We start from the raw sequence: 144,179 nt of genomic DNA on the forward strand, positions 1-144,179 counted from the left end.
CCTTTTCAGGTCGCAGAGGCCGAATGCAACACTCGGACACACTTCTTGAACCATGAAAAAGCAAACAAGTTTATACATTACTTACCAATATTTTAGCCAACAGTTTTGTGTCCGTGTTAAGGAGTGATATTGGGCCCAGGTTCTGACTTTTGTTTGGTGGTTTCCCTGGCTTGGGGAGCGTTGCTACATGCTACATGCGCATCTCCTTTGGCATGGTGCCTGTGTTTATAATGTGATTGTATACGGGTACCAGTCGTGGGGCTAAGATGTTAGAAAATGTTTTGTAATAGTAATTGGTGAGGCAGTCTGGTCCCGGGGATTTCCCGGATGGTAGGGATGCTATGGTTTGCAATATTTCTTGGCATGTCACAGGTAGTTGTATTAGTTATTTTTGTTGCGGGGTCAGTGACGGTAGCTGTGTGAGGCTTAGGAAATCGCTGATCTCTGTCTCAGTGGGGTGGTGTGTCGTGTCATCCTGCTTTAGGTTGTACAAGTTGTGGTAGAACTTGGCCATTTCATCATTGATATCTTATAGATTTTTTGGCCTGTGTTGGAAATTAAATAAGGGATTTTGGATTGGGCTTGCTTTTTTCTCAATAGTGCTGCCAGTGTCTTCCCTGCTTTGTTGCCCTAGGAGTATTGTTTAATTTTTAGACGTTGCATTGTTTGGGACGTCTTTGCTAGGTGGATGTCGTTTAAGCGTTTTGTGGCGGTTGCTATTGTTTCGAGATAAGTATTTTCTGGGCTTTTCGTGTGGGCATTCATTGCGTCCTGTATTGTGTGCAGCAGGGTGATATATTCTTTGTTGGATGTGCGTTTTATATATGAGGCTCGGCTTATCAATAGCCCTCTTATAGTTGGTTTGTGGGCCTGCCACAAGGTGGTAGGGGATATGTCTGAGGTGTTATTGATTTGGAAGTATTGTTCTAAATGTTGTGTCATCTGGGTGAGAAAGGCAGGGTCATGCAGCAGTGATTCGTTTAGGTGGCACGGCACCTGGCCTCTATGAGGGAATGGGCCTCTCAAGGTTATGGTTAAGATTGGCGCGTGGTCTGACCACACAATGTCCCCAATTGTGCACTGGTTGGTTTTCGGGAGTAGAGGCCCCGATACCATGATATGGTCTATTCGTGAGAATGACTTGTGTACCTGTGAGTAGCATGTAACCTCCTTGTCTGTAGGATGTAGTGTCCGCCAGGCATCGTATAGATTGTGTTCTGTTATTAGCTTGAGAATAGCTTTGCTTTGTGTTCTGGTTGCGGAGTGTCGTGGGGACAGACCAGGCAGTGTTGTGTCCATGCGCGAATCTTGCACATGGTTTGGGTCACCACATATTATAGTGGCTCCTAATGCTGTTTGGGGAGCTTGCGCAAGATTTTTTGTAGAAACTGTCTTTGGTTCGTATTTTGGCTATATATGCCTGCGAGGATGTATTCTGTGTCATTGATCATGCAATGCATTATAATGTACCTCCCTTGTGTGTCTTTTTGGATGCTTAATAATTCGAATGTCAGTGAGCTGTGTATTAGGAATGATACTCCAATTGATTTGGAGGAATGGGTAGCATGGTATTGGGTTGGATAGTCATGGAGGCCAAATTTGGGGATTCTGTTGTGGACAAAATGGATTTCCTGGATGCAGAGAATGACAATCTTTTCTCATTTTGCCGCTTCTAAAAGGATGCAGCGTTTGTGAGGGTGGTTCAGCCCTCGAGTGTTATGAGATTGTATTTTTATAGACATGGTTGTGGTGTGAGATGCTGGGTTTGGTGACCTTTTGTTTTATGAGTGTGTATGCTCTCTCGTATGTAGCTACATTTCATGGTGGGGTAGGCATGCATGTTTGTGGATATAGTTCTCTCCATAGGGTCAGGGTATGGAGTAGAGTGTAACGAGGGTGAATGAACTTGGATGGGGTAAACACATTTTCCTCCTTGGAGGACATGGTGTGGAGGGTCCACACTTCGGGGATGGGAGTGTTCTGGGTCTCCCATAAGGTGACTACTGACAGGGCCAGATTAAGAGCCCAGTGGGCCTGGTGCTGACAATTGTGATAGGGCCTAATTATAGAATCTTATCGACCAAAAACACTAAAACAGTTATACCTCTCAAGCGTCATGCATCTGATGGAGTTGGTGTTGGAGGGAAACTCAAAGGATGCAGCTATAAGAAAACACATACTCTATGCTAATCTATTTATCTAATTTATGCTTTCATCTTTCAAGTAAATCCATACCCCCTAACAGCAGTGTCCAGTGAAGCAGGAATTCAATGGGCGGGGTAACGAGAAGTGCCAAAATGGGCGAACATGCCCAAAAAGGGGGTATGTGTGTCCAAAGAATTGGAAGGCCAATCCCCTAGTCTCCCAGTGTCTGTGTCCCCATATCTCCCAGTTTCCCCATGTCTCAGTGTGTCCCGTGTTACTAGGATACTAGGGGACACTGAGCGACATGGGGACACTGAGCGAAATGGGGACACTTGGGGACACTGGGAGACATGGGGACACAGAGATTTGGGGACACTGGGAGACATGGGATCACAGACACTAGGGACACAGACACTGGGAGACATGGGGACACAGACATGTGGGGAAACTAAGACACTAGGGACACTGAGAGATATGGGAACACAGACACTGGGAGACTAGGGGACACTGGGAGACATAGGGACACTGAGACACTAGGGACACTGGCTAGGAGGCATGGGGACACTGGGAGACATTTGGGGACACTGGGAGACATGGGGACACTAGGGACACAGACACTGGGAGACATGGAGACACAAGACACTAGGGACACTGGCTGGGAGACATGGGGACACAGACATTTGGGGACACTGGGAGACTAGGGGAAACTAGGAGACTATGGGACACGGGCTTAGAGACATGGGGACAGTGGGAGACATGGAGACACTGTGTCCCTAGTGTTTCCGTGTCCCAGTGTGTCTACCTATGTCTCACAGCATCCCCATGTGTCTCAGTGTCCCCATGTATCAGTGTCCCCTAGTGTCTCAGTGTCCCCATGTTTCCCAGTGTCCCCAAGTGTCTCAGTGTCCCCACGTCTCCCAGTGTCTCAGTGTCCCTGTGTGTCCCCTAGTGTCTCAGTGTCCCCATGTCTCCCTGCTGCCTTTCCCCTCATCCCTCACTTCCCTGAGCTGTAGTCTGTCTCTGCAGGCTGGGAGCTGCTGTCTGAACTCTCCGTGCTGTGTAGCTGCTCCCCTGTGTATGAGTAGAGAGAGGCAGGGAGGGATATGCTGTAACTTCCTATCCCTGCCTCTCTCCACACACAGTGACCCCTACTGGCCGGTGCTGGTATTGCAGAGTAATCTCTGTTTAAACTGAAAAAATATTTGCATTTGTATTGCCGGTATTACTGCAATCTGCAATACCATCACGGCCAGGCAGCCTCAAATACCAGCTGTGCCTTAAAATACCAGTCAGGTGGCAAACCTAAGAGTAGTGTGTAAAAAAAAAAAAAAAAAGTTACAATTTTTTTTATTTTTTTTGGTTTTTTAAATGGGCCTATTCCATGGGCCTGGGCCTGGAGCTGCAGCTCCATCAGCCCCTATGTTAATCCGGCCCTGACTACTGAGCTCTAGGTGCTTTGTGCAGTGTTGTGTAAAGGCTTGGTATGTTGTTATGTCTGAAAAGGAGCCGGCTCTCGGCTCGCGGCCGGCACCCTGCTTAGTAGGCCGTCCAGCTCGCCACCCAGCTTGGCTGGTACCCATCATGGGAAATCTTCCTGCTGATTTTTTTTTCCAAAAAAAGTAAGTATCCCCAATGACAATCAGTAGCTCCTGAACATTGATTAAACCATGAATTTTCAGGAACTCACTAGGGAATTGCAAATTTTAAAGTAGAACAGTTACTTCCACAATTTCAGTACAGCTACAGATAAAAGTTAGTTATTGCGTGCACTATTGACTTCCTTCTAGCGTCTCGTGGCAGTTATCGCTGAGATGCCCAAGTGCATGCGTATGTTTGAAGAATCATGGAACTCCGCTGCCTAATTGAGCTCAGTAAATATTGTACTAGTGTTTATTAGGGTGATGAGACAAATAGCAATCATTTCTCTGAAGGTGACAATTCTTTAAGCCAATTTATTAAAGAAGGGGAGAGCAAAAAACAAGGTTTCAAGAGAGTACTGGGAATGGACAACAGCTCATGTAGCTTGCCCTTTGGTGGGTCCATGCTCAGATTTCAAGCAGTTTTAAGCTTATGCCATTACAAAAAGAACCAGGGCCATTTACATATCAGACTAATCCCACCCAAAAGGGGGGTCCAACCTGATATGCTGGCCAACGTTTTTTTTTTTTTACCATTAAGCTACACTTGTTTCGGTGACTATAGTGTCCCTTTAAGGTCCCTTTAATTTATAATAATTTATGGTTTAGTTAAAGGAAACTGGTCTTTACTAACACACAGTATAAAATATTAACATATATATTTATTTTTCTTACAGTGGCTGGATTGCACACACACACACACAACCATGTCGAAAGACACATCCTGTGGTCGTGGAAAAGATGTTAGTCTGTTTGAGAAGGGTTAAATCATTGGCATGCATCAAGCAGAGAAAGCATCTAAGGAGATTGCAGAAACTACTAAAATTGTGTTAAGAACTGTCCAACGCAATATTAAAAACTGGAACGATAGTGGGGAACCATTGTCTGATTAATCATAATCAGCGATCACTTAAACGTTTGGTGAAATCAAATCATAGAAAAACAACAGTAGAACTCAGAGCTATGTTTAATAGTGAAAGTAAGAGTATTTCCACACGCACAATGCAAAGGGAACTCAAGGGATTGGGACTGAACAGCTGTGTAGCCTTAAAGGGACACTATAGTCACCAGAACAACTACAGATTATTGAATTTGTTCTGGTGAGTAGAATCATTACCTTCAGGCTTTTTGCTGTAAACACTGTCTTTTCAGAGAAAATGCAGTATTTACATTACAGCCTAGTGATAACTTCACTGGCCACTCCTCAGATGGCTGCTAGAGATCCTTCCTGGGTCATGGCTGCCTAAAATGCATCCAAACATTCAGTATCTCCTCCCTCTGCATGCAGACACTGAAGTTTCCTCATAGAGATTCATTGATTCAATTCATCTCTATGAGGAGATGCTGATTGGCCAGGGCTGTGTTTGAATCATGCTGGCTCTGCCCCTGATCTGCCTCTTTGACAGTCTCAGTCAATCCTATGGGGAAGCATTGTGATTGGATCAGGCTACCACTTCTGCAGATGTCAGCAGGTAGTGGGCAAGTCTAAAGGAAACCGGGACAAAATATGCAGCTGCAGACTTGAATACAAGAAGTTTTACTATTTTTTTAGGGAGGCATAAGGGATCCAGGGGGGCTAGATGGTGGTTTTAACCCTATAGGGTCAGGAATACATGTTTTGTGTTCCTGATCCTATAGTGCTCCTTTAAGAAAACCACTAATCAGTGAGGCTAATCAGGAAAAAAAAAAGGCTTCAATTTCTTAGGGAGCATAAAGATTGGATCAATGGAAGAAGGTCATGTGGTCTGATGAGTCCAGATTTACCTTTTTCCAGAGTGATGAGCTCATCAGCGTAAGAAGAGAGGCAGATGAAGGGATGCACCCATCATGCCTAGTACCTACTGTACAAGCCTGTGGGGCAGTACTATGATCTGGGGTTGCTGCAGTTGGTCAGGTCTAGGTCCAGCAACATTATGTGCCAAAAGAATGAGGTCAGTTGACTACCTGAATATACTGAATGACCAGGTTATTCCATCAATGGATTTTTTCTTTCCTGATGGCACGGGCATATTCCAAGATGACAATGCCAGGATTCATCGTGCTCAAATTGTGAAAGAGTGGTTCAGGGAGCATGAGACACAATTTTTACACATAGATTGGCCACCACAGAGTCCAGACCTTAACCACATTGAGAATATTTGGGATGTGCTGGAGAAGGCTTTGCGCAGTGGTCTCTCCCATCATCAATACAAGATCTTGGTGAAAAATTAATGCAACACTGGATGGAAATAAATCTTGTGACATTGCAAAAGCTTATGGAAACAATGCAACAGCGAATTGCATGCTGTAATCAAAGCTAAAGGCGATGCAACAAAATATTAGAGTACGTGACCTTTATTTTTTTTTTTTTTTTGGTGGCGACTTTTCTTTTTGGCCATGCAGTGTGTGTTGCTGGTTGTCTGACATTTGTCTTTCTGTGCAGAATATTCTGGGTTACAATATTTTTACAAAATACATATTAACATATTTGTCTAATTCATGTAGTTGATCCACTGTTAACTACACTTATAATTACTGTTTAGCGTTCATTTGTGCGTTTGCAGGTTAGAAGCAGATTGGATGAGAAAATGTGTCTGAATAGATGCATCAAAGCATCACAACTTGCACCACTGCCAAGTGTCTTTCTGACATGATGAAAATCAAATCTATGCATGTGTAAAGCTGAAGCTCTCTAGTATGGGCAGAGAAGTCCATAAAAAGTCATAAAAAACATTCTATGCACTCATTATTAAAGTTGCTCTGCTCCTCTCCTGCAAAATAATTTTTTTAATAAAGATAAAATCTTTATGAAATATTCACATTGACTGTGGTGGAACTTCATTGAAATTCCAACCCAGTCAAAATATATACCATACTAGGAACTATTTTGTCTCAGTCTCACAAGCTTGGCAAAAATGCAGAGTCAAACTTCGTCAAAGCATGTCCAATTCCGAGCTGTGAGTAGTGACGGCTAAGTGGAAAAGTCTCTCTTTGTAGAGAATCATGCATGCGTCAGAGTGCAGCACTGACATTGGCTCCTGGCAACTGAAGAGGATCGGACGGCAGAGCATGATGGTGCCCGTGAGGGACAGGTTCAGGTAAGTCTAACTCACCTTCCTCTGCACACCGAGCCCACCGGACATCCAGTGGTGATGTCACAAGGCAACTTTTAACTTATTATTATTTATAAAGCGGGCAACAAATTCCGCAGCGCTGTACAATGGGTGGACTAATAGACACGTAATTGTAACCAGATGATTTGGATGCACAGGAACAGAGGGGCTGAGGGCCCTGCTCAATGAGCTTACATTCTAGAAGGTGTGGGGTATAGTGACATAAAAAGGTATGGGTAAGGTAGGAAAGTAGGTTGTTAGGAAAGTACTATAATTGTATTGTATATGTCTGTTACATGTGCAACAATGTATTTATATATGTTCTCCAGGACATACAAGTGAGGAAAAGCTCATTGTAAATAACTATAAATACATTTAAAAAAAGAATCTGCTTATACTTTTTGAAGGACTTGAGTGGAAAAAAAAAACTGGAATGGCAGGACTAGGGCCCAAAATGAAGACTGTCCTGCTAAACGTGGGACAGTTGACAAGTATGATAACACCAGCATTTTGTCATAGTCTTCAAAATTAAGGCCAGAGTTGGCAAAAAAAACTTCAGATGAGTTAGGATTTTATTCTACAATGGCAAAACTTTTAGCAAATCACCATAACTTCCTGTTTAATGAATGGGCCCTTGTATTTTTCATGATGGTTACCATTTTATGACATCATAACAAATATGGATTACCTAAGCAAAAGACTCTCTCAATCAGTATTAAGAACAGTTTCAACATGAGCTCTGAACTGCGCACCCAAAGAAGTTATTGGACTACTTCTATATGGCATGCAAAGAAGTTTGGGATTTGTAGTGCCACACAATCTGGGAGGATGGGTTGTAGTTTCCCATCCCTGAGTTGGATATGTTCCAATATATGATATAACTTATCTATTATTATAAAACATATACAGTTCCTTTCATACAAAATTTGCAGATAATTATTCCAAGGAAATTAAAATAAAATGAGTCTTTAGATTGAGTCAGTACTACAAGCCACGCCAAATACACTGCTGTACAAATATTGCACAATTTAATTAGTGATTACAGATAGTGTTCTTTTCATTATAAATTCATCGCCTCTGTGAGTTTTCTTTCTTCAGGGATACCATTTACCTGTGAATATAAAAACAACTTTAATATATGTTTCACTATTATGGTTTAATTAATAAGTAAAACTTAAATTATTATTATTATTATTATTATTATTTATTGGTAGCAAACATTCCGCAGCGCTGTACGATAGGTAATAAACAAATAGTTGCAATAAGACAGGTTCCAGGAACATATGTTGGCGAAGTAGGAGAAAGTGATGTATAGAGTCCCACAAAGGGAAACTAACATCAGGAGAGCTCCACTAGTATAGGAAATGAGGAAGGAGGGGGAGGGGAGGGGCTACCTTTAATCAATCTAAGGATAAAAAGGATATGAAAACAAAAAGTATAACTTGAAAAAAGGGAGATCTGCTAAACTGTGCCCAGGGGATCCGTTATCTGGAGTACTAAATAGCATCTAAGTTCCAGTTCCCCTAGTGTCCGACTGACGGGAAGGTAGTGTAAACGAGGTTAGGGAGACAGAAAAGGCACAGGGTACACATAGAACAAGGGACCAGATAACCTGGTCTAAATGCAGATGAAAAGCCTCAAAGAAAAAAAAAAATCTCTCAATTCACCCTAAGAGTTACCTCGACACCGTGGTCTGACCACTAGTGTCTACCTGAACCAACTCTCCCTACTAAAGTTATAAATAAATAAATAAACACCTAAAATCAATAACCATAGTGGTAACAAAAATAAAAAAGTGCTACCAAGTGCAGTGATTAAAGAAAAAGAAAACACTTGACGCGCATTTAGGTGTGTTTAAAATGCTGAATACGCCGAAACGCGCGTCAAGTGTTTTCTTTTTTCTTTTTATTCAGCACTTTTTTATTTTTGTTACCACTATGGTTATGGATTTTTAGGTGTTTATTTATTAATAACTTTAGTAGGGAGAGTTGGTTCAGGTGGTTCGAGGTAACTCTTTTTTTTTCGTTGAGGCTTTTCATCTGGGTTTAGACCAGATTACCTAGTCCCTTGTTCTATGTGGACCCTGTGCCTTTTCTCTCTCCCTAACCTTGTTTACACTACCTTCCCGTCAGACGGACACTAGGGGAACTGGAATTTAGATGCCATTTAGTACTCCAGATAATGGATCCCCTGGGCACAGTTTAGTAGATCTCCCTTTTTTCCAAGTTATACTTTTTGTTTCCATATCCTTTTTATCCTTAAATTGATTAAAGGTATGGGCCTACCTTCCTCATTTCTTATACCAGTGGAGCTCTTCTGATGTTAGTTTCCCCTTGTGGAACTCTATACATCACTTTCTCCTATTTCCTGCATATTTTGGAGGGTTACCCCCTGATCGGAGCTCCCTATTAGGTGCATACAGTGGTGCAGCTCACAAGCCCTTGACTTGTATCCGGACTCCTGACCTGCACTCTGTTTACTTTATTTCTCCATTTTGTGTTATATGTTGGTGAAGGTCCTGCTTCTACAAGCTTACATTCTCAGGGATGATGACTTAATAGCATTTTTATTATTTTTCTTTTTATATACAGAAGCGCAATTATTATTATAGTTCTCTATCTTTTCGTTTTTGTTTTTAATAATTCACATAGCAGTAAAATGGAATTTTAAAATGTGATTGCCTCACAAGTCACTTGTACTTGCCTCAAATCGTTGAAAGCTTGTCATGCGAAACTCTCCTTTGGATCCGGAAAGCAGTAACATAGAGGAAGAAAGCAATGAGAACCCTCTCTCTTCAATATGCGTTCACCTGTATTCTGATTTATTTCTATACTGTCAGAGTTATTCACTGAAGTATGTGCGGTCAGAAAATAAAAGCGACTTAAGGTAAATTTAAAATTTGAGGTCAAAATATGTTTTCATTTTGACTATTCTGACCTCAAAATTGAACTTTTCTTTGAATTCGAGATTATTCATGTTTTAGTGATTGACCTTGTGTATGTATCATTCATTTAGAGCAGGCCTGGCCAACCTGCGGCCCTCCACCCCCCCCCCCCCCCAGATGTTGCTGAACTACAACTCTCATGATTCTTTCAATTAAACAGATAGCCAGGGAATCATGGGAGTTGTAGTTCAGCAACATCTGGGGGGGCCACAGGTTGGACAGCCCTGATTTATAGTATATTTAAATATATATTGTAGTTGAAAGGTTCCTGATGTCACCAATTATAATTCCCATGTAAGGTATTAAAATGAAAAAAAAAAAAAAAAAGTGAATCATTGCACATCATTTGTCATTCTTTGGGGGGATGGTTGCAGATATTTGCTATTTTACACTCACTGCAACCTGAACGTTGATCAAGCTATGGATGAATGGTGACACCTAGTACACATCACAACCAACAAGCAGAGGCGGTGCGGTGGAGTGAGGTTATCTAGCTTTGTTTTGCTATGGAATCAATACATAGTTATGGTCTCCACTGTCAGTTACATTAAAAAAAAATGTTAGCTGCAGGTTGCAGAGAGTGACTGGAGACATCTGAGCCCTTTTGCATACTTCACAAGGCAACAACAAGCTATTCCTCTGGGTATAACTTCTCATGGCTACCCAAGTGAATGCCCCCAGAAGCACAAGACATGGTCAATAGTAAGTGTGCTTTAACCATGCAAGAAGACAGCATGTACTCTGGACATAAACAAGTATCTGGACGGAAAGCTAGGCGTGTTCGTTCAGCACGAATGTCACATCTTTATGTGTGTGATGCCTATTTGCACATTGCAACAATGTTGAGTGCGTCACTGACATGCCCCATCCTGGGACGATGACTTTCCTGTTCCGATTTTGCAAGGACAAATATTGAGGAGACTGTATCAGTACAAAGTATATTCCATTTTATTTAATACTAACCTGCGTTTTGCTGCTGCGGGATTTGTGTCTGATGTGGCATAGTCCTGTAAAAATATGACCAACTCATTAATATTTGGAAAAATAAACATTTTGTTAGAGTTTCTGTACTTTGTATAATTCAGTCTGCAATATCCTTTTCTGAAATTGTTTTATTTGCTCTTGTGGAGCGTGAAAAAGCTTCACACTAAAGTGAACCTGTCATCGATTGTTTCCTTTAAAACATATATATAAATATAGATTTATTTTTTCCTCTAATGTTACTTTTTCTCAATTGATCTGTGAATTAAACGGTGGGAAAATGCACATATTGGTGTACAACAAAATATACAGATAATATTTCTATTACATATCTGGTCATCCCAAAATATATTTTATTTTCGAACAAAGTAGTTCAGTCGAAACAATGTGTTCCAGTGTGCACAAGTCTACAACTTACTACCCTACACAGGGAGCATATTGAAAAGCAGCTCCCACCTATCGCTAATTGGAATTCAATACGATTTTCTGGTTTAATGATCAAATCACTGAAGAATAAACCAAATAATGTTAAAAAAAATTAGTGGGAAAAACCTAATTGTGCGCACCCGTAATTTTCTAGCACCAAAACCACTACACTAAGCTGCCACGATAAATAAAGGTTAAAGAAGGTTTGTTTTTCTTTATTGTTTACTTGCAAAAATATTCATATTATATTTACATTGGACAATTTACTGCATAGAGTAATTTTGTTGCAAATCAAGCTTGATTAATCATTATTATTATTAGCATTATTATTAGCATTTATATAGCGCCAACTTATTCCGCAGTGCTTTACAATACCATGAAGGGGAAAATTTAAGATTAAGTGAGACAATTACATATTACCGTATATACTCGTGTATAAGTCGATCTCATGTATAAGTCGAGGGCAGTTTTGTGACCAACAATTGTGAAATATGCTATGCCTCGTGGATAAGTCGAGGGTAAAACTTGGGGCTATGAAATTCTGTGATTTTTAGAATTATATACACACTCATACAAACACACTCTGCATTATACACACACACACACTCATACAAACAATCTGCATTCTACACACACACTTATACAAACACACACACTCTGCATTATATACGCACACACTGTGTGTATATAATGCAGTGTGTGTGTGTGTTTGTATGAGTGTGTGTAGAATGCAGATTGTTTGTATGAGTGTGTGTGTGTATAATGCAGAGTGTGTGTTTGTATGAGTGTGTGTGTATATAATGCAGAGTGTGTGTTTGTATGAGTGTGTGTAGAATGCAGATTGTTTGTATGAGTGTGTGTGTATATAATGCAGAGTGTGTGTGTTTGTACGAGTGTGTGTGTATATAATGCAGTGTGTGTTTGTTTGTATGAGTGTGTGTAGAATGCAGATTGTTTGTATGAGTGTGTGTGTATATAATGCAGAGTGTGTGTGTTTGTATGAGTGTGTGTAGAATGCAGATTGTTTGTACGAGTGTGTGTGTATATAATACAGTGTGTGTGTGTTTGTATGAGTGTGTGTAGAATGCAGATTGTTTGTACGAGTGTGTGTGTATATAATGCAGAGTGTGTGTGTTTGTATAAGTGTGTGTGTAGAATGCAGATTGTTTGTATGAGTGTGTGTGTTTATAATGCAGAGTGTGTGTTTGTATGAGTGTGTGTAGAATGCAGATTGTTTGTACGAGTGTGTGTGTATATAATGCAGAGTGTGTGTGTTTGTATAAGTGTGTGTGTAGAATGCAGATTGTTTGTATGAGTGTGTGTGTTTATAATGCAGAGTGTGTGTTTGTATGAGTGTGTGTAGAATGCAGATTGTTTGTATGAGTGTGTGTGTATATAATGCAGAGTGTGTGTTTGTATGAGTGTGTGTAGAATGCAGATTGTGTGTGTGTGTGTGTGTGTGTGTGTGTGTGTGTGTGTGTGTGTGTGTGTGTGAGAGAGAACTGGGTGGGAGGAGGGCATTTTTATTATACATTTTTTATTTTAATATTTTAAGTTTTTTATTTTATTTTAATATATATATATTTTTTTTGTATTTTTTTTTTTTTTTTTTATGTTTGATTTAATTTTCGTCCCCCCTCCCTGCTTGTTAGCTTGCCAGGGAGGGGGGCTCTCACTCCCTGGTGGTCCAGTGTATGGGCTGTGTAGGAGGGGGGGCTGGCAGAGAGCATTAACTTACCTTCCTGCAGCTCCTGTCAGCTCCCTTCTCCTCCGTGCAGCTCCTCTGTCAGCTCCCACTGTAAGTCTCGCGAGAGCCGCGGACCCCGCGGCTCTCGCGAGACTTACAGTGGGAGCTGACAGAGGAGCTGCACGGAGGAGAAGGGAGCTGACAGGAGCTGCAGGAAGGTAAGTTAATGCTCTCTGCCAGCCCCCCAACAGGACCGCCGGGCTTGTAATGAGCCCGGCGGTCCTTGTCTGTATTATGGCAATGTAAGTTGCCATAATACAGACATTAACTCGAGTATAAGTCGAGTGAGGGTTTTTCAGCACAAAAAATGTGCTGAAAAACTCGACTTATACTCGAGTATATACGGTACCTATTTTTTGTCATCCCTTTTTTCTGCCCGCACCTAGGTCCCGGGCGCGGCCATCTTTGTGTGGGTAGATGTCCATGTGGGACATGTCATCTACCCACACTAGATAGCGCTGTGAAATTTCTGCGCATGCCCACTTAAACACTTGGGCATGCAAACTGGAATTTCCTCTATTCCTTCATTCGTCAGAAAGACGAATAAATTAATAGAAATTTCAAATGAATGAACGAAGACCTCTTCCTTCGTTCATTTGGTTTATTACAAGGAGGGAGCTACTGGCGCTCAGCTCAGTCCTTGTAATATGTAAAATTAGAAGCGGCAGGGAGCACTGCTCACCACCACTTCCTAAGCCTCCTATGTCCTCCCTTACTCTATGGGGGTCACTGTAGTGGCTGCTCACTGTAGTAAAAGAGAAAAAAGTCCCCTCCCAAACATATGCCCCCATGGTGGGTGGGGACCCTAAATTACAATACGGGAGGGGACCTATTGTCCACCCATGAGCAACACTCTGATTGGTTGCTTTCAATCACTCAATCACAGTGTTATGAGTCAAATTACACAACATGGGAAAATTCCAAAGAACTTTCCCACGCTGTCAAAAATAACACAGAGCACTGGATTTCAAGCCAACCAATCAGAGTGCTGTGACAGGTGTTATTTAGGGCCCCCACCCGCCACTCAGGGGAGGGGGCCAGGAGGGAGGACATTAGGTGTCCCACCCCATATTGTTATTTAGGGCCCCCACACGCCTCTCAGGGGTGGGGGCCACTGGGGAGGACTATAGGTCCCCTTTATTGTAATTTAGGGCCCCCACCTGCCACTCAGGGGTGGGGGCCAGGGGGAGGACAATAGGTCCCCCCCTTATTATAATTTAGGGTGCCCACCTGCCACAGGCTGCTCACTGTTTAGTAGACATGCCCCTACTCGCGGTATAGCGCGTAGTGGCAGGATTTACTAGTACTAAGTAATCTTTACTTAGTATTAGTACATTTGGCAAAAATACCAATTTAGGCCTTTCAGCCTTTTGGTAGATAGCTCACTAATTCTAATGAAATTCTGATCCGAACAAAGTCCACATTGCTTCCTAACATGAATGGAGAAACTGTTCTCATTCTGTTAGGACGCAATTCTGTGGTCTCGCCAGCGTTCTGTCTAAGTGACAGGACGTTCGGGAATACTGACAGGAAGCATCGCGAGATCACGGAGGATAGGTAAGAATTGTGGGAAGATTGCTTTGACCTCAGGAAACAGAGCACATTTTGCTCCTCCACTGGTCAAAGCTGGTCAAGTGTAGGAAACCTCCATAAGACAAAGTAGTCCCTACTTTGTCTTATGTTTTAAAGAAAACTAGAGCAGACAGTAAGAAATGAAGAACAGATGCTGACAAAGGGAGAGAAGAGGAATCCATTGGGGAAAGGTAAGTTTGGCATGACAGTGCCGCTTTAAGGGACTTCTTAAATAATTGAAAAGTAGGGGAGATTCTGATGGGGGTAGGCAAGCACATGTTAGCAGGAAAGTGCAAGCTGTGGACACTAGAAGGTCACCAGCAGAGTTGAGAGACTGAGAAGGGGTGTACCTACGCATTAGTGAAGAAATGTAAAAAGGGCTAGAATTGTTTAGAGCTTTATAGTTAAGGTTTAGTATTTTTAATTGACTCTTATAGGTTACAGGAAACTAATGAAATGATTAACAGAGGTGCAAGGTGTGAGAGAAGCGACGGGAGAGAAAAATCAGCCTGGTCGCAAGATTTAGTACAAACTGAAGAAAGGCAGTACAATTTCTGGGGAGACCAATTAGGAAAGAATTACAGTAATCAATGCGAGAAATTACTATATTTCTTTGATACTTACTGTTGGGTTTGCATCAGAGGCATGTTAGTATTGTCATAGTTGTCTGTGTGCAGAGGAGGTACCATCTCACCGGTCACTGGGTGGAACACGGGTAGCGTTGATAGTGGCCATGCAATTTCCCTGTTATTAGACATGTCACGAAGTTCCTTAGTCGATTTCTGAATTGCACTATGGTGAACTAGCTGAATACTGTATTAAAAAGAGAATAATGATTGTTATGACTGTTCCTTTTCTAAACTGTTGTCATTTTACAGTTTCATATCAACTTTAAATTAATTAAGGGCATGTCAAAACCTTTAAAAATATGTTTTGTAGTGAGGGTACATTGGTCTAGGTCTAAATGTAGTTCTTTGGCATTTGGTAGGAGAGGCTTGTGCAGCAGAGAAGTTAAATTCAAGAGTTGTATTATAAAATATATTTTAGATTTGTTTTCTATAATATCACTAGAAATTAAAATAAATATTTTATAAAAAAAATAATAATAATACATACTAGTTAATAATTATGGTTCAATTGAAACATAGAAACATAGAATGTGACTGCAGATAAGAACTGTTGGGCCCATCTAGTCTGCCCAATTTTCTAAATACTTTCATTAGTCCCTGGCCTATCCCACACATGCTTAAACTCCTTTACTGTGTTAACCTCTACCACTTCAGCTGGAAGGCTATTCCATGCATCCACTACCCTCTCAGTAAAGTAATACTTCCTGATATTATTTTTTAACCTTTGCCCCTCTAATATCAGATTATGTCCTCTTATTGTGGTAGTTTTTCTTCTTTTAAATATAGTCTCCTCCTTTATTGTGTTGATTCCCTTTATGTAGTGATGTCCCGAACGGTTTGCTGGCGAATAGTTCCTGGCGAACATGTTTGTTCGCGTTCGCCACGGACGACGAACATATGCGATGTTCGGTCCGCCCCCTATTCGTCATCATTGAGGAAACTTTGACCCTGTATATCACAGTCAGCAGACACATTCCAGCCAATCAGCAGCAGTCCCTCCCTCCCAGACCCTCCCACCTCCTGGACAGCATCCATTTTAGATTCATTCTGAAGCTGCATTCTTAGTGAGAGGAGGGACAGTGTGCTGCTGCTGATTTAATAGGGAAATTGATAGCTAGGCTAGTGTATTCAGTGTCCACTACAGTCCTGAAGGACTCATCTGATCTCTGCTGTAAGGACAGCACCCCAAAAAGCCCTTTTTAGGGTTAGAACATCAGTCTGCTTTTTTTTTTCCTGTGTAATGTAATTGCAGTTACCTGCCTGCCAGCCTGTGTGTCAGGCTCACAGTGTATACTGTGCCCACTTGCCCAGTGCCACCACTCATATCTGGTGTCAAAATAGCTTGCATTTAAAAAAAAAAAACTTTTTTGACTGTAATATAATAGCAGTCAGTTTCCTTCACACGTGTGCGTTTCATGGCCTGCCAGGGCACAGTGTCACACCAGTGCAACTCATATCTGGTGTAACAGTAGTGTACATTTAAAAAAAAAATTTTTTGACTGTGATAGATTGAATAGCAGTTAGTTGTCTGCCAGCGTGTGTGTCATGCTCACAGCGTATACTGTGCCCACTTGCCCAGTGCCACCACTCATATCTGGTGTCACAATAGCTTGCATTTAACAAAAAAAAAATTTTTGACTGTAATATAATAGCAGTCAGTTTACTTCACACGTGTGCGTTCCAGGGCCTGCCAGGGCACAGTGTCACACCAGTGCAACTCATATCTGGTGTAACAGTAGTGTACATTTAAATTTTTTTTGACTGTAATAGATTGAATAGCAGTTAGTTGTCTGCAAGCGTGTGTGTCAGGCCTACAGCGTCTACTCTGCCAACTTCTTACAGTGCACAGTGCCACTCATATCTGTTGTCACAGTAGCTTGCATGCATAGTACCACTAATCGAAAAAAAAATGACAGGCAGAGGCAGGCCACCCCGCAGCGGCCGTCGTGGTCGTGGTGCTGTGATTCCCTTTGGCCCTAGAATAATGCCCAGTGTTCAGAGGCCACGTACCCTGAACTCGAAAAGTTCTGAGGACATAGTTGACTGGCTAACACAGGACACCCAATCTTCTACAGCTTCCGCTCGGAACCTTGACGCACCATCCTCCTCCAGCTTAGCTTCGGACACCTCTCAAGTTACCACTCGCCCGTCTGCCGCAGCCACCAACACTAGCACCACAGCCGCTTCACTTGGTATGTCACGTGGGTGTCCGCTAGAAGAGAAGAAGAACAGAGGGAAAGTTCAGATGGGGAGACAGAGAGGAGGAGGAGGAGACGAGTTGGAAGCAGGGGGAGGTCGTCGCAAGGAGCTAGTGGCACAGTCAGACAGCATGCATCGGCACCCGGGGTCAGCCAGACAGCACGCCAATCAACGCATGCTGTTGCCACCACCAGAATGCCGTCATTGCAGAGCTCAGCAGTGTGGCATTTTTTTGTGTGTCTGCCTCTGACAACAGCGATGCTATTTGTAACCTGTGCCAAAAGAAACTGAGTCGTGGGAAGTCCAACACCAACCTAGGTACAACTGCTTTGCGAAGGCACATGATCGCACATCACAAATGCCTATGGGATCAACACATGAGTACAAGCAGCACACAAACTCAAAGCCGCCATCCTCCTCCTGGTCCAGCATCTTCAGCCACGTCAACCACTGCTGTCCTCCTTGCCCCCTCTCAACCATCCGCCACTCCGTCTCTCACCTTGAGCAGTTCCTGCTCATCTGCCCACAGTCAGGTGTCTGTCAAGGACATGTTTGAGCATAAGAAGCCAATGTCACAAAGTCACCCCCTTGCCCGGCGTCTGACAGCTGGCTTGACTGAACTCTTAGCCCACCCGCTTTTACCATACAAGCTGGTGGAGTCTGAGGCGTTCAAAAAATTTGTAGCTATTGGGACACCGCAGTGGAAGGTACCCGACCGAAATTTCTTTGCACAAAAGGCAATCCCCAACCTGTACTCGATTGTGCAAAAGGAAGTAATGGCATGTCGGGCACACAGTGTTGGGGCAAGGGTCCATCTGACCACTGATACCTGGTCTGCAAAGCATGGTCAGGGCAGGTATATCACCTACACTGCGCATTGGGTAAACCTGCGGATGGCTGCCAAGCATGGAATGCGTGGCTCTGCAGAGGAGTTGGTGACACCGCCACGACTTGTAGGCAGGCCTGCTGCCACCTCCTCTACTCCTCCTATTCCATCCTCTTCCATAACCTCCTCGGCTGAGTCCTCTTCTGCTGCTGCATCTTGCTACACATCAACGGCACCCCCCCAGGTACTATTCCACATCCTGGATACGTCAGTGTCACGCCGTCTTGGGGTTGACTTGCCTGAAAGCAGAGAGTCACACTGGACCAGCACTCCTGTCCGCCCTGAACGCACAGGTGGATCAGTGGCTGACTCCGCACCAACTGGAGATCGGCAAAGTGGTTTGTGACAACGGAAGAAATTTGTTGGCGGCATTGAATTTGGGCAAGTTGACACATGTGCCGTGCATGGCACATGTGTGTAATCTGATCGTACAATGCTTTGTGCTTAAGTACCCATGCTTACAGGACGTCCTGAAGCAGGCCAGGAAGGTGTGTGGCCATTTCAGGCATTCCTACACGGCCATGGCGCACTTTTCAGATATCCAGCGGTGAAACAACATGCCAGTGATTTGCGACAGCCCGACACTTTGGAATTCAACACTCCTAATGTTCAACCGCCTGCTCCAACAAAAAAAGCCGTTAACGAGTATTTGTATGACCGGGGTGCTAGGACAGCCTCTGCGGAGCTGGGGATTTTTTTGCCACGTTACTGGACACTCATGCGCAATGCCTGTAGGCTCATGCGTCCTTTTGAGGAGGTGACAAACCTAGTCAGTCGCACCGAAGGCACCATCAGCAACATCATACCATTTGTTTTCTTCCTGGAGCGTGCCCTGCGAAGAGTGCTGGATCAGGCCGTAGATGAGCATGAAGAGGAAGAGGAAGAGTTTTGGTCACCATCACCACCAGAAACAGCCTTATCATCGCTTGCTGGACCTGCGGCAACGCTGGAAGAGGATTGTGAGGAAGAGGAGTCAGAGGAGGAATGTGGCTTTGAGGAGGAGGAGGAAGACCAACCACAACAGGCATCCCAGGGTGCTCGTTGTCACCTATCTGGTACCCGTGGTGTTGTACGTGGCTGTGGGGAAGAACATACCTTCAGTGAGATCACTGAGGATGAGGAACGGGAAATGAGTAGCTCGGCATCTAACCTTGTGCAAATGGGGTCTTTCAGGCTGTCGTGCCTGTTGAGGGACCCTCGTATAAAAAAGCAGAAGGAGAACGACCTGTACTGGGTGTCGACGCTACTAGACCCCCGGTATAAGCAGAAAGTGCCTGAAATGTTACCAAATTACCGCAAGTCGGAAAGGATGCAGCAGTTCCAAAATCAATTAAAAAGTATGCTTTACACAGCGTATAAGGGTGATGTCACAATGGGAATCTAACAGGGGAAGAGGTGAAAGTAATCCTCCTCCTCCCATGACCACGCCGGCAAGGACAGGACGCTTTACAGACGTGTTGTTGATGGAGGACATGCGGAGCTTTTCAAGTCCTATGCATCGCCACAGCCCTTCGAGGTCCACCCTCAGAGAACGACTCGACCGACAGGTAGCAGACTATCTCGCCTTAACTGCAGATATCGACACTCTGAGGAGCGATGAGCCTCTTGACTACTGGGTGTGCAGGCTTGACCTGTGGCCTGAGCTATCCCAATTTGCGATAGAACTTCTGGCCTTCCCCTCTTCAAGTGTCCTGTCAGATAGGACCTTCAGTGCAGCAGGAGGTATTGTCACTGAGAAGAGAAGTCGCCTAGGTCAAAAAAGTCTAGATTACCTCACCTTTATTAAGATGAATGAGGGATGGATCCCGAAGGGACTGACAGTCGGCAATACATTCGACTAAAAAAGGCCTGATGAGGGGGACTACATAACCCACCACTCCTATCTGGTGGCACATTAGATTACACGTGCAGTGCCCCAAATTTGAAGTTGGAGGACCAACTGATAGGAATAGTACTACTTAACACACCTTATAATAACGCAGAGAGAGGCAACGCAGAGAGAGGAGTCTGAAGAAGAGGAGTCAGAGGAGGAAGGTGGCTTTGAGGAGGTGGAAGACCAAACACAGCAGGCGTCCCAACGGGCTTGTTGTCACCTTTCGGGGACCCTTGGTGTTGTACGTGGCTGGGTGGAGGAAGAGACCTTCAATTACATCAGTGAGGACAAGGAACGGGACATGGCTAGCTTGGTATCCAACCTTGTGCAAATGGGGAGTTTGCGGTTGTGCAAATGGACTGTTTGCGGTTGTTTGCGGTGCGTTAAATGGGGAGTTTGGTCTGTCACTGTGAAGCGGGCGTAACCCTTACACTACCTGATCGATACAACATCATACCTGATGTTTTAAAGCACGTTATTCCAAACAATTTAGGAAGGTTAGGTGATTCATGCCTTTTATGGATTAAAACCAGACTCTGCATCAACTATGTAATTTTCCATGGGAGTTTTGCCATGGATCCCCCTCCAGCATGCCACAGTCTAGGTGTTAGTCCCCTTGAAACAACTTTTCCATCACTATTGTGACCAGAAAGAGTCCCTGTGGGTTTTAAAATTTGCCTGCCCATTGAAGTCTATGGCAGTTCGCCCGGTTCGCCCGTTCACGAACATTTGCGGAAATTCGCATTCGCCAACGGAAAATTTTATGTTCGCGACATCACTACCTTTATGTATTTAAATGTTTCTATCATATCCCCCCTGTCTCGTCTTTCCTCCAAGCTATACATGTTAAGATCCTTTAACCTTTCCTGGTAAGTTTTATCCTATAATCCATGAACCAGTTTTGTAGTCCTTCTCTGAACTCTCTAAAAAGTATCAATATTCTTCTAGAGATACGGTCTCCAGTACTGCGTACAATACTACAAGGTCTCACCAGGGTTCCGTACAATGGTATGATCACTTCTCTCTTTCTACTACTATTTCCTGCTGCTCTATTACATTGTCTGCCTCCCTTTAAGTCATCTGAAACAATTACCCATAAATCCCTTTCCTCAGATGGAAAGTAGGGTATCAAATATTCTATACTATGCCCTTGGTTTTTTTTGTCCAAGATGCATTATCTTGCACTTATCCACATTAAATGTCAGCTGCCACAGCTCTGACCATTTTTTCTAGTTTACCTAAATCATTTGCCATTTGGCTTATCCCTCCTGCAACATCAACCCTGTTGCAAATCTTTGTATCATCTGCAAAAATACCTACCTTACCATCAAGACCTTCTGCAACATCACTAATAAAAATATTAAAGAGAATGGATCCAAGTACAGATCCCTGAGGTACCACACTGGTAACTAGACCTTGCTTCGAATATACTCAATTGACTACAAGCCTGTCATTCAGCCATTGCCTAACCTAGGCATAGGCAACCTTCGAAACTCCAGATATTTTGGACACCTCCCATGATTCTTTGCCAGCATTATGGGTGTAAGAGCATTATGGGAAATGTAGTCCACAACATCTGGAGTGCTGAAGGTTGCCTACCCTGCCAACCCATTCAACAATATTGGAATCCAAACATAAAGATTGCAGTTTATTGATAAGCCTTCTATGTGCAACAGTGTCAAAAGCCTTACTGAAATCTAGGTAAGCAATGTCTACTGCACCACCCTGATCTATTATTTTAGTTACCCAATCAAAAAAATCAGCAAGATTAGTTTGGCATGATCTCCCTGAATTGACACATTACTTTCTTTATCATGCAGTAATTATAGACTATCTACACACAAACTGATTATTCCATGATTTTGTAAACTATAGGTCCTTTTTTGTTTTTACATTTATTCTATTTTTTTTTATTTTTTATTTGAAGATATACACATTAATGCCATAACATGTTAATGGTTATAATAGATAACTAAATATTAACTAGTATCCATCAATAGTAATTTCTAAATGTTTAACAGAATCTTGTAATAGCTAACTAAACATTATCTATTATGTGGACTTTAAAAAGCAAACCTATATTTTTTATTTCCTGTTTTTTAATTGCTTCAGATAAAACCAGAAACACTGTCATACAGTGGTTCCAATGAAACATACACAGAATCCGAAGGAAAAAAGGCAGGGGGACCAGATCGATAAATCCTTAAACAGCAACTGTAAATTATTCTGTTCAGTTCAAAGTTACAAGTAGAAACAAAAAAAATATATTTTACTATAAATTTCTGCAAAAACAAAATTCAAAGAAATGTAGTATAAACCTTACTTTTTTATTTAGACTTTTTTTTCAACACAAAACTCATCAAATTACATTTTGAATTAGGATAAAAATGATGTCATTCCTTTGAACCACAGATGTGTTTTTCCAATTTCTGCTTAGTCTTCCTGTTTGTTAAAATATACTCGTTATTTTTTGTTATTAGTGAAAATAAAGTTCTGAATATATAGCTTCATTGGTATTATTTTTAATGCATACATAGATGTAAATAAATAACCCCTTTCGGTATATTTCCTGACTTAGACTTGCTCAATCTGGGTAGCCATCTTTTTAAAAAAAAATTATCAGAAGCATCTTATCTTCCACGAACATATACAATATCAACAATCGTAACTAGGTCAGAGTGCATTCTTGCACATAGAACCATCATTTATCAATATGCACTAGCTCTCAAAGGCCAGCATGGTCTCAGGCTGGATGAGCAATGATCATGACCAAAGAAGACTTAAAGATAGAATATCTGTAAGCCAGGATATGCACTGAACAGAGGCATTAACTTATATATATATATATAATATACATACTTGAAAACGAGAGAAATCTCAATGTATCTTTCCTGGTCAAATATTTTATAAATAAATAAATATAGATATGCAATACAAAATTATACACATAGAGACTATAATGCATATCATTTTTTAATTTAAAATAATAGTGAAAAATTATAATACTTTCCCTTTAACTTTAAAAACACACTTTGTCCCAAAATATTGTGTTAGGTCAGGACATTATATATATTTAAAGCCAGTGATCTAAGAAAAGCATCCTATGCTTGCTTTTTAAAAATCATATCTAAATGCATAGTTCTCTATTCTAACAATTTCTTTGCATACAAAGTATCGCATAGCATAAGAAGCTTTTAAAATTAAGCATATCCCATACAATGCCCTAAAATGTTTTCATTTGGGTATTTTCATAGAAAATAATGACATTTTTTTCATATTATTCATCATTCATAGATTATCATATAATTTTAATACTGATATTTTACTTAAAATGCATCTCTGAATTTTCTTTAAGAATAAACTTATGAAGGGCCACTTCAAAAAAGTAGACATGCAACTTTTTACCTGATGCCATGGCATATCTCCCAAAATATCCCAAATCTAGAGGGACAGGCCTGATTTGTCTCTTAGTCATCCAGACATCAAGTCGAAGAACCTTTGAGGATGACCTTTGAGAATGACCCTTGGTCCACCTTTCAGAAAAAAATGGCTGTGGCCAACTCTTCCTTATCTTTGTTATTATGATCACCATCATTATCATTTTCTACTTTCTATCACCAAAGGTAGACCGAATACTAAATTATTCGTTAATATCAAATGCATACAAACATTGTCTGCCCTCAGAACAAAGGTGCTTTTCAATTTCCTTTCAGAGAAAATATGGAGCTATAATAACCTTTAGAAATTCTCACTAAACTTCACATATTTCTGTCTTGTAACAGACATCCAGTTACAGAAGGCATTATAATCTTGACCATGCAAGCTCAACTATGTGACTGCAACACACACGGACCACGATGAGTGGGTGCTACACAAATCTTCAGGAAACAGATAACTTCAGAGGAGCTATTTAAGGATTTCTAATAATTTGTATAGTTTATCAGCAAGGATCTATGAAAAATCATAGTAGCAAGGACGTTATATATGACATGTCATCTGACATATGTACCAGTAGATATCTTCAGCTATGTCTCAAAAGCCCATAAAATTACTTCTTGTAGCAATTCTTTTATTATCATAATTCTACATAATTCTATTTTCCATGTTTTTAACACAACCCCAAGACCATAATACATGTCTATAGAAATACATATATTGCTTTCCCATCCAACCATGGATAGGAGACTGAGACCTCCAGGGTGAGTGTCATTGGTAAGGCACAATTGCTAAGAGAGGGGATCATAATGGGGTACATATGTGCTGGGCTTATAGGCAGCTCTTTGGTGAGTCTACCATAGAGATGGTGACATTTTCTCTACTGGTCAGGAATACCCTGAATTTGGTGTATGAGTAAGTGCCTTAAGGCCACAAATGGCTCTTTGAGACTCTATATGATTTTCTTTCTTTCGGTTCTTGTGTCTCACCTCCACTGTCCTGTTTTCGTTTTAAATGGGCTAAATAAATCAAGGTTTTTTGCTCATACACTGTGTCTTTCGGAAATCTTGGAATATCAGCTAGTTCTATTTTTCATGCCTTTAGTTAACCTTGCATAGTATGAGGGAATTGGTTGATGTGTTCGCCATATGCTTTTTAGGGACTTTTTTGAGACCCCACCTCTGGTGACACCAATTGAGACTGTCGTGTTAGATTCTAGACATTTTGGAGGAATGCCAGGGAATAAATGAATTTGGATGCTAGTTGTAATGTAATATATGTGTAGGTCGGGAAAAACCTTCAAATAAGAGCAGATAAGGTCCCCATTGCCCATTTGCTTGTATTACCATAATCAGCAATCAATCAGTAGTGTAATATTAATGTCACCTTAGAGAATATAAATTAAGTACACGTTACAGTAAGAAACCCAACACACTATAATTAAGCACACCTCGGCTATAATCCTTTAATGTAGCTGGATGTTCTGTCTGTTAACACCCAATGAGTAAAGTCATTGTATGCCTTTAATTATCTGTTCACATACATTTTAAATGGAGAGGTATCTGCAAGTACTTTTGTTCTTTTAACACCTCAAATAAACCTTCTGTAGGTACACTAGAAGCAGCTTTCACCAAAATAATTCATGAGTTAATGTCAGAGTGAAACATAAGACATATGGATGAGTCATGAAAAGCTACGGTGGAGCGTGAAGGATTACATGGCAACAAAAAGAAGACACTTACTCTGGTGTCTGCATATTTCTCTTTTCCCTAGAAACAAAACAAAATGTATGAATTAAATAATAGCATTGATATTGGAAGCACTCCTTAACCTATATGTGAATGATGGATTCTATATGAGCCATAAATGCTGTCACAGCTACTGTAAGAGATAAGTAGTGTGTGCCTGCATTTACCATCATGGGTGGGATTCAGAAAGGTTACTTCCAGTTAGTCTAATTGTACGGTATAAACACAATGCTCGAATATAGTCTATAAACCTAGTTAGGAGCCCAAGCTTTATTGTAGCCTATCCCTACATAGGAGTACAAGGTTTGACTATAACCTATCCTTAGTTAGCAGAGCAAGATTGATAATAGCCTATCATTAGGTAGGAGATTTCAAAATTGATTATAGCCTATCCTTAGGTAGGAGCACACTGTTTGACTATAGCCTTTTTCTCAGTAGGAGCACAAGGCTTGGCCATAGTCTATCCTTAGGTAGGAGCACTAGACATGGCTATAATCTATCTCACTGGTTTCCAAACCAGTCCTCATGGCCCACCAACAATCCAGGATTTATGTATTTCCCTGTTTTATTCCAATGGAGATACTGACAAAACCTGGGCTGTTGGTGGGTCTTGAGGACTGGTTTGGGAAACACTGGTCTATCCCTAGGTAGGTGCAGAAGGCTTGGCTATATTCTATCCCTAGGAAGATGCACTAGGATCGGCTATAGTTTATTGCCTAGGCAGAATTGCAAAGTTTTGTTGTAGTCTATACATGGGAAGAAGCAGAAAGATTGACTATTCCAAGGTAGGAGCACAATACTTGTCTCCATTCTTTTCCTAGGTAGGAGCTCAAGAATTGACTGTATATATATATGTAGATGCAAATGATTTGTTGCATAGTCCACATAAGGGCACACAAGACCTTGGTTACAGCAAGATCCAGCATCATGGCCATAACTAGGTCATAATGTTTACTCACATGTTCTACAGCTCAATAATTCATGTAATTGCTACTCAAGAATTCAAAAATGCTATTAGAGTGACAGATTTTTAAATATATATTATTATCTTTATTATTGCTCGTTCTATCTATTATGTGCAACAGGTACTTATCAGTTCACAGCACAATATTACACCCTGCCGTGACATTTAATAAATAGTGCTGGAATTTAAAACAATTATCATTTTTTTATTGCATAAATTTAACATTGAGTCATATAATTTAATGGTTTGAACATGATACTGAAAATGACACTAAATAAGAATAAACTCAAAAGATTATACAAAAGCCAGCTAAATAAGATTTAACAAAGCTTATGCTTATTTTGGTTACCCAGGGTGCCCCTAGGCAGCACGCCATGTGTTGTAGAAATTCCCATGATTCTTTGCCAGACTGTCTACAACATCTGCACTGCTCCAGTTTGCCACCGCAATAAAGATGTATAACTTGTCAGAAGCTGACATTTATTATAATGTTTAGTTTTCTGGTTTAGTTGAAACTTTTAGCTCACACTGGGAGTAAGTTTTCCTGAATCCCAATATACACACATGGAAGACTTTGGAAGATGAAAATGCAGTGAAGAGGTACAGATGTAGAGGAGAGACACAATGGTGGATATTAATAAATGCACATTTGTGAAATAAAACTTAATGAAGAATGGAACCAAAGTGAATGGAAGAATATGGTTTGTTTTCTGTTACTTGCTGCTTTTTTATTTTTATAAATCTTACATTCCTGGAACAAAATATAGTTCCAGGTTTACCTGGAAATTGAAAGTTGAATTTTAAGTATCTCATAGTAACTTATAAGGGTGCAGTGTGAACATGACATTTGTGAAACACTATACATTATCACATCATACACATATTCTGGATCATGGTATTTGTAGCAATGTGGATTTTTTCATGTCTAAAACAAAGTTGGATGTAACATTGATTTGCTAGGGAGCTCCAAAAACACATAAAAAATATGATATATATTTAATTGTGGTACTTTATAAGCAGATCCCCATATTATGAAATTCAAAATATTGTTTGCAACACACTGTAGCACAATCTAAACATTAAATTATTACTCTAAAAGGTTTAGATTAAATTCACATTATGAGATAGTCCATGGTATTTAGACTCTCAAACTATATTTACTAAAAGATCACTCTAGCCACCATAACCACTAAATAGCATTGTACTCATAATGCCGAAAAATACTTTGAAGTACCATTTTCTATGCTATTGTCTGTAGCGAGCCCCGGGCAACCAGACTGGCTACCGCTGCTTAGCCGTTTCCTTCATCTGGAATGGAGGTGTTTAAGATATACAATGATGACCCATTTCCCTCCCAGTAACCGGACGACACACAGTCCTCGGGGTACAAACTCTGGCAATCTTTATTCAGAACACTATAAATAGAAGTACTCCCTAAAAAGGAAACCCAATAGGAAGTATGAAAAGAGGGGTTATAGGGGTGGCAAAAAGGGCATAACCCTGCATACAGCACAGATAAAGAGAAGAAAGTGAGGCAAGACCACCCCCTCAAAGCACCACCCCAAAAGAAGCATCTAAAAACTAAACAAAAAATAATGAATAAACTTTATTTGAAAATACTAGATTAAAATAAAAAAGCAAGAAACTCATAAATAAATAGGTTCCTGATAACTGCAAGGATATGACTGTAGTAGCATGTATCAATTGCGAAAAAAATTAAAAATCCAACTCATAACAGAGTTGTTAATAATGAAGACACTTGTTGCAATATAAACTAAACCTTGCAGATAATCACTGAAAACCAAGGAGGCAGTATATTGTGCTACAAAAAAAAGAGAAAGCAATATAATATTACATTTACAAATAAATTCATTAAGAGAAAATAAAATAATACATGCGTTACAAAAGACAGAAAAGAGTGGTAAAAAGGGAAACATTAAACTTCCGCAAATGTTTGCGAACGGGCCAACCTGGCGAACCGCCATAGACTTCCAAAGCAGGCGAATTTTAAAACCCACAGGGACTCTTTCTGGCCACAATAGTGATGGGCCCCCACCCACCTGAGCGGTGGGTGGGGGCCCTAAACAAGAATAAGGGGGGGACATAATGTCCTTCCCCCTGGCCTCACCCCTGAGCGGTGGGTGGGGGGCCCTAAACACAAATTGGGGGGGGACCTAATGTCCTCCCCCCTGGCCCCCACCCCTGAGCGGCGGGTGGGGGCCCTAAATACCAATAGGGGGGGACCTATTGTCCTCCCACCCGGCCACCACCCCTGAGCGGCGGGTGGGGGCCCTAAATACCAATGGGGGGGACCTATTGTCCTCCCCCCGGCCCCCATCCCTGAGCGGCGGGTGGGGGCCCTAAATACCAATAGGGGGGACACCTATTGTCCTCCCCCCCGGCCCCCACCCCTGAGCGGCGGGTGGGGGCCCTAAATACCAATAGGGGGGACACCTATTGTCCTCCCCCCGGCCCCCACCCCTGAGTGGCAGGTGGGGGCCCTAAATACCAATAGGGGGGGACCTAATGTCCTCCCCGAGGCCCCCACCCCTGAGCGGTGGGTGGGGGCCCTAAATACCAATAGGGGGGGACCTATTGTCCTCCCCCCGGCCCCCACCCCTGAGCGGCGGGTGGGGGCCCTAAATACCAATGGGGGGGACCCACGCTGTGTAATTTGACTCACAACTCTCTGATTGGTTACTTAATCCACCAATCAGAGCGTTATGAGTCAAATTACACAGCGTGGGAAAATTCCACAGAACTTTCCCACGCTGTGTAAAATGACACAGAGCACTCTGATTGGTGGATTTCAAACCAACCAATCAGAGTACTGTGACAGGTAAATGTAGAGACTTACCTGTCAGTCTCTTCATTTACCTGTCAGAGCATTCTGATTGGATGGCTTAAACCCACCAATCAGAGTGCTCTGAGCCTAATTGCAGGGCGGGGCAAGGCTTTATAAGCCTTGCCCCGCCCTGCAGAGCCCCTCGCCGGGTGAAGATGGATTTTTTATTTTGCGCTCTTTTTTTTTTTTTTTTTTTTTATTGCGTCGGTTATTATGGATATTTATTTGCCCTTTTTTGGGGCTGAAAAAAGAAGATTTTAGAAGAAAGAAAACATAAGTTATTTATTTTTATTTTTTTACAGGTTCTTAGTTAAATGTCATTATTTTTAGGGGGGTAGGTAGGGGGATCATTTTTTTTGGGGGGAGGGGGTGACTAGGGGTTTGGGGACCGCTAGTCACCTGGGGGGGCGGGGGGAGGACAATAGGTCCCCCCTATTGGTATTTAGGGCCCCCACCCGCCGCTCAGGGGTGGGGGCTGGGGGGAAGGACAATAGGTGTCCCCCCTATTGGTATTTAGGGCCCCCACCCACCGCTCAGGGGTGGGGGTCGGGGGTAGGACATTAGGTCCCCCCCATTGGTATTTAGGGCCCCCACCCGCCGCCCAGGGGTGGGGGCCGGGGGGGAGGACAATAGGTCCCTCCCTATTGGTATTTAGGGCCCCCACCCTCCGCTCAGGGGTGGGGGCCAGGGGGAGGACAATAGGTCCCCCATCGGTATTTAGGGCCCCCACCTGCCACTCAGGGGTTGGGGCCAGGGGGGAGGACATTAGGTCCCCCCCCAATTTGTGTTTAGGGCCCCCACCCACCGCTCAGGGAGGGGTGACACTTTTTTTTTTTTTAACAGTGAGCAGCCAGAGGCTGCTCACTGTTTAATAGACATGCCCCTACTCGCGGTATTGCGAGTAGGGGCACAATTTACTAATACTAAGACCGCAAAAAAATAAAAATAAAAAATAATACAAAAAAAAAAAATAGAAAAATGAATGCAGCCCAATGGAGGGACTTGCTCCACCAGCAGCTCTAGGCTGCACAGTTGCAGAGTTGCAAAGTTTTAACGATATGATCTTATTCACTTGTTTTCACCGAATGTCTTTATATATTGTTCTTTCTTTTCATTCTTTCCTTTTCCTTTTTTTTTTTTTTTTTTGTTTATCACTGCAGAATCTCCCACACGAAGACACGATCTTCGACCTGGACCACCCAGGAGTAGGGAGACATGACATACTATAACATACCCAGGCACCCATAAAGTGATGCCTCCCATGGACCCAGTCCGGTTCTCTTCAGCCACACATGCTCAGTCACTGACTCGTTAATACCCCCCCCCCCCGCTACCCCCTTGGTCAGGGGCAACACCTCCACCGAGAGGTCGGCCACGCTCGAAAGCAGGCAGCACCCCCTCCCTGAAAAGACGAGGGCGCCACTCACACTACCGACACCCTAACGCGGAAACCACTAGATGTAACTTATGACCTGTACCTGGTCCCAAGCTAGCTTTTATGTAAAAACAGGTCTCATAACGGTGGTACCACCTCTACACATCTGCTATAGCGTGGTTTACCGCTCTACCCGATAGGCTCATTTACAGCTCCCAGCCTATGTACTGGCCTTACTTAACGCGCATCTGCAGCCTGCATCCATGCTTATTTATAGGCCTAGATCTTCTACCCACCAGCAAGCTGTAATCGTCTCATCACCTCAATATTAAATCCTTATACCCCATAACCACAGTTGGTGCGAAGCCTATGATAACACACTCTTCACTCTTCCCCACCCAAAGCGCAGAACACCACTACTCATTAATATTTTCTTTCCTTTTTTTTAAAAAAGAAAAAAAGTGCAGCAATCTCAACGTGTATAATAATACTTCCTGTGACACTCTATATTGCTCTTTATTGACATGTTTATGTTTCCTGTGTACTTAACAATGCACTACCAAAATAAATAATTAAAATACGAAAAAAGTAAAAAAAAAAAAAAAAAAATGAATGCAGCTTCAGAATTAATTTAAATTGTATGCTGTCTAGGAGGTGGGAGGGTCTGGGAGGGATGGTCTGCTGCTGATTGGCTGGAATGTGTCTGCTGACTGTGAGGTACAGGGTCAAAGTTTACTGAATGATAACGAATAGGGGGCGGACCGAACATCGCATATGTTCGCCGTTCGTGGCGAACACGAACACGCGATGTTCGCCAGGAACTATTTGCCAACGAACCATTCGGGACATCACTAATCAATGGTTATAAGAAGGCGGCAAAAGAGAAGCCCTCATTCATACCTAGGGGTTGAAGTGTCTTCAGTTCATATATCCACCTAGACTCCCTCTGTCTTAGGATTTTATCAAAGTCTCCACGTCTAGGGTTCCTCTTTACCAATTCGAGTCCACAGAACCTAAGGTTATTGGAATCCCAATGATGGTATTCTTTAAGGTATCTCGAGATAGGTGTCTCAAGACGATTCCTGGGGGATCTTACATGTTCCATGATCCTATCTTTAAAGGCCCTAAATGTTTATGCTCTCCTCTGTCCTTTCGATTTCCATTATATATTTTGTAGCACAATATACTGCCTCCTTGGTTTTCAGTGATTATCTGCAAGGTTTAGTTTATATTGCAACAAGTGTCTTCATTATTAACAACTCTGTTATGAGTTGGATTGTTACATTTTTTCGGAATTGATACATGCTACTACAGTCAAATCCTTGCAGTTATCAGGAACCTATTTATTTATGAGTTCCTAGCTTTTTTATTTTAATCTAGTATTTTCAAATAAAGATTATTCATTATTTTTTGTTTAGTTTTTAGATGCTTCTTTTGGGGTGGTGCTTTGGATACGGGGTGGTCTTGCCTCACTTTCTTCTCTTTATCTGTGCTATATGCAGGGTTATGCCCTTTTTGCCACCTCTTTTCATACTATGAACTGAAGACACTTCAACCCCTAGGTTTGAATGAGGGCTTCTCTTTTGCCCCCTTCTTCTTTCTCTTTATTCAGAACACACAGCTTTTATGCCCAGACCCCCGCATGGGGTCTCCATTCAGTACAACACAATCCCAGGCAGGAGGGGCTTGGTTATAGATAGCCATCTCCTGCTCTGGGAGATACCAACAGTACACAGGGATACACATTAACTGTATTACATAAAAAGGGGGTGTAAACTTTGGGACTCTGCGCCCTAGGAAGGGAGGGGGCCATACAGATAAAATCCCTAGACAGCCGTGGGTCGCATCTGGGATCCCTGTAAATAGCGGGGCTGTCGGATGTACAGAGCCTGAGAAATCATCGTCTAAAGTCTGGGGCTCGTGGCACTGTACATTTCCGAAATCAATTCCAGGAAGTTGCTTGGTTTAGTCCGGCGAATTCAAACTTCAAGCCTAAACCACACAACAACCAATCAGCTGAAAGGCGCAAAACCGAATTGTGCCAATCAGCTTGCAGGGAGGAGAGGAGTTTCGCCACCCAATCAGGAGAAAGGGTGCAAAACCCAGTTTGAACGGGCGCTCGTATTGCTTGCGTTCCGCAGCGACCAATCTGCGCTTCACTCGTGCCGGCCAACCAGAAGAATGGCGCAAACCCAGTTTTAAGGGGTGCTCCTTCTCCCATAGGTTGGCACGGACTTCCAGGCAGCCAGCGGGATCCCTGGGAAGTTGCCTCACAGCTCCAGGGATCCCGCTAGGGCTCACGCCTCTCTCCAACTGTTACCTCCACTTGGGCAGCCCCAGGGAGAGCGCTCTTGGGCAGCCACGAGCCTGGCCTCGTAGCTCCCGGGTAGGGGAGGTGTGAACGTTCTATACAAGTATTCTAAATGGAGGGTCAGGGTGGACCCTGTTCGGGAGACAAACTGATTCCTTCATACGAGCGCGCCCAAACGGGTGCAGGTGAAACACAAGAAATGCAGTCAAAGACATGTGGACCCACAGAATACAAAGAGGAAGCATTCAAACATAAGCAGGGGACATGGTTTGTAGTGGCGGTGACCCGCCACAATCTGGGTCCCCGGTACCCCATACGATATCCCCGCAAGGGAAGTTAGGGAAAGCATCCCTCTTCAGGATACGAATGTTCCCCCTGGTGGGCACCCTGTGGAAGGTTTCCCCTGGCGGCCACCCTGAGGAGCGCTCATTAATTACTTCCCTTGGTGTTTCACACCTATGTTGCCAGTGTGAACGTTCTGATTAACTGGTGTGAACGTTCTATGGGGCACTGGGGTGGTCCAGTGCACTGGTTCCGTGTGCTGGCGCGCCTCTGCGTGGTTGAAAGGTAGATTAAATAGTTATTCCTAACAAATACATGGGGAAACACACAATTTAGGAGGGTACATTCACAAACACGGAATGGGGAAATTCACGGATACGCCGCTGCCCCGCCACAGTGTCAAACCAATATTACGTTTAACAAACACAGGGCTCAGAGGGTTCTCCCCATGCCTAAAGCCTAGCTTCTCTGCTGAGGCTCAAGTAATGTACAAAATTAATTTAGTCTTCAACTTTGGACAACTTTTGGATAGGCTGAAAAAAGTGATCAATAAAATGGCATTCTTCATTATTCAAATAAAATGTAATAAGTGCAGTGTATAGTGTCTGTAAAAAAACTTGCAGTACAATAATAGTAGGTGTGATTACAATTCAGAATGTCCATGTAAAAGTTACTTTTTCTTTTACTAAGCAACAACATTTCAATATTAGCCTAAATCGTGAGCATTTGTGCTTTGCATTCATAAAATATAAAATTAAATTAGAAAATAAAAAAATAAAAAAATGGAGACACATCAAATAAGCATTGTAAAATCTCATTTTCTTTGTGGCTCGTAAATAGATGCCAAATTATGCCACCAAATTATAACAATTATAATATCAATAAACACAATAACAGTTAACAAAAAACAAAGACGATTTGCACCTCACTAAAATTTCTCTAGAATATTTAAAGTCATTGTCATGAACAGCTTTTTCAAAAGTAAGAAAGTGGGCGTGTTTAAATATTAGCTCCACTTTATTCTGACCACACCAAATTCTAGTATTGTAATGTCACACCACTGACCTATATATTCCTAGCCCACTCTCTAAAATGCATTTTTTTTTTGTTTTCAAGTGCACCAGCTGTCACTGTATAACATATATACCTGGCCTTGAAAATATCAGCTTTTTAGAAATATTTTATATGTATTAAATATGCACTAACCTTGGGACCATGGAGATGCGTAAAAGGAATTTCAAATGTTAGGCTAAAACATGATTGTAAAAACTATTGAGTTATTTACTAAAGTAAGAATTCCAAGTGAATTCAAATATAATTTCAAATTTAGAGGAGCACTATAGTCATCAAGACAACTTAAAGGAACACTATAGTCACCTAAATTACTTTAGCTAAATAAAGCAGTTTTAGTGTATAGATCATTCCTGTGCAATTTCACTGCTCAATTCACGGTCATTTAGGAGTTAAATCACTTTGTTTCTGTTTATGCAGCCCTAGCCACACCTCCCCTGGCTATGATTGACAGAGCCTGCATGAAAAAAACAACTGGTTTCACTTTCAAACAGATGTAATTTACCTTAAATACTTGTATCTCAATCTATAAATTGAACTTTAATCACATACAGGAGGCTCTTGCAGGGTCTAGCAAGCTATTAACATAGCAGGGGATAAGAAAATCTTAATTAAGCAGAACTTGCAATAAAGAAAGCCTAAATAGGTCTCTCTTTACAGGAAGTGTTATGGAAGGCTGTGCAAGTCACATGCAGGGAGGTGTGACTAGGGCTCATAAACAAATGGATTTAACTCCTAAATGGCAGAGGATTGAGCAGTGAGGCTGCAGTGGCATGTTCTATACATCAAAACTGCTTCATTAAGCTAAAGTTGTTCAGGTGACTATAGTGTCCCTTTAATGAAGCAGTTTTTGTGTATAGGTCATGCCTCCAAAGTCTAACTGTCCAATTCTATGTCACTTGGGAATTAAATCACTTTTGTTTCTGTCTATGCAGCCCTAGCCACACCTCCCCTGGCTGTGATTCACACAGCCTGCGTGAAAAAAAAATGGTTTCAATTTCAATCAGACGTTAACTTGCTTTAGAAGTTTTTTTGTTTGTTTTTTAATCTCCTGCTCTGTAAGTTGAACTTTAATCACACATTGGAGGCTCGTGTAAGTTCTATCAAGCTATCAACAGCAGGAGATAAGAAACTGTAAACTAAACAAAATTTGCAATAAAGGAAATATAAACATTATACCAAACTTTACAGGAAGTGTTTAGGAAGGCTGTGCACATTACATGCAGGGAGGCGTCACTAAGGTTGCATAAACACCTAAATGGTAGAGAATTGATTAGTGAAACTGCAGGGACATGATCTATACACTAAAACTGCTTCATTAAGATAAAGTTGTTTTGGTGACTCTAAAGCCAAACTGGAACAGCCAAACTGGAATAGCCAAACTGGAATAGCCAAACTTTGAATTCTCATTTTAGTTAGTCACCACATATTTTTCAACCTATTTATTCACATAGTTACAGCTATTTTGACCTGTAGTTTGGACTCCCCAGGTCGACTCACAACAATTTCCATTTTAATAAAAACCTTGAGAAGCGCAAAAAAGCAAAATTGTTTACACAGTAACTATCAGACACTGAACAGAGGTTAGAAAAGAAAATCCAATAAGAGGTAATAAAGGAGCTACTCACATTCCTTCTCTTCGACAGCACATGATATAACCCAGAATAGCAAACAGCACAATGGCTACTGCAGAAGGAACAGCCAGTGTGATGAAAAAGTCTGCATAATAATCTCTGCTTTTCAGAGCCTCCGAAGGTGGTCTGTATTCACCGGCATCTGGAAGGATTCCCTCGCCATGCACAACTTCCTGAGCGAACAGCACTTGCTTTGTTTTATCAACCTGAGGCAGAAACAGATACAAATGTAAGATTATGAACGTGAAAGAAAGTCAAATGAACGGCATCCATAATCAGGTGATGTGATTATATATTGACAGGTTAGAGCAGTGCTAGTGTCCCTACCATAGAGCAGGGAAATCCAGGTTCAAATTCCAGTCAGACCACAAAAGTGTCCTTTGTTATTCTGCCATATAAATGCTATTAATAATAACGTGATTGATCCATCAAGAATCCAAATATTGTTTACTTGTAACACATAAGGCTATGTTTGTTGAGCTGTGACAGAATGAATCCCCATTCTGATCCCCATTTACTAAACTGTCTAGGAAAGAAACATACAATCACTGATTGGCTGAGAGCATCAGCTGCCTGCTCTCAGCCAATCAGCAATGCCCCTGCCCGTCAGTACTCCACACTTCCTGAATCTCAAAATTCAGAAGCCAGATCGGGCAGAGCGGGCATCACCACTGAAGGCAACTTTTGGGTTAAAACCATTCAAAAACAATTTAGCCTATTGAGGTAAAAGTGCCTCTGTGGGTCTTCTGGCACCATAACAACTTTATTTAGATATAAGTCCAGCTTCCCATTGAACCCTATATTGAGGAGAGTGCTGAACTACACACAGCCTAAACATGTGTTGGGCATGGTGTTTAATGGATATGCTAGAAAATACCACATTCCTATCAGGAATAGGAAGGAGTTCTGATACTTCTTACTACTTCACAGTAAGAGGTGAGATTACGACATATGCATGAAACACAGGAACTTAAAATAACTTTTTTTATTAATTTTTTTTATTTATTCTTAACATTCGGAGATACTAGACAGACAGACAGACAGATAGATAGATAGATAGATAGATAGACACGGAATGGGGGTGTCTTGGAAAATCTCTAATACCATTGCTTACCAGTGAGATCTTGCACCAGTCTATATTAAACTGAGCTCGAAATTTTTTGTCACAGCTTATTGCTGGTTCCATCTCTTGGCTACATCTCAGCTGGTTCTGTGGGTTTTCTACTTCCTTTAAACATGAGGAAAAGGGGACATCTGCCCCAACCATAACGTAAACCCTACAGAAGAAGAAAATACATTCAGTCATCTACAATGCAACTTTGCTTTTTCTTAACTACTTATGTTTGTTTACTAAGGGAAAATTATAACTTTGAGACTCATATACATGAACTTGTATAATAGAGAATTATACACATACTTAGGTTGAGAGAATTTGTGAACATGTCTAGATCACTGGCTATTAAATCCATCCAGGTTTTGTTCTGTTTTCCTAACTCTATAGTTTAATTTCCTTCATGTATGTCTCTCTTTGTGCTTCTTTACAGATAGACTGGAGAGATTAAATGCATGACTTGTTGTCTCATGTTTTCAAACCATGTTCTCGGTTTCGAACCACTTCCCTTTCGACCTCTGGGAAGATATATCCTCTGGTGCAGCAATTAACCTATTTTTGCTTCATGATTCACCCTCATGCACCCATGCCAAATGACTTAACCAAATGGCCAACCTGTAGGGCTGCAAGTTCTTAGAGAACTGGATCCAGGTAGAAGATACAGGTAGAAGACACAGTTAAAGTGGCAATTTCGTGTCTCTAGATCCTGCACCTACCTAGAACACTTTTCAGACAACTCCTGTCTCATGTTTCTGCTCAAGTTTTATCATCTTGTTCTGCATTCCTTTTGTTCCAATTCCCAAGTCATTTGCCTATTACAGGTGAGACTCAAAAAATTAGAATATCGTGCAAAAGTTCATTTATTTCAGTAATGCAACGTAAAAGGGGAAACTAATATATGAGATAGACGCATTACATGCAAAGCAAAATAGTTCAAGCCGTGATTTGTCATAAGTGCGATGATTATGGCTTACAGCTCATGAAAACCCCAAATCCACAATCTCAGTAAATTAGAATATTACATGCAATCAATAAAACAAGAACGAGTTTGCTGGCCAATCAAGCACAGTAATCCCACGGTCCTTGAACCAGGTTAGGGTGCTTTTGACAGTGTGGGCAGGTGCCAAGTCCTGCTGGAAAATGAAGTCAGCATCCCCATAAAGCTCGTCTGCGGAAGGAAGCATGAAGTGCTCCAAAATCTTCTGGTAGATGGCTGCGTTGACCCTGGACTTAATGAAGCACAGTGGACCAACACCAGCAGATGACATGGCTCCCCAAAGCAACACAGACTGTGGAAACTTTGCACTGGACTTCATGCATCTTGCAGTGTGTGCCTCTCCATTCTTCCTCCAGACTCTGGGTCCTTGGTTTCCAAATTAGATGCAAAAGTTGCTCTCATCAGAAAAGATGACTTTGGACCACTGAGCAAAAGACCAGGTCTGTTTTTCTTTAGTAAGATGCTTCTGACGTTGTTTGTTGTTCAGGAACGGCTTGACACGAGGAATACGACATCTGAAGCCCATGTCCAGGATCCGTCTGTGTGTGGTGGCTCTTGATGCACTGACTCCAGCCTCAGTCCACTCCTTGTGAAAGTCCCCAACACATTTGAATGGCCTTTTCCTGACAATCCTCTCCAGGCTGCGGTCATCCCTGCTGCTTGTGCACCTTTTTATTCCACACTTTTCCCTTCCACATAACTTTCTATTAATGTGCTTTGATACATCCAACTTCGCAATTACCTTTTGAGGCTTTCCCTCCTTATGAAGGGTGTCAATGATGGTGTTCTGCACAACTGTCAGGTCAGCAGTCTTCCCCATGATTGTGATTCCTACTGAACCAGACTGAGAGACCATTTAAAGGCTCAGAAACCCTTTGCAGGTGTTACGGCTTTTTTCGAGTATCACCTGTATTTTCTCTTCTACAACATATTCTTGCATGAGTTAAATTATGTCATACTGTATTTTTTTTTAATATTCTATCATCCAGGATTAATTATATAAATAGTTAATTTTTTTATAATTTACAAAAAAATTATTTTTGTTTTAGACTAAAATAACTAAACTAAAAACAATATGTACAAAACAATTCCCACTTCAGTAAATAAGACTGAATGCATCAAACAGATCCCCTATTATAATTATTTTTGTGACCAACATAATCATTGACAACCATCCCCATTGTGGTAAATTGAACCTATAATAAATGTTATAAGTGTATTACAAAATCTTTTCTTTATTCAACTCTTTCCCTTCTGGATTGATTCCAAACGTGTCCTTGAATGGTGGGGTACATCTAATAGGTTAGCTGAGAATCATAAGAAATGTAAATAATAGCCATCTTGGGTAAGATATATTGTGCTAACATATTTATTTTTGCCGTTAAAGCATTTCTACTTCTATTTTAACACAGCTGTATTGAACTACTTCATGCTACCATAGAATTATGGGAGTTGAATAACAGATGAGCTTTAGAGCCACAGTCCACTCAAATGGCCACTACAGGTGCTTCCTAGCAGGGGCGGACTGACCGGTCGGGCACTTCGGACATGGTCCGAGGGCCCGGCCGGGAGGGGGGCCGGCCATCAGGGGGCCCGGCCGCCCCTTTAAATGCTGCAGCCGCCTGAGCGCTCTCTTAAGAGCCTCTGGCGGCTGCAGCTTCTCACCTCCCCTGCCCGTAGCGTGGCCGAGCTGCTGTGTGGTCCGCGGTGCCCGGCCGGAGTGATAGGAAGGTGCACACTCAGTGTGCACCTTCCTGTCAGTCCGGCCGGGTACAGGAAACAGAAACTCCTGTTCCGCGCGGAACAGGAGTTTCTGTTTCCTGTACCCGGCCGGACTGACAGGAAGGTGCACACTGAGCACCTTCCTATCACTCCGGCCGGGACCGCGGACCACACAGCAGCTCGGCCACGCTACGGGCAGGGGAGGTGAGAAGAAGGAGGGAGGGGGTGAGAAGAAGGAGGGAGGGGGTGAGAAGAAAGAGGGAGGGGGGGGGGATGAGAAGAAAGAGGGGGGGGGGATGAGAAGAAAGAGGGAGGGGGGATGAGAAGAAAGAGGGAGGGGGGATTGGAAGAAAGATGGGGGGGATTGGAAGAAAGAGGGAGGGGAGAGAAGAAAGAGGGAGGGGGGATGAGAAGAAAGAGGGAGGGGGGGATGAGAAGAAAGAGGGAGGGGGGGATGAGAAGAAAGAGGGAGGGGGGATGAGAAGAAAGAGGGAGGGGGGGATGAGAAGAAAGAGGGAGGGAGGGGATGAGAAGAAAGAGGGAGGGAGGGGATGAGAAGAAAGAGGGAAGGGGGGATGAGAAGAAAGAGGGAGGGGGGATGAGAAGAAAGAGGGAGGGGGGATGAGAAGAAAGAGGGAGGGGGGATGAGAAGAAAGAGGGAGGGGGGATGAGAAGAAAGAGGGAGGGGGATGAGAAGAAAGAGGGAGGGGGTGAGAAGAAAGAGGGAGGGGGTGAGAAGAAAGAGGGAGGGGGGATGAGAAGAAAGAGGGAGGGGGGGTGAGAAGAAAGAGGGAGGGGGGATGAGAAGAAAGAGGGAGGGGGGATGAGAAGAAGAGGGAGGGGGATGAGAAGAAAGAGGGAGGGGGTGAGAAGAAAGAGGGAGGGAGGAGGGGGTGAGAAGAAAGAGGGAGGGAGGAGGGGGTGAGAAGAAAGAGGGAGGGGGGATGAGAAGAAAGAGGGAGGGGGGATGAGAAGAAAGAGGGAAGGGGGATGAGAAGAAAGAGGGAGGGGATGAGAAGAGGGAGGGAGGGGATGAGAAGAAAGAGGGAGGGGGGTGAGAAGAAAGAGGGAAGGGGGGATGAGAAGAAAGAGGGAAGGGGGGATGAGAAGAAAGAGGGAGGGGGGATGAGAAGAAAGAGGGAGGGGGGATGAAAAGAAAGAGGGAGGGGGATGAGAAGAAAGATGGAGGGGGATGAGAAGAAAGAGGGAGGGGGGATGAGAAGAAAGAGGGAGGGGGGATGAGAAGAAAGATGGAGGGGGATGAGAAGAAAGAGGGAGGGGGGATGAGAAGAAAGAGGGAGGGGGGATGAGAAGAAAGAGGGAGGGGATGAGAAGAAAGAGGGAGGGGGAGGGAGGGAAGAGTAAGAAGAGGGGGGAGGGGGTAAGAAGAGGGGGGAGGGGAGTAATAAGAGGGGGGAGTAATAAGAGGGAGGAGTAAGAAGAGGGAGGAGTAAGAAGAAGGGGAGGGGGGAGTAAGAAGAGGGGGAGAGTAAGAAGGGGGGTAAGAAGAGAGTGAGGGGGGAGTAAGAGGAGGGCAATTGCCCCCTCCCCTGTCCGCAGGCACCGTGCGGGCAGCCTGCAGGGGAGGGAGGAAGAGAGGACCCGGGAGCTCAGTCTTCAGCTCCTCTGGGTCCTTCTTGCGCGAGCACAGATCGTTGCCGCGGTTACCACGGCAACGTTACGGCTCTTACGAGAGTAAACTCTAGCCCTGGAGCTACGGGCTAGAGTTCACTCTCAACACTGTGACCACCAGGGATTCCTGGTGGTCGCAGTGGTGAGAGTGAACTCTAGCCCCATAAACACACTGCCCCCACACACCATACACATTCACACACTGCCCCCCATACACACACCATACACATTTACACACATTGCCTCACACACACACACACACACATACACTGCCCACCCATACACACACAGCCCCCCATACTAACATTGCCACACACATACACAGCCCCCTCATACACACATTGCCCCACACACCCTACACATTCACCCACTACACCCCCTCACACACACTGAACCTTTCACACACACTGCACCCCTTACACATTGCACCACTGCTCCTATACCCTACTACAGCCTCATATCCCAGCAGACCCCAGGTAAGTTGTCAAACTGTTCTTAAACGGTTTGACTACTTACTCTGAAAGGGGGGCCCGGCCCTCCTGGCACCATAACGACTACACAGAGCAGTAGTGGTTATTGTGCATGGATTATTTCTTTAAATAATCTACAAGTGCCCCAGTAGCCAGCAAGCCAGCCAGCCCACAGGCCAGCCAGCCCATAGGTCGGCCAGCCAGCCCACAGGCCACCAGTTAGGCTTACAGTCAGCAAGCCACAGCCTGCCAACCAGCAAGCCACAGCCTGCCAGCCGCAGCCAGCAAGCCAACAGCCTGCCAGCCGCAGCCAGCAAGCCCACAGCCTGCCGGCAGTAGCCAACAGCCTGCCAGCCGCAGCCAGCAAGCCCACAGCCTGCCAGCAAGCCCACAGCCTGCCAGACGCAGCCAGTAAGCCCACAGCCTTCCAGCAAGCCCACAGACTGCCAGCCAGCAACAGTAATTAAGGTAAGAGGAGCCAACTTGGCCTAGGTATCAGCGAGCTATGTTGTGTTGCTATATTGTGAATAGGAACCAGAGTGTTGGAGAGACCCCCCTCCAGGCCCCATTAGACTCCATTGTAGTCTCTAATGGGACCTGGAGGAAATTCTTTCTAACACACCCTCTAAAGGACACTGAGATAGCCTCTGCTAGAATGCTCCCCCCCTCCATGGCCCATTAGCCCTCAATTGTAATCTCTACTGGAGCCTGGAGGCGACTGTTTCCAGCAGGGACACTGAGATGGCCTCTGTTAGAAAGACCCCCTTCCAAGCCTATTAGACTCCATTGTAGTCTCTAATAGGGCCTGGAGGGGATTCTTTCTAACACACTCTCTAAAGGACACTGAGATAGCCTCTGCTAGAAAGACCCCCTTCCATGGCACATTAGCCCTCAATTGTAGTCTCTACTGGGGCCTCGAAGGGATTATTGCACTTTTGTTCCTTGTGTCTAAAGATTGTGTAGGGTGTGGCTGGAGGCGGTGCATGGAGGCGGGACATGGGTGGCGTTTGCTGCGGAGTATGGGTGGGGCCTGTAAGGGGGCCCTTGATTTATTTTGCCCGGGGGCCCTGAGGGTTCTCAGTCCGCCCCTGCTTCCTAGTCTGCAGCACTGGCGCCTATAAGCTCTGCATGGAGGCGTTGAACGTTCCCCATAGGGATGCAGCGTGGTGATTTGCTGCGCATGCAAAATAGCCTCCCATTGTTTTCCTATGGGAAAACATTGCATTGGCTGGGATCGTCAAGATTTTGTGGGAGAAAAGGTGAGTAAAATGACCTTTTTACTATACAGCCACTTCAGGACTATAGTGTCAGGTATACATGTTTGCATTTCTGACACCATAGTGTTCCTCTAAGACAGAATTAGGTAACGTTCCCAAACAAGAGACTAATAAATAAGCAAACTACTGTCATAAGAAAGAAATTCACAATATAATATATAAAAAAATAATAATCACAAATAAAATCACAAAAAAAAAAAAAAACAGCCCTCTACAAATGGATCTAGCAACTTTCCATACACTTGGTGTACATAATCACAGCCAAATGGTCATAATAGGCATTGAGTCATGTAATTTCTATCTTCAGTAATAACAGTGTCCTAAGCTTTATGCAACCTTTTATTTAGCTGTTATTACCGCATGAATAGATTTCATTCCAAGTTAAAAGAAGATTAGTCATTTGCTATTTTTGTAATTGTGAAAAAAAGAGATATCAAATCAGCAAGTCTTAAAATCGGGAATTATTTTCTGTGGTAATTTACAAAAATTAATGGAAATTTAGAGTCTGAGATTTAATATATTCAGTGCAATTCTTTCAAAGAAGATAATTCTTCTACAGAAGATATGTTTTTTGTTGTTTTTTTTATGATAACATGCTTGATGAACACAATATGTATATATATATATAGTTGTTTTTAATCAAAAAATAAATATATATATTCCAGTACTGAAGCCCTCTTCTTTTTCATCCCAACCAAATATACTTAACGACTGTTGTCCATTAGTGACATTACAGAGCTGCCAATTAACTTAATTCTGATATACAATAGCTACGAAGAATTGTAGGCCACAATTTTAAATATTTTTATGTTTATTGACCTATAATGTTAAACTGTCTGGTGAAGCCATCTGCCTTGATTCTAGTTCTATTTTGATAGAACTGACTACAGTACTAAAGGGACACTATAGTCACCATAACAACTACAGCTTAATGTCAGCTTAGTCAGGCCTTCAGGCTTTTTGCAGGAAACACTGTCTTTTCAGAGCAAATGCAATGTTTACATTACAGCACAGGGACACCTCCAGTGGCAACTCCTCAGATGGCTACTAGAGGTGCTTCCTGAGGCAATGCTGTACAGTGTGCAGCACTGACATTCAGTGTCTTCCTCCTCTGCATAGAGACACTGAAGTTTCCTTATAGAGATACATTAAATTCAATGCATGTACCTGAGGAGATGCTGATTGGCCAGAGCGGTGTTTGGCTCCGACCCCCGGCCTGCCTCATTGGCTGAGATAATCAGAATTGAAAACATCAACCTATCCAATACTTTCCTATAAGAACAGGGTGACCAGATTTTGAAAATAAAAAAATGGGACACCAATAAGCGATACATACTCGCTAAACACCCCCAGAGAAATACAGTCACAAATAGAAGCCTTTAACCTATTCCTGGCTAGAAGTGGTTGTTACAGCTCATCCCCTTCCTGGTACTCAAATAAGTGTCTTTTCATTTACATTTTGTAGGAGCATGATTAGAGCACACACATACCCTAGACCAAGGTCATCTTAACAGCACAATAGGCCTGCTGAGTACACAGATAGATTGCTAAGTACACACACAGACAGACTGGTGAATACACAAACACAGACAGACTGCTGAATACACACAGACTGCTGAATACACACACACAGACTGCTGAATATACACAGACTGCTGAATACACACACAGACTGCTGAATACACACACAGGCTGCTGAATACAGACAGACTGCAGAATACACACAGACAGACTGCAGAATACACACAGACTGCTGAATACACACATATTGCTGTAAACACACACAGACTGCAGAATACACACACACACAGACTGCAGAATACATACAGACTGCAGAATGCATAAAGACTTCTGAATTCATACAGACTTCTGAACACACACAGACTGCTGAATACATACACACAGACAGACTGCAGTGCGGGGTGCAGTGTGTGTGGCTTGCAGTGTGTGTGTGTGTGTGTGGGGTGAGAGAGTGCGTGGAAGGTGCAGTGTGTGTGTGTGTGGAGGGGGTGCTGTGTGTGTTGGGTGATGTTGTGTCATGTGTGTGTGGAGGAGGTGCTGCGTGTGTGTGTGTGGAGGGGGTGCTGTGTGTGTTTGTGTGGAGGGGTGGTACATATGTGGAGGGGAGGTGTAGTGTGTGGAGGGAATTAGTGTGTGGGGGGGTGCTGTGTGGTTAGGGGGTGCTGTGTGTGTGGGGAGATGTAGTGTGTGTAGGGGTTCAGTGTGTGTGGGATGGTGGTGTGTGTGTGGAAGGGGTGCTGTGTGTGTGGTGGGTGTAGTGTGCACAAGGGTTCAGTATGTATGGGGGGATAATGGAGCAAATTTATATATTTCAAAAAAAGCTAAAACACTTTATATACCTCCCCCCTTCTTACATTTGGCCAGGGGGGGCGGGGGGACATTTGAATTCCAGGTGTTCCAGTGGTCGCGCTTGCAGTACAGCCTGCAGCTCCTCTGCAGGCTGTACTACATATACAGTGTGACCAGACCCCGATTTTCGCCTATTTGTTCCGGTGTCCCCCCGAGAATCTTTTTCAGGATGCATAAATGTCCCGGTTTTGCAGAGCCAGCTCCTTTCCTCATGGGCTGACTACTCTCTCCTCCCGCGAGTACACTGCAGTGCTGCTTGTGGGTGGAGACTTCTGCCTCCTAGCCCCTTCCCTCCCAACCTCCCTCTGCAAAACAAACGGGCGAAAACCGGGGTCTGGTCACCCTGTATATGTAAGCATTGTGATTGGTCCATATTACCACTTTTGATTATGTCAGCCAAGCAGGCAGATCAGGGGCAGGACCAGCACCAGCAAACTGGAATAAAGGTAAGATTTTACTATATTTAGGAGGTAAGAGGGGGGCTAGATGGTGTTTTTAACACTATAGGGTCAGAAATACATGTTTGTTTTCCTGACACTAGAGTGTTCCTGTAAAATAAAAAAATAAAAAACATATTTAGAAATATTTTGGTAAAGTATATCATTAATATTATAACAATTACATGGCAGAGCTGCTTCACTTGGTTATACAAAAACCCTAAAACCACAATTACATATTTTAACAATGTCCCATGGTCCAAAATGCTTCAAAATCATGTTGTTACATGGTATATTTGCTATAAATAATCTAAACCTACACACATAAAAATAAAATACTAGGATGTACGCACACGACATGACTTCTATTTCATTCTTGTGACATTTTGTTTCTGGCTTTTATTCCTTATATTCATTTTTTTTATCATATCTGACTTGGCAGCCATTCTGGCTCCTGTGTTTTTTTCTGTATCCCTTGACTTCGATCTGTATCCCCCATTTGTTTCAGGTTCACCATTTACAGGCATTGCGTTAAAGGGAAACTCCAGTGCCAGAAAAACGATCCGTTTTTCTGGCACTGGAGGGTCCCTCTCCCTCCCACCCACCAATCCCCGGTTACTGAAGGGGTGAAAACCCCTTCAGTCACTTACCTGGGACAGCGGTGATGTCCCTCGCCGCTGTCTCCGCCTCCGCGACGCTCCTCCTAGTGATTATGTCGGCCGGTGGGCGAGACTAATCTCACTCACCGGCCGAGGAGACCTAATGCGCATGCGCGGAAATGCCGCGCATGCGCATTACGTCTCCCCATAGGAAAGCATTGAAAAATCATTTCAATGCTTTCCTATGGGGAATAGAGCGACGCTGGAGGTCCTCACACAGCGTGAGGACGTCCAGCGACGCTCTAGCACAGGAAACCTGTGCTAGAAACAAGGAAGTGACCTCTAGTGGCTGTCTAATAGACAGCCACTAGAGGTGGAGTTAACCCTGCAATGTAAATATTGCAGTTTATGAAAAACTGCAATAATTACAGTTGCAGGGTTAAGGGTAGTGGGAGTTGGCACCCAGACCACTCCAATGAGCAGAAGTGGTCTGGGTGCCTGGAGTGTCCCTTTAAGCCCAGCTACAATGTAATGAGTTATCGTGTTATTTAACCCCTTAAGAACACATGACGGAAATATTCAGTCATGATTCCCTTTTATTCCAGAAGTTGTGTCCTTAATGGGTTAAGAAAGTGAGAATTCCAGGTGAATTTTCAAATTTAAGGTCAGAGAAGCCAAACTTGAATCATAGCTGCCTTGGAGAATTTTTTACTATTTTGACCTTACATTTGAAATTCACTTTGAATTCTCACTTTGGTAGATAACCCTGTTAGTTCAAAATCATGATAAATTCTACTAATAACTGGAAGATACATGATTAATGTGAGCCAGATTCTCAGACCCTGTTCTTGAGTGTCAACATCGAGCCAATAACCGTCGTAGAGCATATGTTTGTGGACTACATTTGCAGCGATGGTCAACAATCTAGGCTTTGTATTATATTAAACATAATTCATAAACATTTGCACCAAAAGCATCATGGGAAATGTAGTTCCGAAAAAAGTCAGTGGCCAACAACAAAAAATAAAGATTAATGTAATGCATTTTGCCACGGCAAGAGTGTACAAACAGGAACAAAATGTGTTAAACTAGTCTTTATTTTTTGTTGCACACAAGCTTTATGACTCTCGCAACACAAGCGTTTTTTTAGATCTTTTTTATGACTATTTCACGTGTAGCCAAAAAAATAGGATGGAGAGATAAACAAATCTTTATTGAAGTGGAGATATTTGGCACAATGCATTTGTTTGGCACACTAAAAATTCTGTTGGCCTGGGATTCATTATTTTCAGGACATTAATTACTATGCAGTGACTTTATGGGTGTATGTTAATTATATGATTTACTTTATGTTAAAGACATCTGCACCTCCTTGGATACTTTCCTCCTCTGGGAAACAATAACAAAGAAAAAAAATAAGCCCTGTCTTCTTTCCCTTCAAATATAACTTTGTTTTATTTTATAAGTATTCCAATTGAACGCAGTCTTAAATTGCTAACTTATTAACATAATCTGTACTTTTGGGAGTGTCAGGTCTGAAGCTGCATTGACATGTCGACAGTGGCTATTTCTGGAAACACCCAACTAAGGTATACTATTTTGGCAAAAGTCTCTGTTCCCAAAATAGGTTTAAATTGTGCCTCTGCCCTGTACTTACCCCTCTTTCATATCATTGATTGGAAGTGGAACTCTTCCTCCTCGATCTAATGCTGAGGTTATGTTAATAGCATTCAGACGTTCCGGCTGCCAGACATTTTTGACGGCCCCGAGGAAATCTCCCAGTATTTCGCTGGCCAGCATTTCTTCTACGTTCATATTTTTTATGAAAAATTCAGCTTGATATGGCAGTGGGAAATCTGTTCAAATAATAATCAAACCACATTGTTATTAGGACATGGTTTATCTACTTTAAAAACAAGTAAAAAAATACTGGATATATTACAAGCTGGGATAACAGTGTATATACCATTTTTACTACGCTGGGAAACTGTTGATTTTTTGTTGGTCTGAGTTTCATTGTTTGACTTGACTTGAGCGGCCTCTTCTACAGCACAGCATATGACCCATAATTGAATGATTATGTTGCATGCTATCACACTGGATAATCCAGTTATACACAACACAGAAAGAAGATATTTTTAACATAATTTTGCCCATGCACACCCACCATAAATGTGAATCACTTTGGGTAATTTTTTCCGCAAAGTGCAGGTTCCCAATACACATGATAAGTATATTTCTGCTATTGGAACAGGATTTCTTGTATTGACATCTATGTGAAAATTGCTATTCAAATAGCAGAGATAACGCAGTCTACAAACTCTTTGGGTTTCTATTCCCTCTTTTTTCCCAAAAGATCAGTGACAAATAAAACAAAGGTTATCACTATATGAATTATTCTATACCTGCTAAATTTGAAACTGTAAATATGTCTTTTTAGTGTATACAACGGAACAGTCTTTCAGCTGCGGGAGCTGCAACGGTTTGAAATGGACATTTTTAACTCCTGGACAGGGGTCAGCAATCTCGAGGTGGCCCTTTTCTTAATCACGACGAAGCCTGTGGTTTGCACCTCCAGTGGGTGCAGACACCACAGGTAATTTGCATTCACAAAGTGCGAGCATTGTCACAGGTTACCATAACAATGCTCTGTCTCACCGATAAAGTGCTAGAACAGAGACAGAGGCAGTGCAGGAGCCTCTTTTCTATCACTTTTCCCCGTGAGACTATGCATCGTCATGGTAACCAGAGGCCACTCAAGTTCCAACGCTTCTCAGGGATTCAGAGCATTGGCGCTGGTTACCATGACAATGCTCTGTCTCACCGGAAAAGTGCCAAAACAGAGACAATTGGTAGAAAGAGCAGTGTCTCACTTATCCAACTAGATACAATTAAAGATACTTGGAGTGCCTGGATCCTCTTTCTATCACTCATATCTAGTCCCTTGGGCTGGTGCTGGCCCTTGATCTTCATGTGATTGGAGTGTGGTTTGTTTTTTTCTCTTTTTTTCTCTTTTTGCAAAAACAGAGACAAGGGCACAAGTGGTCTGCACCCATGGAAGATGCAGACCACAAGACTCTGGACCGCCATACTGACAGCCACTAGAGGTGGATATAACCACAACCACTGTAGGTGGATTTAAAAAAAACTGCAATGGTTTACATTGCTCTGTTAAAATAACAGGGCCGCTGCATTCAGACCACTTTATCGAGATGAAGTGAACTGGGTGACTATAGTGTTCCATTAAGCGGAGCATTAGGTGAAATACTATGTATGTGTAATGGAATGACACTAAAAAATAATATGATGTTCGTTATTATTACTTCTAAATGACAGCAGAGGGCGAAATTTCCCTATGGATGAAAATACATGTGTTCATAAGAAAGCAGACAAGTCAACAAACATATGCCATGGTCTCAGAGCCCATGATTCTTATGTAAACACCAACGCACTGTTATTTTAAGGTCTCCTTTTCAGCACACTTGAAATTAACACTGTTAGAGAATTTCACTCAAGTAGAATTACTTGGGAAAACCTTCCCTAGTTCCCACAGTGTATGATGCCTGTGTATAATTTATACAAAGCTTCTAAGTTTTGCTTACAGGCTTTTTAAATACACCATGGATACATTTTATTTGGGAATCAAAGAGGTTTGAAAGAGAATTATTCGAATTGTATGTCAAATTAGCTTACTTAGACACATAGCTAGTTGACCATTTCTTCTATGGCCATTTTGGATTAAAAATGCAACTTTATTGTAATTTCTACAAAATTCTTGGTTTAGTAATTAAATCCATGTCTCAGAATAAGAAAATTCTTCCCTCCTTAATTTTCAATATATTTATACTTTGCTGATGGTATTGCGTACAATTATCCTGTTAAACCCAGATGCCTATTCACTACATATCATGTCAGTTGATCTACAAAATTTAGGCCATAAAATTGCAGAATTATAAGAAATAATGTTGACCTAAATCGGTTATCAACTTCAATGTCAAGTGATTGGACCATCCAAGAGGACTATCGCCAGTCAAGATGAAACTGCATTTGTAATGGTTATTTCTCACAAATGAAAACAGTCATATCAATAATAAAACAAAAAAAAAACTCTCAAAACACCAAAATACATAAGGAGAAGTTGTAAGAAAGAGAGAAAAAAAAGTAAGTTTGATGAGTAAGTGGGGCAAAACACTACTTTACCCCCGTTTCCAGATCCACAATGATTACTTACCTTAATGTCCATTAGGACAGTATATTATGAAGGGGACTTTTTAAGAGACCCTACCACCACACTGTATCTTCGAGGAGCGTAAGACTCCAGATTTGAAACACAGGTTCTTAATAATCTACGGTATTGGTAATGCACCAGGGGCACATTTAATAAGTAATTGAGGGGCTCTTTAGACCTTTTCACCCCTTTACAAAACACTTTCCAGTGTGGAATTTCATGCCCCTGACTACCATAACTGCAGTCATCTACCTAGTGAGTTCACGGTACAGGGATGGGTAACAAAATCACAGGTGGTGGCGTAGTACCCTAATGCCCACAAAATATACAAATACTAGCATGAGACCCTTATCTGAATGCTAAGACCCCTTTCCAATTAAGTGCTCTAGTGTCTGTATGGTATGATTTGTGTTGCAATTATTTAATATTTATTGTTATTATTAGTATATTTATTTTACTACGCAACATAGGTTTTGGACATAGATAGGACAATGCATATATCATTAAAATGAGTTACATCCCCACTGTGAAATCAAAATTTTATATGTAATTTAATATTGTAATGTAATATTTTTTTATAGTTAGCTGTTTTATTTCTATGTATTTTCTGCGTAAATTGCCCAAATAACAAAATTGAAATAGTATATTGTATCTTTTAATTTCCTGTTGCTAATTTTTTATTTGAAAAAACAAAACAAAAAAAAACTATTATATATTTAAAAAACTTTGTTTTACAAAAAAAAAACTATGTTTTACATTGATTTAATTGATTACAATGATTAACCATTATGATGTACATGTTCAGTAGGTGGGTGACAATCTGTATTGCAACAAAATTTAACATGGACTGCTTACTGACACTGCCTCCACAAATGTGATCACACACACCAGCCATTCTGAACATTTGAGGTGTCGTTTATAACATAATGAAAGGTTACAGGGAACAATATACGTTTAATTTGTATGCATGCATTGTGAAGGAGCTTTGCTATGAAAGTGTATATCTGGCTGGTTAGGAATCTGAAACTACATCAGGATTTCAAATGTGTTTTGAATATTTTAATGTGTGCACCAAGCATTCTACATGTGACGGAACGCCGTCACTGAGTGCCATACCCACATGTGCCCCTCCACCTTCCCCCCCCCACCTGTCCAGTCACATTGGACCCCGCGAGTTAACCGATCGGATTACCTGTGGTCCGCTACACTACACGTACAGGGTTCCTCGCTAAATTGACAATTCAAAGTGTATTTAAAGCGTCACTCCAGACCTCTTAACAACTTTAGCTTGCTGAAAAGCTTTATGTGTGAAGAGTCTGTCCTCTTTTTTCATTTTGCAAAAAGTGCAGATTTCAATAGAAATTGACACTTTTATAAATTAACCTGGTAATCACCCCCTGGCTTTCAAGCAGACAATTGGTAATGTTACTTCCTGGTTTGATTAACTCAATGCAGCTGACCTCAAGAGGCAGCAATTGCTCAGAGCAGCTGACTTACAAAGACTTCTCATTGAGCTGTATTGGGAAGTGTGTGATTGGACAGCCTCAGAGGAGAGCTTGCAAAGACAGCAGACAAGAGGACTGCAGGTTTTGCAAATGGATTTTAGGTATATCCCCAATGAAAAATTACATAAATGCATGCAAGTTTTCATTTGGGGTATATTTACTAACAGTGTTTTTTATTTATTTTGTTTGGGCAGTGGGGTGTCCCTATACAATTTAACCCCTTAAGGACTAAACTTCTGGAATAAAAGGGAATCATGACATGTCACACATGTCCTGTGTCCTTAAGGGTTCAAGGGGTTAAAGCTGCTCTATCATCCTCTGGGGTCTTTGCATATTTTGCAAAGACTCCTGATAATGACATCGCTACTTGAGGTGTGGTGGCCCGTAGGTGCAGCTATGGTAAGTTATATTTGCCTGATTCTGTCCGCATTGGGTGCCACCATCTTGTCTATGGAGGATCCTGTGAGGACTCCATGGATATTATCACAATGGTGTCTCTAGCGATGGCTGGCTGACGTGACAAATCTTGACTGCGATAGCTCCATGTTTCATCTAGGTAGGATTTTACCATAAGAAAAAGTAGTCCCTATTTTATTTTATCTTATGATATGTTTGGAATGTAAATGAACTTCCAAAGTAGTCTTTATAAGCATTTCATGAAGTTGTATTTGGTTTTTTGGGAACAGAGCTACTTTTTACTAATGCATCTTACCTTCTGCTGACATTATATTTAAGATTAAGTTATGTCTTGCAGTCTCAAACGTTCGTCTATTGTAGGCCGTTATCTATAAGAAATAAAAAAAAATGCTATAATTTTAGAAAAATACTTATTTTAGTACTTTCAATTTAAAAAAAATCAAGATATGTACTTTTATCTCAATTTGAGAAGCAAATTAGGCAAACAAGAACAATAATCAATAAATGCTATGTTTGTTTTCCTTGACCTTATATAACAATAAGAATTAAAAAAAAAACATATATAAATGTGTTAAATTGTAGAGTTTTCACAGAAAATACTAATTATCTCTGAAAAAAAGAGAAACAAATGTTTGTATGTCATGAGTTTTTTTTTTTTAATTCTTTATTTTTGTTGTGCACAATATTAACAAATAACCTTGGTGCGCCACAACAGCGACATCAGGGTGAATTGGTGAACATTTGCAATACAAGTTGTGACATTCGCTAAACAGGCTAATTTTTATGTTAGAGACATCAGTATTTCAATAGTTTAGGTTCTCGTTTAAGTGGGTTAGCGAGGTGCACATGTCAGGAAAGGGTAAACAGAGGAGTGACATAGAGACGAAGCATGACATGTGCAATCATTGTATGAACACGGCTTTACAATGTAGTATATGTTAGGTTGATTCTATCCTATCTCTTGTCTGGCTAGGCTGGGAATAAGTGGTTGCATATTGCGCTAGACTTAAACCAGAAATAAGCCTACAGGAAGCATATAACAAGCATGTGTGAAAATACTACTGATGGTTATAGATTTGAGGTGTTATAAACAAAGGAAATAAAAATAAAAGTGAATGCAATCTAAGTTATAACATGCTAGCAAGGTAAAGCTGGCTGATACCCTGGCTACACTTGGTTTGGTATGATTCCACACAGGTCATTTAGCCAATGCCACTTAGAGTCCAAGTCTGATGAGGTAGCTTGGTTGTCATGAGTTTTTAAACAGTTCCAAACATGTCAATGGCTTAAAGATAAAATAGCATAAATTTCATTTAAAAAATTGCCTTAAAATATCAACATATATTGGGCACTTTGTAATTCCTATGCATTTTCCTAAATGATCAGTAATGTACCATGGAATGAAAATTATTTTATTACTAACAATTTGAGGCAATAAATGTTCCAAAAGCTGTCAAGGGAGCTGGGAAACAAATCCTCCTAATGAAACTGTACCAGGAATTATGTAGGTCAAGTTTCTAATTAAACAGAAAGAAGTAAATCTGCCTAGTTTCCAATCACTGTCTGTATCTACTGGTTTTCTTTGTATGTGTGTATGTTATTGACGTAATCACATAATCCAGTATATTCTAATTGAGATACTCTTGTTATTCACTTGCTTCCTAATTTATTCTCCCCGTAGAACCTTAAAAAAAAAAAAAAGCTGACTGGGCCATTGTTAGTAATGTATGGACCAATATAGCTGTTGATAAGGGAGGAAGTCTTCTGATATGACCATGGCAAGGTGGGACCCCAACACAGTAGCATCAGCAGTATTGGGGATGCTAAAAACCTATTAAAAGTCATAGGAATTGCACTTACTTGCATTTACACAATGGTATCCAGAATAAAGGAACTGTTTTTGGCCCTAACATGGCCCTAACATGACATTACAGGACATACTTGCAATAAGGTCTGGACAACAAGCTCCAGAGCAAATGTAGAATGATGATTTGTGTACCAGAGGTTGTTTTTGCAATACAGAAATAGGATTATATGCAATGGTTTGTGCAGGACATTGGTAGAAGAACAATGTTCACAACTTTTTTTACTCAAGCAATGCATTACCTTTCTAATGTCACAAGCGGTGTACCTTTATTCTACCTGTACATATTCATATCTTCACTTAAGTGGATGTTAGCCTGTAACACTGATCTGGACTTGGCCTTATAATGGTGAAATTATCTCAACACCAAATCCTAACGAGAACCTACGTGGGTAATTATAGAAGCCAAACTCTAACCTCACCTCTCTTTCAAATATTTCTCCTCCTCTGTAATCTCTGCAAAGGATCAACCCAATTACTAACGTGTTAAGATTAAAGAGGTTAAACATCTCATAACCTACTTATACTTGCATGGTGATGTCACAGGTTTTCATCCATTCATGCGTTTCCTTTCCTTGAAATATCTTTGTGGAACATTTGCAATGGTGCCAATATTTACAATATTAAAGATTAATCTTTTTCGAAATCCTTCATTATATGCATTCACGATCCTCAGTATTCAGTAACTCACTCAAGCAGATAATGTTCCCATCAGTACATTCTCTTACCAGTGCTTGGACAGCACTCTAATTGATGTTATCAATCTCGGCCATTTAATGGCAGTTCCTTTACTATACTTGCCGAGGGAACTGTGGACCAGACTCCTAATATACTATACAGGAACATTCATACAGAGAACTGGGCATTTTAGATTTTAATTGCAGAGGAGCAAATGAAGATGTGCTCTGCTTTAAAGTTTTCCTAGCACTTCATATAATTTTGTAGCTCTTCAAGGTTACAAAATGTAGTCTATGAATTATGCTGCAAGATTGTGATAACCTCCATAAATAATCTTGCAAATGCGCAATAAGGTGCCCTAGGCATGTATTGTGCATCATGCAAGATGATGCCTCTCCCTATCATCACAACGTGTGTCTGATGAAAAATGTCCAAAGATTGGCAATTAGAGGAGTAGTCTCTTGTATTTGTTATTATTTCCAAATATAACTTGGGTTTTAAAACATGTACAGCTTCTGTTGAATAATGCGTTGAAAGCAGAAGCAGAGATTAACAAAATATGACAAGGTGGTAAATAATCATTCAAATTACAAGCAATGCACAGCTTAGTGCTGGACACTTTCAACATATTTATGCCAAGCCTGAAAATGCATTTGACTGTTTGAGTCAGCACAATTCTCCAGTTAGCTGTACTACTGCTCTCTACAGAACGTCATGACTCATTTATATCATTCTGCTTGATGTCTGTTCTTTTATGTGGATTGCAAGTTGTAGAACAAAAAAATATGAGGCCAATTTGATACATCCCATTTTAAGACCAGCTGTCCTACCAAGACTTCCGATCTATCATTTGGGTTGCAATTTCTATCCATTGGCTTTATTCTCTGTGCACTTTAGAGGACGTCTTTGGGCAATATTTTAGAAGACTTGGCAACTACCTGTTACCTTATCATTACTTTTAATTATAAAGTAATAAGTAATACATTTTTAACTTTGACTGCATTTGTATTGACTTTGTATGTTGCGCTTTTCACTGTGGAGCTGCCTATTGATTGTATATTTTGTTTCCTTCTATGTTTTCTCCTATATCATGTTTCCACGTTGCAACATAACGTGAATGTTGGAAGGACGTAAACCAATATACAATAATAAGATGCAGGGGTCAGAGTGGATTCTGATTCTAAGCAATACAACCACTACATTCACTGGTGTTAATGCTATTCTTCAGTTTACTGTTTAGGAACAACTTGACATAAATCTGGACTCTCCTCACTGAGAGAAAAATGTTTTGCCTCATGTCACATCCCTACCGATTTCTAAATATATCTATATTTCTAAATATAAAGAAATACACTTTACCACATTTGCTAAATGCTGAAAAAGCACTTGTACCTGCCCTCTGGAAGAAACTGGAAGCACCCACTAAATAGAGCTGGCTGGAGTGGATAGAAGAGATTAGAGCAGCCGAATAATGATGGCTTCTCTGAAGGACACTGCCACTAAATACTCAGAACATTCATATTCATGGGATGCATACATAGCTCACTGGTAGAATGTGATGGAAGAGGGTGGTGGGAGGCAAGCATAGGTTCGATTTACACACAGCGGACCAACCCCATGGGACTCCCCTTGGGGTAACCAATTTTGTGAAGCTGGAGACCATAAGATTGGGAGATACGTAGGGGAGGTGGATAATCAGGGAGCGTTGTGGAGCGGGCTATGGCTTCCACTTCTTTTCTAGTATACTATTTCTTCACTTTTCCTTTTTTTTTTCAATTGCCTCTTTAATCTATTCAGTCAGTTTAATCAATGACTTTAATATCTAAAAATCCTGGCCCAACTTCGCCACGGGTGGATATCAGCCCTCCAATCATATGACTTTCTTACAATGGATGATGTATATTTCGACTATGATATAACCAAACTACTGTGCAAAATTACTGCTGGTATTTGCTTTTGATTTTTAAACTCTTTTTCGTTGTCTCAAACAGTATCTGGAAATAACACTAAATAAACAGATTTTCAAAAAATAAACTAAAATATGGACTCTCCCTGGAACCCATAGATTGCTCTATCCTCAGCTGCATTGATAATGCAGTTTTAACACTGCTGTATTAACAATTTCAACTTTGTCCAACCTGGTCGATACTGATTTGAAAAGAGCCCAGAACAAACCCACCCAGGGCCACAGCAGCCAACCAAAGCCATCCAGGTTGGGTAAAATTTACATTGATAATGACAAATGTTAATTCCAGAATGATCAATGTGGTTCAGGATAGTGTGGTCTTCGGGCAACATGAATAGTCACATTTTAGGCCAAACTGCATAGGCTATATATGTCACCAGGACACTCTAGGTCTAGGTACTATTAAAGGGACACTCCAGGCACCCAGACCACTTATGCCCATTGGAGTGGTCTGGGTGCCATCTCCCACTACCCTTAACCCTGCAACTGTAAATATTGTAGTTTTCATAAACTGCAATAATTACCTTGCAGGGTTAACTCCTCCTCTAGCGGCTGTCTACTAGACAGCCACTAGAGGGCGCTTTGGGTTTCTAGCACAGATTTTCTGCGCTATAGCGTCGCTGGACATCCTCACGCTATGTGAGGACCTCCAGCATCGCTAAAATCCCCATAGGGAAGCATTGAAAGCATTTTTCAATGCTTTCCTATGGGGAGGTCTAATGCACGTGCGTGGCATTGCCGCGCATGCGCATTAGGTCTCACCCCGCCGGCGGCCGCACATGCACACTTGGTCTCCCCTGCCGGATGACGTTGCGGGGAAAGAGCGTGGGCGGACCCTGGACCAGCGCGGAGGGACATTGGCGCTGGACTCCGGTAAGTCACTGAAGGGGTTTAAACCCCTTCAGCAACCTGGGATGGGGGGTGGGAGGGAGTATTACGGTTTGTATTCCTGACACTGGAGAGTCCCTTTAACCCTAGAACAAGATTTAGTGATATTATTGCTTAGAATGTCCATAAAATACAAGTTTGCATTTTAAGTAATCCTTAATTCTGATGTGTTATATCCTGTAACAGGATGGTACATATATGAATTATACAAACATGAAAACTGGTATATTTTTTAAATTAGTTAATGTGGTTTGGGGAGTGTTACATAAGAGGCATAATGCCTAACAAGGTTTTTGTGGAACAAATGTGCAGTAATCCCAAGTGTTTCAGAACATGTTCATTTTAAACTATTTTAGTAATTATTTCCACTTAGTAATAGCATTTAGATTACACGGAATATTGTATTTTCATGTTTGCAGATGCTTTATTTTCTTTGAATAGTGAAATTATTTGTTAATATGCTTTGGGCTTTGTCTGATGTTTTTGCTGCAAAAAGGTTATGTGAAACATTATGCAGACACACAACTGGGGCTTTTATTCCCTGTGCTACATCTGCAATTACAGCAACGATTAATTTTTCTCATGGATTATTAGCCAGACATATTGACTAGATTCTATTTTCTGCTTGTGTTTAAGGTCATTTTCAAAGTTATGCTATACATAAGATGTTAAGCTTCCTCAAAGCGCCCCTGCCAGTCATAAATATGACGCCTTGTGTGTGTGAATGGATGGATGAATGCGAGTAGTTTGGGGTATGTGTTTGGATAGATGAATGTGAGTAGTTTGGGGTATGTGATTGGCTGGATGAATGTGAGTGGTTTGGGGTATGTGATTGGATAGATGACTGTGAGTAGTTTGGGGTATGTGATTGGCTGGATGAATGTGAGTAGTTTGGGGTATGTGATTGGATGGATGACTGTGAGTAGTTTGGGGTATGTGATTGGCTGGATGAATGTGAGTAGTTTGGGGTATGTGATTGGATGGATCAATGTGAGTAGCTTGGGGTATGTGATTGAAGAGATGAATGTGATTAATTTGGGGTATGTGATTGAATAGATGAATGTGAGTAGTTTGGGGTATGTGATTGAATAGATGACTGTGAGTAGTTTGGGGTATGTGATTGGCTGGATGAATGTGAGTAGTTTGGGGTATGTGATTGGATGGATGACTGTGAGTAGTTTGGGGTATGTGATTGGCTGGATGAATGTGAGTAGTTTGGGGTATGTGATTGGATGGATCAATGTGAGTAGCTTGGGGTATGTGATTGAAGAGATGAATGTGATTAATTTGGGGTATGTGATTGGATAGATGAATGTGAGTAGCTTGGGGTATGTGTTTGGATAGATGAAAGTGAGTAGTTCGGGGTATGTGTTTGGATAGATGAAAGTGAGTAGTTTGGGGTATGTGATTGGAGAGATGAATGTGAGTAGTTTGGGGAATGTGATTGGATGGATCAATGTGAGTAGTTTTGGGCATGTGATTAAAGAGATGAATGTGAGTAGTTTGGGGTATGTGATTGGATGAATGAATGTGAGTAATTTGGGGAATGTGATTGGATGGATGAATGTGAGTAGTTTGGGGTATGTGATTGGATAGATGAACGTGAGTAGTTTGGGGTATGTGATTGGATAGATGAATGCGAGTTGTTTGGGGTATGTGATTGGATAGATGAAAGTGAGTAGTATGGGTTATGACTGTATGGTGAATATGACTAGGTGGGTGGTTGGATGGCAATAAGTGCAAATTGGATAGGGGTAGGTGATATGTTATGTGAGTAAGTGTATGAATATGACAGGGTGAGTAGATATGACTCAGAGGTAAAATGGGACTATCTGACTGGGTGGATAGGGAATATGATCAGATCTGAGTATGGTTGGGTGGCTGAAAGGCAATGTGTATGTAAGAGCATATTTGTGTGTAGTGTTAGTGAGTGCATGTGAATGACAGGTGTATTTGTGTAGAAGGCTAGTGTGTGCATGCAGGAGCCTATTTGTGTAAAGTTTTAGTGTGCACGTGGGGATATTTAGTGCGTAAGTATAGGTGTGTTTGTGCACAGTATTAACTAATCCCATTTGCCCCTCTTTATCTCATCATGCCCTTCAAATTCATTTATTACCCCCTCATATTTGTTCCTCTCCATCTTTCCTCAGTTATGTAATTCTCCCCATAATCCTCCCTTTCTCCAATTGTTCCCTCGTCTCATTCCCCCATATCCCTCACTTGTTCCTCTCCTCTTTGTCCCTATACCTCACTTGAACCCCTCTTCTCTCCTCCTTAAAATACCAGTACAGGGCGGGGCCAGGCCGCCGAGCGAGATAGTCGCATGTCAGACCAGCTCCTGAAACTTCGAACGAAACGAGCAAGAAAATCTGACTTTTTGGCATAAAAATGGTGACCAACGACGGTGAACCTCATCGGGTGGAGAGTACCGGACCCAGGGTGAGGCTGGCCCGACTGGTTTCAGTCCCCTGGTGGAAGAATCCTCACTGGCGCCAACGAGGCCTACTCCGGCGGTGAGTGGAGCAGACGGCCGCTGCCCCACTATCCTGCCCATCGGTGCTCAGACAAGGGCCAGAAGTGTGGGGACATGGCCCCGTTCCCCCCCTATGGAGCAGGGGGGTGATCCCGGTCCTCACCCCCGCATGCCCCGACCACCCAGGGAGCAGCTGCAGGGCCGCCCTGATTCAACACCAAGGCGCAGCAGTCAAGATGGCGGAGACCATAGGGGATGGCGCCAAAACTGGCAGTGAGGCCCAGAAACGGCCCACACCGCTCCCCCTAAAAAGAATGTACCTGCGGACCGATCCGGCAAGAGGCGACACCTTCACAAGTGAGTCCCACTGGAAGCACCTTTGCGGCTACGGCCTGAAAACACACAGTCGGGAGAGATCCACTACCAGAGCCACAGCTTACTCGCTGACACAGATGCCGATCCCCGCTGAGACACCCAAGCCACACACTGCTCGACTGAGGGGACTACGACTCACATCACGGCAGCACAGACCGGCACAGGGGGCTCCCACTCATCCCCTAAAAGGCATTGGCTGACACTATGGAGACTAGGACATTATGGGCTGAGTGCTCGCAACCCCAGAGGTTTTTCTACTCTAACTGGATTCCCATGACTGTCTGCCGACATTGCTGCTTTCCTCTCGGTTCCCTAGCCTGTTCACACGGGGGTTTGTGGGGAGAGATGTCACTGGTAGTTTATCAGATTTAACATGAGAATAACTATGTCCAGACTAGCTCAGATTCAAGCGAGTTTAAACCTATTTGTGCCTTTGCTGTCTGCAACCTTTTTTATTTTAAGTTTTGCATTGTTATTTTACGTTAATGATTGTTATAATGCAGCTAGGCACTTACAGCACAACTAAAAAAAAAATACCAGTACAACTCTTCCAACCTGCTTTACACAATGATTTTCCTCTTTTCTCCTGGTCATCCATCATGTGTGCCCACTAATCTTCCCTTTCAATCACTTGTTCTACTCTCATGTCCCCATTCTCCAGTTGTTAATTTCTAGTGTAACCTCCTTCCCCTGTGTCTCTTCTAATTCTACCCCTTGCTCAGTGGAGTGGAGACTTCAGCAGTTGGAGATACAGTAGGTCATGCAGGATTATGACTGCTCATCATCTTCACACACTCTACGATAATTCCTTCAGCTGCTTGCAGGATAGAGAAGGCCTTCTGCCATGGATGCTGGGTGAGAAGGGGAAATAGCTATTTAACCCTACTGTACCATCAGCTAGACAGGGTTTCAGCAGGACCTCCCCACTCCTGTGTGCCATCCCCAGACTATGGCCTCAAAGGCATGATGGGAAATCTGTCACTGATATTATTTTTTTTATATATAATCTTTTTTGAAAAGTTTCCCTTTCTTTTTTCCCCTTTTTTTCTTTTCTTTTACATGCATTATTACAAACAGATAAGAAAGCATAAATTAAACATTCAACATTTACACAATAAGAATAAAATGACATAGGGTATGTATAAATATTGTTACAGTTCAATCATAATTTGGCAATTTTCATTCCAGAGAGGATGAAGTTAAATATATGTAATAAATTCTAAGGGCCCTTTCCTTTTCTTTTCTCTTTCCTTCCTACTTCTTCTTCTCCCTTTTCCCCTCAATTCCCCTTTTCTCATTCCTCTTAGTTTTAAGTCCCTTCCTTATATATTTCTGCATTGCCCTGAATTTCCCAACTACCCTAGCCTTATATTAACGAAACCTAGACAGAGGGAAAGGAAAAAAAAAACAAAAAAAAACACACACTCTCGCCGAGGGTTGGTCCCGAGTCAATCTTAAGAACCTGAAAGGCAACACTCATCAGTCATTCCATCTACTAATCAGGTTCCATATAACCACGGATATCTTGAAAGTGAATGCTCAGGGTTCACCACCCAACCGCAGTTCCATAGCATGTACATCCTAGTGTAAATTAAGACTCATTTCTTCTATCTAGTTTTATAGTCCATTTCTGCCATTGTTCAATTCGCGGATTAAAGTAGTGTTCTTGTCTTAATATCCCTATTTCCATTTTGCAATTATTCAAGACCTGCTGTTTTATCAGCTCCCAAGTCGGGGAGTCTGGAGTTTTCCAGAATCTTGCAAGAGTAGCTTTAGTTTCTATGAGAATATGGATTATTAATTCTTTTTTATCCTTTGGAATTGTAGGCCAACCCAGATGTAATATCATAGAACTACAAGTATAATCAAGGTCTACCTCTATTGCTTCCCTGCAGAATTTCGCTACCTTTTGCCATAATGGAGATATAATCGGGCATGACCACCATATATGAACATAATCTGCTCTCAATGAGGCGCATCGCCAGCAGAGATATTGAGATCCTGGATATATTTTTGTTAATTTAGCTGGAACGTAATGCCATCTATTGATAACTTTATAATGACTTTCCGTTTTAGGCAGTGCGAGGCTTTCATTACTGCTTTATTGGCCTTAAGCCATTCATTTCTCGTAATTGTAATTTGTAAGTCTCTTTCCCATGCTTTTAGGGCTGGGAATTCAGGGATTGACTTATATTTACTAGAAATTTTTAAGCTTTTGGAAACTAAATTTTTATTATGTCTGGTGTTTATCAAATTTAGGAAAGTTTGTAATTCCTCAGGAATCTCAGTTATTCTATGTCTCATTAGGAAATGTTTTATCCTTAAATACGCAAAACTTTCTCTATAGGAAAGCGAAAAAACTTGTTTAATCTCCTCAAAAGGTCTAATTTGTTGCTGTTGGAATAGCTGGTCTATTCTATTAATACCTTTGCTTAACCATGGATCTAGATTTAAATCCTCAATATTATTGGACAATACATGCAGGGGTAAATCAATAATAATTTTATCTTCAATTTTGAGTCTTTTTTTCCAGATTCTCCATTGACCCAATACATTAGCTAGAATTAAACCCATATCATCTCTCTCATACTTATCTATACTCCAAAATAAAGTCGTCAAATCCGGAACTGCCGCTTTCCTAGCCTCAATTTTTTCCCATGATTCTCCCCTAGAGCTCTCTTTCATAGAGGAAATAAAATGCGCCAATGAACAAGCTTTATATATGTCCGTAATATCAGGGACTCCCATCCCTCCCAACTTAGGCTTTAAATTCAAAAAATTTTTATTAACCCTGGGTTTTTTCCCCAGCCATATATATTTATCTAAAGCAGATTGAATCATCATGAGCCATGGTTTAGGCATTTTCAATGGTAACATACGGAATATATAACTCCATCTGGGAATCAGGTAAGACTTTACGATGTTAATTCTACCTGTCCATGATATCTCTGCTGTTCTCAAGTCCTTCAGTTGTTTATTAATTTGCATCATTAGAGGTAAAACGTTGTATTCCAAAATCCTAAAAGGATTACTGGAAATCTTAATGCCTAGGTAGATAATAATTTTTTTTGCCCATTCGAAACTATATTTCGCTTTAATGTGTATTTTCTCTTCCTTCTTTATATTTTTGGCAAGAATAGTTGTCTTATCTACATTTAACTTAAAGTTGGAATAGTGCCCAAATTCATAAATCACCCTTAACAGTTCATCTGTTGATGTTATAGGGTCTGATATAGTGATTAGCACATCGTCTGCATAAAGTAAAGTTTTAAATTCCTCTTGGCCTATTGTTATTCCCTTTATTTTCTCATTAGACCTGATGTCACAGATCAGGGGTTCTATATATATCAAATATAGCAATGGGGACAGGGGACACCCCTGTCTTGTCCCATTTCTTATGTTAAACCACTCAGAAGTTATACCCCTGCCGATTGTTCTTGCCATTGGGGAGCTATACAAGGCCATAATAGCGCTCAGAATCCAACCGTCAAAACCAAAAGCCGTCAATGCCTCCCAAAGGAAGTCCCATCTGACCCTGTCAAAGGCCTTCTCCGCGTCCAATGACAGGGCCAGCAATGGAGTGCCTGATTCATGAACGTGTTCCAAAATGTCAATCACTGTCCTTACACTATTGTTTAATTGTCTATCCTTCATAAATCCAACCTGGTCTCCATGAATTATGGACGGGAGGACTCTTTGTAGTCTCTTTGCCAAAATACTTGCATATATTTTTATATCGGAATTTAATAAGGATATAGGACGATAATTCCCTACCAATTCCGTCGATTTATCTGGCTTTTGTATGGGAATTATATTAGCGTATAATAATTCGTTGGGCAAATCTTTTTCTCGAACTATACTATTAAAAAGATCTTCAAGGTGTATTACCAGTACATCCTGAAACTGTTGGTAAAATATATTTGGAAAGCCGTCCGGCCCCGGAGTTTTATTTTTTTTTAAAGACTCAATTGCATTTGTTATTTCAGTTTTTGAAAAGGGTTCATTAATAGAATTCAATTGTTCCCTTGATAATTTTTTTAGGGTTTTATTTTGAAAATATGTTTCAGGATTATAGGGGTAATCAGGTAAGTTATACAATTTTTGATAAAATGAATTAAATGCTTTACCTATATTTTCAGGAGTTAATTGGATACCATCATCTGTAATAATTTTTTGTATTAACTTATTTAATTTCGCACCTTTAACTCGGTTTGTGAGCATTTTATTTGCTCGTTTCCTTTATAGTACCATTTTATTTTTAAATATTCGAGTTTTTTTGAGGTTTGTAAAAGTAGAATTTTATTGATTTTAGTTTTTATTATTCCTATTTTCTCGCTTATCTCTGTATTTGGATTATTTTTGTTAAGATTTGTTAATTTATAAAGAGACACATATAGTTCTGTCAGGGAAGCTTCTTTTTGTTTTTTCTTAATTGTACCTAATTTAATAAAATGTCCCCTCAACACAGCCTTATATGTACACCAAACTATGGCGTCTGAAGTTCCTTTATTTTTATTCTCCTCGAAAAAACGGTTTGTTAATTCTTTTATGGTATTTATGTCTTGGGCCTCCCTCAGAAGGAATTCATTAAGTCTCCAACTATTCCTAATTTTAATATCTGGTGAAATATTGAAATCAAAATTACTGGGTTATGATCTGACCAGGTTACTTCTTGAATCAAAACCTTTTTAATCTTATGTGGAACCTCTAAAGAACCCAGAAACAAGTCTAATCTAGAGTAGGTACAATGTGCTTTCGAAAAGCAGGTATAATCTTTTTCTGCTGGGTGATTTATCCTCCAAAGATCTAATAATTCATACTTGTTTATCAGAGTTGAGAATTGCATTGAGGATTTCTTTCCCCTTTTATCTTGCATTACCCCTATCAATGAGTTCCTATCCAACGTTCCGTCCAAAATGCAATTAAAATCTCCTCCTATAATAATCTTACCCTTTTTAATTTTTTCTAATTTACTCAAAACCATTTGTATAAACTGAACTGGGTTAGTATTAGGAGCATAGATGTTTACAATAGTGAATTCTTCATCTTGTATTTTACATATAGCTAAGATGAATCTGCCATTTTTATCTATATCCTGGTATATAACTTGAATATCTAGATCATCTGTTGCTAATAAAGCTACTCCACATTTCTTTTTATCCTCCAATGAAGAACAGAGTTGGATTTTATTTTTTTTTGGGATAAAACGTTTTATATCTTTCCTTAACCAGTGAGTTTCTTGGAGTAATATAACTTTTGCACCTTCCTTTTTAATATATTGGTACACCATGGCTCTTTTAGTTGGGTTATTCAGACCCTGTACATTCACCGTCATAAACTTAACCATAGTCTAAGCATTTGAGACTCGGGACCATACCCCCCGGCGGGAAAAAAAAAGAAGGAAAAAAGGAAGGGGAAGAAAACACATAACAATTACATTCATATGACCTCATGTAAATCAAACATGAGTCCAAACATACCCACATTCTTGATAAGAAGTTCCATCTCCACTCCCACTTAGTGGAAGACAGAAAATGCGTCCCAGAACCCTGGGAATACATCCAAAACTCCACAAAAATATGGAGTTAATTGGGGGAGCATGAGGAAAACCCTCCCCGAGAGTGCTGCGGGAGTCCATGTAAACCCAACAGGAAGAAGAAGGGAAGAGAGGGGGAGAAAAAAAAAAAAAAAAAGCGAGATATTCGCATGTCAGACCAGCTCCTGAAACTTCGAACGAAACGAGCAAGAAAATCTGACTTTTTGGCATAAAAATGGTGACCAACGACGGTGAACCTCATCGGGTGGAGAGTACCGGACCCAGGGTGAGGCTGGCCCGGCTGGTTTCAGTCCCCTGGTGGAAGAATCCTCACTGGCGCCAACGAGGCCTACTCCGGCGGTGAGTGGAGCAGACGGCCGCTGCCCCGCTATCCTGCCCATCGGTGCTCAGACAAGGGCCAGAAGTGTGGGGACATGGCCCCGTCCCCCCCCTATGGACCAGGGGGGTGATCCCGGTCCTCACCCCCGCATGCCGCGACCACCCAGGGAGCAGCAGCAGGGCCGCCCTGATTCAACACCAAGGCGCAGCAGTCAAGATGGCGGAGACCATAGGGGATGGCACCAAAACTGGCAGTGAGGCCCAGAAACGGCCCACACCGATCCCCCTAAAAAGAATGTACCTGCGGACCGATCCGGCAAGAGGCGACACCTTCACAAGTGAGTCCCACTGGAAGCACCTTTGCGGCTACGGCCTGAAAACACACAGTCGGGAGAGATCCACTACCAGAGCCACAGCTTACTCGCTGACACAGATGCCGATCCCCGCTGAGACACCCAAGCCACACACTGCTCGACTGAGGGGACTACGACTCACATCACGGCAGCACAGACCGGCACAGGGGGCTCCCACTCATCCCCTAAAAGGCATTGGCTGACACTATGGAGACTAGGACATTATGGGCTGAGTGCTCGCAACCCCGGAGGTTTTTCTACTCTAACTGGATTCCCATGACTGTCTGCCGACATTGCTGCTTTCCTCTCGGTTCCCTAGCCTGTTCACACGGGGGTTTGTGGGGAGAGATGTCACTGGTAGTTTATCAGATTTAACATGAGAATAACTATGTCCAGACTAGCTCAGATTCAAGCGAGTTTAAACCTATTTGTGCCTTTGCTGTCTGCAACCTTTGCTCCGTAACATACATGTCTATTTTAAGTTTTGCATTGTTATTTTACGTTAATGATTGTTATAATGCAGCTAGGCACTTACAGCACAACTAATTAAAAGAAAGGTACTCTCTTTTGTTAGCCTTAGCATTAATCGCACGTGACTGCTATTGTGGCACCACGGCTTATCTGTGAAATCTTGCACACAAAAATAAAGAATTAAAAAAAAAAATACCAGTACAACTCTTCCAACCTGCTTTACACAATGATTTTCCTCTTTTCTCCTGGTCATCCATCATGTGTGCCCACTAATCTTCCCTTTCAATCACTTGTTCTACTCTCATGTCCCCATTCTCCAGTTGTTCATTTCTAGTGTAACCTCCTTCCCCTGTGTCTCTTCTAATTCTACCCCTTGCTCAGTGGAGTGGAGACTTCAGCAGTTGGAGATACAGTAGGTCGTGCAGGATTATGACTGCTCATCATCTTCACACACTCTACGATAATTCCTTCAGCTGCTTGCAGGATAGAGAAGGCCTTCTGCCATGGATGCTGGGTGAGAAGGGGAAATAGCTATTTAACCCTACCGTACCATCAGCTAGACAGGGTTTCAGCAGGACCTCCCCACTCCTGTGTGCCATCCCCAGACTATGGCCTCAAAGGCATGATGGGAAATCTGTCACTGATATTAATTGTCCATGTGTCTCTTTACTTTTTAACCTTTTATGTTGTTTTGCCACCTTTAATGCAGGTTAAAAAACATAAAATATAAGCTTTTAAGTGTTGTAAAAATGGATAATTTAAATATATTCTATATATTAATTTGAATATATTGTGTTTTAAAAAGGTTTCTCAATTTTAATATACATTATTGTAAAAATTGTAATTTTAGGTAACACACTGGTTTTATTACAAGCATGGAGGCCTGTCTGAAATAATTACATTTAGATTTCTAGAATGTTCTTAATTGTTGCTTGCATGCATAAATACAAATACACAACATTCAATTTATTCAAGATCTGTAGAAACTGCATTTTGCATATTTCGTGACCATTGCCCTGCTGTAACATATAAAGAAACATTCTTAAAGGGTAGTGATAAAATTCAGAACTCTTTGGGGGAACTAAATCCAAATGACCAGCCACAGTAAGATCATATGAAGACCGCCTGGATCCAAGTTCTAATGTGATGAGATGTATAGATTTACTCCACAGGGTATACCAAGTAAGGTCATTGTAGAAGATGAGTTGATGAGACTCAAAGGAATATAGGGTCTTCCCTTGCAATCCGGGCATCATACGACTTTTGTGCAATTGAGAGTGACACCAGACATCCCTAGTGAGTTAAGTGCGGAAGTAGATTCATTTTTATGGTATGTCCCATCAAAGGACATGGTCGTTGCTTGCTTTGGAAGGGGGGTAGAGGTAAGTAAGCTTTCTTCCTATATGCTCCTAAATTGTTATAGTTCAACTTCTTACCCTTTCATCACTTACACTTGTAAACAAATTAATCAAATACCATTCATAATCAGGTTTACTGTCAAAATTTACAGACTTTCAGCTGTTTGAAACGAACAAATCAAACAAAAGCAATTGAAATAGCTGAACACAGCGGATGCTTCAAGTGGTTTCGCCTGATTCGAACTGAAAATGTAACTTATGATGACATTTCCAGATTCAAAATTATTCAACCCCCTGAATAGAATTCATCACAGCACAAATATGCAAAACAGGTGTTGTCTCAAGCACACCTGATTCAACTAATCAAGGTCTTCAGCAGGTTTCAGTGAGCACAGTATGGCGCATACTAAACGCAGAAGGTTTCCATGCCAGATGGTTTCATTGAAGTATCAGGAAATCCTAGTAGAAAATGGAGTCTGTGAGGAGGCTGAATCATATGTCAAATTCCACCAAGGCTTGATTGCAGAAGAAGAACTGGAAAACTCTACAATGGACATCACAGTCACCTGACTTAAACAATGGGTTAAGATTCCTCAGGAAAGCTGCCAGAAGCTGGTGTCTGGCTAGGCATCTCATTTGTAGCAGGTCATAACAGCAAAAGGGTGCTCTACTTAGTACTAACAAATGTTGCCACAAAGGAGTTGAATAGTTTTAAGACTGGAGAAGTCATTATAAGTTGCATTTTCAATTGAATTTGGGGAAACAACTTAAAGCATTTGTTGTGTTGAGTTATTTCAACTGCTTTTGCTTGATTTGTCCACTGCAAACAGCTGACAGCCTGTACATTGGGGTTGAATAATTCTGATTAAGGCTGTAAATTCATTCACAATGAAATATTGTTTTGTGGAGACTGGAGTTGGGCCAATGTTTCTTGCATAGGAATCAAACCTTTATGGAGATGTAATATGTCTTCCTCGGTTGCTTTAACCCTGTCTATGACTGCCTATACTTCTGTTTTCACCACAACACGGTCCATGTCAAACAAGCCTCTGATGTTGATGAACACATTCTGAATGTCTCTTTTCATAGTGGGGGCATCTATATCTTCTAATACATGTTCTAGCTCTGTAATTGAGGTAGAGGCAGGTAGTGTGAATGGGGCTTGTGTAGCGGTGGCAGCCTCAGGCAATGCAGAATATGTTTTGTCTAGCTGGCTCTATTAAAGTAAGCCTCATTGGTAGCTATAGCAGGGTGCCAAAATCCCTTGTGTCTCCATTCACACCCGTGGGTGGCTTTTGCAATTGCTTGACCAACATGGAGTGTGATGGTAATGAGCAGTTCGAAGAGTAACCAAGTAGAGAAGAGAGGATTTCCTAGACGTCTATTTAGTCGTTAAATGATGGAAAATTGTAATCTAGTCAAAGCAGGGATCTTCCCAAATCAGATGTCAGTGATATTTTATGCACTTAGTCAGAGATATATATGGTCTTATTCGAAAACTAGGGAAAACTCGGGAGTTACAAGGAATGGAATCATTCTTGGATGGTGAGCAGGCTCCACCTCCTCATTATTCATTTTTTTGTAACTGCACTAATTACGTTTTGGGTACAAAGAGAGTTAGTCTTTATCACTTGTATACAAAAAGACAAAAATGATCTACAGTTGTTATTGGTTCAGAAGCCTACTATTTCATTAAAATATATCCTCACTTCATTCTTAGGTGCCAGTTAAGTTTCTTACTACAGCCAAGTTAATCATCCAATCATTGGACTGAATTTCAGTGCTACAATACACTATGTATAGGATGCAGAGAACTGATGAATATCACATTGTAACATATAACCCAACACGCAGAATGAAAACGCACCAGAATAAATAGAGACAAGAGAAATATAGAAGGTCCCTAAACCGATCCTTAGAATGGCCGGAATATAGAATAAAATTCAAGGAACGTCAGAATAAGCCAAGGTCAAGGGATGCCAGAAATACACAAGTACGAGAAACAAAGCCGAGTCAGAGGAACCAGAAAACAGAGTAGTCGAGAGCAATATATACCAAAAGGACAAAAGTAACCTGCTATTGGGACACTAGTAACACTAGGAACAACAAAAGGGCACTGGTTATCTTAGCCCCACACCCAAAATGTGAGTGTATGTTGTGCTCTAGTGTTTTGAGCTCTAATGTCATCATGACGCCGGCTTCCGTGCACCGTGTCATAAAAAGAGGCAGGTGCACAGCTGCCGGAGTCCAGGAGGCCGTCTGAGACAGCAGGCAACATGGGAACGACGGTCCGCCAGATCACAGGGACAGCTGACCGGCGGACCGCCAAGGTGAGTACATGAGAGCTGACACACACTAAGAAGTTTACTAACGATATATTTTTCTCAAGAACAGGGACAGTTTCACTACAAAGGTCTGAACTGGATAACCTTGCTCTAATAGACCTGACATTGGCCAGTTTGCTTGTTAAAAAGTTGCTTACCTACCTCTCAACTGTCCCTATTTAGAAGAAACAGACCCTAGTTTTCTCAATCCTCTGTTCCTCTTTACTTTTCTGATGTCCCTCTTTTCTAGGTGCTCCATATTGTCCGTGTGTGAGTGTACAACAGAGCTCCACAGCAATAATATTCACATTAATATCTATTAACTACAGTACATCAGGTTAGAAATATGTCTGTGTACATGATACATTGCTTTTTGTCCTGGATTAAATTGTAATTGCACAACTTGTTATTCATAAATCACCTAAATTTCGTAGAACAGCTCCACCCTTGGGTGCACACCCTACTCACATCCCATCTGAAATATTAGGAGAGATGTATGTAATTATTATCAGTTCTGTACCAACTAAATAGATAAACTGGGCCATGAACACTTTGCACCTGGAAGCCTTTTGAGGTCATAGAAAAATACTTGTTTCTGTAAAAATTAACATCTGTTTATCCCTCCATTTCTCTCCGCTACTTTGTTTCGTAATATGAATATGTTTGCCATCACTGCCGTATCGCTCTTTTAGACCGTATATTTTGTACTACTCTATTGCTGGTAAAGCCACCCATCCTTTGTCTCTTTGATTAGCTGGTTGACCTCTCTGCGACTTGACTCTGAATCTAGCCGTCATTAAAACAAATTCAGTAGTGATTTTGCCAAGAGTTATAGTTTAGATTACATGCTCAAGATGAGTTCACCTGTGTTAACGTTGTATATTCCTAAGTGAACAGCTTTAACATCAAAGAAAATAATAGCTGCATCATTCAAATTGTAAATTTAATATGTTTAACTAGTAAGAAGGGCAGACTTGGGGTTTTAACCTCAGATAAGCATAATTTATTTAAATATAACCCCAGAAATTGTTGGCAGTCTTAAATATATGCATGCAGATGGAAGAAGCTTCATTAATAAGAAATGGGCAGTAAAGATGCTGACATGTGAAGGACAGCATTAAAGAACTGGCATTAGAAATGTGAGCTTCTATATATGAAATTAGGTTAATGCATCACTTGCTACATTATTTTTTAAAACTAGCAAGCAAACAATTTTAAACAAATATACAACCCATAATAAAGTAAGAAAAACGTAGAAAAGTACGTTAAAATGTTTTGGAATTATTTCAAGGAGATGCACGTCTTTTTAACTGAATTGCACGCTTTTCCATTGACTATGAGAAAAAATACAAACTAGTTATACGAGATATGCTTATTTAATCTAAAATAATCTAACCTGTTATGAGATAAAACACGACTGGCAGTACATACAGATGCTTTTATAGTCAACTGCACTAATAAAAAAATAATAAATGAAAAAAATTACTATTTAGTAGAAACACATCCTCCTCACCCCAATTAAAATATGAATGCATGGGGGGCGGAGCTAGCAGCCGAACGGAGCGGCCGCACTTTTCCCGAGCTCCGAGCTTCTGAATTAATCTACAGCGATAAAAGGGAAAATAGAGCCAAGAACCGGCACCAAGTTACCACATACCTACCTAAGTGTGTGATGGGTCGGAAAAACAAAAAACAGAGGGCGGATAGAGGCCCCTTTTACCACGATATCGGTGAAATGCTGCGAGGCCCTCAACGACAAACATGGGACAAGATGGCGTCGGGAGATGAAGGTTCCTCACACTCCTCTGAGGATCTCTCTTACACCCCTGGGGTGGGGAACCCGAAAATACAGCCATTGGAGCCAAAAGTCAGACCTCCAGCCGCCGGTGATCCGGTCACAGCTGCCCAACTTAAGGACATGCTCTCGGAACTGAGAGCGAATATAGCGGCGGATATGGCCCATTATAAAGACGCCATAGACGGAGCGGTGCAAAAAATAACCCTCCTGGAGGTAAAGTCAGACACACAGGGCACCAAACTCACGGCTGTGGAACACACGCTGGCGGAGCTGCAGGAAAGGCAAAGGGCCGCAGAGGACAGAATGGAAGCCCAGGAGGAACGCAGGAGACGCACCAATTTGAAATTACGGGGCGTACCAGACTCGGTGAGCCCAACCGACTTGCCACACTATATAAGACGCCTGCTTAATACCCTGCTGCCGCCAAAACAGGCCAAGGCGATCAAGCCCGAGGGCATGTTCCGACTAGCGAAGCCAACTACAGCTCCAGCGGAGACGTCAGCAGATCTAATAATCAGGTTTCAATCGCTACAGGACGAGATCTCGATCCGGGCGGCTGCCCGAGGACACTCTCCCCTGGTGTTTGAGGGGTCTACCCTATCTCTATACCCAGACCTCACCAGAGGCACCATCACATGGCACAATACCCTACAGCCACTATTGCAGACATTAAGGGCCAAGGACATTCCGTACCGTTGGGGGTTCCCAAGAGCAATATCATTCACCCATCAAGGTGAGACACATAGGGCAACGACTCTCCGGGAGCTGGACTAGCATATGCAACGCCTGAGCCTGCACGGACAAGTGAGATCGGCTACAACCGGTCTGTTGGGTATGAACCCCTCCACCATCCAGGAGTTCACCCCTCGCTCGACGCAACGCAAACTGCATACCGGAGGAGATACCGGAAGAACATTGCTCGAGTAGCTGGACTCTTTACTACATAACAGGTCCATAGACTGAATACACTAGACCAGGGGTAGGCAACCTATGGCACGTGTGCCATGCACGGCACTCGAGGTGTCTTTGCACGGCACTCAAGGCTGCTAGAGCCAAACAGGCTCTGGCCTATCAGGATTCCGAGTGAATCTTCAGATATCTGCTAATACGAAAAGGTGGTGAAGGACAATCGTCAATTTATGCATTGCAGCACAGAGAAGAAGTGATCTCAGATCAATTCCTCCCAGCACTTGTGAATGGGAATCCACACTGTAGTAGAGCAGCCCACACTTCTAGATATACACAGAGATGCAGAATATCCCTCCCCTCATACAAATAATAGCAGCCCACCAGTGGTGTATCCTGGTTTTGTGCTGCCCTAAGCAGGACAAAACTCAGGCGCCATCCCCACCCAACCCTTCCCCCCGCCCCGCCTTCTAAATACATACACACACACACATTCACTGACAGATACGCATACACTAACAGACAAACACACACACACACACATACACTAACAGACACATACACTAACAGGCACACTAACAGACACACACACACACACTAACAGACACACACTCACTAACAGACACACACTCACTAACAGACACACACACTCACACACTAACAGACACACACACACTCACTCACTCACATTAACACTTTTTACTTTAACCCCCCCAGCCTCCTTACCTTTGGGAATGCTGGGGGGGGGTCATCTTTCTCCCTGGTGGTCCAGTGGCTGCTGGGCGGTCGGGCTGCTGGGTGGGCGGCGAGGGAGCACTTCCTCTGAGCTCCCTCGCGCGCCGCCCGCAGAATGAGGCTGGGAGGCGGAACCGGAATATGATGTCATATTCCGGCTCCCAGCTTCACTGTGCGGCGCGTGAGGGAGCTGAGCAGAGAGCTCAGAGGAAGTGCTCCCTCGCCGCCCGCCCAGCAGCCCGCCGCCATGCAAGACATTTGCCTTGGGCATTTGGGGGCGGCTTTTTTTGCCGCCCCCTGGAAAATGCCGCCCAAGGCAAATGCCTTGTCTGCCTCGCGGCTAAAACGTCCCTGCAGCCCACACACAAACACAATCCATATACATGCACACAACCCCACGTGCAGTCTCTGACATGCAATTCCCCAAACAGCCCCACACATACACACATTACGAAACACACAATGTGATATATCCATCCACACACACAAATTCACAAGCAGCCCCCCTACACAGCCGATATTCATAGGTACACAGTACCACAAACTACTCGTGAACATATACAATATAATAGCTCATACATACACAAATGCAACGATACAAAGCAACTGCAGTATATAATAACCCAAGACGAATATGGCAACATGCACACCTCAATTTCAAAAAAATAGGACCAGCACGCTATGGGACATCACAATCTTATTTCGGCACAGTGCTGCTAAAAGGTTGCCTACCCCTGCACTAGACCCTGTACTTAGACCCAAGAGACTGCTGTTTATTTTTGATGCACCTCACCACTATAGTTACAATACGCCCCTCCACCACGCAAAACATGCTACACACGGTCGTCCCCATTTTGGACACTCCAATTAGACCCACAAGATACCCGCAACACTAGGGGACCAGACCGAGAACTACAACAGAGACTCCCCCCCCCCTCCCCTCTCTAAAACCAAAAAAGCCACCTCACCTCCACTTTGACCCAGGAAGGGGATCTCTCTACTCACACAATGTCAGGGACCAGGAACCAGACAGAGACAGAAGTAGATGCAAACACACCTTTATTAATAAATAACAAAATAAATAACAAAAGCAAAGTCCAGGAATCAAGCAGGGGTCCGTCACCAGAGCGGGTAGTCAGACAAGCCAGGATCAGGAGCACGGAGAGCAGCGGAGTCAGGAACAAGGCCGGAGTCAGGAACCAGGAGCAAACAGGAAACACAGGAACAAGGAGACTTCTGGGGAACAGGAAACCACGCAAGGGCAAGGAGGTTCTGGGCTTAGCTGCTTAAATAGGCAGAACTGATTAGCAGCAGGGTTGATTACTACTCACAGGTGAGTAACCGTGGCAACAAGCAGAAGCAGCTCATAGTAATTGCAGCTGAAAACTCAATCACTGAGACAGAAAGGGTTGCTGTTTAAAACAGCAAAGAAACCCTGACAGTACCTCCCCCTCAACGACTCCCCCCATCTCTTCTGGTGGGTCCGGGTTTCATGGGGAAGCGGGCATGATAGGAACGAAGGAGGGATGGTGCATGGACATCAGAGGCTGGAACCCAGGAGCGTTCCTCTGGACCGTATCCTTTCCAGTGCACCAAGTATTGGATCTGTCCTCTGAAGACCCGTGAGTCAATGATGCTGCGTATTTCATATTCCTCATGATTGTCAATCAGAACAGGACGTGGACGTGGCACTGAGGTGGTGTACCGATTACAAACCAACGGTTTCAAGAGGGAAACATGGAAAACATTTGAGATGCGCATGTTAGCAGGAAGGTCAAGTGCGTAAGCTACAGGGTTAACCCTTCGAAGTATACGAAATGGCCCAACGTATCGGGGTGCCAGTTTTTGTGAGGGAACACGGAGGCGTAGGTTACGGGAAGACAGCCAGACCCTCTCTCCGACCTGATAGGTAGGTGCAGGAAGGCGTCTGCGGTCGGCCTGGAGTTTGTAGTTCTGCGTTGCGCGTTGCAAAGAATTCTGAACCTGCACCCAAGTGGAACGGAGTTCCCTGAGATGTTCCTCCAATGCCGGTATCCCCTGTGGCAAGAACGTATCAGGCAACATGGACGGTTGAAACCCATAGTTTGCCAAGAATGGGGATAGCCGGGAGGAGGCATTAATCGCACTATTGTGGGCAAACTCCGCCCAGGGTAGCAGATCAGACCAGTTGTTCTGGTGGTCAGAAATGTAGCAACGCAGAAACTGTTCCAGTGTTTGGTTAGCTCGTTCCGCTGCACCATTGGATTGCGGGTGGTAGGCCGAGGAGAAGGAAAGCTGAATTCCCATTTGCGTACAAAAAGCTCTCCAAAATCTGGACACGAACTGGCTACCCCTATCTGAGACTATCACTTTGGGTAACCCATGCAAACGAAAGACCTCCCGAGCAAAAATAGTTGCAAGTTCCTGGGAAGTTGGTAGTTTTTTCAAGGGAATGCAATGCGACATCTTCGAGAATCGGTCAACAACCATGAGAACGACTGTATTGCCACGGGAGACCGGAAGATCTACGATAAAACCCATGGATAAGTGGGTCCAGGGTCGTTCACCATTAGGTATGGTTTGCAGGAGACCCACTGGAGGGCGTCGTGGGGTTTTATTTTGAGCGCACACAGGACAGGCAGCTACAAAAGCGGTGACATCCGAACGGAGACTAGGCCACCAAAATTGCCGGGAGACGGACCATATTAACTGGTTTTTGCCTGGATGTCCAGCTGCTTTGGGGTCGTGGTATGTACTCAATAGTTTCGTACGGAGGTTAATAGGTACAAAACCACGGCCATTAGGTTTCTCTGGAGGAGCATTACTTTGTGCAGCCAGAATCTCCTCGCCTAGGGGTGAGGTGAGGTTAGTACGGATGGTTGCCAGTATATGGTCCGGAGGAATCACAGGAGTAGGGGTTATCTCCTCTCTAGATGGAGGGGAGAACTGTCGAGACAAGGCATCAGCCCGAATGTTTTCAGTACCGGGCAAGTAAGAAACCACATAATTGAACCTTGATAGGAAGAGAGCCCATCTAGCTTGCCGGGGGGAAAGCCGCTTAGCTTCGGAAAGATATGTAAGGTTCTTGTGGTCTGTGAGGATGAGGATTGGCACTGAAGTACCCTCAAGAAGGTGCCTCCATTCTTTGAGAGTTAAAATTATGGCTAGAAGTTCTCTATCACCAATCTGGTAATTGCATTCCGCCGGGTTCAATTTCCTCGAGAAATACCCGCACGGATGCCTGGAGCTCTCAGGGTTAGGACGTTGAGACAGGAGGGCGCCTACTCCTGTCTCAGACGCATCGACTTCAAGAATGAATGGTAAGGCAGGGTTAGGGTGTGCCAGTATAGGAGCAGCAGCAAAGGCGACTTTGAGAGACTCAAAGGCAGTAATGGCTTCTTGTGACCAATGCTGTGGATCAGCATCTCTCCTGGTCATGTCCGTGAGAGGTTTAACCAAGGAAGAAAAGTTGCGTATGAACTTCCGATAATAATTGGCGAAGCCCAGAAAACGTTGTATAGAGCGAAGACCCGTAGGTCGAGGCCATTTTAGTACAGCCGAAAGTTTCTCCGGATCCATAGAGAATCCAGCATCTGAGATAACATATCCCAAGAATGTGACCTGTTTGCAGTGAAACTCACATTTCTCCAATTTGCAGAACAGATTATTTTCTCTAAGTCTCTGTAGAACACGAGAAACGTCTGCGTGATGGTTCTCGAGAGATGTGGAATGGATCAGAATATCATCAAGATAAACCACCACACATTGCTGCAGCATATCTCGCAGGACGTCATTTATAAATTCTTGGAAAACCGCCGGAGCATTGCAAAGACCAAAGGGCATTACTAGGTATTCGTAATGGCCGCTCCTGGTGTTAAATGCGGTTTTCCATTCGTGGTCCTCTTTTATCCGGACGAGATTATATGCCCCTCTCAGATCAAGTTTGGTGAAGACCGTTGCTCCCTTGAGGCGGTCAAATAACTCCGTGATTAATGGAATGGGGTAGGCATTCTTAATAGTAATGCGATTGAGACCCCTATAGTCGATACAGGGTCTCAACTCGCCATCTTTTTTCTTTACAAAGAAAAAGCCGGCCCCGGCAGGAGAAGATGACTTCCGAATAAAACCCTTAGACAGTGCATCGGTAACATACTCCTCCATGGCTCGATTCTCTGCTACAGACAGTGGGTAAATCCGGCCCCGGGGAGGATTGGTACCCGGTTGGAGTTCGATACCACAGTCATACGGACGGTGTGGTAGCAGAACGCTGGCTTGACCTTTGTCAAATACATCTTGGAATTCTTGGTACTCAGCGGTCGAGGAGAGAGCCTTTAGGAGGAGGGAGGGTCTGTGCCTATACTGCGGACACCACGGTCACGTGTTAAAGTTTTGCCCGATTCGTCCGGCAAAGGGCCCGCACCCAAGATACTGTCAGGGTTTCTTTGCTGTTTTAAACAGCAACCCTTTCTGTCTCAGTGATTGAGTTTTCAGCTGCAATTACTATGAGCTGCTTCTGCTTGTTGCCACAGTTACTCACCTGTGAGTAGTAATCAACCCTGCTGCTAATCAGTTCTGCCTATTTAAGCAGCTAAGCCCAGAACCTCCTGGCCCTTGCGTAATGTCAGGGACCAGGAACCAGACAGAGACAGAAGTAGATGCAAACACACCTTTATTAATAAATAACAAAATAAATAACAAAAGCAAAGTCCAGGAATCAAGCAGGGGTCAGTCACCAGAGCGGGTAGTCAGACAAGCCAGGATCAGGAGCACGGAGAGCAGCGGAGTCAGGAACAAGGCCGGAGTCAGGAACCAGGAGCAAACAGGAAACACAGGAACAAGGAGACTTCTGGGGAACAGGAAACCACGCAAGGGCAAGGAGGTTCTGGGCTTAGCTGCTTAAATAGGCAGAACTGATTAGCAGCAGGGTTGATTACTACTCACAGGTGAGTAACCGTGGCAACAAGCAGAAGCAGCTCATAGTAATTGCAGCTGAAAACTCAATCACTGAGACAGAAAGGGTTGCTGTTTAAAACAGCAAAGAAACCCTGACACACATGTAGGGACTTTGCCACACAAGCCTACGTACTCACAAGAGGGAACTCACTGCGACCCCCTTACATGTGTTTCACACGCAACGCTCATGCCACAACCACCTACTAGTGCAGCCTTGAGCCCCTGGAAACTCTGTTGCCAGGCACACCTTTTGCCCAAAACCAGGGCCACACTAGCCAGGTTATACTACTTCCAGAGAAGTGCCGGACTCTACTTGCCAAGTTATTATTTAACACACACCTTACGTCTGTAACAGTTAGTATGGCGGTTCAGGCCGTCTGGTAATATAATGTATGCAAACCTAAGCACATAAAACATACATGCCACTACCTAAACTACATGTACCTGTCTGAACATGCTGTTGTGGCATCCTGACGACGACGATGCGATTGAGAATAACCCATTGCTGTTAAAGCAAATAATCTACACTCGACTAGACATATTTGCCTGTTCTATTTATGTTTCTTTTACAACAAAACTGTGCAAAACCTTTCATGTCACTGTTTATCCTATGTTTCAATACAAATGCACGCTGTTGTGGCGTACGATTATACTATGTCAGCGGTTCCCAAAGTGTGGGTCGCTACCCACTGGTGGGTCGCAGGGCGATCCCCAGTGGGTCGCGCTGACCCACACATCCAGGGCCGCCGGGCAGTCAGGCAAGCAGACTGACACCAGGAGGGAGCCCGGCGGCTTGCCCTGCATGCCGCCGGGCTCCCTCCAGTCAGTCTGCCCAGCAGCTCCGGTCTGCAGCTCCGCCAGGTGCAGAGCTGCAGACCGTGTGATAGAAGTCTCGCGAGCTCCCAGAGCGTTACCATGGCAACACTCTGGGAGCTTGCAAGACTTTTATTACACTGTCTGCAGCTCTGCACCCGGCGGAGCTCAGACCGAAGAGTTATCCCACCGGACCACCAGGGAGACACTGGACCACCAGGGATGTCTAATGAAGGTAGGGCACAGAGCCCAAACAATGCCCCCCCCACGCCAATGTAACCCCGTCTCTGCCTGCCCCCCACCCCAATGTAACCTCTTCTCTGCCTGCCCCCCCACCCCAATGTAGCCCCTTCTCTGCCTGCCCCCCTCCCCCCTACTGGAACCCCTTCTCTGCCTGCCCTCCTCCCCCCACTGTAACCCCTTCTCTGCCTACCCTCCCCACTGTAACCCCTTCTCTGCCTGCTCCCCCTCCCCCACCATAACCCCTTCTCTGCCTGCCCCCACTCCCCCCACCGTAACCCCTTCTCTGCCTGCCCTCCCCACTGTAACCCCTTCTCTGCCAACCCCCCAATGTAGCCCCTTCTCTGCCTGCCCCCCTCCCCCTACTGTAACCCCTTCTCTGCCTGCCCTCCTCCCCCCACTGTAACCCCTTCTCGCATACCCCCCACTGTAACCCCTTCTCTGCCTACCCCCAATGTAACCCCTTCTCTGCCTGCCTCTCTCCCCCCTACTGTAACCCATTCTCTGCCTACCCCCCACTGTAACCCCTTCTCTGCATACCCCCCACTGTAACCCCTTCTCTGCATACCCCCCACTGTAACCCCTTCTCTGCCAACCCCCCAATGTAGCCCCTTCTCTGCCTGCCCCCATCCCCCCTACTGTAACCCCTTCTCTGCCTGCCCTCCTCCCCCCCACTGTAACCCCTTCTCGCATACCCCCCACTGTAACCCCTTCTCTGCCTACCCCCCCAATGTAACCCCTTCTCTGCCTGCCCCCCTACTGTAACCCCTTCTCTGCCTACCCCCCACTGTAACCCCTTCTCTGCATACCCCCCCACTGTAACCCCTTCTCTGCCTACTCTCCCCACTGTAACCCCTTCTCTGCCTCCCCTCCCCACTGTAACCCCTTCTCTGCATACCCCCCACTGTAACCCCTTCTCTGCCTACCCTCCCCACTGTAACCCCTTCTCTGACTACCCCTCCACTGTAACCCCTTCTCTGCCTACCCTCCCCACTGTAACCCCTTCTCTCCCTGCCCCCCATCCCCACTGTAACCCCTTCTCTGCCTACCCCCACTGTAACCCCTTCTCTGCCTAACTCCCTTACTGTAACCCCTTCTCTCCCTGCCACCCTCCCCCACTGTAACCCCTTCTCTCCCTCCCCCCACTGTAACCCCTTCTCTGCCTACCCCCCACTGTAACCCCTTCTCTCCCTGCCCCTCTCCCCACACTGTAACCTTTTCTCCCCCTGCCCCCCGTCGCCTTTTCTCCCCCTGCCCCCCGCACAATGTAATCCTTTCTCCCCCTGCCTGCCTACTGTAACCCTTTCTCCCCCTGCCTGCCCACTGTAACCCTTTCTCACACTGCCCACCCACTGTAACCCTTTCTCACACTGCCCCCACACTGTTACCAGTACACACAATCCCTCCCACAGTGACACCCTCGCCTCCTGTCTCTGCGACTCGCAGAGTCTCTGCGTGTCCTTTTGTGTCAGTGTGTGTCTGTGTATATCTGTGTACATGAGTAGCTGTGTATCTGTGTGTGGGAAACTAATTGTCATTGTGTGTATCGCTGTGTCAATGTGTGTATTTGTGTGTCTGTGTGTGTGTGTGTATACACTGCACACATACTCCATACAAAAAAACATACTTACATTGAAATGCACATTGTGTATATGTATATTTTATAAACACAATATACACACACTGCATCCACCACACACACACACACACACACACTGCAATCAAACGCAAACATTACATATAAACACACCCCTGCATTAAAACACTAAAATGATCTACAAACACCCCTTCATTCAAACACCAACACTACACACAAAAAGCACACCTGCATTTAAAGTCCTACACTACATATACAAACACCCCTGCATTCAGACGCAAACATTACAAACAAGTACACCACTACATTCCAATAGCAACAGTACATACAAATACACCCATACATGCACACATATACTTAATACAAAAACATGCTTACATTCAAACACTGCTCACAAATATAACCCTTCAATGATGTGCAAATGGTAGATCTCCATCTGGCATATTATTGTGAAGTTCTCCGACAGATGGAGATCTACCTTTTGGTCACACTTTCACTAGATGGGGGCCCAGAAAACATACTTGCACCAGGGTCCTCTCTAAATTAGTTCCACCACTAGGATAATCAACGTGAGGTGCCTGGATGAAAGAGCAGGACAACAGCATTTCTGATTCTGAGTCTGTGAGCAAGCAATTGTATGTCTCTAAAACTGATTGCCATGATGTGTAAAGTTTCTGCCTCTAAAACTGCCATGATATATCAAATTGCCATGTTATACCAATTGTGTGCATCTAAAGCTGATTGCCATGGTGTGCCAATTTTATGCATCTGACTGTTGGCCATGGTGTGCCAATTGTATGCTTCTGAAGCTGATTGCCATGATTTGCCAAGTTTTTGCATCTAAAAGTGATTGCCATGATATGCGAAGTTTATGCATCTAAAGCTGATTGCCATGGTGTGCCAATTTTATGCATCTGGCTGTTGGCCATGGTGTACCAATTGTATGCTTCTGAAGCTGATTGCCATGATTTGCCAAGTTTTTGCATCTAAAAGTGATTGCCATGATATGCGAAGTTTATGCATCTAAAGCTGATTGCCATGGTGTGCCAAGTTTATGTATTTAAAGCTGCCATGATGTACCAATTGTATGCATCTAAAGCTGATTGCCATGGTGTGCCAATTGTATGCATCTAAAGCTAATTGCCATGGTGTGCCAATTGTATGCATCTAAAGCGGATTTCCACGGTGTGCCAATTGTATGCATCTAAAGCGGATTTCCACGGTGTGCCAATTGTATGCCTCTAAAGCGGATTGCTATAGTTTGCCAATTGTATGCATCTAAAGCGGTTTGCTATAGTTTGCCAATTGTATGCATCTAAAGCAGTTTGCTATGGTGTGCCAATTGTATGCCTCTAAAGCAGTTTGCTATGGTGTTCACTTTTTAAAATACGCATTAAAAGCAAGTGGGTCTCGAAAAATTACTGTTTTGAAAAGTGGGTCTCGGCCCATAAAAGTTTGGGAAGCCCTGTACTATGTAATCACCTGCACAACAAAAATAAAGAATTAAAAAAAAAAAAAAATATGCATGCATTTAACTATGCATTTTTTGTATTGGGGATATAAATAAAACAGTTTGCAGAAGATGTAGATCTCTTGTCTGCAGCCTTTGCGATCCTTCCCTTTCTTCCCCAGCCCAGACTTTCTGTGGCTGTCCAATCACAGACTTTCCAATGCAGCTCAATGAAAAGTCTTTGCAAGGCAGGTGCTCTGGGCAATTGCTAACTCTTGAGTTAGCTCCACCGAGCTAACCAAAACAGGAAGTAGCAGGACCTGTTGTCTGATTAACAGCCAGCTGGTGTAACAATGTTAATTTATAAAAGTGGCAATTTCTTTTGAAATCTGCACTTTTTGTAAAATGAAAAAGAATAAAACACTGCACATACAGACTCCAGGTAACATGACAACTCCAAATCACTGAAGTGATCAAGGTACTTAGAGTTACCCTTCCATGTGAACCATATATAAGGTTATATTAAACCAGTACAATTGTATTTTAGATTATGTTTCAGTTATGACAGTTATGAACAAACTACCGTATTTATCGGCGTATAACACGCACAGGCGTATAACACGCACCTCATTTTTAGAAAGAAATTCCAGGAAATTTCCCCCCTCATGCCATAGTATTCCCCCCCTCATCCCATAGTATTCCCCCTTCATCCCATAGTGTCCCCCCTCATCCCATAGTGTCCCCCCCCCTTTCCACAGTATTCTCCCCCCCTCCCATAGTATTCTCCCCCCTCCCATAGTATTCCCCCCTCCTCCCATAGTATTCCCCCCTCCTCCCATAGTATTCCCCCTCCTCCCATAGTATTCTCCCCCCTCCCATAGTATTCTCCCCCCTCCCATAGTATTCTCCCCCCCTCCCCTCCCATAGTATTCTCCCCCCTCCCCTCCCATAGTATTCTCCCCCCTCCCCTCCCATAGTATTCCCCCCCCTCCCCTCCCATAGTATTCTCCCCCCCTCCCCTCCCATAGTATTATCCCCCCTCCCCTCCCATAGTATTCTCCCCCCATAGTATTCTCCCCCCTCCCCTCCCATAGTATTCTCCCCTCCCCTCCCATAGTATTCTCCCCTCCCCTCCCATAGTATTCTCCCCCCCTCCCCTCCCATAGTATTCTCCCCCCTCCCCTCCCATAGTATTCTCCCCCCCTCTACTCCCATAGTATCCCCCCCCTCCCCTCCCATAGTATCCCCCCCTCCCCTCCCATAGTGTACTTCCCCCCCTCCCCTCCCATAGTGTACTTCCCCCCCTCCCCTCCCATAGTGTACTTTCCCCCCCCCTCCCCTCCCATAGTGTACTTTCCCCCCCCCTCCCCTCCCATAGTGTACTTCCCCCCCCCCTCCCCTCCCATAGTGTACTTTCCTCCCCCTCCCCTCCCATAGTGTACTTTCCCCCCCCTCCCCTCCCATAGTGTACTTTCCTCCCCCTCCCCTCCCATAGTGTACTTTCCTCCCCCTCCCCTCCCATAGTGTACTTTCCTCCCCTCCCATAATTACTTACCTGTCCTGAAGCGTGGGCCGGCTTCACATCGCGCACCGCGGTACAGGAACTTTAATTTAAGGTTCCGGTTTCCGGCGGGACTGAAAGGAAGTGTGCACATGCACACTTCCTTTCAGTCCCGCCGGAAACCGGAACCTTAAATTAAAGTTCCTGTACCGCGGTGCGCGCTGTGAAGCCGGCCCACGCTTCAGGACAGGTAAGTAATTATGGGATATCGGCGTATAACACGCACCCACGATTTTCCCCCTATTTTCAGGGGAAAAAAGTGCATGTTATACGCCGATAAATACGGTAATCATCAATATGACTTAAAGTCAAAACAAATTTATTTCTAAAACCTGGCCTCTTACAAGGATTATTTTTCATGAATCAGAATTTCCTGTAGTTGTAACAAAATCAGAGACTGTTAAGGCATTTCGGAAACAAACATAATACTATAAGCATGTGCAAGGGATGCCCTAGATGTATCCTGGCACTCCCTAATGTAAATCAAATAATTTTCTATCCCCCCTGTTTAAGACTCTATGAACACTTTTACCGGCCATATTTTTCAGGAGAATAATCATGATTATATCTGTAAATCCAGTGATAACTAGAGGGTCAGGATATTGATCCCCAACATGCATAGTGTATTGTGAGATACAATAAATAGCGCATAGCGGTCCTTAGAGTGGCCAGACTTTACGTAAGTAAACAGAGAATAGTCAGGGACAAGCCAGATACAGGGAAATCAGAAATCAGAAATATCAATGGACAAAAGCTAAGTTATGGATTACAGAAAGGAAAGTAGTCAAATATAGCTTAGATCAGGGGTTCCTCTTCATGCTCAGCTCCCTCGCGCGCCTCTTAGTGATGCCAGAGTGACATCATATTCCGGCTCCGGCATCACTGCTGAGCACGCGAGGGAGCTGAGCAGGGGCGAGTGCTCCCTCGCTGCCCTCCTCAACTATCGCGGTGGCTATTTTGTTTCCCAAAATTTTGGCGGAACACCATTTGTGTTCTCGCGTAACCCCAGGGTGTTTCGCGGAACACCAATTGGGAAACGCTGGCTTGGATCAAAACCAGAAATATCAATAGGAAAATATAACATGCTACTGGGAACTATAACGATCCACAAAAAGGCTTAGACCGAAGCCCTTAATTAGGTAGCCATGCCAGCAAAACATGCAGTAATGCCAAAATTGATGATGCATGAGGGAAATCGACAAAGAGAGATGTCACAGGTATGTATCAGACCTTCATGCCTAAATGCAGAGAACCCTGACAAAATGTATATATTTACTTATTGTTTTAGTTAGTTTATTTTAAATAAAGTTTTGGTAGTAAATGATTCCTAATGTTATATGTTGGGCATACCTATGCATACTATGTTACCACATCTACAGTTATCTACCATTTTATTACATTGAAAGAATCGTACCTCAATTACAGTAGGCTTTCCAACGCTTTCAAAGGTTGGTGATCCATAGAGCACGCCATCACTGTACGGTGTACGCTGAATGTAGCGTAGCCATCCTGGTCTGTCAGGGTAACCCATTAGGTTTGTATTAAATGTTATAGGATCATTACTTAGCTCACCTAAACAGGAAACACAATGTTATTTATAGCACTAAAAGTGGACAGAGAATGATGGAAATATGTTACGAGAGACCATATAATTGCATTAGTTTAGACCTGGTGGACAATAAAAGACAAAAAGAGTTCACTAAAACATTGTGGCAACTATGACTATAGTAACAAGAGAAAATAATTTCAATGTAGGTGAACTCTAGACAATTTTTAGATTTACAGTTGCAATCAAAATTATTCAACCCCCAATAATAGACTTTCAGCTGTTTGCAATGATCAAATCAAACAAATGCATTGAAATAGCTCAACACAACCTATGCTTCAAGTAGTTTCCCCAAATTCAACTTTGAATTCAACTTATAATGACTTCTACAGTCTCAAAATTATTCCACCCATTATGACAAGCATCTTTAGTACTTAGTAGAGCACCTTTTTGCTGTTATGACTTGCTGCATATGAGATACTTAGTCAGACACCAGCTTCTGGCAGCGTTCCTGAGGAATCTTAGCCTATTGCTCATGAGCAATGGCCTCCAGTTCAAAAATATTCTTGGGTTTGTGTGCTGCAACCGCCTTCTCAAATCCCACCAGAGATTTTATATGCGCCACTGTAGAATTTTCCAGAACTTCCTCTGCAACCTAGCCTTGGTTGGAATTTGAGGTATGCTTGGGATCATTGTCTTGTTGGAAGGTCCAAAGCTTCGGCTTCCTCACAGACGGCATGACGTTTTTTCCTAAGATTTCCTGATACTTCAGTGAATCCATCTTGCCTTCCACACGCCGCAGGTTTCCAGTGTCAGAGAATACAAAGCATCCCCAGAGCGTCACCTTGCTTAACTGTAGGTAGAGTGTTCTTTTCAGTCTAGGCTTCATTCTTCTTTCTCCAGACATACGGCTGATCCATTGGGCCGAAAAGTTCCTTCTTTTTTTCTTTCCACAGAGCAGAATCACAAAACTTCTGCTGAGCTTTTGTTTGATTTGTTCATTGCAAATAACTGAAAGTCTGTAAACATTGTATTTCATATTAAACAATAAACTTGATTATCAGTGGGGGGTTGCATAATTTTTTATTACAACTGTATATGTAAAGAAAACTAAAGAAAAAAATACTAAAAATTATTATAAAAGGACAAATAAGGACTAGAAAATTATTAAGTATAATAGTTTTCTAGTCCTTATTCCTTTAGTTGTTCTATAGCATTTCTATACTGTAAATTATAAATAGTAAAATGATTATTTTATGATGCCACAATGTATAGTTTCTGGTGTAATATATATATATATATATATATATATATATATATATATATATATATATATATATATATATATATGTTTTGTTTTTTCTTATCAGCATTTGGCATTAAATCTTAAGTTACCTTATACTTAGAGTTAAGGGCCTAAACCCACTAAGTTTTTTCCACATATAAAAAATGTGCACTACAAATTATTGTTGAGTTTTTCTTTTAATATGAAATAAAATGTTTTGCTTTTTAACTCACTTGTCAAGTCAATGTAATTCTTTATTTCATGAACAAGCTACGAAACCCGCCGTGTGATTCGGCCACAAAATGCATTGATATTGATATATTAAGCATAAGACATATTTATAATAAATGTAAAAAAAAAAAATACACATTTTCCTGGGATCTCATACCCGGCTTTGGATATGGAGGAAATTCCCCCTTGTAGTATTCTCTCTCCAACACGTGAACAAACAGTACTCCTGATGAAGGATAGACATTCCGATCTGAGTGCACTCTAGACAGAATAGTGTAGACTGGAAGCAAAAAGAAAGAAAAGAGACAGAAGAGCACAGATCAGACATGCATATGATCTGTCAACATGCGAGCCGTGTGTGTCCATAGCCAAGAAATTGGAGAAAGCAAACAGTCAAACATTAGATAGCAGTTAAAACACATTGGTTTAGTTAAAAATGGGAAAGTAAATGTCTACAGTTCTGTGTGTGCAATTCTTTACAAGTAATGTATCAAGGCCAGCATGTAGAGAAAGCAAGGCTGTATATAACAGTAGTTGTCTCGTTTCGTACATTCGTAGGTAAACAACATGATGTATACCTTTGATAGGGGTAGCTTGTAATAAGGGCAATTTTGTACAGATTGTACTTTGTATGAGAAACATTGCTTAATCTAGCTTGATAAGTATATAAATATATTTTGAAAGTAAAAAAAATAATGATTTTGGAAAGGCACTATTCAAACCCCAAATGTTTTTGTTTTGTACATCTTATTTTTAGATTTAGGTAGTTACGTCCAGGCAGATCTAATGCATGTTTAATTGCCCACCTTGTCACCATTTAAGTACGTATGTGCTAGCTTGAAATAGATCATTATCTTTTTAAAAGATGGTTATCTTTTATTGAAATGTCTGTCACTGAATGCAATTTTTTTTCAGCTTTCTGGATGAAGATCGTTTTCTAAAATATTTGTTGATACTGTATTTAAAAACTAGTTTAGCTAAGTTTGAATTTGTTTGATGCATAGAAATCCCCCACAGGATGATTGCATATTCTCTATCAAAAACAAAAAAAATCACGCACACACTAAAACCACACTAAAACCTGTCTTGCTAGTATATATACTTCCCATTACACAGGAAATGTCCTATGTAAGCCCATGCCACATTTCAATAAACAAAAAATATATCAAAAACTTATGTTAAGCCATAAATACTATTGTTTTTTTTGTTTTTTTGTTTTATGGAATATGTGCAGTGTGTTTTGCTAAAACAGGTGAAATCTGTTTCGGAAGGGTGGTAAATTCTCCAACAGTCATGAAGAGCTATATTTTGAAGAATTTTACAACATTTTCTGGCTTGATTAGAGACATTCTTGGAAGGATTTTTGCCTTTCTCTGACCTTTTATCTAGTTTAGAGTCAAGTACACAATTAAAATCTCCCGATACTATAACTGATCCTTGTTTAAGTTTATCTATTTTAGAAACAACTTTTTGTATCTACTAATTTGAGAAGAATTTGGGACATAGATATTAGCTATTGTGTAGAATTTCTCATCTATATTACAGATCGTTATAATCCATCTGCCCATTTTGTCTATCCATTGATGTTTTATAAAGACATTCAGCGTTGCTGAGAATAAAATGGCTACTCCTCTTTTCTTTTACTCCCTAAAAGATGAATGAAAAGAGAGAGGAAAATCTTTAAACTTACATTTCTTTTCATCTACTTTTCGCCAATGAGTCTCTAGAATACATACAAGCTGGGCATTTTCTTTTTTCATATGGTCAACTAAAATTATTATTTTTTTGTGGCGAATTGAGCCCTTTATCATTAATGGAAACAATATTTAACATTATATAATCAGATTTCTAGACAGGCGTAATTCTATCCTTTTGGTGTCAGCTTGTGTCCAATATTTGGACCACAAGCACCTTCTATTTAATATCATAACATTAAAAGAGGGAAAAAGAAAACCGCCATAGGGGTTCCCGACTCAGTTATCCAGCATAGCACTTGTTGATTACATTTTACGTGTAGACAAAACAATAGCACAAAGACAACAACGTATAAAAAAAAAAAAAAAACCCTATAAGGAAGGCTGTTTCTGTTTCTCCCTTTTTCCCTATTAATGGATACCTGGATGTAAAGGGAAGAAATCAAGCTTTGAAAAATCTACAAAAGTTATTTGTTTTGGCTTCAAACTTATTTAAGTCTGTGAGTGCAATATTCCTCAAGTTGTTTTTTTTTTTGGTGTCTGGACATATTACCCTATTTTTGGTCCTTGTCTATATGTTTTGCAGATCATGTTTGTTTATATTGAATCGTTTTAATGTCATATATGACTTACGAAAGACATTATATATTTTAAAGTTGTCTAATAAAGTGTTCCAAATTGATATCTTAGTGACATATATATAATAATATCTTTTTGAATAGTTTAGTTAACAATAACCATAAAAAAAGATGAAATGTGAATTATCACTCTTACATAAATTGTCATGCTTATCAGCCTGCTTTATATTACAAAAGTGGTTAGTGCTTAGGGTCATCTTTATCTTCTTGTGTGGCTTGTGTATACATTACTTAATATGTTATCATTTGTCAAAAATTCTTCCTATAATTGTTTTTTAAGACTGTAATTTTCGTGAGTTATAGGAAATCTAATTTGCTCAGTCATGAATCTTAACATTTTCATTCACTCTTTGTGGGTGTGGGAAGTATTTATCCTGCTGTCTTTATATCTTCTTATTTTTTTTCTAATTCAATTCTTTCATTTTAAGATATATCTTGACTTAGATCAAAGTTCAGTTCCTTAAACCATTTAGATAAGTGTATCAGAAAAAGTGTGTGTCTTCGCCTCGTAAGAGATGATGATTTTGCATGGGTATCTCCAGGAATAGCGGATATTCCTTTGACCTAAGATTTTTGTGTAACATGCACATGGCCTTCTTATTTTAATCCTGGTGTAGTAGACCAGATCAGGAAAAATAGAGATGTTGTAGTATGGTTCCTTAAGTCTAGTCTCTCTTACTGCTTTCAAGACTTCTTCTTTAAATTTATATGATGTGTAACAGATAAGGACATCTCTTGGTAGACTTTCAGGGACAGTGGATGGTTTCATTACTCTATGACTGTTCCAGAATGTTTGAAGGATTTGATGGTTGAATATCTAATTGTAGGAATAAATCTAGGATAAAGGCATTCAATGTATAATTTGCTATTGTTTGTGGAATTCCCCTGAATTTTAAATTGTTGCGTTAAGATCTATCTTCTTCCTCATACTTCTCTCCCTGGGTCACAGCATCACTGCGGGCGTAGGTGCGCACGTCACATATGTCCTACGTCATCGCCCTCCACTCCCTCCCAATTCACCCATAAATACTGTTATATTTTTTATGAATCTACTAATTGGTTATATGTACAAATTAAAGGTGAAACTCTAGTCCTTAGTGAGCCCACAAAGTTGTATTTAAGGTCTGAGATTAAAACTACATAAATCTATAGGAAATTAATGAATCAGCCAAGGTATTTAAACTTGGAGCCACCAAAATAAAACATAAAATCATGTTAAAGGGCCAATAAACCTACATTTATGAGTACAGTATATTGTGGTTTTATCACACTGTTTTCCCAGCTCACTAAGCCCTCCTCCTTTCCCAGAGATGTCATAATCAGGGTGTTCACTTCCTCAATATCCTTTGAAAATATTGCAATACTGGGAAATACTGGTGTATAAAGGGTTTTCAGTGTCGGTAACTAATTTAGAAGCTATCGAGAATTACAAAGGCAATTTAACATTTCATATTAGAATAATTGTACTGAAAAAAAAATCTACAACTGAGCTAATTTTTTTGGTTTTGATTAAAATGTGCAGTTCCCTTGGAAATTCTCCATAATTTCTTGTTTAGTGTATAAACCCAACAAATATGTTTTATTACTTACATATCACACGCGGATAGAATATAATATAGACCATACCTGCCTAGTGTCCCTATTTAGGGGGGACTATCCCAACTTAGAATTAATTCCTTCTGCTTCTGTCTTCACACTATTCTCAAATAACATCTATTGTGTTTGAAAGCTTTAGGCTTTCTATATAACACACTTCACAATAACATGAACTCAAGTCTTACAGTGTTATTAACTGAAGAGAGAACTGTCCGAAATGCAAAGTCAATTTAAAGTGAATTTCAAAATGTAGGCCAAAATAACTGAATTTGAAAAATTCTATTTTAGGTTTAGCTATTCTGACCTTCGATTTTTAATTCACTTTGAATTCCTCAAAATTCTCACTGTAGTGAATAACTTTAACCTTCATCTAAATAACATTCTCAGTTAAACAAATGCTTTTTAAGAAGGTGTAACGGAGCTCCCTGTACCCCTGGCTTGGTACCTCCGTCAAGGACTGCTTCCTAGCTGGAACATAGAACAAACCGCAGCACTTCTGCCCACAGTCGCCGTGGCTCCCTCTTCGAGCCGAATAGGGAACTCAGTCTATCCACCCCCAGGCACTGGAGGACACTCAGTCCTGGGAGCTTTAGTCCTTACAAAGACTTTCCCTGTTGAATCCTCCACACTGGAATAGTGATTAGCCCTTTCCCCTCCCAGTAACCAGACGACACATAGTTCTGGGAGTACAAGCTGGAATGTTTTAATCTGGCCAGATGGCCTGCTTTTATACAATTTCAGACACAGTTAAGCACGCCCCTGACACTCCCACACAAACAGGATAATCCCTCTCCTGGAACTGAGAGGGGACTAGTTACAAGTTACAAACTCCTCCTCTGTGCCTGAGAGATAATTGAGTCAGGAACTGAACTAACTTAATTATCTCCAGGCACAGAAAAACATACAATATTATAAAACCCCCAAAATACCTCTAAAACACATAAAACCCCCACAAAAGTTGCATCCCCTGATATCCCCGATCTGGGTGACCAACATATCCAAAAATCACCAAGATCGTTTCAGGGGTTCAGGGCTAAAGGTCGGTCAAGTTCGGAAGTCTTTTAAATTCTTGATAGGCACGAATAGTGTCAGCATAGTATACTCTATATCTTCTAGATTTTTAATAATGATTTTTCTATCGTTTAATCTTTGTTTTAAATCTAGATTCACACAAACTGAATAATTTACTCATGGTTTCAAAGTAACTAGCTATTGTGAAACTCCTGAAATCAGTAGCATATTTAGGTAACATTTATTGACAAGTCCAGTTAAGCAAAACTTTGGAAACTCATCTGAAACTGGGGCAGAAATCAGCAAGTATTGGAGTATGGGCTAGTCTCAGATTGATATATATGTTAGCCTCTAGTTTCTACTTTTATTGCATGTTAACATTTTATCAGATGCTGCAACTACTTTTTTTTAAATTCCTACCAAATATGTTGGCACTTGATTAAAGTTATCATTAGGTCAAGTTACATTAATGGCACTATGTTAATAATTTTCCTTTCCTTCTAACTACACCCTGTTCCAAATTATTGTGCAAATTCTATTTAAGTGTCACAAAGATTAAATATTTTGTTTTTCAGTTTAACTCGTGGATGGCATTGTGTCTCATGGCTCTTTTGATTACTGAAAACAATCTCGGACACCTGTGATAATTAGATTGCCAGGTGAGCCCAATTTAAGGAAAAACTACTAAAGGAGGGTGTTCCACATATTTAAGCAGAGCACCATTTTCATGCACTATTGGGTAGAAAAAGGATCTCTCTGCTGCCGAAAAGAGTGAAATAGTTCAATGCCTTGGACGAGGTATGAAAACATTAGATATTTCACGAAAACCTAAGCGTGATCATCGCACTATTAAGAGATTTGTGGCTGATTCAGAGCACAGACGGGCTTGTGCAGATAAAGGCACATTGAGGAAGATTTCTGCCAGATCCATGCATCGGATCAAGAGAGCAGCTGCTAAAATACCATTACATAGCAGCAAACACATATTTGAAGCTGCTGGTGCCTCTGGAGTCCCACCGACAATGTCCCTCGGCGCTGGTTCACGCTCCACCCACTCTCCCGGCAATGGCCGCGCGCATTATTCAATGCTTTCCTATGGGGGAAATCTGATGCTGGAGATCCGTGAGGACGTCCAGCGTCAGATAACTGACCAAAGGTCTGTTTGGATTCCGGAAGCCCTCTAGTGGCTGTCTGTTAGACAGCCACAGATGGCAGACTTAGAGCTGCACTATAAACATTGCAGTTCTCTGGAACTTCAATGTTTTACATTGCAGCACTAAGTGCAAAAGGGTCACAGTGTCCCTATAACTCTCTCTGCCATCACATACAAATTCCTCTGCTACCTCTTGTCTCCTCTTCCTCTACCCAGTTTAACCTTTAGATTGTAAGCAGGATCCTCTAAATGTTGTATCGGTCTGGTCTTATTGTGTTGTCTTTTTCCCAATTGTACAGCGCTGCAGAATATGTGCTGGCTCTTCATAAATGGCAGTAATAAATATACTTTTTTTTTTTTACTGGCATAAATACTTTTCTTTTTATTGGCAATATATCAAAGTCTCCTTTCCTGGTACCAACTGATTTTAAATAGAAACAGAAAACAGCAATATGACCTTCTCCTTCAGCAATCAGGGAGTTAAGGAATTGAAAGTTATATTATTGCCAGCAAACTTGTGACTGGAGGAACAATGGACTCTTTTCAGTAGAAATCATTACAATGTAGGTTAATAATTTGCAGCATCAGATTTCTGTCAATCCACAATATTCTTTGCTTACTGTTGAGTCAAAGATAAGAAAGGCCTTGTTGCAGGCAGCATTACTTGTTTTATTCACTAAAGTGGGGCGTGTGGACAAACATCTGAATTGAACGTTAGTCTAAAATGTGAAATTCCTTTCATTACTCCAAGCAAAATAACCACTTCAGTGTTTTGTATTGTGCTCATGCTGCTTGGAGTTTGTACGTGCAGTGTTTCAGTTTGACACTCTCAGCCAATGAATGACTAGCAAGATCTCCATCGGATTAAGCAGCTTTGCAGAAGCCAAATGTGTGTTAACGGCTTCAGAGGAGACCCCCTCGAGACCCAGCTAAGAGGGCAAAACGTTGTTCTTAACATCATGCACAGTACTCTTAACATTGTAACCACTAGAGCAGGCTTGGAGTAATCCTTTAAGTGGATCAACTTCTACTAATAAAAAAACAAAACACAAAAAAAAAACAATAGCACGGTTCCACACATCTAAACTCAAGATTTACAATAAGAAAAGGATGGGCAACTCTTTGGCATGTCAGTGGCTGTGGACGTCAGATTCCACAACTTTCCTGGAGCCAATGAGCTGAATGTGCATCAAATGAGAGGTACTAACTAGTTTAAGGTAAGGGTAACGTAGTCCTCAGCTGATCGGGAGAAGAAGGTTGCCTCTCCATTGACAAGGCTGGTAGGTAGGCACGTCCTTCTGGTTCTTTATCTGCTTCATGTTCCACGTTCATTTAAAATCCCTGTATTTTTATGTCTTGACCGAAGGCATGTAGTAACTGTACCATAGTAATAGAACCAATAAAATCTCACAACATTAATGTTACATAACATCTGGCATATGGGGGAACCAAAAAAGTTGACAGGCATAGCCATCCTTTTGTCAAACTATTCATTTACACTTTATACCTACTGAGTTTCCATGGTCTCCAGTTTCTTAATCAATGCACCATATCTAAGCTGAGGTTCTGCAGAAGACCAGTGTTTTACTGTGTGAAATAATATGGAAAATGTGCATTAACCAAGGGAAGGGAATAACGTGGTACAATCATTGCAGATAGGAAGAGATAAGATGTATCCTGAATTAGAAGGTATTGATCATCAATCCCCTCTTATCTCTCGGCTTCTTCTTCTGTGTGTCCCCAGCCCTTATATTTATATTTTTATAATACCTTGACACCAAGTGTGTAGTGTCTGGTGTATAAAATGCTGGCCAATAATATTATTAATTCAAGGCATTCAGCAACGTCCTGAGCCATATAGGTACATGTATAGGCTGACAGTAGACTGCAGATGACAATGATATAAATAGCAGGTTCTTTGTTTCTGTTTACTTGAACACCAGACTCAAGCACAACAGGACACTCACTTAGCAAGAATCACCTTTTATTTATTGTCCCCCAATGCTTAAAACAGCTTTTGGATTTGGACAAGAAGCTTCGGGGAAATGCAACAATGAGTGGGTTAGATGAGGCTGTGTCTAAAAAATATTTCCATGTACATTCTCACCACAAACAATAGCATTGCCAGATATGTGACCTACTCTTTAAACTCTAACATGTTTTCAACTGGTAGAAATGCAAAAGGATCATCAGATTCCATGCTGTCCAACAAATCAATCAGGATTAAAGAGGAGGCATTATCTACAAGCTGACTGGGAATTATGGGAATGTAGCCCATAGCCATCAGGGTGGTGAAGACTGCTTCTCCATGGACAACACTGTCAGATAGACAAGATGTGCTCCCTAGTAACATGTTACCCAGAATTCTTTATCTTGTGGAACAATTGACAATCCCATTATTACTTAAGTCATGTTAAGGTTGCCGATCTTCACCCTTAATGCTTGGCACGGTGTGCTTCACATGTACATCCTCGAATTCCCTTTGGAAGTGTTCAAAATGGTTCCTCCTTTTTTTTTCTTTTTGTACCCTTTTCCCTAGTTGTATTTACCAAGTGTTTTTCAAAAATTTAGGAAAAAATATTTAAAAAGGAGTGTTGCACAACTGCAGTGCCAGTATATGTATTGAGTTAGGTTGAGGAATCAGAATAAGTACACTTCTAGGGAAAATGTAGGTCTCTATTTTTTTTTATTTTTTTTTTAAATAGTGGCCTGTTTATGCTTTGTAGATAGTACCATAACTGTGATTATCTTGTATCTATAGTCATCTTGTGCATAGGGGTTCAAGGATCTTACTGTTTTGTTTATTACACACAATAAAATAGTTTTTGCTTCAGAAAAAAAAGCAGGATAGTGAGTATTTAGTGTAGCTACAGAATTAATCCAGTTTAATACTTGGGTTAGATAAAAGGTGAACGCATGCAGCAAATGCAGTTCTGGAGTGCACAGATAGTATTGATAAAAAAAATAATTATTAAAAAACACAGCAAGTATTCACAAGTTGCAGCCATGTAGATGGAATTGGACGATCAACCACAGCTAAACAGTAAGTTTTAACAAAAAAAAAAAAAATACTTAAAGGATTTGGTTCAACAAACTTATTTTAGCTTCAATGTTTTAAATTGATTATCAGCTGACCAGAATCAAACAAAAATGTCACCCTTCTAAGAGTGTGGATGAGTGTGACGTGAAGTCCAAAAACAGCTGCTAGGCTGAGGGTTCTACCCTGTATTAGAGCAGAGAACCAAGTAAGGAATCTCAGAGGATGTAAAAGGTAAAAACAAAAAGACACAAGCAACATATTGAATGTACTTACCTTATAAAATCTATAGATCATTTGCACATAACAGATTTTTAAAATGGTAGAATTAATTTTATTAGCATAGACTGATTACAGCCTACTTGGTTATACCGTGTACCCTAAAACTCACCATTTTTCTTCTCAGCAGGATTTAGTCTGCTGATAACATGTAGGTTGAGCTGTTTATTCTTCCAGTAAACTGATTCAGTTTTGCCATCAGCACAGCTTAGCAAAATAGCTTTGCAGAATAAAACAAAACAATGTCAGATTAATATAGATATTGCAGCTAAACCATCGCAAGCCTCCATCAAACAGATGTCACAGATGTTACATGGTTTATTGATCTTACACTTTGGAAGAAAATAACAAGGTTAGATATTCACGGCAAGGACGGAAGTACTGTTGTTTGTCACTATGATGTACCAAAAATAAAATACTGCAAATCCATATTTTATCCTAACAGAAAAACATAGGACAGTCATACATGGGATAACTGAAATGTCTGTCAGGGTAATGGGGTTATGTATAAAATTGATTCTGTAGCAGAGTTCTAAAAGCAGACTAATTATCATGGAAACCAATGTAATGTCAAATTATGAATTTCACTAGTGAATTTTCTAATGTGCCATTGAATCTAGTGCGCATTCAAATTTTGGAAACTTTATTTTGCCAATAAAGGTGCGCATTAGATTAGAGTAAATACAGACTATTAGCGTGATAGGAGTGCAGCCTGAAAGGGGTTTGTGGCGGACCGCCTGGTACCCCGACTGGGTACCTCTGCCAAACACGCTTCCTAGTTATTGCCGGGACACCATAAGCACTTTCAGCCCTTTAGTCGGTGCAGCTTGACCGGGTTCTTGCCGTCTCTTCCCACGCTGGATCCGAGTCCTGGATCCAGCTCCCAGTGGTCAGAACTCTCCTCTAGAGAGTATAGCTGTATAACAATACTTATACTACTGTATAATTTTGTACTTGCAGTGACATGTAATTATTAATAATCTGGCTGATAGTATTCTGGTTGGCAAATATTGTAATTTTATTAGACAAATGGCAGGTCTGCTCAACCTTTCCCCCCTCCCCCTCTTGACACTCCTAGCCATACATTCCTTTAAATAACTGTGTTTCTCTACTCTTTAGGGCCAGTTTTACAGCTAGCCCTGCAAGAAGCCCATTTCATTTTACTTGGCTCAGTTCAGCGGTGTTCGCGAGTTAAAGTGTCCGATTTTAGTTCCATGAACTCAACAACCAAACACCGCTGCCTGCGTTTGTGCGAAAAATTAGAATCCATGATGATTGAGGTGTCAGGAGAGGTCAATAGGGGTTAACAAGTACAGAGGTGGTCCGCAGTTCATGGGTTTGTTCTGTTCCCGAACAATACAGGGAGATCCCCCAAACAAGGTCTTTCAACATGTCTTTTACATGGCCCATAGTCCTGGGTCAGGAGGCTCGTGGCAGAGGCATCTTGGTCACAGGGTTAAAATGACTGGATGATTGTTCACAGTGAGAATAATAAATTAGTTTAGAGCACACCCTGATTATTTGTAGAATTGCACTTATTGCATACTTTCTCCTCTGTACTGCTGTCAGTGTGATATGTGATGTTACATATATTTGCAGCGTATCACTAAATATAGCTACATTTTATGTGGCTTATGTAACATTATCATAAACAACAGCATCAATGACTGAAGTGCTGGAAATGGTATTATATTACCAAGCTTTGTTATGTTTCAATCTCGACCTTTATACTTACATTATATACGAGAGAGTCACACGTAGAGCAGCTTTGTCATATCTTGAAAAGCCCTCTAAAGTGACATCCTTTCTAGGTGTGCGGTAGCGAAGTGGTCAATAAAATATTCCCTTTATGGATTTAGCTGTTATGTGGTAAGTGGAGTGCCTCATGGTCCTGGGTCCACTTCTCTTTAATCAGTTTATAAATTATCTTGAAGTGGGCATTGAAATCCATGTGTCGGTGTTTGCAGATGATAACTTCTCTATAGAGGGATTTGGACAAATTGGGGAACTGGGCAGGCAAGTGGTGGATGAGATTCCATGCATATAAATGCAAAGTTATGCATTTACCCACAAACAACTTTATTTATAAAATGGGGTAGAGTTAGAGGTAACAATAAATGAAAAGGACTTGGGAACAATTTGAGATAACAATCTAGGCAGTATGCAGTGCTGGTCTGCCATTACATAGGCAAGTAAGGTAATATCATTTATTAAAAAGGGTTTTGAGTCACATGATCGAAATATAATTTTGTCTCTTTATAAATCAATGGTAAAACTCCACCTTGAATACGTGGAGCTATTTTAGGCACCAGTTTTAAAGAAAGATATTGCAGAACTAAAAAAAAAGTGCATAGCTACAAAATTTATGGAAAACATGAAGAAATCCAAGAAAAACTGCATTTGTTTTCTTTAGAAAAAAAGCACCTCAGAGGGGATATGATAGCACTATATATATATATACAGGGTCCGTACACATGTATATGTGCTGAGCTTTCCATTAGCAGGAATATATAACAAGAAGATGGTCACCCATTTAGACTGGAAGAAAAGCGTTTTCACGTACAGCAGAAATAGTACTTTAAAAACAAAAAAATCATGTAAAACAGGGACAGTGTAGTGTGTCCTGAGAATATCCAATAGTAGGGGGTAACCCTATATATATGAACTGACAGAAAGGAAAAAGGAACCCTAGGACAAAATGTCTGGATACACAGATAGGATATCTCAGAGTGAACTGTTGCTAATAAAAACCATAAGTTTATTTAAAAATCATAGACATCAACAAAAAAATTGAAAACACACACATCCATAATCCCAGAAATAGGGGAAAAATATATAAAGCTCATCTTACTAGGAATGGAAAGCCAGAATGAATGGGAGAAAAATAGGCAAGTTGCTCATAAATGGCAACTAAAATAAAGATTACCAAAAAAAAAGTAACACCTATACTTGGAGCTCCCTAATATATAGTCTTATTGAGATTAAGACCTGAAGGGATATCTACACTATACAGGAATAGAATAGTAGTAAAAAGCCTAAAGTCCCATAAGAAATCTAGCACAAGGATAAGCAAAATACTGATACATGCCAATAGGCAGCTATAAAGGAGAAAAGTTCCTATGGCCCTGTAATATCTGTTAGCTAACTGGTCCCTATAGCCCTATTGTATCCATTAGCCAAAGCTAACCACTGCTAGTCCTTTATATCGCTAAGAGATCTTAGAACAGGTACAAGCCCTTCCTAGACTAAATAGAGAAATCTGCTAGAAATTCTCCATAAAAAAAACAAAAACAAATAAACACCCCAAATAAAGTGCTGGAAATAAAAAGTGAAGTGATTAAAAAATCATAGTATGCCTAACGCGTTTCGGCGCTTAAACTAGCGCCTTTGTCAAAGGCTATCAACGAGGAATCTTACCTGAGCGCATCTTTATACCTCATACACTGAAATGTAGGACCTATCCAATCGTAGATAGGAGGCGTTTCCGTTTCCGAATCTATGAGCTGTGCCTGCTTATGATGTGCTCTTACAAACTGACGCAGTGATAAGTTGCCTATAGCAACGCAATAAACACTCACTCTGCATTATCGGCACTAAGCCCCTCCCACTTTTCGTTGATTGGCTCTCCGGTAGATGATGGACAGTAGGCACTATCCAATCCAATCGGAAGGGGGCGTGTAACGGAAACGCCGCCTATCTACGATTGGATAGGTCCTACATTTCAGTGTATGAGGTACAAAGACGCGCTCAGGTAAGATTCCTCGTTGATAGCCTTTGAGAAAGGCGCTAGTTTAAGCGCCGAAACGCGTTAGGCATACTATGATTTTTTAATCACTTCACTTTTTATTTCCAGCACTTTATTTTGGGTGTTTATTTGTTTTTTTTATGGGGAATTTCTAGCAGATTTCTCTATTTAGTCTAGGAAGGGCTTGTACCTGTTCTAAGATCTCTTAGCGATATAGAGGACTAGCAGTGGTTAGCTTTGGCTAATGGATACAATATTGCTATAGGGACCAGTTGGCTAACAGATATTACAGGGCCATAGGGACTTTTCTCCTTTATAGCTGCCTATTGGCATGTATCAGTATTTTGCTTATCCTTGTAATCCCCTATTTCTGGGATTATGGATGTGTGTGTTTTCTAATTTTTTGTTGATGTCTATGATGTTTAAATAAACTTATGTTTTTTATTAGCAACAGTTCACTCTGAGATATCCTATCTGTGTACCCTGGACATTTTGTCCTAGGGTTCCTTTTTCCTTTCTGTCAGAAATAGTACTTTTACAGTAAGAGCAATAAAGAAGTGGAACTCTCGATGTAAACTGGTTCTATAGATTTGTTTTATAGGTTGAGCTTGATGGACTTGAGTCTTTTTTACAAGTTGGGTGATGACTAGAATTTCTGTAGATATTACCACTGGGGGAAATAGCTGCATTGTGAATACTGAATGTGGTCGTGAATGATAGGTTTTAGGCTTAGCATTTCATACATCTGTATTCCTGCTAGATTTAAAATAAATTAATGTAACATTGGATTTTTAGTTACTGTAAAAATGTTATTAAAATTTATAAACAAATGATATTCATCGTACAGATAGATACAGAAAATTCAGGGACAGCTGTAAAACTCAGATGTTCGTTGGTACATGTCCTGCTACTGGGAAGTTTTAATAAGATGTCCAAATGATTCAATACTGTTACAAAACAACTTTCCAATTGATTTATCTACAGCAGTCACTAATAAAGTCTATGGCAATTTTTGTACAATAGTCATTTGTAAACTTTTTCTAACAGTATTGAATCATTTGGAAAGCTTGTTAAATCAAGGCTTTAGATTTAAAGTGTGTATTAAATGAACACTATATTGTTAGGAATACAAACATGAATTCCTAACACTATGCTGTTAAACTATCTGTTTTAATGCACAGCCAACCTCTCTGTTAAGTAAAAATGTGGTTTTACTTACCTTTCTTCCCCTCATAACCGGTCTCGCAACGGCTGGCCCCACCTCCTTGACTGCCACTAGAGATGTTACTAGGCCGCACTGTAAACACTGCATTTTCTCTTAAAAAGCAATGCTTACAGTGCTAAGACTGCAGGGACAGGCTATAGACACCAGAACCACACGTTAAACTGTAACTATAGTGCCCATGCCCTGGACCAGATCCTTAAGGGGACACAATTGTAACCAGAACCATAACAGTTTAACGTGTGGTTCTGGTTACAATAGTGTCCCCTTAAGGATCTGGTCCAGGGCATGGGCACTGTAGTCACCAAAACAACTTTAGCTTAATGAAGCAGTTTTGGTGTATAGATCATGCCCCTTTAGTCTCACTGCTCAATTCTCTGCCATTTAGGAGTTAAATCACTTTGTTTCTGCAGCCCTAGTTTCACCTCCCTGCATGTGACTTACGCCGCCTTCCTATACACTTCCTGTAAAGAGTCATCTAATGTTTACGAATCCTTTATTGCAAATTCTGTTTAATTTAGAATGCATTATCTCCTGCTCGGTTCATAGCTAGCTAGACCCTGCAGGAGCCTCCTGTATGTAATTCAAGTTCAATTTACAGAGGAGGAGATAAAAACTTTTAAAGTAGGTAAAATCTGATTGAAAGTGAAACCATTTTTTTTTTCATGCAGGCTGTGTCAGTCACAGCAAGGGGAGGTGTGACCTGGGCTGCATGAAGAGAAACACAAGTGGTTTAACGCCTAAATGGCAGATAATTAATCCGTGGTGCCTGGGCCGGAATGTGACGCCATAGGGCACGCGAGGGAGCTATATAGGAAGTGCTGATAGACAGTGGAGCTCCCTTAGAGGAGCGCAGCGCCAACCCACTGAACCCCAGAATCCACCGCAGTTCTCCAGAAGTTAGGGAGACTGGATGGAGGGTGTGTTTTCTGCCCAATACCATCCCTTTTTCTCCCACAATGCTTCCCTAGCCACCCAAAATACTGCCCCTGCCCTGAAAATACTGTCGCTACCAAAATACTGCCCCCAATACTGTCCCTGCCAAAATACTGCCCCTGCCCCCTAATATTGTCCCTACCAAAATATTGCCACAGCCCCCCAATACTGTCCCTTCCAAAATACTGCTTCTGTCCCCCAATATGGTCCCTACCAAAATACTGCCACTGCCCCAATACTGTCCCTATCAAAATACTGCCACTGCCCCTCAATACTGTCCCTATCAAAATACTGCCACTGCCCCTCAATACTGTCCCTATCTCCCACAATACTGTCCCTGCCCCACAATACTGTCTCTAACCCCCCACAATACTGTCCCTGCCCCACAAATGCCCCAATCCCAGACAATATTGTTCCTATCCCATCCCCCACAATACTGCCCATATACTCCCAAACTAAAGAATCAATCTGCTACAATACAGCCCATGTCCCCATCAGAACAAAGCCCCAATCCCCCACAATACTACCCCTATCTGCCCCTGGCTAAGGCCCCTGCCCCACACAGTACTGTCCCTATCCCCCCACTAAAACCCTGTTGTGCAGCGCTACAGAATTTGTTGGTGCTATATAAATAATAGTAATAAAGTACCTTTTCCACAAGAGGGGATATGAAACACTAAAGGGGGTAAGGAATTCAAAAGAGGGGTTACAAAGCACAAGGCGAAGATAGTTCATTTAAGGGGAGGGAAAGGGGAAGAAAGAGGGCGGCAAAATGCATCTTCGCCTGTGTAGCCAAAAATCCTTGCACCGGCCCTGGTCCCATATCTTCATTAGCACAAAGATAATCCACAAGTGACCATGTGGCACATGCACTAAACATTGCTCAGCACGGCTATCAATTTCAGACCGCTAATCTTTATGCCCAGAGCTGGTAAGCAGCAATCTACGGCAACTCATGGGTACTTTTTCAGCAGAGGTTTCTCATCTTATTCTTGACTAAAAGTGAGCCTAATTATCCACTGGCCACCTGAGAATTAGTTGGATGGTTTGAGGGTGAGCTGAAGAAGTTGACTTTAGCAAACTTACCATCAGCTTTCAAACACTTTTTTTTTTTATTTACTGATGGACTTTAGGAGACATTAGTGACATATATCTATGGACCTACCCATTATCTGGTACTGACATAGTTTCTTGACTTAGAACTCTAGAATTCTAACCCCAGGATCCTTTTGGCACATTCTATAATTTGAAATCCGATTGCAAATGTACAATCTCTATCTAAGCATAATTATAGTCGTCATTCTCACAAATAAAACTCTTATGTTCAGGCAATTATTTTTCACACTGCCAAAATTCCCTGCCTGGGTGCAGCCCAAATAAAGAGCAATCTGCAGCCTTGACAATGTTTTGTTTTGTTGTTTGTTGCTATCAATTTTGTTTATTATTTTTAGAACCATGATTTCCTTACTATGTTTTTCCATGTTTTTTTTATGAGCCTAGCATCTAGTCTTACTTTGCACATACATACCAGTGGTCTGGAAAATCAGAATGACTGCCGACTGAATCTCTGCCAGTGAGTCAATCACTGGGCAAAGATACGACTGTTCAGTTCTACAGAATTGCTTGCATATCTAGAATGACTAATACTACAATTAATATTATTTAAAAAACCTATATTGATCTATCTTTCAATGATATGAGCATTACGAATGAAGATGAAATTTAGCTATTTTATTGTTGTTTTTTAATACATGTATCTTTTTAATCAACTTTCTTCTTTAAGTGAGAATATTATTATTATAAGCATTTATATAGCACCAGCATATTCCGCACTGCTTTACAGTTATAGAAAGGGGATATCTGAAGCAGGCACTGCTTAAACAAGCTTACCATCTATGAGGATTTGAGGTAGGTGGTTAGAGATATCATTAGGTGTCTTCCGAAAGACACTTACTGGCTTTCAGAGTTCTTATGCATTGACATTACCACTACTCTAACCAGTATATACATATTTATTTATTTAATGTTTTATTTATTGTTTTATTTTTTATTTTTTGCTGACAAATAATTTTGCTGACAATTAATTTACTTCCCAGTGTGTACCGTACAGTTCTCAATATTGGCGGTATAAAATGAGGATAGTAGGTGGATACATTGTAGGCAATTTGCATCGCTGGTGACACATTTGGTTGTCATCCTTACATGTCTGAATGCCAGGTTGAGAATTTTATTCACCTGTTTTTCGTGGATGAATCAGAAGAAAGATGTAAGATTTGCGTACTCGGTATCGAAATAGAACATGTGGGATCCTGTATGCTTAAAATAAAGGGCCACCAGCAACCACTAATTTATATGTACTCAATCCTTGAAGGTGCAATAACAGACTGGCGTTACACAACCATTCAATGTGGAATTCAAAAAGAAAAATGTCCAGCACACATCAATAGGTGAAAAGGTACTCCAAATTTATCAAGGTCTTTACTGTACGCCAAACAGTTTTTTTGAGAAAGAGCTATTGTTAAGCCAGTATGTTGGGAGCAAATGTGTGACTGCTCCACTAACTCGAGGACCATGCCTGATTTCGGTGGGGCAGTCACAATTTTCACTTCCTGACCCAGACTTTGTTCCCTGGTGTCCTGCTTTTGGGGAACGGTCTCATCAATCATTAGGCACACTTGCAACACTTTGGAGCCTGCAGAGATCACTGAAACAATGCTCCATACATGGTCTGCCCTCATTGTGCTGGCCTTCTTGCTTGGTGGACCCATTACCCCCTGCCCTCTCACAGGTGTCTTGCTTCTCGGTTTTGGTGGGTATGAAGGACTGTTGGTAGGTGTGAAAATGTCCATACCACTTGTGTGTCTTTTTTTAACTCAAAATATTGCATGTTTTAAACTGGATTATATGATTTTAGGAACATAATTTGATCTCCACTTTGAAAAGTCATACAGTGTATTCACTGAAGTTAGAATTCTAAATGAAATTCAAACTTAAGTTATAAAATACTGGAGTTGGAAAAATGATCTATGTCGCCCATGCTTTCAGTACAGCTACTCTGATTCACTTTGAATTAACTCTGAATTCTCACTTTAGTAAATAACTCTGTAAGTGAATTTTATAGGGACACTATAGTCACCAGAACAACTACAGCTTATTGTATTTGTTCTGGTGAGTAGAACCAGTCCCTTCAGACCTTTTCCAGTAAACACTGTCTTTTCAGAGAAAATGTAGTGTTTACATTACAGCCTAGTGATAACTCCACTGGCCACTCTTTAGATGGCTGCTAGAGCTACTTCCTAGGGTAGTGCTGCACAGTGTGACTGACATTCAGTGTCTCCACCCTTTGCATGGAGACACTGAATTTTCCTCATAGAGATGCATGAATTCAATTCATCTCTATGAGGAGATGCTGATTGGCCAGGGTTGTGTTTGACTTGTGCTGGCTCTGCCCCTGATCTGTCTCCTTGGCAGTCTCAGCCAATCCTATGTGAAAGCATCGTGATTGGCTCAGAGAATCATTAACGATGATCTCAGCCAAGCAGGCAGGTCAGGGGCAGTGTCAGCTGCAGAATACAAGTAAGATTTTATTATATTAAGGGGGCAAGGAGGGGACAGAGAGTCTAGATGGTGGTTTTAAAACACTACAGGGTCAAGAAAACATGTTTGTGTTCCTGACCTTATAGTGTTCCTTTAAATTTAAATTATAAAATACCCGAGTTGGAAAAATGATCTAAGTCACCCTCACCCATGCTTTCAGTACAGCTACTCTGATTCACTGTAAATTCACTATGAATTCTCGCTTTAATAAATAATCCTGTAAGTGAATTTTGAAATTAAGGTAAAAAAGTCAGGTATGCTTTCAATTTGTCTACTCTGGCCTTAAATGTGAAATTTGCATTAAATTCTCACTATTGTAAATAACCTCCATAGAGCTACTTTTGCAAAGAAAAACATCTATAAAATTATAGACAGGAAAACAAAGTATCACAAATGTGTATTTGGTGGCAAATACAAACTTATTAGAACATACATCAGTAGTGATGTCCCGAACGGTTCGCTGGCGAATAGTTCCTGGCAAACATAGCGTGTTCGCGTTCGCCACGGACGGCGAACATATGCGATGTTCGGTCCGCCCACTAATCGCCATCATTGAGTAAACTTTGACCCTTTACCTCACAGTCAGCAGACACATTCCAGCCAATCAGCAGCAGACTCTCCCTCCCAGACCCTCCCACCTCCTAGACAGCATACAATTTAGATTAATTCTGAAGCTGCATTCATTTTTTTTTCTATTTTTTTTTTTGTGTTTATTATACATTATCCTCCATAGCCAGTAACCTGTGTTTATTATACATTATCCCCCATAGCCAGTAACCTGTGTTTATTATAAATTATCCCCCCATAGCCAGTAACCTGTGTTTATTATACATTATCCTCCCATAGCCAGTAACCTGTATTTATTATACATTATCCCCCCATAGCCAGTAACCTGTGCTTATTATACATTATCTCCCCCATAGCCAATAACCTGTGTTTATTATACATTATCCTCCCAAAGCCAGTAACCTGTGTTTATTATACATTATCCTCCCATAGCCAGTAACCTGTGTTTATTATACATTATCTCCCCCATAGCCAGTAACCTGTGTTTATTATACATTATCCCCCCGCAACCAGTAACCTGTGTTTATTATACATTATCCCCCCACAACCAGTAACCTGTGTTTATTATACATTATCCCCCCACAACCAGTAACCTGTGTTTGTTATACATTATCCTCCCATATCCAGTAACCTGTGTTTATTATACATTATCCTCCCCATAGCCAGTAACCTGTGTTTATTATACATTACCCCCCCATAGCCAGTAACCTGTGTTTATTAAACATTATCCTCCCCATAGCCAGTAACCTGTGTTTATTATACATTATCCCCCCATAGCCAGTAACCTGTGTTTATTAAACATTATCCTCCACATAGCCAGTAACCTGTGTTTATTATACATTATCCCCCCATAGCCAGTAACCTGTGTTTATTATACATTATCCTTCCCATAGCCAGTAACCTGTGTTTATTATACATTATCCTCCCATAGCCAGTAACCTGTGCTTATTATATATTATCCTCACCATAGCCAGTTACCTGTGTTTATTATACATTATCCCTCCATAGCCAATAACCTGTGTTTATTATACATTATCCCCCCATAGCCAGTAACCTGTGCTTATTATACATTATCCCCCCATAGCCATAAGGCGTCACAGGCGGCCGCCTTAGGGCGCACGGGCTCTGGGGGCGCAATATTTCAGTGGCCGGCAGGAGGGAAGCTCTCCCTCCTGCCGGCCACCATCTGGACCCCGGCGCGGCAGTGCTGTGATGTGATAAGGCGCAGTGAGGGAGCTCTAATCTCACCGCTCTGCTCCCTCGCGGGCTGTCTGCTAATGCCGCGGGAGCTGGAATATGACGTCATATTCCGGTTCCCGCGGTATCAGCAGACAGCTCGCAAGGGAGCAGAGTGGTGAGATTAGAGCTCCCTCGCCGCGTCTTATCACATCACAGCACTGCCGCGCCGGGGTCCAGATGGTGGGAGGCTGGGTGGAAAATTTGTATTTATTAAAATAATTAGTGAATGTATGTCATGTGTCTGTGTGTGAGTGTCTGTGTCTGTGAGTGACAGTGTGTGTGTCTGTGAGTGACAGTGTGTGTGTCTGTGAGTGACAGTGTGTCTGTCTGTGAGTGACAGTGTGTGTGTCTGTGAGTGACAGTGTGTGTCAGTGAGTGACAGCATGTGTGTGTGTCTGTGAGTGACAGCGTGTGTGTCTGTGAGTGACAGAGTCTGTCTGTGAGTGACAGCGTGTGTGTCTGTGAGTGACAGCGTCTGTCTGTGAGTGACAGCGTCTGTCTGTGAGTGACTGAGTGTGTGTGTGTGAGTGCGTCTGTGTGTGTCTGTGAGTGATTGTATGAGTGTGTGTGCATGTGAGTGTATGAGTGTGTCTGTCAGTGTATGATGAGTGTGTGTCTGTCAAATCAGTGAGAGTATGTTTGTCATTGAGTCTGTGTGTGACTATCAGTGTGTCTGTCAATGAGTGTCAATCAGTGTGGGTCTGTCAGTGTCAATGAATGAGTGTGTGTCAGATCAATGAGTCTGTGTCTGTCAGTGACGTCTGTGTGTTTGTCATTGAGTGTGTGACTGTCAGTGTGTACAGAGTGTAGCGTAGTGGAGCGCGGTACAGGAGCTTCTGTTTCCTGTACCTGGCCAGACTGACAGGAGGTGCTCACAGAGAGAGCACTCCCTGTCAGTCTGGCCGGGTACAGAAAACTGAAGCTCCTTTAGGGGATCTGCTCCGCTCGGCAATGAAACAATAGAGATAGGAGGCACACCAGGAAGGGGAGTGTGACCACTAAAGGGGTGTGGGGTGCACCAAGGGACAGGGAGGGAATAGGAGAGAAACACCAAGAGACAGGGAAAATAGGGGGAGGGGAAAAGAACACTAAGGGGCAGGGATGGGACCACTAATGGTCGGGGAGGGGAGAGGGGCTGGTTAAGAGGCACATAGGTGAAGATTTCTTTTTGGGGGGGGGGGGCGCATCTTGACCTATCTACCTAAAAATCCAAGCACCGGCCCTGGTTGGACCTAGGCAGCATGATGTCTTAGGCCGGCCCAGAGAGTGAGTGAGTGAGTGAGTGAATAATATAATATATATGTTCAGAAACATATTAGTAATATATGTAAAGAGGGTTCATGCAAAGAGGGTGAAAAGGTATTAAAGAAAAACACACTTATTGCATCAAATTTACAAAGCCAAACTTTTAAAAGCTTTCCTCATTTCTTTCTCGGGATGAGGAATATATCGGTTGTAGACTGAGGATTTCCATCTGCCCAATCTTTTAATAATATGCACTGGAGTGTCAGTGTTGAAGGAGACCGAAGCTGCCCCTATTCTAAATGAAAGACCCGAGACATGGATACAACCCAATCTTAGGAGTAGTGTTCTGATGTAGAAGATTAATTTAGCCATAGTCAGAGGGATTCAGTGAGAGTAGTGGTGAAATGTGTGTGGCATGACTGAGTGTGGGTAAGTAAGAGTCAAGTATTTTAACTGGGCACTAGTTCTAGGTGGGATAAAGTGGTATAGCGGATGGATGAGTAGTTTGGTTCGTTTTAGAGGTTTGTAGAGAAAGTAGATAGTGATCATGATTTTTAGCGATATCCAATATTTTTAAGGTGGTCCCAATGCCACCACTCTTTTTTGACTGTAATATAATAGCAGTCAGTTTCCTTCACACGTGTGCGTTTCAGGGGCTGCCAGGGCACAGTGTCACACCAGTGCAACTCATATCTGGTGTAACAGTAGTGTACATTAAAAAAAAAAAAAACTAGAAATTTGACTGTGAAATAATAGCAGTCAGTTTCCTTCACACGTGTGCGTTTCAGGGCCTGCCAGGGCACAGCGTCACACCAGTGCAACTCATATCTGGTGTAACAGTAGTGTACATTTAAAAAAAAAAATACATGGGGCTTGTTGTCACCTTTCGGGGACCCTTGGTGTTGTACGTGGCTGGGTGGAGGAAGAGACCTTCAATGACATCAGTGAGGACAAGGAACGGGACATGGCTAGCTTGGTATCCAACCTTGTGCAAATGGGGAGTTTGCGGTTGTGCAAATGGACTGTTTGCGGTGCGTTAAATGGGGAGTTTGGTCTGTCACTGTGAAGCGGGCGTAACCCTTACACTACCTGATCGATACAACATCATACCTGATGTTTTAAAGCACGTTATTCCAAACAATTTAGGAATGTTAGGTGATTTATGCCCTTTATGGATTAAAACCAGACTCTGCATCAACTATGTAATTTTCCATGGGAGTTTTGCCATGGATCCCCCTCCGGCATGCCACAGTCCAGGTGTTAGTCCCCTTGAAACAACTTTTCCATCACTATTGTGGCCAGAAAGAGTCCCTGTGGGTTTTACCATTCGCCTGCCTATTGAAGTCTATGGCGGTTCGACGGGTTTGCGCGTTCGCGAACATTTGCGGAAATTCGCGTTCGCCATTCGCGAATGGAAAATTTTATGTTCGCGACATCACTATACACCAGTGTTAAGCAAATATGTACTGTATAAATTATATGCTGTGTATATATAGGTATAAAGAGACTGAAAAGAAGAAAATGCACTGCTTATAGTGAACCCATGATGACTGTTATGATGAGTGTTAAATTATATATCTTATTATTTTAAGCCTTGAAGTGGCACTCTAAGCACCACAACCTCTACAGCCTGCTGTAGTGGTTGTGCTACAAGCATGCCCATGGCCCCATTCTCTGGTTCTCTGTCAATGATTTGCATTAGTAGAAACAATTCCAGCCATATTTGTATGGCATTCATTGGCCAAGTCTTAATGTAAACAAATGCCATGTTAAACAAAATTAACATTGCCAATGCAGACAAGTAACTTCCTCAATAGCAATAAGATAAGTGAGGGGCTACACCACTGGTACTCAGAGGACCTTACATTTCTGTCAAACTGCTTAAAAATAATTTGACACAGAACATGGGGTGTTACCTAAGACATAACTCAGACAGAGGACCCATTTAAGCCAGCCATCTCAAACTCTGGTTCCCAAATGTTGCTGAACTATTTCCCATGATTTTCTGGCCATGTATTGCCTTCAAAAAATTCTGGGATTTGTAGGCCTCCAAAATCAGGAGGACAAGACACAATTTAAAATCTCTGCTTAAAGCTAAAGGTCCCATCCAGCACTGCCAACATCACCATGATTACACTAATGTAACATCCGCCTGCTGATCTATCCCCCTCGGATAAATTTGATCCTGCTTGGAAATATCTCCACCAGCCAAGACATCCTCCTATGACACAGACATGCTGTCTTGTTAGAAGATTATTTCCAGAAACTACTGTACATGCATGGTAGTTGCTGTGACAAATATCCCATGTCTCTCAGTTGTCAGCATACAGCATATATACATTTTATAGTCTTCAATTTTCAAAGTTGTGTATACTATGAAAGGTACATTTTAATGTCCAATAAATTACAAAACATGCTCTACACTACTGCACATTTATGACTGGCTGCTTTCCACATACTTTGGTCAGGTGATGTGTGAATACAAACATACATGTATAAACATATGACAGGCTACAGCAAGCATGTCAAACTCGCGGGCCGCGGGCCGCATGCAGCCCACAAGGGACATCTTTGCGGCCGGGCGAGCTGCGAGTACATGCTGGTATTAGCAGAGTAGGCACCTGCTTTCCCCACATTGCAGGTGCCTATTCTGCTAACACTTACCCGGCCGGGGAGGAGGGCCAGGGAGGGAGCTCAGTGTTCCTGCTCCTCACTCCTCCACACTCGCGTTGTCTGTAGTGATGCCGGGCGCCGGAATGTGACGTCAAATTCCAGCACCTGGCATCGTGAGGGAGCAGTGAGGAGCAGATAGAAGGACCCCAGGGAGATGCCCCACATCAGCTCCAAAAGGTAGGGAACAATAAAGTAAAGTATGTGTGTGCAAGAATGTGTAAGTGTGTGTGTGTGTGTGTGTGTGTGTGTGTCTGTCTGTGTGTGTCTGTCAGTGAGTGTGTCTGTCTGTCAGTGTATGTGTGTCTGTCTGTTTGTGTGTCTTTGTATCTGTGAGTTTGTGTGTTTGTCTGTTTGTGTCTGTCTGTGAGTGTGTCTGTCAGTGAGTGTGTGTCTGTCTGTGTGTCTGTCAGTGTGTGTGTGTCTGTCTGTGAGTGTCTGTCTGTGAGTGAGTGTGTGTGTCTGTGTGTCTATGAGTGTGTCTCTGCGTGTCTGTCAGTGTCTGTGTGTTTCTGTCAGTGAGTGTCTGTGTGTGTCTGTCAGTGAGTGTGTGTGTGTGTCTGTCAGTGAGTGTGTGTGTGTGTCTGTCAGTGTGTGTGTGTCTGTCAGTGTGTGTCAGTGAGTGTTTGTGTGTGGGTCACTGTTGCATTGGCTGCGACTGGACAGTGGAGCACCTGGAGGTGCATGGAGGCACGCAACGCCACGTCACATTCCAACGTAACATCAACGTGCTCCACCTTCACAGGGTTTCAAGAAGTAGCGGAAGGATCAGATTTGGCAAAGGGTGCGGACGGCGCCATTTGGGGTATACCAGATGCCGGACTCCGGAGTCGCATACTAGCAACGGCAATGTGAGTGGAATCTGTTTATTGGCTAAAGGGGGGTACTGGGATTTAGTATATGGGGGGTGGGGGGACTGGGATTTAATATATGGGGGGACTGGGATTTAGTGGAGGGGGGACTGGGATTTAGTAGAGGGGGGTTCTGTGGTTTAGTAGAGGGGATGCTGTTTTTTTTAATACTGTAATTTTCCAAATAAACCTACATTTCTATGAACATTTTTTTTTATTTTTTTTATTTTGCGGCCCACGTAACCTTAAACCTTGCTTATGTGACCCATGCTAGACTTTGAGTTTGACATGCTTCGGTTACACTCTAGCACTGGCTACCTTATTGCTCAGGGCACCGAAGCTGCATCATATAAGATCAGAATGGTTCAAGGTCTAAGAGGCTCCTTTAAGCCACAGAAATTCTGATACTCCATGCCTCTTTTTTTTTTTTTTAGGGCCTTTTGATGTGTTTGCAGTATTACGCAATACATTAATGAAACAATAAGTTTATTTAAAGAAACACTCCTAACACCATAACCACTCCAGCTACCCATAATGATTATGGTGCCAGGAGTGTCCTGGCGATCGTCTGACACTCCCAGTCTCTTAGCTAAGCACTACTTAGAAATTTCTGTCTCTCCGGCAATGTTAGCAAAGGCAGGGAGCAGCGCCCTATGGTAAATAATCAAACATGTCAAAAATGGTTTGAAATCTTACAATGGGGAGTGCCAGGACAATCCAAGCACCATAATCATTACATCAAGCTAAAGTAGTTATGGTGCTTGGAGTGTTCTTTGAATTTAATATAAATGTATATATAGTCTGATGGTTATTGTGTTATATTATTACTATCTTAAAAGAATAAATAATTTGTTAATATTTATTTATTAAAAGAATAAAGATTTTTAAATTTTTTTATTTTTTTTAAACTCAACTACATTAAGATACTCTGTACATATCATGAGTATTTACAGTACTACATGAACCATACATCCAAGCATTTAATACTTAAATGTTTGACATTTGATCTGGGGACAAATATATCTAATATCAGAGAGAGTTTTTAATTCTCAGCAGTTTTTAATTTAGTTACTAATGATCTGATATTTAAAACTGACCAGTTAGTAATTTTACATTATTTAGTCATTAAAGTGAAACACTTATCACAATATAATAGTAACCCACAATAGTTAATATTAGTACCCATTTCAATCATTTCCATATTTGGCCAAATATGGAACACAACTACTGTGCTTGGCTGGTGCCTCTAAACACAGCATTCTGCTTCACACTGTGCTGTGTTAGATCTCTCCAATTTTACCAACAAAATGATGACACTGACAATATCAACAGCAAAACCACAAATACATGGAGCTCTCATTTATATCCGAGTAAGATAGTTCTGGAAAATGTACACGAGAGCAGTTTATTTCCCCAACATGCAGCAAGATCCTGGAGTATATGGGGTGTATTTGAGTATATTTAAAACAGATTTTTTTTTTTATTTTTTTTAATGAATTGTGTCTGTATGTACTTCCATACATAAGTTCACCATATGCTTTATTATGATAAAATAAAGATATATTTTAGAACAGGAGAAGGGACAGGTTTCCAGTGTGGTTAGAATGAATATATTTATAGAATTTTCGGAAACATCAGCCTTTTGCACACAGGTTTCCAGCCAAGATGCCTGCACATGATGTCAGCTAGATTTCCCAGAATGCTCAGCCAGCCAAAATGCTGGATGAGCATCATAGGGGAAATGTACTCCCTAGCAGCTGGTGTGCCAGAGGTTAGCTATCACTGCAGCTTCAGAGCTGATGTGCTGCAGATGTGCTCCCTGGGTGACAGGATTTCACAGCCAACATCTGGCTGGATACCTCGCTGACTGTGCATCACACATAACTGCACACAGCAGGCTCATGTTTTCCATCCTGCCAGGGCTGAGCTGGATGTGGCAGTGAGAGGCTCTCTGTGTATGTCTGTGTGTGTGTGTGTGTGTGTGTGTGTGTTAGTGTGTGCAGCAGCTGTGTCCACAAACCTGTGAGCAGTAAGGTGCTGGAGCTGAGAGCTGCAGGGCTCATCGCCGACACTGTGTCCATCATTGCCCGCAGGTTTCTTGTTTTATCCCCCTTTATTCGACTCACAGGCTGCAGACCACAAGCAGCATCTCCTCCTCTTCCTTTCCCTCCCCCTATCTACATCCCTCCTTCCTTCACCTCCCTCCATAGTCTCCCTCCTGTCTCCCTCTCACAGAATATGGGGCAAGTGACAAAAATTCCAATATATTTTGGGGTGGGATGAAACGGATAACAGATGCACCATTGTTACTTGGTCCATGACAGGCACAACAGGCTGTAAGGATGGACTGGAATGACTGTATTTCTAGCAAATATCATGAGGAATCTCTAAATTGGGTCCAAATGCTTTTTTACTGGTTTTCTGAAATAAGCACATCATATCTGACAACAGCAAACTCTGCAAAGCATTTTAAAGTACAATGAAGAGGAGTTTGGCATTAAAATTCAATATCTAACAACATTTGGCAGAATTTTAGAATTCTTAAGTAAATCGTCTTAAAGGGACAAAACTGTAGCCAAATATAAGCAGGCCAAGGTTTTTCCAGGGATTCATAAAAACTATTCATCTAAAATGCAAGCAGAATTTTTAAACGCAAAAAAGACAGCCACCCCTAAGTTTCACTTTGTCTGGTAAAACATACACCTCCTTCTGCAGTGACTAAAAAATGTCTGATATATCTCAGCCAATCCTTCCACCGTTTTAAAGGAAAATGTTGAGCTAGGCAGCATTATGTAGTTCAGAAAGTCCATGTAGTTTCATTCATGAAAATACATGAATAAAACAACTCAAATTCTTTTTTTTACAAATGAAGCTTGTTGCAGCCAAAGGATATATCCTAGAAAGGTAATGCATAGACTTGTAGAGATGAGGAGCAGCACGTTTTGGATTTTCACCATCACACAGGGGGTGGGTCAGAAAAGAGACTGTTTCCCTTTGAAGTAATCATGTAGCAAAATACACTCAGGTATGCTGAAGCAAAAGTTAGATAATGAAGATATCAGGAAGCAGTTCTATTTTAATAATTGCATTTACAATGACTTATTAGTGCTAATTTCCAAGTGATTTACAACAAACATACTAAATGTTCATTCCTTGATGGTTAGTATTGGCTACCAGAAAATAAATTGTATTAACACAATTCATATAAGCACCAACTACCAACAGCAAACAAGCGATAGCATAAGCGCAATAAAACTGACACTTGCTTGGACTATTTGTGGGTGTCAATGAGAGGGAAAGGTCTCAAAGTTCACGTTTATACTTTAAAAAACAACTTGCATACATGATGGACGTGCTATTTTATAAGAATGTTACTGTTAGCTCAAAGCATTTATCACAAGCCGAGGTAACTCTGTTCAGTGGTCTAAATGTACTCTGTAAACAGTTGATGGTGGTAAACTGAAAACTAACAGGGTTATTCACTGAAGTTAAAATTGTCGAGAATTTCCAATTTTGGACCAAAATACCCAGACCAGAAACATAGCTGACTTGGAGAATTTTTCCAATTCAGCTATTGTTTTGACTTTGAATCAGTGGATCCAGAGCCTGATCTCGGGAAGAGCACTTGTAGATTATTTAAATAAATAATCCAGGCACAATAACCACTACAGCTCAGTGTAGTAGTTATGGCGCCAGTAGTGCCAGGATCCCATCCATAGAGTAAGTAGTCAAACCGTTTAAGAACAGTTTGACAACTTACCTGGGGTCTGCTGGGATATAGGGCATAGGAGCAGTGGTATGTGTTAGGGGTGAAGTGTGTGTGTGAGCGGTGAAGTGTGTGTGCGAGTGCGTGAGGGCGGCAGTGTAGGTCAGGGTTGCAGTGTGTGTTAGGGGGCAGTGTATGTGTGGGGCAGTGTGGGTGTGGGAGAGCTGCAGTGTGTGTGTGTGTGTGTGTGTGTGTGTTTGGGGTAGTGTTTGTGGGGCAGTGTGTGTATGGGGGCAGTGTTTGTTTGGCAGTGTGTGTTTGTGGGGCAGTGTGTGTAGTGTGTGTATTGGGGCAGTGTTTGTGGGGCAGTGTGTGTAGTGTGTGTATTGGGGGCAGTGTTTGTGGGGCAGTGTGTGTAGTGTGTGTATGGGGGGCAGTGTGTGTGGGGCAGTGTGTGTATGAGGGGCAGTGTGTGTGGGGGCAGTGTGTTTATGGGGGCAGTGTGTGTAGTGTGTGTGGGGGCAGTGTGTGTAGTGTGTATGGGGGCAGTGTGTGTAGTGTGTGTGGGGGCAGTGTTTGTGGGGCAGTGTGTGTATGGGGGCAGTGTTTGTGGGGCAGTGTGTGTATGGGGGAAGTGTGTGTATGGGGGGCAGTGTTTGGGGGGCAGTGTGTGTAGTGTGTGGGGGCAGTGTGTGTATGGGAGCAGTGTGTGTAGTGTGTGTGGGAGCAGTGTGTGTAGTGTGTGCATGGGGGCAGTGTGTGTAGTGTGTGTGGGGGCAGTGTGTGTAGTGTGTGCGGGGGCAGTGTGTGTATGGGGGCATTGTTTGTGGGGCAGTGTGTGTATGGGGAGCAGTGTTTGTGGGGCAGTGTGTGTATGGGAGCAGTGTTTGTGGGGCAGTGTGTGTAGTGTGTGTATTGGGGCAGTGTTTGTGGGGCAGTGTGTGTATGGGGGCAGTGTTTATGGGCCACTCCCTTCTTACCTTAGGGAGGAGGGGGTACATTTCCCTGGTGGTCCCAGTGGGATTCATTGGGGTTTCAGTGGGGAGAGTGAACTCTAGCCCACGCTCCAGGGCTAGAGTTCACTCTCATGAGATTTGGAGCGTTGCCGTGGTAACCGCGGCAACGCTTCATGCTCGCGAGAGTAGGACCCGGAGCTGCAGGAGTCCTCTCTCACTCCCTCCCCCAGCCGGCTGCCAGCATAGTGCATGCGGACCGGGGAGGGAGATCTCTGATCTTCCCGGTCCGCAGGCACATTGCAGGGCTGGCACTTGGTCAGTGCCAGCCCTGCACTAGCCGGCAGGGGAGAATCTCGGGGGGGGCATTTGCCCTGTTGCCACCCCCCTGGATGCGCCACTGCTTTGAATTCCCAACAATTCTTCAATGTAATAAATAACCTTGTATATTTACAAATCTAAGATAAAAAAAAAAAGAAAAAAATTCCAATAAGACCAATTTTGGTGTACATTTAGCAAAATCACTTTGCAATTCACTGTTTCGTAAAAAGTTTTAAACAGGTCTGGTGATATGAGATCCACAGGGTTGATCTAAGGAGGTCCCCTGCCAGCCCATGTAGGGCAGCATCAGGCCAAAAAGAGAGCTGAGACCCTTCATGGGCTGATAAGGAGATGAGGTTACCTTCGATGAGTTCTAACATCAGGGGAATAGAGTCAGACAGTGTCTGTTTGTCTTTCTTGCATGCTTCGATAGCTTCAGAGCATTGCCGTGGTAACCAGTAGCAACAGACTGAAACCCCAGATCAGAAGTGACAACCAAAAATCCAGTCCACTGGACCACCTAGGGTCAGCATGCCCCCTCTCACTGAAAGATTATAATATGAGGGGTGTAAAAAAAAATTTTTTTATTATTATTGTTGAATTATTAAAAGGAACACAGTAGGCAGCTCAGTGAAGTGGTCTGGGAGCTACGACGCTTTTAGTGCTGCAATATTAAACATTGCAGTTCCAGAGAAACTGCAATGTTTGCATTGCAGCTCAAAGTCTGCCTTCAGTGGCTGTCTGAATCGAAATTAACCTTTGGTCCGTTATCTGTCGCTGGACTTCCTCACGCTCTGCATGAGGACCTCCATTGTCAGATTTTTCCCCACAGGAAAGCATTGATTCAATGCTTTCCTACAGGGAGGTGTAATGCACACTCGGCGGTGGGGGCACGAGGGGGGGGGGGGGAGGCAAGGGCAGCTATAGAGCCAGGAATACAGCTTTGAGTTCCTAGCACCAGGACTGCCATCAGGGGGTGACAACCATGACTGTTGTCACAGGCACAGCGGTCCTGGGGGGCCCAGACTGCACAGGTAATCCTCTGCGTGTCCGGGCCCCCCACCCTCTAATGTGCATATATATATAGCACCTACCGCTATAAATATATGCCCCTGCGGGCCCTGCTGACTTCTATACTTACCTCCCTTTCTGGCACTCTCGCGAGCCGCGGCTGTAAAGTATTGCCGCGGGTTGCCGTGACAACACTTGCGGCATGCAATGCATGCTGGGCTCGCTACAGAAGTAGAGCCCGGAGTGGGAAGGTGCAGACTGCTGAGTACCTCTTTGCTGGCCTAACCAGCCCAGCTGAGCCACCCGACCACCAGGGAATCCAGTGTCCCCCCTCCCTGGCTACAGGTAAGAGGCAGTGAGGGGGAATACATTTTAATAAAAATGTTATAAAAATGTAACAGCAAAAAAAAAATACCCCCCAACACACACTATCAAACAGACAAAAAAAAACACTACACACACACACACACAGCATCGACTACACACACACAGCATCCACTACACACACACACAGCATCCACTACACACACACAGCATCCACTACACACATACACACACCATCCACCACATAAACACACAGACCCCACTACACACACACATATCATCCACTACACACACACACAAATATCATCCACTACACACACACATATCATCAACTACATACACACAGCATCCACTACACACACACATATCATCCACTACACACACACAGCATCCACTACACACACATCATCTATGACACACACACACATATCATCCACTACACACACATCATCCACTGCATACACACACACATCATCCACTGTGCACACATACATCATCCACTGCGCACACACACATCATCCACTACACACACACACACACACAGCATCCGCCATATAAACACACACACTGCATCCACCGCACATCATCAAACAGACAAAATGCATCCACTACACAAACACACAGACTGCATCCAACACATAAACACACACATCATCCACGACACACACACATCATCCACTACACACACACACACATCAGGCTTGATTAGGGTGTGCCCAGGCACATGCCTATGTAGGGTACCAAGTTTCCATGGAAACAGGTTGCCTAGCAAAGATGGATCCTTACTAGACAGTATTTTTAAGGAGAAGATGACTGATCTTTTGCAAAGACTATTAACTGTTAGGTTCAATAGAGGAGTCATATAAGAACATAGGAAAAAGCCAGTATAAGAACATAGGAAAAAACTAAATATGTTCCCAAATAAGAAAGACACATTATTCCACTATTGTCACTTACTGTTGGAAGACTAGATCCAGCCAGGGACAGCTTTAGGCCTTTAGGTGCCATGTGCGAGAAAACTCTACTCTACCTCACTGGTGATACCCATCGCTGGTAACACTCACTCCTCCAATTCCTCCCAGTATGTAAAACCTTCCATGATGCTGACCAACCCACTCCTTCCAAATAAACAGACCACATCGAATTTCTTTTTTGGGTAGGTCAATGGCCACAGCTTTATTTAACATTTCATTGCTAGCATCTTAAAACGTATTGTCAGCTACTGGCTAATAAACCAGTAGACAGCTTTTCCCCTCCATTTCCAAGAGTCATCCACAACTCGCATCCTGTCTTCAACCGAAGATCCTAATCTGTATGCTGGCAAGACAAAACCGCTGTGACAAAAAGAGAAGAACAGAAATAAAACACAACAAACAAGCAACAATAAACAAGATATAATACATGGTGGGAGGGACCAAACCTCGTCCGTCACCCGTTAAAATTAACCCCAGATCGCCGTAATCGCGGCGATCGTGGGGTTAATGGTGCTCCGGTCTGCCTCTGTATTAGAGGCAGACCGGGAGCACCCGATAGTGCTGCCCCAGCACATGTGCCCGCTCTGGCAGCATGTCAGAGCGAGCACATGTGCTTAGTATACTCACCTTCCGCCGTTAAATTAAAATCCCACCCCCCTTTACCCATTTTGATAAAAAATTTACCTCTTCCCTGCCAATTGATCACTGACTACAGTGATCAATTGGCAGGGATTGCATTTTACTATGATCTGACTTTTTTTTTAATCCCACGCCAAGGTTCAAAATATGCCTTTTGAATTACCCCAGGGTGTATTCTTTAATAAATAGTATGTGTTTGTGGGGAAGTTTCAATAACAAACCATCTAAACTACTCCAAATTGGAACATGGACACAGTGTAAAACTTCAAAGTTAGAAAAAAAATGAATGGCTGCGTCTCAAATGTGCCCCTTCAACATCCACATATACCTGGCACAGGTACATACGGGGGTATTGCTGTACTCAGACCACATAGCTGAGTAACATATGAAGTATTATACAGTGGTAGCACACATAAGGTTTGCAAAATATACTGTGCAAACTCACTTTGTGTGTCAAAAAGGCAGAAAAAACACTTATTATCACTACACCTGGTACAAGCTAGCGGAAAAATGATCCCACGCTAAGGTTCAAAATATGCCTTTTGAAATACCCTGGGATGTCTTCTTTAAGAAATGGTATGGCTTTATGGGGTATTTGGATTATATAGCCTGGTAAAATACTCTAAAATGGGACATGGGCATAGCGTAAAAATTTAAAGTTTGAAAAAAAATGGAATGGCTGTGTCCCAAATGTGCCCCTCCGATGTCCACATATACCTGGCAAAGGTACATATGGGCGTATTTTTGTACTCAGCAGACATAGCTGAGAAACATATGAAGTATTATACAGTGGTAGTACACATACGGTTTGCAAAATATAATGTGCAAACTCACTTTGTGTGTCAAAAAGGCGGAAAAAACGCTTATTACCACTACACTTGGTACAAGCTAGCGGAAAAATGATCCCACGCTAAGGTTCACAATATGCCTTTTGAAATACCCTGGGGTGTCTACTTTAAGAAATGGTAGGCCTTTGTGGGGTAGTTTGAATTTAAAACCTGCGAAGATGCATGGAAATTGCACATAGGCCCAGCGTCAAAATTCAAAGTTCGGTAAAAACTGATATGGCTTGGTCTCCTATATGGCACTGTAGCTTCACGAAATAGTGCCAAAGACATTCATTGGGGGTGTCTTTTTACTCGGAGTACTTAGCTGAGCATAATTTGGGGGTTTTGAACTTAGTGGCACATATGAAATATACAAAATGCCCAGCAAAAATGCAATCCGTATGTAAAAAAATGCCCAAAATTATTTTTTACCAGATACTTTGGCATATATTGGTGAAAAAATGGGGGCATGCTAAGGCACAATATGCACCTTATGAGATACCCTGGAGTGTCTAATTTTACAAATGGGGTTTTTGAACTTTGTGGCACATATGAAATATACAAAATGCCCAGCAAAAATGCAATCCGTATGTAAAAAAATGCCCAAAATAATTTTTACCAGATACTTTGCCATATATTGGTGAAAAAATGGGGGCATGCTAAGGCACAATATGCACCTTATGAGGTACCCTGGAGTGTCTACTTTTACAAATGGTAGGCCTTTGTGGGGTATTTTTGAACAGTCAAACTGTTATAATACCCCAAATGTAAGCATAGGCTCATTAAATCCGTCTCTCAAAATTCTACTGTGAATACTGAAAAGGACAGGTCTCCTGTATGGCACTGTAGCTTCACAAAATAGTGCCAAAGACATACAATGGGGGTGTAATTTTACTCAGCAGATGTAACTGAACACAAAATAAAACTTTGTACAGGAACTTTGCACACACCAACTTTACAAAATACACATGAGAAGTTCTTTGTTATAAGTTTGTGTGCCAAAACCCCCAAAAAACACAATTTTACTCCAATATTTAGCAGAGGTTGGCGGTGAAATTGCTACGTAGAAAGTGTCAAAACAACCTTAGGTAAATAGCCTGTGGTGTCTACCTTATATAAATATATACTTTTGTGTGGCAATTTTGTTTTCTTTTATGGCTATTAAGCTTACAAGACAAACATACCAAATTCTAAAATCGCTCCACATTAAAAGTTTATTTTACTCCTTGTGCCTTGTGACCTGTAACTACCAAAAAAAAACTTAAAATCCCAGACACATTATGTATTCTGTAAATCAGAACAACTAAATTAATTTATTTTTAATTACTTTCCTTAACCTGCACTAATTGTGCACACATTACTATTGCAAAAACTGTAAAAAAAAAAAACTAAAAATTTGTCATTTTTTTTGCATTTTTCTGTATTTTTTTTTATAATAAATAAGCATTTATGTATATATATGTTACATCAAATTAAAGCCCTTTCTGTCCTTTAAAAAACAGTATATAATATACGTTGGTGCAATAAATTAGTAAAATGCAAATTGCAGTTGAACGCAAACAGCAAAAAATGCAAAAAATGCTGTTGTCATTAAGTGAAAGACAAGCTTCTGAAGCTCTGTCCTTAACCCCTTCAGGACGGAGTCAATAGTGCACGTTCTGATCAAAACAAAATGTAAACAAAAACTGGAATTTGCGCTATATGTCTGTTCAACCGTAGTTCCCCTCTTTCAAATTATATGCACCCACACTTATTATATATCATTTTGTTCAGGAGAAACAGGGCTTTAATCTATCATTAACTATTCATATATGGAACATAATTTATTATGAATAAAATAAAAAAAAAAGGTGAGAAAATAAGATTTTTTTTTTAATTTGTATTTCCGTCTGCCATTTTAGCTGTGAATGTCATAATACTGTTAGGTTTTACTGCAAAAAAATGTGCATATTTGTAATCAGCGATGTCTCACGAGTACAACAGTACCCCCCATTAACAGGTTTTATGGTGTTTTGGAAAGTTACAGGGTCAAATATAGAACGTTCCATTTTCAAATTGAAATTTGCCAGATTAGTAATGTTACCTTTGAGACAGTGTGGTAGCCCAGGAAAGAGAATTACCCCCATAATGGCATACCATTTGAAAAATTAGACAAGCCAAGGTATTGAAAGTGGGGTATGTTTAGTCTTTTTTAGTAGCCACTTAGTCACAAACACTGGCCAAAATTAGCGTTCATATTTGTTTTTGTGTGAAAAAAGCAAAAAACTAATATTTGGCCAGTGTTTGTGACTAAGTGGCTACTAAGAAAGACTGGACATACCCCGCTTGCAATACCTCGGGTTGTCTACTTTTGCAAATGGTATGCCATCATGGGGGTAATTCTCATTCCTGGGCTACCATACGCTCTCAAAGGCAACATAACCAATCTGGCAAATTTCAATGTGAAAAAAATGAAATGCAAGCCTTATATGTGACTCTCTAACTTTCCAAAACACCATAAAACCTGTACATGGGGGGTACTGTTATTCTCGGGAGACTTCACTAAACACAAATATTAGTGTTTTAAAACCGTAAAACATATTACAACAATAATATAGACCATAAAAGTGCCGTTCGCTTGTAAAAAATGCAAAAAACTTCACTTTTACTTAAAATATCATTGTTGTAATACAATTTACCAGTTTGAAACACTAATATTTGAGTTCAGTGAAGTCTCCCGAGTAAAACAGTACCCCCTATGTACAGGTTTTATGGTGTCTTGGAGAGTTACAGGGTCAAATATAGTGCTTGCGAATTAAATTCTCTGCACTTTCTCCCTGTGTTGTCAGGCATGTCAATCAAATTTTAATTAATCAAATCACATAATTACGTTAAAAGATTATTTAAATATACACGTAGAATTTTAATATATATGCATTTATAGGTATTTAAATTATACGTGTATACTAATGTAATCTTTTCTGTAATTATATGTATTTATCTATATATATATTTGCGGTTATTTGTATTTTATACAACGATAGATATATATAGAATGTCATTCTAAGTGTATTTTGTTACCGATATATATATATTAATAACAAAATACAGTTAGAATGAAATTACATAAGTATATATAATTTATATTAAATTTTGTTTCAATATTTTATTTATTTATTTTATTATTTTATTTATTTATTATTTTAATTATACGTATTTATATATAATATATATATGTACATCTATTATATATATAATATATATACATATTATATATATGTAACGTCATTCTAAGTGTATTTTAATATTAATTTATATACTTATATTAATATTAAAATACACGTTGCATGACGTTACATATATATAATATGTATATATATTATATATATAATATATATACATATTATATATATATTAAAATATATTTAATTTATTTTTAAACATGTTTATTTTATTTTTTTTACACCTCCTACCAGCAGGGGGACTGTCTGATATTTCAAACAGTCCCCCTGCTGGCATATCCATAGCCAGCTATAGGGGGCCATGTGATCGCTCTTTGAGAGCGATCACATGGCCCCCGGGGGCCTCATTTGCCGGAGGGGGGCTGCCTGGGCTCTCAGGCAGCCCCCCAGAAGAGGATCGCGGCGGAGGTGAGTAGTTGCTGGCTCCTGGGGGCTTAAACCGTTACGGCGTTCCATGCCGCCGCAACGGCTTTAAAGCCCATTTAAAGCGCGACGGCATGGAACGCCGTAACGGCGTTAAGGGGTTAATGTGTTAAAGGCTGCATTGTGTGTGTGTGTGTGTGTGTGTTTGTGAGGTTTGCATTGTGTGTGTGTAAATTATGCATTGTGTATGTGTAATGGATGCATTGTATGTTTCTGTGTGTGTAAGGGAAGAATGGTGTTTTTCTGTGTGAATGTGGGATGCATTGTATGTTTCAGTGTGTGTGTGTGTGTGTGTGAGTAGGGATGCATTCTGTGCATGTGTGTTTCTGTGTATGCGTAAGGATGCATTGTGTATGTGTGTAGTGTGAAAGAGAGGGTTTGTGGGGTAGGATAGGGGCTGAGAGGGGAGCAGATCTTTATTTTTATTATTATATTTATTTTGTTATTATCATTTTTTTGTATATTCTTTCTTTAAGTTTTGAGTCGTATCCCCCCCTTTAGTGTATCTCTTACAAACTCCTTGTGTGTCTCTTATCTGCCTCTTTGTATGTCTCCTAAATCCTCCCAACCCCTTTGTGTGTCTTACTCCCCCAAGCCCCTTTGTGTCTTACTCTTCCCAGCTTCATTGTGTGTCTCCCTCACAAGTGACTCAGTGTGTCTCTCTCCTAAACCCCTCTGTGTGTCTCTGTCTCCCCTACCAGCCCTTCTGTGCTTTTCATTCACCTCTTCCTCAGCCTTTCTGTGTGTCTTCAACTCCCCCTGTCCCTTCATGATATCTTCCACTTCTACCGTCCCTTAGTGGTCTCAACTCCACTTCTCCCCCTTTACCTTAGAGGTCTCCCATCCTGTCCCTTAGAACTCTCCCCTCCCCTCTCTTAGTGTTGTCCCCTTCCCTCCTGTCCCTTAGTGCTCTCCCCTCCTGTCCCTTAGTGTTGTCCCCTTCCCTCCTGTCCTTTAGTGCTCTCCCCTCCCCTCCTATCCCTTAGTGCTATCCCACCCCCTCCTGTCCCTTAGTGCTCTCTCCTCCTGTCCCTTAGTGCTATTCCATCCCCTCCTGTCCCTTAATGCTCTCCCCTCCCCTCCTGTCCCTTAGTGCTATCCCATCCCCTCCTGTCCCTTAGTGCTCTCCCATCCCTTAGTGATCTCCCCTGCCCCCTGTCCCTTAGTGCTTTTCCCTGCTACCCTGTCCCTTAGTGCTCTTCACTTCCCTCCTGTCCCTTAGTGATCTCCTTTCCTGTCCCTTAGTGGTCTCCCTTGCCCACCCCTCCCATAGTGCTCTCCCTCCCCCTGTCCCTTATAGTTCTCCCACTCTACCATCTTTCCCTTAGTGGTCCCCCCCCCCCCCGTCATCTTTCCCTTAGTGGTCTCTGCCCCACCCCCCCAGTGTCCCTCTTAGTGGTCCCCCCCCCCCCCGTGTCCCTCTCCCCCATAAAAGCTTTATTTTAAGCAGATGCTCATCCCCTTATTGTCAAACTTTCAGTCCTATTACTATGACATCTTAAAGAAAGTGTGTTAATTGGACTGAAAAGTTGACTGTATGCTGTTGCACAAATACAAAAACATTAAGTAATTTTGTTTATTTTTAGGTTTAATGCTTGCATTCTCTCACTTTTGATATATTATCAGGCTAAACTGTGCACCTAGCAACAAGACTGAGCCACTAAGTGCTAAGCCCTCATGTAATAGATCTTATGTATTGCTGTAATTTCAGATCGTATTATGCATATATATACTTCAACCAAGTCCCAGGAGTGTGATTGTTTCTACACCCATATCTACCTTTGCCACAACCAGCACCGGGCACTACAAAAGTCTTCTTGGAGTGCAAGCTACTACGATGTATATATACATACATATGTATTGATATATGTGTAAATAGTATAGGTATAATAATAAGTATATTAATGGGGGCAGGTCCTGACTTGCATGGTGAGCAGACGTGTGTGCTGAAACCTCCCGAAGACAACAAGGCCGCAGTAACATTTCAAGCTATTATTGTCCAAAATAGCATCCCTTACTCCTATGTCCCCTTCAGAGCAAGCCCCATTAACCAACGTGTCTAAAATACCTGGACAAGCAAGAAAGAGAGACTCTGCATGGGGCAAGAGGGTGGATACCATGAAGAGCTATCACCCTCCTCGGACATACCATCTGAACCAGAGGTTCTGGCCAAACTCTCGGATACCTTACTTTTCACTGGAGGTGAATTTATATCTAAATATTATGTACAATGTACAAATGTACAATGAGTACATCATTTATCTCTGTGATCAATTATGTATTCAATGATTGGGGATATTAATGGTAAACTGGACCTGCCTGATATAATATATAATGTAATATAATTATATGATTTATTTAAGGGATGGGCACGTATTTTACGCATTCTCATATGCAATGTCACACAGAGTCTCATTGATATACACATAATGTAACACACTCACAAATTACTTACACACACATACATAGACACACACACAAAACAACAGTCCCCCTTTCCTCCATGCTTGTGTTAGCTATGAGTAGAACACCAGTTCACAATACCAGCACTCCCTCCCTGCAACAAGCATAGATTTATACTCAGGCACTAAGGCAACATAGGTCACCAAGCCGCTGTTGGCACTTGGCAGCTAATTTCTAGTGCCTGCTTGGCGTTGCTGGAAAGGGGGATCTTCACTGCGCTAGGCGGGGTCTGAGGAGCCACGTATCTAGCACAGTTATACACAAGGGTGTATCCACATTTTAGTAGGAGTACTAGAACATTAATTTATTGCAGAGTGGCATGTGTATATATATCTAAGGTACGTGTGTATGCAGATGTTTATTTGTGTGTATTAAGGTGTATGTTTGTGATTTGTGTTGTCTTGTTGTCTATGTTTTGCTCTGGAATGTTACTTGTTAAAGCCCTGGTAATATTTCCACACTTTTTTGTGGTCGATGGAAGAGGTTTTTAAAATGTTTTTGCTCATTATGTCTACTATTGTTGGTGATGTCTTTTTACTATTGAACTGTTCTATAGGGCACACTGAGTGCTTAAGAAGTGCTTTTAATCTCTGACCATTACTATTTTCCCAGCTTGTGTCTCTTATATTCCTGACTACGCCCCCTCTATCTACCTGAGTCTATTTGTTCATTCATCCCTTCCTCTACTTGTGCTCCTGTGCCCATAGCCGGTTTATATCACATTTGTTCCTCTGTCTACCCAAACCACTTTGATTCCTTCTCACTATAGCCCCTCACTCCACCTGAGTCACCCTGTCCTTTTTTGTGTTGCCTCATTCCCCGCATGACTTTCCAAACCCCAATCTACCTAGTCAGGAAAAAAAAAAATAACTTGATTAACTTGGTTAAGACAACTGTAGGACCCACTGCCAAATTGTCCCAGTCAATGTCCAACTCTCCTCAATATGTATATGTGGTAAGATGGTTCATCTGCTGCCTGCTTACCAAATAGAAATATTGGTAATTTGCTGTTGGTAATGCACCACTTAAAGATTGGATAAAGTTTAATGGGCTCCAAGCAACTATAATTAGTAATACATCATATGGTACATTTATAGAGTAAAGATCACACATGCACATCAGATGGACCTCTGTTTGACTCAGGGATCAAAATATAAATTACTAGACATCACTACTTTATTCCAACAAAGTGTCATAATGAAAAAAAGATACAACCACTTAAGCTATCCATTTGGTTTGTTAATATAAATTACCTTTTTTTACGTCTCTTGTCAGGCTCGGTGCAAACATCATTCAAATATCCCTGAAACTGAATGACCCATACTGGACAGCTCAGTGACTTCTGACAAAGCACCATCATAGAAAGTCACCTAACCACCAAGAAGCCATTTTCAAAATGTATTCGGATTATATATGAAGCAAAAGAAAAAATGTTACCTGCGCACTTTCCCAAATCCTTACTCACATTTAAATAACTGGAGATTTTTAGTGTCACTATAATGGCTGTTAAAGTGTAAGCTCACCTGCCCCGTCAAGGCAAACCTACACTAACAATGTACCTTGCTGCATTCAGGTAAAAGGCAACATTTTAGGGGAAAGGGTATTTTTATGAACCAAAACATACATTAAAGGAACACTATAGGTTCAGGAACACAAATATGTGTTCCTGGGCCTATAATGTTAAAAACACTATCTAGAATCCCTTTGCCGCCTTAAATATAATAAAATCTTACCTTTAATGCAGTCTGCTGGTGCTGGCTCTGCCCCTAATCTGCCTCCTTGGCTGACACATCATAAGCGATGATCTCAGCCAATCACAACGCATTGGATTGGCTGAGATTGTCAGTTCTAATTATTTCAGCCAATGAGTAAGGCCAGGGGCGGATCCAATCAGCATCTCCTCATATAGATGCATTGAATCTATGCATTTCTATAAGGAAAGTTCATTGTCTCCATGTCAGTGCTGCCTGAGAAGTGGCCACTGGCCACTGGGAGTGTCCCTAGGCTGTCATTTAAATGCTGCATTTCCTCTGAAAAGGCAATGTTTACTGCAAAAAGCCTGCAGGGAATGAATCACTAGAAAAAAATTCAATAAGCTGTAGTTGCTCTGGTGACTACTGTGTCCCTTTAACATTTAATAGAACAAACACTGGGTTGGCAGCAGCTCTGTAACATGGCTGTGTAATACAAAAGCAAATACAAACAAACTAAATTAAGCTCTGTGCTCAAACTCCCACTACCCCTGGGCAGCAGCAATGGCTACAGCATTCATCAGCCAAAATACATAGAACAAAAGCAAAAATAGTTGCACACTATCCAAAATCCCTATGCAATTTTCTTATTTTTTTATGGAGATTTTGTTTAAAGGAACACTATAGTCACCTAAATTACTTTAGCTAAATAAAGCAGTTTTAGTGTATAGATCATTCCCCTGCAATGTCACTGCTCAATTCACTGTCATTTAGGAGTTAAATCACTTTGTTTCTGTTCATGCAGCCCTAGCCACACCTCCCCTGGATATGATTGACAGAGCCTGCATGAAAAAAAAAAACTGTTTTCACTTTCAAACAGATGTAATTTACCTTAGATAATTGTATCTCAATCTCTAAATTGAACTTTAATCACATACAGGAGCCTATTGCAGGGTCTAGCAAGCTATTAACATAGCAGGGGATAAGAAAATCTTAATTAAACAGAACTTGCAATAAAGAAAGCCTAAATAGGGCTCTCTTTACAGGAAGTGTTTATGGAAGGCTGTGCAAGTCACATGCAGGGAGGTGTAACTAGGGTTCATAAACAAAGGGATTTAACTCCTAAATGGCAGAGGATTGAGCAGTGAGGCTGCAGGGGCATGTTCTATACACCAAAACTGCTTCATTAAGCTAAAGTTGTTCAGGTGACTATAGTGTCCCTTTAAATATAAGACCTGTGAGTGTGAAGTGGAAAAGCCAGAGGCAACAACAGTTCATCAGCAATGTGGTAGACCACAAAAAAATAACTACTCACTAATGAGTTCCAAACTTCCTCTGCAAACAATATCAGCACGTGAACTGTTAATTAAGAGCTTCTTGAAGTGGGTTTTGCATGGATTAGCAACCCACAGTAATCACTGGGTAAGTCATTAAGGAGGGGAGACGCTTCATTGATTTGTGCACAGTGACACTTTGGTTTCTAGTTACCCACGTGCATATACTTTTGGCGATGTAGTTTACTTATCCTAAACTTACAGTGTAACAGGTATTGTCATCATCGATATCACAGCTATATTTACCAGAAACAAAATAGTAAATAACCTACCATTAACAGTGCGCAGTCCTAACATTTGCAGAATGTAAAATTAAAGTTCTAACGATAATGTTATGTTGCAATTTTTTCCTTCCGTCATCACATAACCTAAGTGAAGGAGTCAGCATCCTGTATCCTATACATATTGTATCTTTCATCTCATTCCATTTTAATAGTGTAATTATTTTCTCTTTTTCAATCCCTTATTATATTAGTGGTTAAACACTATAAAGTTGATGTACTTAAAAAATATTTCCTTATTTTATTTCTTATTTATATATTAACTGAGTTTTTATAACTAGTTATTTTCTGTAGAAATATATATATAAATAGTAAAAACCAAAGGAAAAAAGTTACCTGCGCTCTTTCCACATCCCTATGTATTTTTAAACAAATGGAGGTTTTTATTTACCTCCAATGGCCATCCAAGGGTATGCCCACCTACCACTTCAAGGCAGACCTCTTAGGTGGGTCCTAACTCTAACCATTCGCCTTGCTTCCTTGAGCTGCTGGTAAAGATATCTCTAATGAGACAGAAAGGGGTATTATTTTTATATACATCCCTACATGCTTATTAACCCTTAATATGGGACACATGGGATGGGCAGCAGCATTGCAACCAAGCTGTGTGATACAAAAGTGAATACAAATACAAAGAAACTAGTCCTGCGCTCAAACTCCCATTACTCCTGGGCGGCAGCAATGACCATAGTACACATCATGCCGCCCAGGAGCAATGGGAGTTTGAGCGCAGGACTAGTTTCTTTGTATTTGTATTCACTTTTGTATCACACAGGTGCAATGCTAGGTAAGGCAGAGCAGGCACCCACTTACCTTGATGGCAGGTGCCTTCTCTGCCACTTAATGCCGGTGAGAGGGGCGAGGAGAGGAGGAGAGCGGATGGACCTGGCAGGCGGCGAGGTAGGCTGTTCTTGAAGCCTCTCACTCCTTCCTTGGGTGCCCTCCGTAATGCCGGGAGACGGAATATGACGTACTAAACGGCGCTGGAGGAGTGAGGAGCTGACCCACACTGGACCTCAGGGAGATGAGTGTATGTATGTCAGTGAGTGTATGTATGTATGTCAGTGAGTGTGTGTCTATCTATCAGTGAGTGTATGTATGTCAATGAGTGAGTGTATGTCTGTCAGTGAGTTTACGTTTGTCAATGAGTGAGTGTATGTATGTTAGTGAGTGAGTATATATATGTCAATGAGTGAGTGTATGTATGTCAGAGTGTGTATGTATGTCAGAGAGTGTGTATCTGTCTGTCAGTGAGTGTACGTATGTATGTCAGTGAGTGTGTGTGTGTGTGTGTGTGTTTGTCTGTCAGTGAGTGAGTGTATGTATGTATGTCAGTGAGTGTGTCTGTCTATCTGTCAGTGAGTGTATGTCAATGAGTGAGTGTATGTATGTCAGTGAGTGAATGTATGTCAATGAGTGAGTGTATGTATGTCAGAGAGTGTGTGTCTGTCTGTCAGTGAGTGTATGTATGTATTTATGTCAGTGAGTGTGTGTGTGTGTTTGTCTGTCAGTGAATGAGTGTATGTATGTCAGTCAGTGAGTGAGTGTGTGTGTCTGTCTGTCTGTCAGTGAGTATGTGTGTATGTGTGTATGTGTGTGTTTGTGTGTCTGTCAGTGAGTGAGTGACCTGAGGGGGCGGCAAAATGGATCTTTGCCTAGGGCAGCAGAAATCCTTGCACCAGCCCTGAGAAACTTTGTCCCCAAATATATAGTAGTCAGCATTGTAAAACAGCCCCCATGGCAGTAACTTAAAACAACAGTATAAAGCTGTAGTATATACAGTTAAATGGCCGAAGAGATACAAAAGCCTTGAAGCATCTTTTCAATAGAGAGGCAACATTTTAACATCTGTGCAAGCATCTCAGTTGCTGATTGAGTAAAAAACTATTTTAGCATATTTTTATAGCAATATAAAGCAATAGTAATATGAAACTGAGAAAAAAAAATACAAATACAATGGAATATGGTAGTTAAAAAAGTGTAAAGATAAAGGATATATAAAAATGTTTTACTAATTATTGAGTAGTGCTGTGTACATTCACTTATCATAGAATTATATTGGCACATTTGGAACTTCTGCCCCTGAAGCCCACCCCTAGCAATACAACTGCCAGAACTGGAGAATCAAGGTTGGTGGATTTTGACTTCCAATATGGTTGTTGTAGAGCCTCGGCTCTTATTAAGTTCTTCAAAGTAAAATACAAATAACATCTAGCTGTGAGAATTAGGCCATTGTCCACACTTGACACTGTGAAAATGTCACATGTTCTTTATTACACCCACCTCAATACAACTCCTTCTAACCCACATCCTTCCTCTTATATAAGTCCAAAACAAATTACTCTACCTAGCATTCACAGGGTTATTAACTAATGTTGTTGTGTTATGAATTCAAGGTAAATTTTACATTATCGTATAAATATATGTAAAACACCTGTAGAAAAGGGTGTGATTTAAATAATTTTAATAATATTCCTCTAAGTCTTCATAAAATACAGCGAAAAACAATAATCTCTACAAATATAAAATAAACATAAGAAATATATGTTATATATACCTGTTAATTCTGTAAGCTTGTCTGAGCAGGGTCCTCATCTACCTATTGTTTCTTTATCATGTTGTGATTGCCCCATTTATTTTTAAATCCCCTTCCCCATAATAGTGTACAGAGCAACAGAATAAGTTGTGCTATATAAATACCAATAATAATAATAATAATAATAATAATAATAATAATAAATGGATTCACAAATTTGTTTGATTGTAGGCATATCTACCAAAATGGGTGTAATAACTAAAATTTTCTGCAAAATCCATATATACATAGAAAAAGGAAAAATACATAGTGCAGAGCCTCAAAATATAAACCACCTTTTAATATGAATTGCACACAAGATTGAAATTAGGTATAGGCACATCAAAAGTAAAATCAGGAATCAGGAGCGCTGAAGAAGAATCTTGAACAGGGAATACACTCTTCCTCCAAGTACATTAAAAATAGCTCCAAAAAATTAATTAATTAATTAATAAAGCATAGAAAATCAATGAAATCACATACACAGTCCCATGTGTTTCGTCTGATTGCTCAAACTTACTCAGCGACAATGAAAGCCATGTCTTTGCAGGTGATTGGCATGTTGGAGAAAATTGAAGAGTTATAGCACTCATTCTGGGAGATCTGCCTAAAAGCAAACTAATTTTGTGAGTGCATCAATTCACAGATGTACTCCTAGTGTATATACAATGCTGCCCTATGTCTTTGTTTATTTTATATTCGTAGATATTTATTTTTTTGTTAAATTTTACTTTCTAGACTAAAACAGCTTAATTGATAACACTCCTTATAGATTTGATTCCGGTTTTGAAATTCACTTGTAATATACTTTAATTTCATGGCACTTGTCATATTAGTGAATAATTCTGTCAATAACCCTTTAAATCCCTACAATGGTTACTTATAATATTACTATTTTATTTACTAAATTGTTGGATGTTTTCCCAGCATTCATTATTTTCTAGTCAAGTTGCAGAGTTCTGCGGGTATTTCTATAGCATCTTGGAGGGCTTCCAGTGCGTGTGCGAAGCCAGAGCATCAGCTTTGTTCTGTGTTTAACCATCAGGATTATTTACTAAAGTTAGAATGATTGGGAATTCCAAGTGATTTTCAAATTTCAGGCCAAAATAGTCAAACTGAAAAACAGAATTGACTTGGAGAATTTTTCTAATTCGGCTATTTTGGCCTAAATTTTGACATTTACTTTGAATTCTCACTCTAGTTTCTTCCTCCGCGTTGCCATGGTAAATAGCATCAGTGAAGAAAGTCGGCAAAAGTTAAATTCAGGTTTAAGTTGATTTATACTGGGTATTTTTTTATTTGTTGTATTGTTTAATGTGCTGTCTGCATGGATTTAGGATGTGGAGGTTTAACTACGGCCAGAGTGTTGCTTTAATACACAGAATAAAGCTTTATATTGAGATATAAAAGCAGATCGTACAAGGGTTTGATAGTGGTGCTTGTTCCTAGCTAAACTGTAGACTTCCTCCTATTGTCTTGTGTAATTTTACTACATGGTAATTGTATTTGGTTTGCATTAGGAGATACAGAGGGTGAACAATGTACCTCATCGACTTATGGCGCAAGTTTCAGAATTGGATTTCTAGGTGTGAAGTAAGGGGCCATTGGATTTCTGTACCTACAAATCTGGCCGTGTTTGGGTGATGATTATTGGTAGACAGAAGAATTCATTCTAATTAGTGTGACAATGGCTAAAAATGTTGCACAATATTGTTTGTCAACATGTTTTGTTTGTTTTGGTTTGGTTTTTGTAACCTGAAACTATTCACGTATACATTAAATGGTTTTTTTCTATAAATGCATGATTATTTTTTTTTAATTGATTGATGTGTATCTCTTTAAATTGCATCTAACCATAATGAAATCAGCATTTTCTTTGGTTTGAAACACTATTACACTTCTCTATGGTGTAGAGACCGCTATTAATAGCTAATTATAACGTTAATAATTTAAAAGTGTACATACAGACAATATTGTAATATTGGTATTTAATAAATAATTAAGTTTTTCATGAATTATTAAGCACTAACGATAATCTGCAACTAAGAATTCACCCTCATTGAAATACCTGGTAACAACCAGGAATGCAACAGATTAACACTTAACATTAACAGTTTGGGTTGTAATTTTTTTTTGTCAATCTGTATTTTATTGAGGCATGGTAGTTAGGATACAGAATAGAGAAAGGGAAATGTGCATTTAGAATACAGTATAGGGTTCGCTAACAATGGTAACTAACATTTCCTGAGTATTCGTGCCTCTTTTTTATATATTATGGTTTAACATCTGCAGGCAAGCAAAACAGTAAATAGTATTAGCAGAGTCAAGCATGGTCTCGGCTAGTTAGTATTAGTGAGTGTTTCAGTCGTTTAGTTTCAGTAGCTGAAGGGTGATATAATTTGTCGCTTTAACTTTTGTCGCTTTAACTTTAGTCGCTTTAACTTTGGTCGCTTATACATTCGTCGCTTTGTCCTTAGTCGCTGTAACATGTGTCGCTGTAACCCGTGTCGCTGTAACCCGTGTCGCTGTAACCCGTGTCGCTGTAACCCGTGTCGCTCTAACATTTGTCGCTCTAACATTTGTCGCTTAAACATTTGTCGTATTATCGTCAAACTTTTTAGTAGTATCAGAGCTTAAAATAAAATAATAATTCTGGTCTAAGCTATGATGTGGCAGAGAGCAGTAAACAACGGTTATATCTGGTTACCAATAAAACAAAACAAAACAAAAAAAGGGAAATAGGGAAATACAAGCACAAAAATCATAATCATGCATGGCAGGTCAAAATGCTCGTTAGTTTCATAGTCCATACGGGACCGGTTGTCCACAGCCGCGGATCGGTAAGTCCATGGGACGCATGGTGAGACTGCCCTGCTACACAAGTGAGCCGTCAGCCTATGCCCTGGGTCGTGAAGCTTAGCGTGGGCAGGTGTGTATTCCGGGTGGTGCGGTCTCTGTGGGTGTTGGCGCGTGTTTGCATCTTTGTTGGGATCGCTGTCGGGTTTTGTGATGTCTCCAGCATGGATAGTTGTGCAAGCCGGTTTCCCTTTTTATCACCCCGTGCGTTGTGTGACCCGTACCTTTGAAGCAGAGGGTGACGCTTGGAGTGTCTGTTAGCGCCCTGAGGAGCTAGCTTTACCGTGGGTGTCTGTGCTGTAGTCTGCTGGGGCGGGTTTTCCTGCGGGAGGGTTCGGCATTGCGGCGTGCGTAGACCTGTCCACCTTCGGGTGCCTTTGCGGCGAGCCTGCTGGGACCTGCCTTTCCCGCTTTTCCCCCTCTCGGAGGTGCGGCTGGGGTCTCTTTGCTTGCCAGGACTCCCATGTGCCGTAGTGGGTGCGTGTTTCCCAGATGCAGTGGCTTGTTGCAGGTAAGTTACCTTTTTTTTGGTCTTGGGGTGTCCAGGGTGTACTGCCCTGGCTGGTTGTCGTGCCATAGGTGGTCTGGGCTCCTTCCCAGCGTTTGGTAGCTGAGGTAGCCGGTGCTTGTGTGCTATTTTGGCCCAGAATTGCTCCCACATGGCCCTGAACCGTGCGTTGGAGGCTTCCTCCCAGTCGCTGTGAGTCTGTTGTGGAGCTTGGGCAATGAAGCCGTCGGCCATTTTAATCGGGCCTTGTGGCTCTCGCTTGTCCGCCGTGCGACCCGCTGCTGCGCTCTGTTTGGTGTGCTCTGCTTTGATGTGTGGTCCGGGATAACCCCCACCGGTCCTGAGGGGGGGGGGGGAAGACTGTTCCCGGGGGTTCCATTCCCCGCTCTCGTGCCTGTGGAGCGGCCGTCTCCTCGTGGCTCAGTCGTGAGTAGGCCGCAGGCCTCGCTATGTTCAGTCGGCTGCGCCGGTGGTCGGGAGAGGTACCGTTCTGTGCAGCAGCCCCTCACGGTTGTGAAACTCTTGGTCTGCGGCTTGTGGTTAGTGGTAGCTGGGTGTAAATCCCCGTAATTTGTCCCCAGACGTGGGAGCTCTCTCCTAACACGTCTGGGCTGCTTGGCTGCTTGGCTCCGCCCCCTTGGGTTGTAATTTTAAACATGTTTCTCTCTAATGTTCCATCTTTCTTCTATTTTTAATAATTATTTTATTTTTTATATTATATTTATTTTATTTTTAACTAAAATTTACACTTCACTACAATTTACTGTTAAATGAATAAACGATAAAGTCTTACTTGGAAAAAAAAAAACTTTTTTCCTGAATTTCTTGCTTGATTTGATTAATAATGATAAAACGAATACAAATGATTTAAAAAAAAATGTTTCTATGTTACTTTGATTGAACTAGGTATTCCAAAGCTAATCAACGGGATAAAAGGTAACATGCATAGTGGCGAACAGTTGAGGGCTAGGTGCTGCTGTTTGACATAAATGTTGTGCAGTAACATAAAGTCTCAAAAGTGTCAGTCAAAGCACCAAAAACACTTCAGTTTAAAAAAGCATTTTTGGTGTATAGATTAAGTCCCTGCAGTCTCACTACTCAACTCTAGCCACACCCTAGCCACACCTTTAAGGCTGTCAATCAAGCAGCATCCCTTCACATTTCCTGATAACATAGCTCAATTTTGACCATCTCTTACTCACATTGTTAACAGAGTCTTTACTTTAGGTCTTATGGATGGATGTCATACCACCTTGTTCAGAGCTGTAAATAAACTAATGTGGCATAAAACATTTCCCCCTGTCGATCACAATATGTGTCCTTTTCTGACAGCGACTCTCTCTCCCAGTGACATGTGGTGTTCCCCAAGGTTCCATTCTCGGCCCCCTACTATTCACATTATTTATAAATGATCTGCCTAATGTCTGCAAATCTTCAAATGTACACATGTACACAGACAACACAGTAATCTATGCAAGCAAATCCGATCTACTGCAGCTTGAAGCTGTGCTCCAAGACCAGTTCACAGAGGTAGAAAAGTGGATTGCAAAAAACAAACTCTTCCTAAACACTGACAAAACTGCCGCAATGATCTTTGGAACAGTACCTAAATTATACAAATTCCCACCTATCCATCAAAACAAATTCAAATAGCAAACTGATCGCAGTCCACTCTTTCAAATACTTGGGTATGTTGTTAGACCCCCAATCTATCTTTTGGCCTCCACATAGAAAAACTTGCATCTAAACTTTATCCAAAACTAGGTGTCCTGTACAGAAACAAATCCTGCCTAAGCCCTACAGTAAAGGAAAAGATTGTACAGCACATGCTGATGCCAATCATTGATTATGGGGATGTAGTATATGCACCTGCAGCGCAAACCCACCTTAATAAACTTAATACATTGCATAGCTCGTTCTGCCAATTTGTTCTACAATGTAATTACAGGACCCACCATTGCGACATGCTAAAATAACTAAACGGGCTGTTGCTGGAATCCAGATGCACCCTTCATCTTTCAGCTTTGTGTTTAAAATCTTTTCTGGGAAGCTCCCACCCTACCTGAGCAGAAAGCTCTCCCCGGCTGTTTCCACCTCCTATAGCCTCTGATCCTATACGAGCACTTTATTTATTCTACCTCAATACAAAAAAGAAAGCAGCTCAATCCTCCTTTTCCTACAGAGCACCGCAATTATGGAACGACCTCCCACACACTTTCAAATCTTCCCCAAGCCTAATGTCCCTTAAGGGATTCCTCTCCTCATATCTCAAAACAGAATGCACCTGTCATGGTTGATTATATATTTCCTACCTGTTCTATGTTACATTTTGTGTATATTGTGTATTAACATTGTTTTTGTATTTTATTGTACCCTATTGTATCAATGCAATGCTTTGTGGACCCAGGACATACTTGAAAACGAGAGAAATCTCAATGTATCCTTCCTGGTAAAATATTTTATAAATCAATAAATAAATTCAGGAAGGACCTCTAAAGATATAACAGACATTGTTGCCAAATTTGCTGATAGACTGGAAGAATTTGAATACACGGTAGGGTCCCTTTTGGTGCAACAACATAACTTATCAGAATCTGAGGAATCTCTGAACGAATAGGTGTCACAGACCTGAAGGACCGTACTTCAATCTAACAGAGTTACAACCAGATGCTACCCTATAGCGGTGTATTAAAGGGACACTATATTCACCAGAACAACTACAATATATTGTATTTGTTCTACACTCTAGAGAGCATAATCATTCCCTTCAGGCTTTTTGCAGTAAACACTGTCTTTTCAGAGAAAATGCAGTGTTTTCATTACAGCCTAGGAACACCTCCACTGGTCACTCCTCAGATGGCTGCTAGAGCTGCTTCCTGGGGCAGTGTTCATAGAGATGAATTGATCCAGTGCATCTCTATGAGGAGATGCTGATTGGCCAGGGCTGTGTTGACTTGTGCTGGCTCTGCCCCGATCTGCCTCCGTCGCAGTCTCAGTCAATCCTATTGGAAAGCATTGTTATTGGCTGAGAGAAACACTTCTGATGATGTCAGACAAGCAGGTAGATCAGGGGCAGCAGCAGTAGAGTGGGATACTTTGCTATATTTAAAGGCAGCAAAGGGGCTAGATGGTGGTTTTAACACTATGGGGTCAGTAATACATGTTTGTGTTTATGACCCTTATGCTGTAAAGGACAGTTTTGACACCTCTGGACTGCTACTGATATGTGATTGCCCTGAAGGCCAATATGGTAAAAAATGAGGGCACCCTTAAGTTATCTCTACATATGTACTAACCCTTTCAAGCACTTTAGAGGCACATTAAGTATTCTTTAATTCTTCTGTGCTTCATGATAGAGGTATCGCATATAAATGGGGTTCCAGAATTTTTTTTAACTTCGCTCATAATGACTCAAAGTATTATTTGGCTTCTTCAGCTAACCCGTAGGACTTTTTCAACCAATTAGGCATCGAGCCTCAGGAGCTACACTCCACACCCATTAACAACCATAAGGTGGGGCAGAAAAATATATGTGCATTGATTGAATCACAAGATCTGCTTTCTAAACAAAAATGTGTGTCTATGTCTGGTTGAGGCCTTGCCTGGCCTATTCTCCCAGTATATCTACAGGTAGCCGTCTGAGAGTTCTCCACAAATTTCAAACATATAGACGCTATGCTAGAACTGGTCCACGTAATTTTTTATACCCAAGTTATCTTTTAGCTATCATTCGGTGCTTAGTTATTTTTTAAATTTTGTATACAGTACAATCGAGTTGGGTTATTATTCTATTCTTTAAAAAAAGTTCTACTGTATTTAGACCCACTCTAATTGCAGCAGTCTTATTAGTAAACAGTGATTACGCTAACAACTCATCTCTTTACAAGCACCATTTCTAGTTTACAGTACTAGGGGAAGTGACGGTATTGCCATTATCTCGAAATAATGCATTCCAATATTGTTTCAGAATTTTGGGATTTGTGTTTGCTGCCAGAATTCTTGTCATCTCTCTTTTAATGCCCTTGATAGTGTGCTGCATTGCTTTGGTTGGAATATTCAATAACATAGTTTGCACAAAAAATATAGAAATGTTGATCGGTCATTTTTAGCAGTTAAGAAAATGCAAAGTGAGTGAACGGAAGAAAAATTGAAATGAAATCAATATTCTTCGTGTACACCCTTGCCTTCAAAACAATATTAATTCTTCTAGGTACAATTGCACACAGATATGTAAAGAAGTTGGCAGTTAGTTTCTTCAGAACATCTTGGAGAACTAATTGCAGTTCCTCTTTGGATTAGGGCAGCCTCAGTTGCTTTTGTTTCTTCCTGTAAACGCAGGAAGACTCAACTATTTTGAGACTAATCCTGCTCTATTTCAATTCCAAGACTCTTTGTTCTTCTTGCCATTCCACATAACAAAGTTGGGGTCAATCAGATGGTTGGCTGATGGCACCGTTGTTGGGTAAGTATCTGCCTGAACTTCCCAACTTTGAGGAGACCATTCATTTTAACGAAACCCACAACTCCAATGAGCTAAGCCGCCACTGCCGAGCTTCGTTCAGTGAAGAGTGCTTTCGGGTCTCACTGAATAGGAATGGAGGCAGGGAGCATCATCTAGGAACCCAGGTAAGAAGTCAAAAAATTGAAGGATGGTGGCAATGAAAACAAAAAGAGGGAGCTGTAGTAGTGATAGTGTTTGCAGTGTTCCTTTAATATGTCAGTGGATTAAATGATTACTTTATGCTGAATTAGTGTTGTCGCGAACACGAAATTTTCGGTTCGCGAACGGCGAACGCGAACTTCTGCAAATGTTCGCGAACCGGCGAACCGCGCGAACCGCCATTGACTTCAATGGGCAGGCGAATTTTAAAACCAACAGGGACTCTTTCTGGCCACAACAGTGATGGAAAAGTTGTTTCAAGGGGACTAACACCTGGACTGTGGCATGCCGGAAGGGGATCCATGGCAAAACTCCCATGGAAAATTGCACAGTTGATGGAGAGTCTGCTTTTAATCCATAAAGGGCAGAAATCACCTAACATTGACACCTGTCCTCAAAGCCCCTGATACACACTGACACAGAGCAGAATAGAGACTGTTCCCCGTCCTCAGAGACCATGATACACACTGACACAGAGCAGAATAGAATAGAGACTGTTACCCCTACATAGGGTCACTTGGCAGATATGGCGGGGTCGTGGGAGGGGGAAGATGACTTTCACCTCTTCCCCTGTTACATTCCCGTTGTGCTGTGACATCACCCTTATACGCTGTGTAAAGCATACTATTTAATTTGATCAGCATGGCCACTTGAGTTTTTAAAGTTTTCACGCTGCTTGTAGTTTATATATGGTTCACAAAAATCAAACAAACGATAAAGTAAACATGTAAGGATTCAGAATATTCTTTCAAACCCTTACACATTGTGTGTACGTATTTTTTGTCTTAAGTTTGTGGCTTTAAAGAGGTTTACGTTGTTTCTATGATGTGCATAACATGTTCTTGTAAATGTTTGTTACATTTTTCCTGGACTTGTAATTTTTGAATCTGAATAAAGATAGTCAAATCCCTGATACACACGGACACAGAACAGAATAGGGACTGTTCCCCCTACATAGGGTCACTTGGCAGATATGGATTGACACCTGTCCTCAAAACCCCTGATACACACTGACACAGAGCAGAATAGGGACTGTTCCTCCTACATAGGGTCACTTGGCAGATATGGATTGACACCTGTCCTCAAAACCCCTGATACACACTGACACAGAGCAGAATAGGGACTGTTCCCCCTACATAGGGTCACTTGGCAGGTATGGATTGACACCTGTCCTCAAAACCCCTGATACACACTGACACAGAGCAGAATAGAGACTGTTCCCTGTCCACAGAGACCATGATACACACTGACACAGAGCAGAATAGAGACTGTTCACCGTCCACAGAGACCATGATACACACTGACACAGAGCAGAATAGAGACTGTTCCCCGTCCACAGAGACCATGATACACACTGACACAGAGCAGAATAGGGACTGTTCCCCCTACATAGGGTCACTTGGCAGGTATGGATTGACACCTGTCCTCAAAGCCCCTGATACACACTGACACAGAGCAGAATAGAGACTGTTCCCTGTCCACAGAGTCCATGATACACACTGACACAGAGCAGAATAGAGACTGTTCCCCGTCCACAGAGACCATGATACACACTGACACAGAGCAGAATAGGGACTGTTCCCCCTACATAGGGTCACTTGGCAGGTATGGATTGACACCTGTCCTCAAAGCCCCTGATACACACTGACACA

General features: G+C 41.7%; 1 protein-coding gene across 6 annotated transcripts; it reads right to left on the reverse strand.

The window, feature by feature from the left end:
• Positions 1–7,880: 7,880 nt before the first annotated feature.
• Positions 7,881–115,922, reverse strand: SGCE (sarcoglycan epsilon). 6 transcript variants are annotated; one of them, XM_063452268.1, is made up of 12 exons: positions 115,781–115,922; positions 97,801–97,908; positions 88,438–88,560; positions 86,633–86,790; positions 52,857–52,929; positions 48,069–48,267; positions 36,911–37,073; positions 35,791–36,002; positions 25,309–25,335; positions 15,169–15,357; positions 10,782–10,825; positions 7,881–7,985 (listed from the first exon to the last, which is right to left on the reverse strand). In XM_063452268.1, the coding sequence occupies exons 1-12, from the start codon at positions 115,842–115,844 to the stop codon at positions 7,969–7,971; spliced, it is 1,377 nt and encodes a 458-aa protein (XP_063308338.1). In that variant the 5' UTR covers positions 115,845–115,922; the 3' UTR covers positions 7,881–7,968. The 6 variants fall into 6 exon arrangements, with proteins under 6 accessions (XP_063308338.1, XP_063308336.1, XP_063308339.1 ...); XM_063452266.1 differs by lacking the exon at positions 7,881–7,985 and adding an exon at positions 9,507–9,612; XM_063452269.1 differs by lacking the exons at positions 7,881–7,985; positions 97,801–97,908 and adding an exon at positions 9,507–9,612.
• Positions 115,923–144,179: the final 28,257 nt, after the last annotated feature.

This window comes from Pelobates fuscus, chromosome 4, assembly GCF_036172605.1.
Source record: "Pelobates fuscus isolate aPelFus1 chromosome 4, aPelFus1.pri, whole genome shotgun sequence".
Taxonomy (NCBI): Eukaryota; Metazoa; Chordata; class Amphibia; order Anura; family Pelobatidae; genus Pelobates; species Pelobates fuscus.

Bases quoted from the DNA above. Each gene is read 5' to 3' on its own strand.
- SGCE (XM_063452266.1), bottom strand. From the start codon at position 115,844: ATGATGGACACAGTGTCGGCGATGAGCCCTGCAGCTCTCAGCTCCAGC. The intron at 86,791-88,437 runs GTATGAGATCCC...TTTCCTGTTTAG, and splicing joins TCCTCCATATCCAAAGCCGG to GTGAGCTAAGTAATGATCCT. The intron at 36,003-36,910 runs GTAAGCAATGGT...TTTCTGCCTCAG, and splicing joins ACTGGTGCAAGATCTCACTG to GTTGATAAAACAAAGCAAGT.